The 132,905-nt window shown below is 34.6% G+C and overlaps 8 protein-coding genes and 2 long non-coding RNA genes across 20 annotated transcripts; 5 read left to right on the top strand and 5 right to left on the bottom strand.

Annotated features, from left to right (window-relative positions):
- The first annotated feature begins 11,444 nt into the window (after nucleotides 1-11,444).
- Nucleotides 11,445-19,710, top strand: LOC110807829 (Putative serine esterase family protein). Of its 2 annotated transcripts, none has more exons than XM_088221316.1 (14): nucleotides 11,445-12,136; nucleotides 12,232-12,317; nucleotides 12,819-12,973; nucleotides 13,516-13,769; nucleotides 13,942-13,996; nucleotides 15,135-15,182; nucleotides 15,314-15,447; nucleotides 15,900-16,086; nucleotides 16,176-16,235; nucleotides 16,347-16,598; nucleotides 17,048-17,306; nucleotides 17,442-17,647; nucleotides 17,989-18,039; nucleotides 18,807-19,710. In XM_088221316.1, the coding sequence occupies exons 1-14, from the start codon at nucleotides 12,066-12,068 to the stop codon at nucleotides 19,095-19,097; spliced, it is 2,109 nt and encodes a 702-aa protein (XP_088077442.1). In that variant the 5' UTR covers nucleotides 11,445-12,065; the 3' UTR covers nucleotides 19,098-19,710. The 2 variants fall into 2 exon arrangements, with proteins under 2 accessions (XP_088077442.1, XP_088077441.1); XM_088221315.1 differs by having other exon boundaries at nucleotides 11,446-12,136; nucleotides 14,966-15,205.
- Nucleotides 19,711-20,058: 348 nt separating this feature from the next.
- On the top strand, nucleotides 20,059-25,415 carry XK-2 (xylulose kinase-2). Its single transcript, XM_022033130.2, has 11 exons — nucleotides 20,059-20,477; nucleotides 20,942-21,596; nucleotides 21,714-21,802; nucleotides 22,038-22,102; nucleotides 22,319-22,374; nucleotides 22,932-23,052; nucleotides 23,133-23,207; nucleotides 23,278-23,331; nucleotides 24,543-24,637; nucleotides 24,747-24,921; nucleotides 25,039-25,415. Exons 1-11 carry the CDS (start codon nucleotides 20,419-20,421, stop codon nucleotides 25,269-25,271), a joined length of 1,677 nt encoding a protein of 558 aa, XP_021888822.1. The 5' UTR covers nucleotides 20,059-20,418; the 3' UTR covers nucleotides 25,272-25,415.
- Nucleotides 25,416-27,423: 2,008 nt separating this feature from the next.
- Nucleotides 27,424-29,824, bottom strand: LOC110807833 (tubulin alpha-2 chain). Its single transcript, XM_022033095.2, has 4 exons — nucleotides 29,615-29,824; nucleotides 28,794-29,028; nucleotides 28,325-28,695; nucleotides 27,424-28,242 (listed from the first exon to the last, which is right to left on the bottom strand). The coding sequence occupies exons 1-4, from the start codon at nucleotides 29,705-29,707 to the stop codon at nucleotides 27,586-27,588; spliced, it is 1,356 nt and encodes a 451-aa protein (XP_021888787.1). The 5' UTR covers nucleotides 29,708-29,824; the 3' UTR covers nucleotides 27,424-27,585.
- Nucleotides 29,825-31,402: 1,578 nt separating this feature from the next.
- Nucleotides 31,403-35,114, bottom strand: LOC110807840 (uncharacterized). Of its 2 annotated transcripts, none has more exons than XR_002538542.2 (2): nucleotides 34,126-35,114; nucleotides 31,403-31,813 (listed from the first exon to the last, which is right to left on the bottom strand). It is a non-coding gene; the product is annotated as an uncharacterized LOC110807840 (long non-coding RNA). The 2 variants fall into 2 exon arrangements; XR_015819746.1 differs by lacking the exon at nucleotides 31,403-31,813 and adding an exon at nucleotides 32,642-32,838.
- Nucleotides 35,115-37,152: 2,038 nt separating this feature from the next.
- Nucleotides 37,153-45,472, bottom strand: XIP1 (Leucine-rich repeat transmembrane protein kinase family protein). Of its 5 annotated transcripts, none has more exons than XM_088221312.1 (4): nucleotides 44,842-45,445; nucleotides 42,953-43,052; nucleotides 37,916-41,638; nucleotides 37,153-37,758 (listed from the first exon to the last, which is right to left on the bottom strand). In XM_088221312.1, exons 3-4 carry the CDS (start codon nucleotides 40,401-40,403, stop codon nucleotides 37,361-37,363), a joined length of 2,886 nt encoding a protein of 961 aa, XP_088077438.1. In that variant the 5' UTR covers nucleotides 40,404-41,638; nucleotides 42,953-43,052; nucleotides 44,842-45,445; the 3' UTR covers nucleotides 37,153-37,360. The 5 variants fall into 5 exon arrangements, 4 of the variants coding, with proteins under 4 accessions (XP_088077438.1, XP_088077439.1, XP_088077440.1 ...); XM_088221313.1 differs by having other exon boundaries at nucleotides 42,953-43,024; XM_088221314.1 differs by lacking the exon at nucleotides 42,953-43,052.
- A 4,075-nt stretch (nucleotides 45,473-49,547) lies between these two features.
- Nucleotides 49,548-52,979, bottom strand: LOC110807830 (Leucine-rich receptor-like protein kinase family protein). The gene is made up of 2 exons (XM_022033093.2): nucleotides 50,213-52,979; nucleotides 49,548-50,132 (listed from the first exon to the last, which is right to left on the bottom strand). Exons 1-2 carry the CDS (start codon nucleotides 52,776-52,778, stop codon nucleotides 49,717-49,719), a joined length of 2,982 nt encoding a protein of 993 aa, XP_021888785.2. The 5' UTR covers nucleotides 52,779-52,979; the 3' UTR covers nucleotides 49,548-49,716.
- A 5,098-nt stretch (nucleotides 52,980-58,077) lies between these two features.
- LOC148270420 (uncharacterized) lies at nucleotides 58,078-60,040 on the top strand. Its single transcript, XR_015821355.1, has 2 exons — nucleotides 58,078-58,358; nucleotides 59,886-60,040. It is a non-coding gene; the product is annotated as an uncharacterized LOC148270420 (long non-coding RNA).
- Nucleotides 60,041-82,842: 22,802 nt separating this feature from the next.
- Nucleotides 82,843-83,790, bottom strand: RAS1 (RESPONSE TO ABA AND SALT 1). The gene has a single exon (XM_022054720.2). It carries the CDS (start codon nucleotides 83,646-83,648, stop codon nucleotides 82,914-82,916), a length of 735 nt encoding a protein of 244 aa, XP_021910412.2. The 5' UTR covers nucleotides 83,649-83,790; the 3' UTR covers nucleotides 82,843-82,913.
- Nucleotides 83,791-89,689: 5,899 nt separating this feature from the next.
- On the top strand, nucleotides 89,690-110,891 carry SUT4 (sucrose transporter 4). Of its 5 annotated transcripts, XM_022054708.2 has the most exons (7): nucleotides 89,692-90,378; nucleotides 105,137-105,873; nucleotides 106,995-107,058; nucleotides 107,142-107,185; nucleotides 108,360-108,519; nucleotides 108,718-108,761; nucleotides 108,918-109,423. In XM_022054708.2, exons 1-5 carry the CDS (start codon nucleotides 89,859-89,861, stop codon nucleotides 108,516-108,518), a joined length of 1,524 nt encoding a protein of 507 aa, XP_021910400.2. In that variant the 5' UTR covers nucleotides 89,692-89,858; the 3' UTR covers nucleotide 108,519; nucleotides 108,718-108,761; nucleotides 108,918-109,423. The 5 variants fall into 5 exon arrangements, 4 of the variants coding, with proteins under 4 accessions (XP_021910400.2, XP_088077437.1, XP_088077435.1 ...); XM_088221311.1 differs by lacking the exons at nucleotides 108,718-108,761; nucleotides 108,918-109,423 and adding an exon at nucleotides 110,515-110,891; XM_088221309.1 differs by lacking the exon at nucleotides 108,718-108,761.
- Nucleotides 110,892-111,043: 152 nt separating this feature from the next.
- On the top strand, nucleotides 111,044-115,148 carry ZF14 (MATE efflux family protein). The gene is made up of 2 exons (XM_022054696.2): nucleotides 111,044-113,311; nucleotides 113,458-115,148. Exons 1-2 carry the CDS (start codon nucleotides 113,174-113,176, stop codon nucleotides 115,024-115,026), a joined length of 1,707 nt encoding a protein of 568 aa, XP_021910388.1. The 5' UTR covers nucleotides 111,044-113,173; the 3' UTR covers nucleotides 115,027-115,148.
- The last annotated feature ends 17,757 nt before the right edge of the window (nucleotides 115,149-132,905 follow it).

Here is a 132,905-nt window from a genome sequence, read left to right as displayed (position 1 = left end):
ATCGCGATCTGATCTGGACCGTCCGATCGTGTTTAAATAGGAAGTGGATATGGACCGTTGATCGCGTTTAAATCTGGTCGTCCGATCGCGTTTGGGGAGGAAACACATCTGTGTCGTCCGTGCGCGCGGGAGTGAATCTGGGTCATCCGATCGCGGGCACGCGGATCGCCCGCGTGGCACCGCGCAACGTCCGTTGTCACGCGGCGCGTTCTGGTTCGTTGGGACTGCTGACTGAGCATCCTACGTGGCACAACTTTTTTAAATTGTATTTTGACAATCAGTTTTCGATTTTTCTTTTAAAAATATCTCAAGAATATAAATTTTCACTATTTTTTTTCAAAATTATTTTTAATTTTATCCCATCATATTTTCATTTATTTTTATATTAAATTAAAATTCAAAAAATTTGAAAATTATATTTATAAATTAATTTGGTTATTACACGAATAGAATGCTTTAACAAACTTTAAACTATAAATAAAAGATTAACAAATCCATAAGAATCCTAATTTAAGATCTACTTAATAATATAGTTAACTTTTACTGAAAATATACAAATAATTTACAATTCGAATATATAATTTTATTAAAAAAATAGAATTACAAATTATTCAATGTGCTTAAATTGTTAAAAGATCAAGTGTGGTAAGATAATAAAATTAGTAAAATATTTTAAGTGAGGGGGTTAATTTTAGCTATTCCAATTTATTATCCATATATCTTAATTAGTTAAAAGCCAAGCACATAATGCATATACGTGTATTTGGTTGGTGGTGGTGTGAAAGTGGCAATTGCATTCAAGAAAGAAACCCTAGTCCCGAGGAATATCATTACTTTCTTTCTTTTTTTTCTCTTTTAAGATATTCTGGTCAACTGTCAATTACTGGTGTCTGATGGTGGACGCCATCAATTTTGTTTTCTGACTTGGACAATATGACTAAAATTAAAATTAAAATTAAATAAAATATCAAATAATTTAAAGGGTCCATTATTTCTTTCTATTACCATCTAATCTTATTTTAGTCCCTAAACCCGTGACACATATCTAATTCGTGTCAACCTAGGTTCAACAATCGTGGGACGTATATTCATCTCCAGCCCATGTCTAGTTTTTACTCTTAAATCTTCAAAATTTGAATAAACTCACATGTCATATATACGTATATATATGACCTATAATTTTCTTTTCTAACAAGTGAATTTTATCATAAAAATAAGAAATAAAGTTTTATTTTCAATTTTTTTATTTATTTATAAGGGAATAGGTTAGTATTATGCAATCTACGGATTAGAAATTAATTTAACAACATTTCCCACTAGCAATTATTAATATACATGAATACGTGTTGAAATTTAAAATTAGATACATAGAAATAATAATAATTATGAGCTCGGTGCGCTCGTGGTGTGCGTGTCCAAATTGCTATGCATGTACAGATGATGCGCTAAATTCATCGACGTCCGTAACTCTGCCACACAACTTCCAATGAACTTACTCATCATATTACAATTTACTCACACATGTATATATATATATATAACAATGTCCCATATATCCACACTAAAAATAATATATAATTGATATTTGATTATAGTTTGAATTTATTATTATTTATGAGAATTAGAGATTAACTTCATATGAAAATCAATTCAATGGAGGATGTACTATGTTATTTGCAATACTCTATAATTATTATTAGATTATATGTGTGTGTGTATATATATATGTATATGTATATATATACATTTTGTTAATTTAGCAATGATATGTGGGATTAGTTCAAAAATAGATTCTAACCAATCTTGTTATAGTTTTCTAATGGAATATCATATACTCCTACGACGTATATGTAATGCTCCATTTTTTTTTTTTTTTTATATTGGTCATAATTAACAAAGCAATCAATTCCATAGTCCATCGATCAAGTACAAGGAAACACTATCATAATCCCTTATTAAATGATCAAGGTAAATCTACAATCATGCACAAGGCATCGCATACAATACAACCATATTCAATGTCTATGCTACCATCAATTTGCATATTCCATTCGTTCAAAAGAAACTAAAATCTTTATCCTGTTACTCTACACACTAGGTTTGGACGCCAACAACTTCGATCCAGAGTTGATCATTCTCCCGTCACTAGCATCGACGACTATTAACCACCTCTCGATCTATACCAGACCACACACACACACTTTGATCATTCTCTCCCGTCACCAGCATCGGCGACCATTAACCACCTCTCGACCCCTAACATGCCACATACACACCCTCTTCATTCTCTCCCGTCGCCAACATCGGCGATCATTAACCATCTCTCGACCCCTAACAGGCCACACACACACCTTTTTTATTCTCTCCCGTCGCCAATATCGGTGACCATTAGCTACCTCTCGACCTCTACCATTCGATATGAGGGTGAACTATATCTCTCAAACCCTTCCGGTATGAGACTTCTTAACCCTGTTCGACTAAGGTAATATCCATGATAGAGTTTTTCTTATGTACCGGGTCCGTCCATTATTTTCCAAAGTACCCAGTAAGTCTTTCATATATAGATTCATATCATCAACCAATCCCTAATTACTTATCAACATCCTATATTTATAAATCAACAATAAGTCATGGAAGAGACGGTATATAAATCAAGAAAACATAATTTGGGCATTTATTGCAAAACGAACCAACAAATGAGAGTTGTGCAGTTAAGTAAACTAAATAACTGAGAAAATAATTAAAGTTAACAATTTAACGCACACAATATAATAGTAAGCATTTTAGGCAGTATACGAGAAAATAAACAGTAAATTATGGCAAATATACACTGATCGGTTCTATCTTCGGCTCCATTAATGATTTGTAATTAATTTTAGAGTTTTCTAATTTTCACATAACACAATATTTATTGATTATTAAGCTCAGTTTATCGTAATAGGAAAAAAGGTGAGAAATTTTTACTCCGGATCAGTGTATGAAATATTGTACTTTTCACTTTGCCTCCTAGCAGTCACCAAGTTTCCTGAATTTTTTCTGTAGAAATTAAAATACTCGTCACATATCCAAAAATACTCCAAAAGGCTAAAATAGGCGTTTTAAAATATTTTTAGCCAATTTTAGGGTTCTGGTATGGCGTTGCTGCCGTGCTTCGGTGTTGACTCGAGCGTCCACGGTGGTGGTTCGCCTCAATTTGGCCGTTTTTGGCCTATTTTGGCCGATTTTGTACATAAACATGCAAAAAACCAAGTAAGGAGGCCTCGGTTGGTCGGAAAAGGCAAAAATCGAAACCCTACCAATGGAAGGTCTCTGGGTACGGCGACTCCGCCGGTCCTCATTCGCAGCCAAGTTTCCTTTCGATTAACCTACACCAGAAAGGGACGGAGAACATAATGGTTAAAAAATCATGCGAAATGAGAAATAGAAAGAGGGTCATCGGAGAGGGTTTTGGATTTTGGCCGCCGCGGCTCGACCAAGTTTCGCTTGTGATTTTTTGCTCACCTGTTGGTCCTTTGGCTTCGATATGTGCATAGGAAGCTCAGGATTGAATTCCAAGAGAGAAGGGGAAAATTTTACCTCTCTCGACGTCAGCGGTGGCTCCTTTGCAGCAGTGACGACATCCCTCTAGCAGCTGGTCTTCCCTCCGGCCGCCCTCCTTCTTGTTCTCTTGTCGGGTGTTGGCTAGGGTTTCGAGGCTGACTGAAGAGACCTCTCTTCTCTCTGATCTTGGCCATTCATCTGCGTCGACGTGGAGTGAGGAGAGTCGTCCGATTGTTGCCTGTTTAGGCCGATTGCATGGACGAATATAGATTGTCCATCGTGATCAATCTCATCCGTATGATCATGTCTGAAGAGAAAATGCATTTTGGTCGTTTGTGCGCGCGAGATGTAATCTGGGCCATCTGATCGTCTAGTCACACGGATCACCAGCATAACCTCCCGCGTGGAGCTGATATTAGTGTGTCCGCCATGCGACACATTATGACTTATCGTGGCTGCTAACCGGGCCATTCCACGTGGCCAGACTTTTTCTTTTTATAATTTTACCCATTGTTTTTAATTTTTTTTTAAATATCGCTTTTATTTACGGTTTCTCTTTTTTTTTAGAATTATTTTTAATTTAGTTTCTTATTCTATTTTTTCAAAAATTTTAAAAAATTAAAATAAAATAAGATAAAATTATTTATATATTTTTTTATTAATTTAAAAAAATTATCTCGAATTAAATTTTTAAATCCGGTTGTTACAGTAAATGCGTACGTGTACGTATATGTGCATATATATATATATATATATATATATATATATATGGGTAGTTGGGGTTGACTATAATGCATCAATGTCAAAAGATTAGATAATAACAATAAACTTTGATGTGCATAGAGGAAATCAAAATCAAAAGTGGTTTGGAACGAACTTCACTTTTTATCATTTTTGCGTATAGAGAGAGAGTAAAAATGACAACCCGTTATTGCTGACTTTTCAAAATCAAACGAACTTTCATGATATATCGATATATATATATATATATATAATATATATGATTAAATATAATGATGAAACAGAAACTATCCATATGCCTTGTACATATAATAGATATGTCACTAGCTAATTGCTCCATGTGTCAAACACTACTTATCCTCAGATTAGTTAACCGACTGGAGAAATAGTATAATGTGTTCAGCAATGCATTAATTAGATTACTGTAAATTAAAATTAAATAAATTTATTGTATTTTTAAATAAAAGAAATTTTTTTTTAATTGTAGTGTTATAATTGGTTAAAAAAATTAATTTAATTATTTTTGTTTTTTAATAATTAATGGTAAAAGAATTAAATGAATCAAGTGTAGTTTTGAAATTTTTGTGTTAGATATAGATTCAATATTAATTTCAAGACATTTAATTTTGTAGAAGACTGAATTAATTTTGTTCTTTAATTAAAAAATGATACATATGTAACTAATTAAAACTTTGGAGAACATTTTGAGAGCGCTATACCATTTTTAGGGTGTCCTGAGTTATAAATTTAATAATATAATTGATTTTAATAGAATCCAAATATATGGTAAGTAAATGAGCTTACTTTGGATGGGTTTCGTGTATCATGTTATATGTTAAGTTGTACATTATCATAATATAATATATATCATATATATACGTGGGGATGAAATATCATGACGAGACTGGAATGCCTAAAAATCCAACCTAAATAAAGATCATGATCTCATTCGCTGTGGTATATATTCCAAATCCAAAGAATGATTTTATCCAATATATATATATACACACATAATTTAATTTATTACTATAAGATCACATGATGTGTCACATGTATGTGTATTAATTTGTCTGAAGCGAATAATTAATGGATAGTGGAATATATGTTTGACAAATGTGCAAGCTACTTCTTCATGTACAATACAATTAATGTGTCTCTCGATGGAAGGACATGCTTTTCTTAGTAAATGTATTTTTTAAATTTCTTTGTTTATCCTTTTAAATAATTTTAGAATTTTATGCAAAAACATTAGAACAAATTTGAATGAGAGATTAAGAATGTAATGTGTGTAACAATTATATTTAATTTTAGAAAATATTATATTTTTCATACATTATTACTAAATTTTTTAGAAAATTATGTAATTATTTTTTAATGCATACTTTATCAATTTCTAAATATTAAATGTGTGAATTTTTCTTTAGTTGTTAAATTTTAGTGCATGTTATTTTTATAAACTTTTCTATACGAATTTCAATTATTTGGTCTTTAGTCTAAGTGGTACATTTTTTAGTTACTTTTAAAATATTATATGCTCGCTTATTTTGAAGTATATCTTTCATGCAATGAGAAATTCAAAAAAAAAATAAAAAAAAATATATATATAGATATCTAATTATGTGCATATTATATATGTGTATATATATGTATGCATGCGATGACTCGCTTTATCAGTTGAGAAAAAAGTGTTATTCCACACACATAACCTGATAAATTTACTCAGTAATAAATGAAAACTTTAAGATTCAATAATCTCTTATACAAAATTACAAGTCACAAGACTTACACAATTTTTTATATTGTATCACTATAATATAATTAAACCCACATTATAAGACAAAACTCTCAAAATTACTAAAAGTTTTTTAAAGTATTTTTTTCGACCTTGAACTTGCTCTTAATCTGAATTAATCTGCATTGGGGATGTGAATTGGGGTAAACTTCACGAACTCAGTAAGAAAAAAAGACAGTGTCCACAACAAAGACATGCACACACTCAATCACTAAATCTTTTAAATCAGTTTATTTAGTAAACATTCAGAATTTCTTATTTCAATATTATAACTCAGAGTATAAATAATTTTCTAAATAACATAATTCAGTATTCAGTATTATAATTTAAGCAGGAAATAGTTCAGTAAGGATCCTCTCTATCACGTGAATATATTACAATTCAGTTCACAATTCACAGTTTGTAGTACACAATATACAGTTCACAGTTCTTATCGCTTCGTCATGTCTGGCTGAAGTCGTATTCACGGGTAAGGTTCACCACAGTCACACGCTAAAAGGCTCACACACACTCACCCCTCAGTGATACCGGTTAAACGAATTTTTTCATCTTTTAAAGATTTTTATGTTATTCTTTTACTAATCAAGTTTATCATTAGATGACTTACTCAGATGTGCACCTACTTATATATTATATATATTATACCTCAATATACCTACATAATAAATACAATATATACACTTTATACACATAATTATCGACTTAAATAAATATATATAAACACGCAGCACATACAATATGAATATACTTGTATATTTACACAAGGCATATATGTACTTTATAAGTAGACACATACAAGTTGTCCAGTCATACATACACACGTTGCACAACTTACAATAATATATATATATATATATATACGTCACACACACCTATAACTCGATAACTAGTATGCATAAAATTTACATAGATCTACAAGTAACAATGTGAATACATAATTATACGTCATACACAACATCATATAAGTTTTCAATCATATGCAATTGCGCACATACGAATATGATGAGTTCACCGAACTTGTGGTAGAAAACTCAAATAGTTATAAAGTCTGTAAACAATTCATTTTAACAGAAAACAAGTTTTTATAAAACATGAGGGCCTCTGAGTGAGACTAACTTAATCCCTTACTTACAGTCGAATCGGAAAGTATTGGAATCCTTATTGGTTCAAATCTACAGTATTCTCTGAATCCCGATTACTGTTTAGATAATTTTTTCGTTTACAAACAAAAACACGTGGGTTAAATGACGAATGCATGTGAAAATAATTAAAATACAAATGCGGACCGAGTTTTTACCAAAGACACACAATCTCATTCACCAAAATTGCCACACGCCACCACATGCATGTCCCTAGTTCACAACGTACTGCTGCCGGAGCGCTGTCTTCGGACCACTACGCACCACTGTAGACCACCACGAATTGATCGAAATTCATTGTGAAATGTTTCATGCACACAAAGCTGGCACGTACATAGCAAAATCGTACCAGAGAGAGCTAGAAGTATGCACAATCGTGTAGGCAACCGCTGCAGATCTCATTCTCTTATGCAAGTTGTCACATGATTCCCTCGGGTTTTCAATCGCACAGGTTACAGAGTCGTCTCGACTCTTCTTCTTGTCATGAGGAAAGCCATACCCGTCTTAGATCACCTCCTGCAAGTCAGTGGCAGCTGTGACTCCCTTTTTTTTTTCTCTCTCTTCGCACCATTCTTTCTCCTTTCTGATTTCTTCCCTTTTTCCTTTAATAGGTGGGAGGACGGAGAGTCCTGTATGCCTCTTCTTCTTTTTTCTTCGGTGTGCAGGTCCCAGCTTCTTCTTCGTCTTCTTCGGCGGCCAGAGGCATACACGCCTCTGGTTTGCTCTATTTTTTTTTCTTTTTCACGCCTCTGGTTTGCTCTATTTTTTTTTCTTTTTCTATCACCAAAACGACATCGTTTTAATGCTCTCAAAACGACATTGTTTTCACCTCCTATTTTTTCTTTCTTCATATTAAAATTGCATCATTTTTAGAATTTCTCAAAACGATATATTTTTGGCTTTTCCTGCTTCGAAGAAGTAGTTGAGTTGGATTTGTTTCTTTCATGTCGGGTTGTTACAATGTATGTTATCTTTTTTAAATTTTTATTTCTTTAACATACATCCAAAAGAAAAGAAATGACCTATGATTAATTTTTTTTAGTTATTTCTATTATTCACTACAAAGTACAAACACAATCACATGTATGGATACATATATATGTATATATATCATATAATGCATATTAAACTTCCTTTTTGTGTACATGCACATAAATGCTGAATTCCCGACTTTGAGTTGAATTTTTCTAGTTGATAACGATGCTACTTAATTTATGGCCATGACTATATGAAATGAAAAATATATATATATATATATATATATCTATATGTGTGTATAGATGGTTAAGGTAGCTATATATATATAGGCAGACGCAGAGAAATGACAAATAAGAAAATAGATGGTTGATCTTCCATCATATTCATTAAATAAATTGGCAAATCAATCCAAAAATTGATCATATCAATAACAGTTTTCTTATGCCTCGATATTATATACATATATAATTTTGGGACATAAAGACGAGAAACTCAATCATACGGGTCCCTTACTGGACTGTTATTACGTGTCACAATTCTTTTCCCCTTGATTTTAAACTGTAACATCTAAAGGTCACGAGCTCAAATCATCAACCACTACACATATATAAACAAATACATATATATAACCATTAGTCAATTGGTGTAAACTTTTATCTCTTCCCAAAAAAAGAAAAAAAAAAAAAAAAAAACGGTTCGAGTGTCTTACACACACACACACACACACAATAATCACTGTTTATATATACATATATCATACGAGATAACTTGATTACTTATTATTTTTAATAATATTTTTTGTCCTAAATATGTTGTGAAATAATTATGATTATAGATGAAGCCAACATTTATTCAAAAAGTAAATTTTATTATTTTTATATAATATTCATATAGAAAACGAAATTTCTATGGTATTTAATTATCTGACAATTTAAAATTAGTAACATCATTTATTATTTTTGTAATGGAAAAAAGTACTAAAATTAAATATAAATTTTCATTTGACGATGAAGCCCATGGAATCTTCAAACCTGGCCCATATTAGCTGGTTTTCCACAGGAAAAAAAAAAAAATTAATTTTTATGGCCCAGGAATATTCCATAAAATGGAAAACGCAAACTCCGACTAAATAAATATGTGTGCGTGAAAATAAAATGATTAAATAAAAAAATTAAAGAACTGTGTTTTTAAAATTTAAGATATCTTAATATAGTATTTTATAAAACAACAAAATGGACTGCCCATAAAACGGCCTACATATATATATATATAAATTAAGACTTTATTGATGAAAATAAAAATGGTTGCGTGAAGAGCACCTCCAAAATAATTAGTTAATTATAATTAATATTATGTAGTAAAAAAAAATAATTATAATTATTGCCATCTTTTTGCATGTGCATGTGCATGTGCATGCTTACCACCTTTGTGAAACATTAAAGCATGGAAGGAGAATAACTTGAATGAATTTATTTTTTAATTATTAATTTACTTATAATATAATCTATTATTATTCTATAATAAGATTAAAATGGTTTCTAGTCTTTCAGTCTTTTATTGATAACAATTCCAAAAATTTAACCTTTTTAATTTATTATACATTAAAAATATATATATATATATATATATACACATCATAATATTTTTTTTAATCAATAATAAAATTTATCACAAAAAAAAACAGCAATTAGATGGGAAAAAAAACTAAAAATAACATCAATTTATTTTGTCTATTATTTTATAGACACTAACACTTTACAGAAATGGCCCACGCTTGACAACATTTGTCAATTGCCAAAGTAAAAATCTTTGACATTTTAAACTCTTTCTTTCTTTTTTTCTTAGTCATATTTTTTAATAAATTATTATTAATATTATAATTAATTGACTGATTTTTTAATACAATATAATATATAAGTGTTACGTTAGTTGAGTGTAGAAACTAAAATCTTTAATTTATACAAAATTGTTTTAGTAAAATTTATTGTATTTTTACTAAAAATTATTTATAGTATTCCGAATTTAAATACGTGAGGTCAATTTTTTCATTGTTTTATTATTTTTTATTTTCCGGTTAAAATTATGACTCAATTGTCAAAGTTAATTGACTTTATTCATAACAAATCAAGCTATTATTTATTTCTTCATTTTACTAATTTGATGACGTTAGATTTGTGTAATAATTGAGTCATGCAAATTTTAATGATTTTTGTTTGGTTAGGAGGAATTTATATATATATATATATTATATTATATAAAAGAGGGGAAAGAATAATCGGGTTGGGCTTATTTTGTGTCTCATAGTAGATTATTGAGCCCATAGTACGATGAGACTTGTGGGTACTCCCACAGTCCACAGCTAAATTTGGCACTAAAGAAACGCACCGTTTTTTGGGAACTGCGATTTCTCGTTCTTGAGAAGAGAAATTCTGAGACCGAGCACGATAAATGAGAAAATCAGAATCAGCCTAGTGATGGGATTTCTTTGAATTCTTTTGTGAATTTTATCTTGTATTTTATAATTGATTATGGATTGTAACGAGTAGGATTTGAGATAGATTATTTTACCAAATTTAAATCTGATTCCGTCTTGTAAAAAATAAATTTGAGTTCATCCCAAATTCTTGATATATATATATATATTTTTTTAAAGTTACATCAAATTTATTAATGATTATATTTTTTAGCCGTAAGTGTAATTTGTACGCAATTTTTGTATATATATATATATATACATATATATTTTTTTTTGGGTTGACGTTATAAAGAAATTTATATTAATATCACAAAATTAAATGGATTAGATAACTTATAAGCAGTTACAAATTAGCTGAAAGTCTTACAACTCAAACTTTTGGAATATTAAAGCCCAAGTATTTGGTAATAACAAATTAACTCGAAATTTTCTAAAAATACAATCACATTTGTTTGCATAAATTAAAATAAATTCAACTCAAGCTGTTTTAACAATTATTAAATTTATTATTTGACCATTAACTGAAATATTTAATGAAAAATATTTTAATTTCAAATTATTTTTGTTTTATTTTGTAACTTATTTTTTTTTACTTTAAATTAAAATAAAAATAGACTTCTAATTTATTTAGCTTTTATAAATTAAAACATATTTTTCCTTTTAATTTTAATAATTATCAAAAAAAAAAAAACCGATTTATCAGAAGAGATATATATGTGCGTTAGAAGGAAAATCTTTAATATCAGAGACTTGTTTGTTTCTCATAATTTTCTAGTTATCTTACAACGAAGAAATATAGATTTAGAATATTTATGTATATTTATATATATATTTTTATATATAATGGATTTACACGGATTCGAAATACACATAAAAAATATTTCGAAAGATGAACTGTAACAAGTTCATGATTGCGGATTTTTCGCGCTTCATCTCCTGCTAGATTTTCCGGTTTCTAAAGTTTCTTCTTTTTTCCCGTGTTCTGTGCCGGAGTCCGAGTCATCGAACTTCCATTACCATCCGCGTTAGGTAAAATCATTATCTCCTTCCTCGCTCGCAGCTGTCAAAATATTTATTCTCTCGAAGATTGACGATCACGAGGAAGAGAAGAAGGAGAAGAAGAAGATTGCAGAGTCTAATTTGTAATACCCAGAGATTGAATTTATGAGATGTTATTCTGACTCTTGATGAAATGAGGCTCGAAGGAATCTGCTTTACAATACAATTAGCAATTCGGGTAATCCTGCAGAGCACAATTGGGGATTTGGAGACTTGCGCTAGTATTAGGTGTCTGGATTTTACATATGTTTTGGCTTCTTGAATGGTTATTTGCCCGGAATCAAAGGACTAGGCCAGCACAGCGAAGCCAATCCACCCAGCTAGGGTTCAACCGGTGGTGATGTTTGATACAGTGCAGGAGATTGCAATTTACCTCCATAGGTTTCACAACCTTGACCTTTTCCATCAAGGGTACGTGCATTTCAGTGGGTTGCTTTACTTAGAATAAAAAGTCTTTTTTGATTTGTGCTAATTCTATGAGTCATTATACTTTGGCTTTACTCAAGATGGTACCAAATCAAAATCACCATGAGATGGGAAGAGGACGAGCGGATTCCTTGTGGAACCCCTTCAAGAGTTGTTCAGTATGAAGGTATGCCATTCTGTGTAATTTTTTTTTTCGTTTTTCATAAAGCTGTTTGGTTTTTGTCTGTCTATGCATTTGACTTGTTAGTGTATGAGATGAGCCCGGTCCTTTACTTGGAGCATTCTTCTTTGCTTCTAGTGATGGATAGGAAGTGTGGTTAATGTTATTACTTCTTTTTAAAAATGAAAATGGTAATTATTACTTTAATGGCAATGTGATTCTTTTGGAGAGAGTTTCCTTCAATAAAAGAAAGTGTGAATTTCCAGTTTTGGTAAAGTGAGTGTGATTAGCTGGTTTTCTCAAGTGGATAGCATTTCAATTTTGAACTCCATTATGACATATGGAACTTTCAGCGCAAGATATTTGCATTAGAACTCATGATTTTGATACCTCGCCTTGATATTATCATTTGATTCGCGTAATTGATAAAAAGCTTTGGTTTGAAGTGAAGCTTCACTTTTGTGTGCTCCTGTAATCTTAAGCTAGTCAAATTTGTTTGGACTACAGCTCATGATCTTGGTTCTGATGAAGCACATGGCATATGGAGAATTGACGACAAAGAAAATAGTTTTTTCACACAACCTTTCTGGATCAAATATGCAAGACAGGATATTCGTTTATGCATGATGGTCTCATTCAATATACCACTTGATAAATATCAGGTACTCTCTTTATCTGACCTTTTGAATAAATTTCATTTGTTTTGTGGTTATCAGAATAAATAAGCATAAGCTTAGTGAAAAAAAAAATCCTTAAAAGAAAGGGTTATGGAAAATAATTTTGACAAAACCTTAGCAGTCACTACCCTTTTATCCAGGGTGGAACCAGACAACCTTAAAAGAAAGAGTTGTGGAAAATAATTTTGACGGAACCCTTCCAGTCATTACCCTTGTATCTTGTTGGGGAATCTTTAGTGGCTGATTTGCTTATAGCATCAAAAGGATGATCTTTTCTGCAAATAATTGCCTTGTATAAATAGGTGTGCTTTTTTCACTCTTTAGGCGAAGATGATGAAGATGTTTGACTTCTGAAATCTTGTAGTCACTAACCTCCTGCTGGTTCTTATTGTGATGAAAGAGGTTTTTAGATGCATAACAAATCTTTTACTAATATCTGTTTTGATGTGTTGTTGGTACAAACTTTTTTTTATTAAATGTTGACTTACTTTACTCTTTACTTATTGCTAATATGAAAAATTTTACAGGGTCGATCAACTTCTGCTGTTATTTTGAAGTTTGAGCTGATGTATGCTTCTGCTATGGATAACATGTTATTGGGTTCTCTAGAAGCCTGTCCTGCTTCTGTCCATGAATTCCGGATTCCTCCAAAAGCTCTTCTGGGAGTGCATTCTTATTGCCCTGTCCACTTTGATGCATATCATGCTGTGCTCTTTGATTTAAGTGTTCATGTTACTCTTCTGAAATCTGCTTCTTACACACAGTTAGAGAAGGTACCCAGGTTTGTCACAGGTTCTAAATTCTGAAATAGATGATCCGGCATTAATCACACCTTTCTTCGTTTCCTTAAACTACTTTCTATCCTCAAAATTTAGGCAGTTCATTTTTTGGGGTTCTAGTTGTGAAGAAATGTTGTCATTTGTCGAATTTACTTGGTTTGCCAATTTTTTCAGTGATTCTTCTGAAGCTGAAGACAGTAATGGTGACACTGTTGATGGTTCTAATCATGTATGAGTTTTTGCTTCCTGTAGCCTCACTCTTGATTTTTTAGCAGCATGGCTTTCTCATTTCTTGCCCATGCATAACTGTGTAAATTTACAAATGCTTGCTGTTTCTTTTATGATTATTTACCTCTAAAGGGAATCAGTTGTTGAGTTTCTTTTGTCCGTGCATCCATGTTAGCCTATATGTGCAAAAGTAGTGGCTGAATTTATGGCAGGCGAACTTTATTCTTGTCTTTTAAAACTTGTAATCAAATGCTTTTACGTATTTCATAGTTCTCCACATTATAGCTAGGCTTTATGTTTTGAATAATTAACTTTTCCTTTTGTCTAGGTTTTAGATTTTATGTCCACATTAAAACTTGTAATCAATGTTATGTGTATCATGGGGTGCTATGCCATATGTCTAAAGAATGACAATTAAGAAGTTTCTAGGACTTCTGCAAACAGGAAGCTAGACCTTGGAATAATGGATGCAAATGGATGTCATGCTTAAAGATGGCTTGCAAACTTTTTGTCATCTCAATATCTAGTCTTAAGCTAGATCTGGTTGCTCACTATTGTCTGAGGTGAAAGTTGGTTAACTATTGTATTTATAAAGTTGAACCTTATATCTGGTGCTATCTGGCTATCTGACCTGAAGAAGTGCAGGCAAGAATCTCATAAAAAGGATTCAGGAAATGTTTTAGCTGGTTATTTGGCGTATCAGATCATGTTAGCAATTTCTACTTGCCATTAGTTCAAGGAGGGTTGCACTGATAGTATCTGTTAATGGAGGCATTCATAGTATTATAGACGTGATGATATTTCTCATTTTTACTTTTAGGGTTTCTGATGAAATCAGAAAATTATCTTTGGAAACTCCCTATGGAAATGTTTATTCTGAGACAGATTTATTTCATGATATTCTTCTTGCAAATTCTATCTACAAATGCTGTTTGCTTGTGCCTTGATTTTGAACTTTGTAATTGAATAGGCACCGGGTCGGGGGGCTTCTCTTGATAGGAAACGGGTAATGTGTGTGAAAGCATTACTAGATGCGCGCAACACTTTGCTTGAAGAGCTACAAAAACTAAGCAATGCTCTTGATCATGCTATTGACTTGTCTGCATTTATATCCCAAATGAATGAAATGTTTGTTTCAGTTCTTCCACCAAATCTGGCTGCCCAACTTGGTGAAGTCTCAGGACAAGGCAAGCCACAAAACAGTCTTGAGGTCCTTGCTTTATTTTGTTCAGCAGCACATTCATTGTTAAAATTTTCGTTCTTAATGGTTTTCTGGGTTATGTTAACATATCCTTCTCCCACACTTCCCTTTTTGCAGAGAGAAAGTGGCACACTAGATTTTCCAAGTGATCTTATTCTCCACAGGTTGTCAAAAGATGATCTCTTCAACATATTTCATTTATTGGGGGGACAGAATTTATATTTATGGAACACTTTTCTGACGTTCCACAGGTACTTCTTCAATTGCAGTTGGATTTGCTAAATATTTGAAGTAAACTTTTGTTAATGTCATCTGAACCAAAATCTTTTGAACTTCTAGTTTTTGATATTCTTGAGTAAATTTGCATATCAAGCACAAGTTCTCCTCTCTCTCCTTTCCCCTGCCATCAAATTCCCTTTTCCCCTCTTCCTCATGTTGATATATGTTCTACAATAATATCACAGTGATGAACATGTTTCAAGTGAAATAGATTGGTTCAATGCTGCAGTTGTAGCCTTTTTATACTCTGAGACAGGTGTAGATTTAGATTTTCAGCAATCTTTTCATTGTGCTTGGGAATGCCTTCAAGTTTGTCTTTGTCAATAGTTTATGATTAGCTACTAATTTAAGTAAAAAGAACTAAACCATGGAGAGCAATTACATTATTTGTTTGGTTTAGGCCCTTATATTTTACTTGTTTTAGGGACAACAAATCAAAAATTATGGGATATCTCCGTGATGTTTGGGCTAGAGATAGAAGAGCTGAATGGTCAATCTGGATGGTCTACTCTAAGGTTGAAATGCCTCATCATTATATAAATAGTGGGGCTGATGAGTCTTCTCACCGAGGCATGCACAGAAGAGTTTCAAGTCTGTGGAAAATAAATGATGTAAGTACTTGTTTTTACACGTTTCATAATCATGTTGCACAAATTGTTAGTCTACACTTGTTCTGATTGGGAATTTGTTTTGCATGCAGCCTGCTCAGGCCGCAACTATGCGTGCAGAACTCCACCGGCGAAGTATTGCACAAATGAAGGTCAGTTGTTGCTTTAGTAGCGGATGCATTTCTTGTCATCGTTATATAGCTGTATTGGTCTTATGTTCTGTATTTCTCTTAGTTTTACTTGTAAATACCTCTGTTATGCAGATCAATAATCGGTCAGTACAAGACATGCATGTATTTGGAGATCCTTCACGAATTCCCATTGTGATTATGGAACGTGTCCTGAATGCACCAAGACGTACTTTCAGTGAAAATTCATACTTCAGACATTTGGACCTGGTAGATTCAAGTTTGCTAACTGGACCAGGTCCTGAGAGTGGAAAAAAGCAATCTGGATCCAGTAAACAACAAACTGGTCGAGAATTGAAGATTGTTGTTTTTGTGCATGGATTTCAGGCAAGTCACTTTGTTAGAGGACCCTTAAATTTCTGAATTAGCTTCTCTCTATTTTTTTTTTCATAAAAACATGTTTCACTGTCTTCTTTCTTTTCTGTTTCTTTCTTCCAGTTGATTGAAAACGTGATATATATTGATTGAAAAACATGACTTCACCATGGTGAAACAATTCAAGTAATAACACTGTTTCATCAGTTTTAAACTGAGCTTTGACTTTTCCATTTGGTTGGGGCTCTTGTTGGAATTATTGCATGTCTCTAACTCTCCCCTGTTGCCAAAAGGAAAACGCAGTTATCAAATGGAGCTGAAATAGTTTAGACTTAAAAGCATTTGATTTTGTACTTGGTAGTTGGCTAATTTTCTTACCCAATTCTGTGAACCAACAAGAGCTGTCTGTATTCCCTGTTTAGTTCATTAGATTAACTTGATTTACGACTATCCTATACTAGGGGCATCACCTGGATTTACGGCTTGTTCGAAACCAGTGGCTTTTGATTGATCCAAAGATAGAGTTCCTCATGTCAGAGGTAAATGAGGATAAGACATATGGGGACTTCAGAGAAATGGGACAAAGACTTGCTCAGGAGGTGATTTCTTTTATGAAAAGGAAAATGGATAAATTTTCAAGGACCGGACGTTTAAGGAATATCAAGCTGAGTTTTGTTGGGCATTCTATTGGAAATGTCATAATTAGAGCAGCTTTAGTTGGTAAATGCTCATCATCTTGGATCCTATGCTATTTTCCATATGTTTTTTTTTTCAATTGTTCTATCTCCTGTTCTGTTTTTATTTTTCCCCTTCATTATAGTGCTTCGGACTAGATCTGTGATTTTGTTTTTTCAGACAATGCTATGGAGCCGTATCTAAGATTCCTGTATACATATATATCACTATCTGGTCCACACTTGGGTTATCTTTACAGTTCAAATTCTTTATTTAATTCGGGGCTCTGGCTCTTGAAGAAGCTCAAGGGTACACAATGCATTCATCAGCTGACCCTCACCGATGATCCAGATCTCAGGAAAACTTTCTTCTACACACTTTGCAAGGTACTAAAAGCATATAGTAATTTCAATATTTGTCAATAGAGTAATCAAATATGGGAAGCAGGGCAAATTTTGGCAATTTGTAATCAATGAAAGCACATCTGAGCCTTTGTGCCTTTTATGAGGAACAAATCCTGATTTAAATAGTGATCTATTCCATTTTTTAATGCCTGTTTTGGGAATCCTCCATGACATGGCTAATCATGTGCAAGCTTAAACCATTTGCAGCATTCAAAGAATAATGAGAGTCATTCACCCGAAAAATGATTAAATCTGATTTTATAGTTTATTTTGAATATTACTCTTTGGCTTAGTTTCTGAAACAATCTCTTTTCATCTTTCAGCAGAAGACACTGGAAAATTTTAAGCATATAATTCTTGTCTCATCACCTCAGGTATTCCTTCTCATTCTTTGGATTCATCTAATGTAAAGGCTTTTTAAACTGCTAGAAGTAATTTAAGAGGGTTCATAATGGCTGAATCTTCTGTTCTATCCTTTTTCTGCTTCGCCCTTTTTGGTGCAAGGGGCCTAACAGAAACTAGACAAATTCAAAGTTGAGTTGTTCCCAGGTTTTACAAGCTCTTGTGGTCTTGGTGGGAGTGAATAATTCAAACACTTTGGGAGTGCCTTCATATCATTTGATTGTTTGAACCATGGAAAATGCCACCATACCTTTGAGATAGCTTCCCTTAATTAAGAGTGAATTTATAAAATGAAAAAACATTGTGTTAATTTTAATGGCAGTCATTATTTTTTGAGTTAATCTAAGGGAAAAGTTGTTGGGAGTATCATGCCTCCGTGGTGTGGTAGTAACACTGACTATAAAAGATTGTTGTTTCTCCTACTCACGTGCGTTTTAGCTCTCCCAATACCCCCCACCCCCACCTGGTTGTTTGAGATATTCAATCACTCCAATGTGATAACATAAAGAAACATTTTTTCAGGGAAAAGTTGTTGGATGCATCATGCCTCTGTGGTGTGGTAGTAACACCTGGTTGTTTCTCCTACTCACGCTTGTTTAGGTCTCCCAATTCCCCTCACCTCGACCTGGTTGTTTGAGACATTCATTGCTCCAATATGATAACATAAAGAAACACTTTTTCAAGTTGGTGTTTTATATTTTACTGTCTCCTATATCTTCTAACTGGTTTATGATCTCAGGATGGTTATGTTCCATATCACTCTGCCAGGATTGAATCCTGCCAGGGAGCTTCTTTTGACAACTCAAAAAGGGGCAAAGTGTTCTTGGAGATGTTGAACGATTGCATGGACCAGATACGGGCCTCGTCGTCCGAGCATCGGTTGTTCATGCGTTGTGATGTGAACTTTGACACATCATCCTATGGCAGGAACTTAAACACATTCATTGGGCGGGCTGCTCATATCGAATTCTTGGAGTCTGATATTTTCACAAGGTTCATAATGTGGTCCTTCATGGAACTTTTTCGCTGATTGTTGTGGGAATCAGTGATCTCTATTGTTCTTGTCCATCTTCACCACGGCATTGCTTTGTACATTGAGCATTGATCCACGGGTTCAAGGTCTGATTATCTGACAAACGGATGTCTTGTTTCGGCTGATCCTCAAACATCACCAGTGGCTGTAAATTACTGCACCAAGGCTTAGATTCATCATCATCAGAGAAAGTTGTACCTTTTTCGGCCGGAAGTCAGAAGGCATTCAGTTTAGCTTATACACAATCCTTGGCTACCTGGCTTACTTGATCAAGCGCAAAGGTTGATCTCAAAAGGCACCAAATGATCAGTAGTTAGTTTCTGGGGTAACAAAAGAAGGTTTTTAGGGTAGTGAATGTAATATCTCTAGGTGCAGAAGGGTTAGGTAGAGTACATGATTTTAGTTTCCTTTTTTGAGTTAGCTTTTGGGATAGAATAGGATCACCCACGTTGACAATTGACAAGGAATTACAGGCACTATCTCGGTGCAATATTAAGAGATGTAAAATCCCCTCTTGTTATTTTTGCATTTGCCCCTTTTCAAAGTGTTCTATGCATGGCACTGACAAATGATATTATTGAGCAATCGCTGAAAGTAGGGTTACCAACTAGCTCTTGAATTATTTGTAAAGCGAAAACCTAAATATCGGGCACACTCAGAATATGAAATAGGTTTATTTGGTTATTTATTAATATTTTGTAGAGCCAAATTCAAATATCAAAGGTTCATTTTTATAAATTTTAGATATTTTATTTATAAAAACATGTAACTGGATTTGGTAAAGTAAAAAAAAAAAAAAAGGTAAAAAGGCGGTGTAATTTTTTTAAATTTTAAGATATTATTTTTAGTTTATTTAAAGAGAATTTTTTTATTTGCAATTGATTATTTTATAAACACACAGTATATATACTTTTTCCGAAAAAATGCATACATAATAATAAAAATTTGAAGTGGGACTTTTTCCTCCATACTTGTCATAGCAAGAAACATAAATTGTATTCCGAAATTTTGGGCCTTAAAATTGAATTCTAAAAATGCCGATATGCTCCCCCGGATTTCACGTTTCGTGATAAGTTCTGATCCTACATGTTTGACAAAAATTTGATTAGTGTCAACGTATTTGGCTCTTTGAATCTTGCTTGATTAATTTAAGTTCGATCAGAACTCGTATCATCCAATTTCTTTTGTCTTTATCCACTGATCTGTAACCGAGATAATCTATTTATCTGCTTTTCCACAATAAACAAGAGGAACATCACGCTTGGCTGAGTTCTGTCTCTCGTGATCTGGTTCTATTCACTGAACTCCGAGTTTTCTAATGGCGAATTCATCTCTCCCTCGCGACTCGCTTTTCCTTGGACTCGACAGCTCGACTCAGTAATTCTCTCTCTTCATATTTCGCTGTACTTTTTTTTTTTTTTTGATTTCGTTGTTCAGTTCACAATGAGAAAATTACAAGTATCCAGAGTGCAAAGTTGTGTTTTTGGCTTTCTAACTGTCAACGGCTTTTGGCTCTTTGAAAATCGAGCTTTTGCCTTTTTTTTATCTTTTGTCTCTTACTCGTTTGGTCTTTCCCTTTCACCAGTTGGATTTCCCTTCACTATTGATTTTTATGGAGAATCATGGACAGAAATTAAAAGAGTATTTGTGATCTGAATTGTTTCACATTTGTATTTACAGAGTTCCTTGAAGGCATTGTATTGGACACTAATATCAATATAGTCGAATCTGAATGAATTCATGTTGGGTTATATCTTGTTAATTTATTTTAATGGAGAATCTTGTTTAGAAGATAAAGAGTATTTGGAATGTGAATTGCTTATACATTTGTATTTGTAAAGGTCCTTGAAGGCTACTGTGTTGGACTCCAATATCAACATTGTCAAATCTGAACTGGTTCACTTTGAGTCTGAATTGCCTCATTACAAGACTAAAGATGGAATTTATAGAGATCCCACGGACAATGGCAGAATTGTTTCACCCACCTTGATGTGGGTGGAGGCATTGGATCTCATGTTTCAAAAACTATTAAAATCAGGTCTCGATTTTGGCAAAATTGCTGCTGTTTCTGGCAGTGGACAACAACATGGCAGTGTCTATTGGAAGAAAGGGAGTTCTGCAATATTATCATCACTGGATTCTAAGAAATCTTTAGTTGATCAACTTGGTAATGCGTTTTCCATAAAAGAATCACCAATATGGATGGATAGTAGCACCACGGCTCAGTGTAGGGAGATAGAGAAAGCTGTTGGAGGAGCAATGGAGTTAGCGCAGCTAACTGGTTCACGTGCCTATGAAAGATACACAGGCCCACAAATTAGGAAGATATTCCAGACTCAGCCAGAAGTTTATAGCAATACTGAGAGGATATCTCTTGTTAGCTCATTCATGGCTTCTCTCCTTATTGGGTCATATGCTTGTATTGATGAAACTGATGGTGCAGGAATGAATTTAATGGACATTAAGGAGAGGACCTGGTCTAAACTAGCTTTAGAGGTTAGTTTGCCATGCTATTTTGTTATGGTTTCTTGAAAGATACTTTGTATAAATAATTGGTCAAGTTTGCTTATTATGGTTTTCTTGATGGTTATTGACCTACAATGCTTACTACAGGCTACAGCTCCTGGATTGGAGGAGAAGCTTGGAAAGTTAGCCCCTGCTCATGCTGTTGCTGGTCCTATTGCCCCTTATTTTGTTGAGAGGTTAGTAGCATACTGTAGTTGACTAAAAACATTGCCGTGGATGTCTATATGAGATAGATAACATATATATATATATATATGCGCAGCTTTGTCATCCAGGTCTGTTTTCAAATTGTCATAAAAGTTAACATAAGAATTTTTATGAAGCTGGTGGTATATCTACTAACATTATTCTGGCATGAGGATGGATACTTGTTAAACACATAAAAGTGACTAACTTGAAACTTCATGGCAGGTTTCATTTTAATAAGAACTGTTTGGTTGTTCAGTGGTCTGGAGACAATCCCAACAGTTTAGCAGGTCAACATGATTTCTACCTTGCATAACTCCTACGATCATTTTCAATTGCAACCAAATTAATATCGCTGCAGTTATATTTGCATGCAAATCAGTTATTTGCTCAAAGAAATCTAGTAACAAATTTTTTTTTATCATCTTATGCTCTCTTGGAGAGATGATACGTTGGACATAATCACCTGGCATTCCATCAACTAAAGTAACAATTCCTTTCTGCAGGTCTAACTCTAAGCTCTCCAGGGGATTTGGCAATAAGTCTGGGCACCAGTGACACGGTAAGAATATCCCTTGCACCAAGGAAGTCACTTTTCATATGCCAGCATGGCACATGTTTTATTCATTTTATATTTATTCACTTTTCATGGACAACTCAGCTTGGTCTCGGACTGAGCAGAAATCAAGCTTCACAGGGCCGACTTTTTTTGGCCTGGTTACACAGACGGCTAAACTTTTAGGACCCATTTTGATGCTATCTCAGCTCTTAGCCAAATACTTGTCAACATTCATAAGAACCTAAGTTCTTCTCTTGGAATTCTTTACTTCAAAAGGCACCATTACTATCTCAACCATTTATATGGCCCCAGTTTCTTAGCATGCAGCAACATATCACTAGATTCTGGGGCAACAAAGTTCAATGTTCTCTATAGGTTTTTGAATATTATGATCAAATCATTTTTGGGTGGTTGATTTATCTTTTTGCTAAGCTCAGAACGTTTCCATTTTCCATAGGTGGAAAATCTATACTTAATACATATCCAGTTACCCATGTGTTGTCATGTGTTTATGTGGATTACAACAAAGTTTACTATTGTTTAACCTTCCTACGTCACAGATTTTTGGGATCGCCAAAGATCCTAAACCCAGATTAGAAGGCCATGTGTTTCCTAATCCTGTGGACACTAAAGGCTATATGGTAATGTTGGTATATAAGAATGCATCGCTCACTCGTGAAGGTATTAAGATGATCCTTTTCCTATATTTTTCTGATGTAACCATTTAATACTTGGCGATCTGACCTCATTCTCAATCTTAGATGTGCGCAATCGCTGTGCTGAGAAATCCTGGGAAGTTTTTAACAAGTTTTTGGAGCAAACACCACCATTAAATGGTTAGTGTAGTTCTAGTCTCGAGTCATTTTAAGTTTTCTCCGTTGTTTCTAAATTTAGTTTGTCCAATAGGTGGAAAGCTCGGTTTCTATTACAAGGAGCATGAAATTCTTCCCCCCCTTCCAGGTAAGTTTTAAGATTTTTTTGCTCTACCATGTATATGATTTTCTTTACTTTAGCGAAAAGCTGAAAGTTGATAGAACTCTGTTAAAGCCTATTTAGATACTTGGTATTCTTCTTGTTGTGAAATTTTATTTGAAATTTGTGATGAACATTTCTTTCATCTTGTCATGAAATGTTTTCTATGTTGTGACCTATGTTACTAAGATTTGCGTATAAGCCTCCGGTATGGGTTACTGGGTATTAATCTTGAGTGTTTGCCTCGATAATTTTTGTAGTCAGAGATATGGAAGATCCGTTGATAAGAGTTGAAAAATTGAATATGGGTAATTCGATTATCTCATATGAAAAACAACAAAACTAAAAACAAGCTTTTATAAAGCTAAAATGAATAATATATGTACTTATATATACATACAATTTTTCTGACAGAGAGATAGTTCTTATTTGTAGTGAAAGTGAAAATAATGTTTATCGGACAAATTTAGACATTCAGTGACGCACTTGTTCTTTTAAAACTTGCAAGAGTCTTCATCACCATCTTCATGGTATCATAAATTGTAACCTCTAGTTCTAGATGAATCTGACATACACATCAATCGAGTATCGATCCAATACTGACACTGATGCCATGTCATGTTCAACATGGGTGTAGCAATAAAACTAAAGAGTTCAAGCCACATAGCTTGTGATTTGACGCAGCTTTTGACCGCTGGTTTGTGTTTCAAAAATACTTTTGTAATCAAACGAGTAAATGCAACCTATTTTTGACACGTTCAAAGTTATTTAAAGTCAAAAGTTACGGTATATAACTTTTACTAAAATTTACATTTAAAATCTCAAAATTATTTTCCCTCATTTTGATTGTATACATACTTCATGTATATGCGCGTATATATATATATCTCCAACAAGCAGTCACCTCCAACTACTAGCCTCTGCGATTTGCTGCCGGGGCGCCACCGACTGTTGGATCTGCTTGTTTGGGTCTCCTTGCCGCGGCCCAAACGGGCTCTTCCTCTTTCTCTCTCTACTGGTGTGTGTGTGTGTGTACACTGTTATATTTTTTGCTGTAATTTTCTTTAGTTAATTTAAAGTTGTGATTTTTTCTTATCTGTGTTTTAGAAATACATATTCATTAAATAAAATAAGAACAATTTGTCTAATGACTGGTGTTGAAAGATCCAAAAATGAGTTCCAATTTCGTTTTCATGCAGTGGGCTTTCATCGCTACGCACTTGAAAATTTCACTGGAAACACCTTTGAGGGCTTGAAAGAACAGGAATTGACCGAGTTTGATCCCCCAACTGAGGTTTGTAAGCTTAAATGTCCCTTATAGCTGGCACATGAACTGCTGTAAATTCTCTCTTTCTTATTGTCACCAAAAAGCATATGCATTTATGTACATTATATTCGTGCAGGTTCGAGCATTAATCGAGGGCCAGTTTCTCTCAATGCGAGCTCACACAGAAAGATTCGGGATGCCTTCTCCTCCAAAACGAATCATAGCCACTGGTGGAGCATCGGCAAACAAGAATATTCTGAATATAGTAGCGACTATCTTTGGCTGCGATGTGTATACTGTCCAGAGACCTGGTCAGTCATCATTTCCTTGCCAATAAAGTTTCTCTAGTAGACAATTTTCTCACGGTGACATGCTGGTTTAACAGTTGTATAGACATGGATTAACTTATGTGCTTCCTTGCTTTGCAGATTCCGCTTCTCTGGGAGCGGCATTAAGGGCTGCTCACGGCTGGCTTTGCAGCCAAAAAGGCAGTTTCATACCCATGTCGAGCCTTTACGAGGACAAGCTGGATAAGACATCTCTAAGCTGCAAACTTGCAGTAAAAGCTGGAGACCTGGAACTGGTTAAGAAGTATGGATTGCTGATGAAGAAGAGAATTGAAATCGAGAATAGACTGGTTGAAAAGTTTGGGCATTCATAGAGCGAAATTATAGCTAGTTTTCTCATTTGTTATTAGATTTTATTTGGACTATAATTCAATAATTATAGTATGATTTTTTTATAATGTTTTAATTTATTTATATTTTTAAATACATAATATAATTGTTTAGTAGTTAAGTATAAATCTTAAAATTATAATTTTTTTATTTTTTTAAACTACTAATTTGATAATTTTATAATAGTTTTATAACTTTTTTTTTTATACCTTTAATATTTTTTAATATTTATAACATTACCTTTCTTTTTAATTTCTTCTACTCAATATTTTTTTTTTATATTTTTTTAAAATATTATATATATATTTAATTAATAAATATTTTTATATACAAACATATATTTATATATTCAATTAAATTTATGAATTATATTTTAAATTATATATATAATATTTAATTATATCAATTATATATATAGATATATATTTATATATTTAATTATATATAAAATTTATTTATATAAATATTTAGATATATATTAGATATATTTATGTTTTTATTTATATATTATACATTAATATAATTTTTTAATTATATATATATATATGTATATTATATATATATAATTATATATTTATATAGCTCTATATTTAATATTATTTTTTTTAATTTTTTATTTATTATTATATATAATAAAAAAGAATTAAAATATAAAATTTATTTAAATATACAAGTATAATATCTGATCAATTTAAATAAAAACAGTTGTCACTATCAAATATTTATACATTATTATTCAATATAGTTAAATTTTAACATTAATGAACTTTATACATACTTAATTGTACCTGACATTAATGAATCCTTATGTAAGTCATCTAATCATATAAGTTTCTACATTTAGAAAGAAAAAAAAGTGGAATTTAAAGACTTGTAGAAAAATAATAAGAGAATTATATTTTTTAATTTAACAAAATAAATAATTATTCCTTGTTTTTTTTACTTTCTTTTCATAAGATTCTTTATATAAATATTCAATATGTTAATTTTAGTAATTAAGTGGATGATCCACTAATTTGATTTTTTATTTTTCTAATTCACTTATAACGATTGAAACTAATTTAAAAAACACTTAAAATAATAGATAACTGTTATAAAAGAAAAAATACATTTATAGAATGAGTAATTTTAAATAAATTATAAAATTATTCTATTTTATAAGAATTAAAATATAATAATAAAAACGATTATTATGAATGTGTTTTGGTTAGAGTATAAATTCCTAGAATTAAGGATTTTATCAAAAAAAAATTTAATTAAGTTATAATTGTATTATTTTCGAATGATACGTAACATTAATTTTTTTTATTTTTTATTTAAAAGATATTGAATTTAATAAAAAAAATAACTTCTACGTTAAATATTTTAACATTAGAATAAAGTTAAATTTACATATTTTAAAATTAAACTAAAAGTTTTTATATATATATATATTATTATACTAATAATTTATATATATACATTATTACATGTTATATATATATTATTATAGTAATAGTTTATATATATTATTATATTAATAATTTATATATATATATATTATACTAAAGTTTATCTCCTATATGAAATTGTTTAGAAAAACAATCTTAATTTCATGTCAGCTGTCAAAAAATCAATGAATCAATGAAATGTATTTTTACAGATGTCTATAGAAAACAAGATTTCCTCGTAGCATTTTCAATAGAGTTAAACGCGGAATTGGACTGTAACACTTGAAGCCGCCTAAAATTTAATTTAATTGGATTACTAAAATCAAATTATCCCATTTAAGATTATTATTTTCATATAAATTTTTTTTATATTGATATTATATTCTCATTTTCATTTTAAAAAATTTAAACTTAAACTTTCGGCCTAGCACACAAGGGAAATTCTAATTTCAGAGCCAGCCAATGACCAGGCTAAGGCGACTCCAAACTGAGATAGTTAGCATTACTACTCTGGGACCAGCCCCACCATGTTTTGAAGGTAAGTCATGGTCCGGCCCGCTGACAGTCTTCACAAGCTAGCTGGGACTGGCCCCTTCATGTTTAAAGTGACAGGCTGGCGAACAGGAGGGGCCCAGCTGAACTTCAGATTACTTGGAGAAATATAAGCACGCATTTCAAATGTAAAATCAATTTGTATATATCCAACTAATCCAAATTCTTAATCTCATTCAAGGATGGAAGAATCAAAGGTCGGAGTAAATAAAATCAATTTGTGCTATATTGCACATACAATCACAAACACGATAAACACAGCCAGAAAAATACCAGTAATAGCATTAGCCAAACATGGAAACAAAGTTCATCCCCTTCAGTAATCATCTGGATCTTCGCCATCCTCGTTCTCGCCAGACTCTGCACCTACCTCCTCATAATCCTTCTCCAAGGCAGCAAGATCCTCACGAGCCTCAGAGAACTCTCCTTCCTCCATTCCCTCACCAACATACCAGTGAACAAAGGCTCGCTTAGCATACATGAGGTCAAATTTGTGGTCAATGCGGGAGAAGACTTCGGCAACACTGGTTGAGTTTGAGATCATGCACACAGCCCTCTGGACCTTGGCAAGGTCACCACCCGGGACAACAGTGGGTGGTTGGTAATTGATACCGCACTTGAATCCAGTAGGGCACCAATCAACGAACTGGATTGTGCGCTTGGTCTTGATTGTGGCAACAGCTGCATTGACATCCTTGGGGACAACATCGCCCCGGTACATCAGACAGCACGCCATGTACTTCCCATGGCGGGGATCACATTTTGCCATCATGGACGATGGCTCAAAAGCACTGTTTGTGATCTCAGCCACTGAAAGCTGCTCGTGGTAAGCCTTCTCGGCTGAAATTACCGGGGCATAAGAGGAAAGCATGAAATGGATTCTGGGGTATGGCACCAAGTTGGTCTGGAACTCCGTCACATCCACATTCAAAGCTCCATCAAACCTCAAAGAGGCAGTGAGCGATGAGATCACCTGAAATATCAAATATTCCTGGTTAGTAACAACATTTGAGTAGAAACAGGAACCACACCAAGTAAGGAGTTCCATTTGTCACCTGAGAAACAAGTCGATTCAGATTGGTGTAAGTAGGGCGCTCAATATCGAGAGAACGCCTGCAAATATCATAAATGGCCTCATTGTCAAGAAGCACCGCAACATCTGTGTGCTCAAGGAGAGAATGGGTTGACAGCACACTGTTGTAAGGCTCCACAACAGAAGTGGAAACCTGAGGTGACGGATAGACAGTGAATCCAAGCTTTGATTTCTTTCCATAGTCGACAGAGAGACGCTCCAAGAGAAGCGACCCAAGACCAGAACCAGTACCACCTCCAACAGCATTGAAAACTAGGAAACCTTGAAGGCCGGTGCAGTTGTCGGCAAGCTTCCGAATACGATCCAAGCAGAGATCAACAATTTCTTTGCCAACTGGTATGCCACAAGACAATTACATCCATATTAGTCAATGTAACTAAAACAGAAATATTTCGCAAAAATAAATGAAATCAAAGACTGCTGCCCGTTACTTGTATAATGGCCGCGAGCAAAATTATTGGCAGCATCTTCCTTGCCACTGATGAGTTGTTCCGGGTGGAAGAGCTGGCGATATGCTCCTGTCCTTACTTCATCAATAACTGTAGGCTCAAGATCCACAAATACAGCACGAGGGACGTGCTTCCCGGCACCAGTTTCACTGAAAAAGGTGTTAAAAGCATCGTCTCCTCCGCCAATTGTCTTATCACTTGGCATCTGACCATCAGGCTGAACAGAGAAGAGGAACACGATTAGAAGTGATTAAGACAAAAATATAGTATCTAGAATATATTTAACATTAAAGCTGTAATAATTTGTTAATAATTCAAATGCAGCATATCAGTAAAGACCAACCAGAACAAGAACAAAACGTAATGTCGAGACAGCACATGATATCAATTTTCCCCACATGGAGTCAAACTCAAACAAGAAACATAAAAATCGGGGAAAAAAAAAACCCGACTGCATATCATAAAAAATAAATTAACATTTATAGTCAAGAGAAATCAGAACATCAGTTTTACAAGAATATCAAACCAAAGTTTATGCAGATCTGAACATTTAACTGAAGATTTGAGAGAATAATAACATCAGGAATGTTATCATCTCATAGAGGTTCCGGACCTGGATCTGATTGTCTGATCAAATTGCAGAGCTAATAACCACATGACACCAAAACCGCCAGAATCCAATACCGAAGAAGAAAAATTACAGAGGAATTGCAGATAAAACAATCAACGTCCAAACCAAAAGGCATGAACAGCACGAGAACAACTTAAACAGGAAAGAGGGATCGAAGGAAAGTGAGGGATACCTGAATGCCATGTTCGAGGCAGTAGAGTTCCCAGCATGCATTGCCGACCTGGATACCGGCCTGGCCAATGTGAATCGAAATGCACTCTCTCATCTTCGAACCTTTCAAATGAGAGAAGAATATTGGAAAACCCTAGGATTAGGAGAAGAAGAAGAATATTGGAGCGGCGTTTATCAAGACGCCTTTGAATGTGAGGCTTCAGATCTGGTACTTTGGGTATTTATATTGCGAGGGTTTGGTTAAGGATTAAAAAAGAGATGCAATTGATAAACCAGTGGTTGCCAGCAAGAACCAGCCTGGTTCCGTTACAACCTAACCGTTAACCATGGTTATCTGCCCGCTTTATTTTGAAATTTTGGCTTTTTATTCTCAAGAATACAGGCACCATATTTAAGTTAATTACGCTTATGCCATTAATTGGCATTTAAAAGAGAGAGAGAGAGAGAGATGTCATGAAGGTATTAATTGCCATTCAAAAGAATTCCTGAAAAAATAAAAAAAAAAATTCAGGGGGCAAATTTGTCCTTTCAGTTCTTGCATAATTTTGAAATTTGAAATTTGAAAAAGAAATGAATGGATTCACCACATCATCCAACGTGGGAAGGTTGGTGGGCTATCAGAGGGTAGCTCTTAAGTTTCTTTCGGTGGGCCCATTTAAAAATTTATGCTTCTACCTATATGGCTTGTTGATGTAATGTAGGTCCAACATGTTCTTTTTTTTTTTTTTTAAATCTACATACCTACATATTTATTTTACTTTCTTAATGTGTAATTATTTTTATAGATTTTTCAAAAAATGCGATATATATTTTTTATTTTTTATTTTTTAAAATCGGGAAAATGGACAAATTACACATTATACATTGGGCCCGGCGTCACGTTCCTTCGTCATCTATGAAGGATCTTGGATTAACTTTTTAAAATCACATTAAAGAAAATAGAAATTAAAAAGTCCAAAGCATCAGAACGCAGGCAGGCCGGACCAAATATTTATTTTATTTTTTAATTTCATTCCATTAATAAGAAAAGATCATCAAGAGACAATACATGAATGATTTCACTTGCTGCAAAATGTTTGATTCGAGTCGACACGTTATTACGCGAATTAGTAGTTATAGTTTTTATCATATTTGAAAATTATAAGTTCAGATCTGATGGACAACACAAAACTCATTATTTAATGGATATATTATAATGATAATAATCAGCTTATAATATTTAATTTAATAAAATAAAATTTAATTCGTTAATTTATTAGTAGAAATGCAGTTACCAAATTTAACTAAAACAATGAGAGAAATTATATGTTGTTTTTTTTATTCTACTCAAAATCTAAAATCTGTATTTAATAAATCTATATTTTATAAATATTTCATTGACGAAAACTAAAAAGTCAATTGACAAACCTGAGTAAAATGTTTGACTCTGACCCATGACTTTATCTTCTAATCCAAACACAAAAACAATGCCATTTGGGTAACAAGACATGGCTAGGGAGCTCAAACAAGCCCAAAGCATACGCCATGTTTTCTAACCAAGACCATTCGGCCAATTAGCTATCACTAGCTTTCTCCACAGAAAAAGGCTTAGTTGGAGAAGCTGAGATAACAACATTACAGTTTAATAATATAAAAAAAATAAAATTAAGTACCTAGTTCTTTAAAAAATTAATATTTTTTACATTCATTCTATTAATAAAATAATAAATACACGCAAGAATTCATAGTTAACTCAAACCCATAAAGAGAAGAAATTCGTGTCTATCATCTTACCAAATAAGCATAGACAAAACCAAACAACGAGCTTGAAACCCGCAATTTTATTTTCATGTTTTCGTTATTCCGACTCAAAAGTATGCACTTTTAGCTAGAGTTAAACTCACTATACAAATCGGATTATATATATTTGTAGTTAGTTTATGTGGATTAAGATCTCTAATAGAGAGTAAAATGAAAGGAAAACCTGCATTAAATGTTTTGGCCAAACATCCTTGGCTAGTAAATGTAGCAGGCAGATTGGGAAATAAATCTTAATATGAACAGAAGAGAAGATACTAAGCAGGCCAATGTCACTATCCACAATGATAGACAAAAAGTACCTTGGAAAATAAAGAATAATACAGAAGCAGTCCACATCTTCTCTTCATGTTTTTGCCGTCTTCTCTGGAAGACATTCCTGTCTTACAATGAACATCGTATCCTACAGGCCACGGAGAAAGTTAAAACATCCAACAATCATGGTGACCACAGAGAGAAACTCAGTCTACTTTTAGGGAGATGCTTTCTGAACAGTAAGACCCAGCAATTAATACGAATCTTTTCAAAGGAAAAGAAAAAACAACCATGTAAATTAATGAAGAAACAACAAGGGAACTACCAAAATACCAGCTACTTTAGTAAAAGAATCCGAAAAACCTTAGAGATCATATGAGTGATTCACACATCAAGTTTTCGAAAGAGTTAAAAACAAATATATTCAATCTGTTGAAGGGCGTGTCATGAATTGGAAAGTTGGAAAATAAATATAAATCGGAGCCTGCTAATTGTTAGATGCGTTAGCAGAAAGTAACCTAGAAATTATGGGCATGGAGTCTGGATCACAGCTAAAGATAAAACCAGTGTAGTGAAAACAAAATATGAACTTAGTCAAAATGTTGGATGAACTGACTGCTGAAACTGAGGGACTCCAGAAAGATTGACTAAAGTTCTGATGTTTGTATAAAAATTATCTCAAGCTAAAATAGAAATTTTCAAATAAATGACCTACAATAAAACTTTTGTAATGGGTTAGTATGACAAAACCTTTACTAAAACTACACCCAAGTGGCAGAGGGATAGCAAAGGAGCAATATCAACTAATTTGAGATATATAATGAAGTCTACAACCATCGAACAAGTACTTGTTCAAGAGGAGAATTTCTCCAGCAATTTCCAGCATGCTCAAATGTAAATCTCTATTATTGGATGCATAGCAGAAGAATTGGATGCTACATGGCTTTTGCATTTTGCTTGGCAAACAGACTCAATCTTCATTAATGAAAAATCTTCATTCAAAAGAGAATAGATACAACAATCAGCTCGTCTTGTCTAAATGAAATCAACACGACATAAAGATACTATGAAAAATTACATCCATATGTTCAGCACATAGGAGACATCCCCCGAAATAAGAGCCAAAAGCCAAGGCCAGCATAAATAAGCTTGTTGAAGTGCTGCAAATTTTTTCTGCTAAACACGTAAGAAAATAGGATGCAGTATATGAAAATGAAGAAAAAGAAAATCGCACAGATGTGAAATGATTGATTTTAATTAATTATCCCAAAAGTTTGGCGCTAAGGTAAGTTGTAGTCTGTTACTAATACTTTTATTTGTTACCTCAAGTACAAGCTTTACTAGATTGAGAGTCATACATACCTCGTGCTTTAATGTCATATGAAATGACTAATAATTATATTAACCTCTTGAGATTTATACGACTCTAAGAACTGAGAGTTCTATAGACCTAAAAAACTTGCTGATAGAATATCTGTTATCATACTCTATCAATCTAATCAAAGATATGAAATAAAACTGTAAGCTTGGCTAATATATAACTCTAATTTCCTGTATCCTTTGCAAATAGATAATTTCATAAACTCAAGACTCTAAATTTGTTGACCTGATCATTAATTTATTTCAAACAAAAACTCAACTCAAGCAGAAAAAACTTCATTTACTCATGGGGCCTTCAGAACATGAACAGAAAATTTGCTTTGTCATCAATCTATCAGACAGCACGACATAAATCAAGAGTTTCTACAAACTAAAAATGAACAAAAATACTTCATCTAGCAAAGATGAGTAGAGCATGAGTTGAAGATATAGTTCCAAAATCATAACAAGGACCAAAAATTTTTATACCAATGGTTTTTAAATAACTGATACCAGAACATTCAGCCTTTCAAAAGCTCACGTACATGTGAATACACGAGGTTAGTAGTTTAAGTAGAACCAGTTCCAGCAAGGAAAGCTCAAAAAATTAATCAATAACAATAGTTATTACGAACAGAACGCCCATAGGGTTTGACAGGACGAGATTACCAGTGATCGACATTGTTTTGCTTATGCAAAACTTCCAAGATTGACCTTCAAGATCAAACTACCAAAACCGAGAAAAGGAACACCTCAAATTCTCTGATCTAGAATTTCTTACTTCTTGTAACTAATAAGAGCCATATGACTACGAACCTATTAAGCAAAAATCAGTTCATGTTTATGATATATCAGGATTAATCAATGGACAAAGTTCCATACCCAGTTGCTTGGAGACATGCACAGACAAACAAACCTAAGTGAATCAAGAAAAATGATGCAAGAACAAAATGTAAAATAAAGTGTAATCAAACCCGGAAAAATAAAGTGCTTCAGAGTAAAAATTAGAGTAAAAGAAATAGAATCAGAAATGGAAAAACTATATTTCTATATTAATAAAACCCCAAGTCAGTCAATGTGAAAATTGGGAAAATAACATACATCATCATCAGCATCATGGCTTACAACATCTTGCTTGTACATAAATGCGAACAACAAACATTCACCAAAATGCTTCAAACACCGTCTTCTTCACTGCATTTCGGCGCACGGTAACTCATACCCATGATTGATGAAGAAGTGTATGCCCCCTCCTCTTCCGCCATTAAAATATCACCAAAGAAAAAAAAAAGAAAAGAAAAAAAAAAAAAAAAAAGGAAGAAATACGACCAAAAAAGCCCAGAGATAAAATTTTCTTCTTTTAAAAAAATAAAAAGAGAAGTGTGAGATTAGTGCTGTTTTTTGAGCTAAAAGAAACTTTTATATTATGTAAATATCTGCCTGGCTCCATCCTGTCTGCCTTTTTCTACGCAACAAGGGGATTCTACACAGAGAGGAGAAAGAAAGAGAAAGTGACAGAGAGAGAAAAGAAGGAAAGAAGGAGCTACAATCTACATTGTGCTCTCCACTGCTTCTCCATCTCTCATCTGTGAAGGCATGAAAATGACCTTCGATTTACAGAGGCACGAGGAGAGTGTATCTCCTCGGGACCAGGAGTAGCTTGGTCAATAAAGCCGTCACCCAGAAAAGCAACAGCAGCAGCCATTGCAGAAGAACAGTCAGTCACCCAAGGCAAGATCCCTCCCAAATGACAAAACAAATAGCTTCACAGTCTGGTTTTTCTGAATGGGTTTTAGAGGAGAAAGAAAGATAATAAAGAGAAAAAGAGCAGGGAAGGAGGAGGAGGAGGAAGAAGGTGAAGCATTTTGGTTTTGTGGATTTGAGTGGTGAAGATGGCCGGTGAAAAGCCGTTTTCAACTCCACTCTTCCTTCTGTTAAGAATACTCACCGTTTCGTCTCTCTTCCTCTCAACAACCACTTTTCCAAACCTTTTTCTATAATATTAAAAAACCACGAATATTTTTAAACCAATAAAAAATTTCTAGATTTACAGAAATTATTATTATTATTTTATTTAAATCTGCGAGAAATGCTAGTGCTACAGCTAGTGGTAGCCATTGGGTGCAGCTCTCTGATAAATACACACACACAATCACAGGTCATAGGCTCACAGCTGTGTATTTTCATTTCAGAATGACGTATGATCTGTGTCACCTGTGTTTTTTTTTAGGTAAAAAATTGAAAACATACGTTTTGTTTTTTTTTGTTTTTTTTTTTTAAGATGGAAAAGTATTATTAGCTGGCTTTTAAATTTTTATTTATTTAATGTTTTATGTTAAATTTAATTTAATTATTTTGATGATGGTTAATTTGTTTAGTCAGAATATGATACTTAAAGTAGAGTTATTGTAATTTCTCCCGCTGTTAACTTAAAAAATAAACATGGTGTAAATGATTAAAGAGATTTTAGTCAACTTCATAAAGAAACTAAATTAACTCACACTTACGTTCTATTTTGCAAATGTCAGATCGCAGGGACACTGCATCTGCAGTAGTTTCAAAAAAAAAAAAAAAACGTGTCACTTGCCATTTTTGCAGTTTACTATGTATACTTTGCGCTGGGATGAAATAATGATGCCTGTAAATAGATTTCAACTATTTTTTTTTTTTAATTGTGAAAATATTAAATTAGGGTATTATATTTGTTTTATTTTAGTTTTTAATTTTTTTGTAATTTATTTCAGATTAATAGTTAGTTTAATTTTAAAAAATTGTTTAAATTTATGCAAATTTTTTTTTATGGGGGGGGGGGGGGGTTTGCAATTGTCCTCCTTGGCCCTCAATTGGGTCCATTCCGTATCGGCTAGCCAGTAGGTAGGTGCAAATTACTGAATAATTTTTGATTTCGATAAAAATATTACGAGTAAAGATGTAAAAGACAAATTTAACTTTTTGATTTAATTTTCAATTGCATTTTTATAGTTATTTCTAATTAAAGCAGAAGGCAGCTTTATATATATATATATATATATATATAGTTTATACTCTTTGGCATTGGTTTTGGTTTTGGTTTTATGAAGACAGCTAACCAAAATACAATCACAGATTTTGATGATACGTTCTGCTTTGCTCAACCAATCAAATTGTGTTAATTAATTAACAACATAAATGTAAATTAGGTGGAATATACAAATGTAAAAAAAAAAAACATTATACAATTAATTTGTTAAACCTACAGATTTTATAATTAAAGATTTTCTATCAAAATAATTTTAAAATTATCTTGAAAAATCACAGCTTGGAAAAAACAAACCATGAAATGTTTTATATTTTGCAAATGGACTGAAAAAATCCTAGAGAGTACGCATAGATTACCGGTTCAATTTTCATGGGGTATTACTCATGTACATACATACATATATATATATATATATAATACTATATGTTGATAAAGGCAGTGCGTTTAGGATATATAAATGGAAAATCTCATTTTTCACTCAGAATAGAGAATTTTCACGAGTGGAGGTTAATGGCTCACTATATAGCTTGGTGCTCTTTCCATTTTCCCACCAAGTAATCAAAATTCAGAAGAACCAGAGAGAAAGAAAATGAGAAAGGAAAAAAAAAAAAAAAAATTAAAAAACAGCTTCTGCTTTTTTGGTTCTATGATCACAAGCTTTAGCTTATTGAGACAAATATGCTTATCAATCAACCAGTTAACATCTCATTCATCTTTTGTTCAGTGGAGATGGCTTAATGGTTGAATCAGAATCAAGAACACACCTGAATGAAATTTAGAAAGAAGAAAAAATTAGAAGGAATTTCTCTACAAATCACATTTTTTATTTAATTCTTATATCAATATGAGTGCCTTTTCTATGGAGAAGCTTTTTGTTTATTTGATCACTCATGATGATCGTGAAGTAAAGAGAATAGATAAAGAAGAAAGAACAAAGGGTTCTCAAAAAGCTAGTGAATTATTTCCTTTGTGGGTCCATGAAATGTATATATATATATATAGACACACAGATACTGTGCGTTATCATAAAGCAGTATGGTGATCAAAGGGCGAGAAAAAGCAAAAGAAAAAAGAAGAAAGAGAGTGAAAGGAAGGAGAGACTCAGAATCTGCAAACTTGCTGCTTTTCTTGAACATTATATTTATATATATATGCAATGGGGAAAAAGAAAAAGGAGAAAGAAAATGCTAAGCTAGTTATTTTGCCGCTAAGTAGCCTCTAAATATAGAGTTTTACAGATAATAATGTCCTATAGATATGCTATGTCACATACTAAAAATTTGATCTGAAACTGCTTTACAACTCCTCTTGGTGATATCATAATTCTGAAGTGTTCTTTGGCTTATTCATGACATTTGATTCGTCCTTGGTCTTGTTTGAAAATTTGCAAGAATCAAATCTGCACGGATCAGCTTCAATCAGCATCTGTACAACTTCGTTCATCGATGGACGAAGGCTTGGAGTCTTGCAGGTGCAACGGATGGCAATTCGTAGGACCTGAATCATCTCGTCTCTAAACGAACCTGATAAACACTTGTCCAACACCTGCATAACTCCTTCCTTGGTTTCCACCTTTGTTGCAACCCAATAGATGATGTTCTTGTTCTCTCCAAAATCTGCTTCTACTGGTTTCTTTCCTGTAATCAGTTCCATTAACACTACACCAAAACTGTAGACATCACACTTGGTTGTTGCCTTGGAGGAATATGCATATTCTGTTACAAGCATGAATGAATTGAATAAGAAATTAATCTAAAAAAGAGAACTTTCATTATACCCAGATGAAGAAAAATGAATTATAATCATGAATCTGTATAGAAATGTATAGATCTATAAATAATTTATTAGTTAGATGAGAAAAATGAAAAGTACCAGGAGCCAAATAGCCATAAGTTCCTGCAATAACAGTTGTGGTAGAGTCTTTTCCTCTAGCTTGCAAAACTTTAGCTATGCCAAAATCAGCTACCTTAGGTTGGTAATTGATATCAAGTAAAATGTTGGTTGTTTTGATGTCTCTATGAATGATTGGTGGCAACAGGTCATGGTGAAGATATGCCAAACCTTGTGCAACCCCGAGCGCAATCTGATGACGAGTAGGCCAATCAAGATGGATCCATCCATTGTGAAGGGCATCCCATAAATTCCCATTGGGCATATGCTCATAAACAAGGAGGTTACAATCAAAACTTGACAAGTAACTAAACAATTTGACAATGTTTTTATGCCTTATACTTCCCAGAGTCTCAACCTCGGTTTTCAGTTCCTTGTCCAAAACCAACTGATCATCTGAAGCAAAACCTTTTGTTTTGTGACTCCATAGTTTCTTCACTGCAACAACCTCTCCACTGCTCAATGCAATTTTATACACTGTACCAGACCCACCATGCCCCACAATGTTCTTATCAACCAGTGACTTGAGGATTTCCCGTTGATCGAAGCTTATTCGATGGAAGCTCTTCACGTCGTATGAAAAGAATGATGAAGAAGCCGAGCTGGCATCTTGATGTTCCATTGCAGATCTATCTTTACTCCATCTTCGTTTTAAAAACAGTACAATGCCAATAGTGATCAGAATGGCTGAAACTCCTACTACCCAGATGGAATTTAGAGGTTTTCTGCTGTACCCTTTTGGACATATGGGAAAATTTTGATCTGAAGTATTGACGCTGACTGAAACACACAGACCTGGGTTACCTGAAAAGCTTTCTATCAACCCTCCTTTGATGAGTGAAACAGGGATTGGACCAGAAAGCATATTGTTTGAAAAGTTTATAGAAGTAGATAACAAATCAGCTAGAGAATCTGGTATATTTCCAGTCAAGAGATTGTTAGATAGATCGAGGACGTTCAAAGATTTGAGTGAAGATAATGTTTCAGGGATGGAAGAATTTAACCGATTTCCTTGCAGCAGAAGTAAATTCAACTTCTTTAGTTTTCCAATTTCTGAAGGTATTGGACCAGACAGAAGATTATTACCAAGATCAATCTTAACCAAATTGATAGCTCTAGAGATTTGGGAAGGTACAATCCCTGAAATTCGATTCCCCTGCAGGAACAGTTCTGATAAATTCCTAGCATTTCCAATGGTATCTGGTACTGGACCAGTCAATTTATTGTAAGCCAAATCAATGATTGAAGCATGAGGGAGGGCAAGAATCCGTTGAGGAATTTTCCCCTCTAGTTGATTTCTACTAACCCTAAACCGGATAACACTCTTGCAATCTGCATAAGTATCAGGTATCTTTCCAGAAAACATGTTTTCCAAGACAAGAAAGTATAGCAAGTTACCACTCTGGCAGACCCCCTGCGGAAGTGGACCTGATAGATTGTTCTCAGACACGTCCAGAACGACTAAAGGTGAGGACTTTCCCAAATTCTGAGGAAGTTTTCCTGTCAGGAAGTTGTCATAAAGTGACAGGATTGTCAAGGTTGTCGACTTTTCAATGACAGTTGGGATTTCTCCAGTGAGGCTGTTGTTGTAAAGCTGCAAGGCTCGGAGATAAGGAAGTCTACAAATAGACTCCGGAATTACTCCTGTCAGCTTATTGACTGAGATATCTAAATCTCTTAGCTCTTTCAAATTTCCAAGCTCCTCAGGTATCTGTCCAGCTAAGTGGTAATTGTAGTACAGCTCAAGTTGCTTCAAGTTCCTGAGCAAACCAAGCTCTGCAGGAATTGGACCAGATAGAAAATTCCCACTCAGTTCGAGATCAACAAGTGATGTCATGTTTCCGATTGATGCTGGAATTGGACCCTGCAGCATACATGTTGACAGCACCATAACCTTGAGATTCACTAGCCTGGAAATGTTGTCAGGAAGTTCCCATAAGTTGAATTCTCCATTTTCATTGAAAGTGAGCAACTCAAGACTTGTCAGATTAGTTATGGACATCGGGAAATCGCCGGTAAAGAGGTTGTAGGACATGTCAAGTATCCAAATTGACTTCATCCGGGACAAATCTGGAAGATTTGCTCTCAGATAAACAAAGCTCATGTTGAATTCTTCCAAGAGGGAGCAATTGACTATGCTGTTGAGGAAATTTCCATGGAGGTTGTTTTGACTGAGGCGAAGAACGCGTAATTCTGGCAGATAAGAACATATATCACTTGGGAAATACCCAGAAAGCATCCAGCCGGAGATGTCAATCTCTTCGACATACCCTCGATCATTGCAGCCAACTCCTGTGAAATTACAGAAAGGTTTTCCCCCACTGACATCCCAATCAGACAAGGCGTTTCCTGATAGAGAAGCCTTCATCAATGTGAAAAACTGAGACTGGTTAGTACTGGTGACTTCTGAAGGACATGAGAGAAACATAATCAGCACAAAGAGGATGACGAAAGTGGATTTGGAAGCCATTGGAGGATGAATTTTTTTAAAAAAAAAAACCCAGAGAAGTGGTTTAAAGAAGGTGGGTTTCTAGAGAGGTTCGTGAGGAAAAAGAGTAGAGAAATATATAAATGGTATGATCGACACCATTAATATCCGAAACCTCGAGATGATCATGATGATGATGATGATGGAAAAGTAAGAGGTTCTTGAAGTAGCACTCAGAGAAAGAGAGAAAAGAAGACATGCATATATCTTTGTATAAAGAAGCTTTACATATATACCCCCACTAACTTACATACAGAATATATATAATATCAGTGCAACAACCACTTGTGAATTAACATGTAATTGTCTTGTTAAAAGAACCTTCTATAGCTCCAATAAGATATATATATATATATAAATATATAGACATATATGCACAAACATTTATAATCTTCATGGATCTGATTCTTATGAGAGGACCCACAGCAAAGTATTCACAAAGTTGGAGAATAGAAATGAACAAGAGCAAGTCTAGCTACAAGTTTTCTGCAAACCCGTGCACATCTTGTCTCTCAATATGCTACTAGCTAGCAAGTTGCATTTAAAGAATGGTGGTGCAAAAAGATATCTATGTATATACACACATAAATATACACGTTATATATGCTTGCATATATATATATATAGTTGTTTCTGTATACGGTTTAGAACCTTCGCATGGATCCTTTCAGAACCCAAGGAAATACTTTAATAAACTTGTAATAAAATTAAATTATCAAAATAATCCCTTAACACAAATTTATTTTAAATTTAAGTCAATCTTCAATCTTTTAAAAAAATTTAAATAACTCCCTCTATATTACCGAAAATTAACTTAGTTAAATATCAACAGGCATGATAATAATATCATTTATTTTAATTTACATAAATGTCATTCATTAATTTACATAGACTCCATATAAATTACATGCGGTATTTACTTGGAGCCACTTAAGATAACGACAACACCTAGCTTCCTAATCTGTGTCCCAGAGACCAAAATTTTCAACTTGAAGCTCGCCATCAAGTACCCCGAGCCAACACGATCGTCCCAATCCTCCACCATTGGCTTTCTCGCTGGAAAGCGTCACTGCCGGCGACCCATCTTGGCCCATCTGATTCAAGACAATTGGCATCGCGATCTATTTCTCCTGCTTTGCTGATTGTCGCAGGGTTTACAGCATGTGTGTTCTCCAATCTTGCTCTCTCTCTAGCACTCGTCTTGACCACCTCTCTACCTAGATGCAATGTTATAATACTAATATATAGGGCCTCTCTATCTATTTTAGAATTTTTTTCCTCGCAACTGTTGGGCATATATATATATATATATATATATATATATATAATGCCGTGTTTTTTCACAGTAAAATGCATCTGACTGTGCATATTTGATAGAGAACAAAAGCGGATGATGATCTGCTTCACATCCTACCGAAAAAATCTGAGCTTTTAGCTCTTCAACTTATTTCCTGCTTTTGGCTGAAAGCGGGTATCTACGTACTCACAAATACAGATGTATATTCATACATGTGTTATATCATGATCCCCTCGCACATGCATGCATGCATGTATGTATGTATCATATGTCGTTTGAGTGAATCCGGATGCACACCATGTGTCATCTACATGGCATCAACGTAAATTAAAATAAATGATAACACTTAACAATGTTAATTTTTATTATGAGTAGATAATGATTTAAACATATTTAAAAACTAAAGGGTTAATAAAGAGTTTCATTAACAAAGGGTTTTGAACCATCCATAATGAAACTAGCTTGGAGCCTTTTTCAACAAAGTAAACAAAACTCAGGAAAGAAAGAAAAGGAGAAAGAGAGGGAGAAAAAGGCAGCTTCTGTTGTATGGCTCAAGCTTTGGGATATTGGGGTAAAGATGTTTATCAATCAATATACCATCCCATTCAATCTTTTGTTCAGTGGATATGGCTTGGTTGGAATTGATAGTAGTCTCAGCTAGAATCGTAGTCTTGTTATTTATTTAATATTAGAATCAAGAACCCACTTAAATGAAAATGAAAAGGATAGGAAAAAGAAGGAATTTCTTTGCAAATCACAACTCTCCACTCTTGATCAATATGATTGCCTTTTCCATGAGAGGCTCTTTTCTTTTTCTTGATAACTCTGATCGTGAAGTAAAGAGTAGATAAAGAAGAAAGAGAAAAACAATGTACTCTCAAAAAAGTTAGTGAACTATTTCATTATTGGATTTATGTAATATATATATATATATATATATATATATAGACACATATATACACATAGATGCTGTGCGTAACCATAAAGCAGTTATAGGAATCCAAGGACAAGAAAATATACGAAAGAAAAAGGAAAGTCAGACTATATATAATTATGAAAAAGAGGAAGGAAATTAAAGAAAAGGAAGACTAAGCTAGCTGTTCTCTCTCTAGTAGGGCTCTAAATATATTGTTCTACAGAGTGTGTGCCATCGATGTTCTATGTCACATAAAACTTCATCTGAGACTGCTCTATGCTAATCCTGATATCATAATTCTCAAAGCCTAGTCATTACCATTTGACGCTTACTCGGTCTTGTTTGCCAATTTGTAGAATCGACTCTTGATGGATATGCCTCAATCAGCACCTGCACGACCCAAAGGGTTGGAGTCTTGCTGGTGGCAATTCAGAAGATCTAAATCAGCTTTGCCAAAACAGTAATGGCAGAGCTCTCAAAAAATAAATTTTCAAGCAAAAAAAAGTTGCCAACTGATCTATAAGGATGAGATCAAGTATCAAAATTGCACCAGTCATGAACACAGGAACTTAAAACTAAAACAGTACAAGATAGGAAGACGTTAGAAATGTAATATGTAACAATAATTAACTAAGGTAATACTCAAATTGCATGTATTATTTGTGTTCTTAACTATGGTGCAAGTGTGTTTTACATTAATACTCATGCTTGAATAAATTCTACTGAAATGCTAAATTAAAATATTTAAAAATATACTGGAGAAAGAAGATCGCATTAATAAAATAAAAGAAAAAAAATGAGGGATGTCTTCAAAACCTCCCTTGGTGCCACTCATCAAGAGGATTAAACATGAAAGAATTCATATCAGACTCAGAGTATATGCTTCCAACCAAGAAAGACTTATCCATTATGTTGTCCATTTATTCCCACTTACATAGCACACTAGTGCCAACCAACATATCCACAAATATACCCATTAAAAAAAGCAACTAAATATCTCCTCAATCCATACCCCGTTAAGGCACACATGTTAACCACGTCCCCATATGATTCCACCTTAAGTATGCTGCAAGCCCTCTTTATGATGGATGGTGCGTGTCTGACCAAAAATGAACTAATCCAGTTGAATACATAAAAACAAGAAATCTTCTTCATCTAACAAATCCTCTTCCATGCACCATCATTCAATCATAAACCTAAACAATTCAGAACATAGTAAAATTGCAGATACCTTAAGGGTAAAGAATGACTTCTCTAAATCTCTCTTTACGGCCTACAAGTCACTCACAAGGCAAGAAAATATTGCAGCGGCATCTTCTCAAAGCAATTATCTAAAGCCAGTTTTGATACACCTCATCTGCCTCTATGGTTAAACTGAGATTATATTTTAAGCTACTAAGTGCCCTCAATGCCAATAACACATAACTAAAGCATGAAGAGAAAAAAGACAATGCATATTTGTGTCCCCACAACCCCAGGTACAGATCAATAAACTCAAAAGACACCATTTCCGGGTAGGTCTTCTAATCTATCAAGTTCATAGACAATCCCAGTCAGCTATACTTCATGAGCAGAACCAGTGTTTCAAAAATCAGACCAAATGATCTATTTAATGAAAGGGTTTTCAAAAGTTATGACGTAGGCATTCACTGCCAGCCAATTAAAACTGCGAAGTGAACAAAACAACAACCTTCCACAGTTGACCATGAAGGCAAAAACCTGTTTCAGCAAATGCAAACTATATAGAGTTAACTGGCTGAATACGTCATGGGAGTTACGATGGGATCTCCTGATATTAAAACTGAAAAAATAATAATAACAAGAGTGTATGAAAAGCAGGGTATTTACAGGGCATTTCAGGGGATCTTTGAAATCTCATAAATGCAAGTAAACAAAGAAGATATATATAAGATAACAAGAGAAGAAAGCAGTCACTGGCTCATCAACAACGTCCGATAACAGTATGAACAGTATTTAAGCCATTGTTATTAAAGCTAAATATGCATCCATGTGGTAGGATCATCAGTTGTAAAAAATATTTAACCTAAACCATAGGTGTAGTGAAGAAACGGACAAAGGAAAGAACAAACTAAGAATTAATATAAGCTTAAAAACTCTCTTCATTCCTCATTCAATGCTCAAGTTCTTTACGGCCTCTTCGCACCAGAGACTGGTACAGAAGAGGAGCTAATTAGAGTATACCATACCATCCTTCAGGGACAAACTCTTAGCCGTGTACTCTGTCCGTCTGGACTCTCCTTTAATTTCTCCCTCTCCGTCGGTCCGATCTCTCTCAGCGTTAAATCGATTCCCCATTTGGTCTCGAAAACCCTAGAATCCCTATTCCTCTCCCATGGTCTCTCCTCTCAGGCTTCTCGCTGGTTTTCTCGATTTTGCCCCAGAAATCTCCTTTCTTGGCTTTGCTCTCTCCAAAACCCAAAAGAATTTCCCCGATTTTCCCCCACTGCTCCCTTTTTTTCTGTTCTTTTTCCTCTGTTAATGATTCTCTCAAACACCTCAAAATGTCCCAAAAATCAGAATCCATCTCTAAATTTTAATTGGTTTATATTAAAAGTATAATTCAAATCAAAATTGAAATTAATGTTCTTCACTTGCCATTTTGTATACACTTAATATTCTTGAAAATTTAAAATTAATTCAATTGATTTAGTGCGAATGAATAAACCGCAAACTCTATGCAAACCAAAAAGATTAAAAAATCCAGATTTAGTTTTACTCTTTACATAAACGCGTCCTGACTTTAGATTTAATAAAACCTATCTCTTACCTACCTCATGTCATCCCCTAATTTAATATTTGAATATCGTCAGTCATATTTTCATAAAATATAAATTTGAATCCCTCGAATTCAAACAATTAAGTTCTCGTAGTAGTTATAATTATGATAGGTACACAAAAAAAAAAAAAAAAAAAAAAAAATCAATAGAGCTTTTTAGCTTCCTATATATATAATATATAATTAATATAAATATATTTTTAAAACATATATTGAATTGAGTTTAAACTTAGTTTTGATAGACCAAATATGAAATCATCTCATCTTGCAATTATATTCCAGCGTATGTGAACTTAATCCACCTTGAATCCGTTATTTAGTTTAAGAAAATCAGTGTAAGTTCAGTTCAAATGAGCAAATTTGGCATATTCGAGTTAGGATTGTTATCGTAATATTTGTTTTAAAAGTTGAAGTCGTTTATTATCTACAGTTAAAAAAAAAATTACTTCATATATTTTACTTAATATAATTTTTTTAAAAAAAAAATTGAATTGAAATAGATTAAAAGCAAGTGACCCATAAATTATATAACGGATTCCATTTGTAACTCTAAAGAATATAATAGATAAAAATTTGAATGTTTGATAAAAAATATATAAAAAAATAAAAAATTTATTTATTTACTTATTATTTATATTATATCTAAGTAATTATAGTTCAACAAGATATTTCTAACAGACGGGATCACATATACTCAAAGATAGTAATTTACTAGCACAATAACCCATTTTATTTTATTTTTCTAAAATAAAAAAGTAAATAAATAAATAATGGCTGTATTTTGCACATATAGATATATATATATATATAATGAATGAAGATGAGAGTCAATTGTTGTTTAATTGAATTAGGGTTAAAAATAGAAAAAGGTTTGCTTTGCTTGTAGTCAATTTCATAAGCTAAAAATCTAATGCAAATTATTAAATTAATAAGATAGATTGTAACGATTATAGAAATATCCAAAGTAAATAAACGAAAAATAAAAAAATTTAGTATCTACTCGCTATTTTCCTGCGAATCGGGTTCTGGAACTTGGTCTTATTGATATGAAATTGTTAAATAAGGGATGAGTTACACTAAGACAGTAAGTATATTACACTATAACACCGACACATAAATAAATGTTGGTATAAAATCAAAATACTAATGGAGCACTTAATTTAAACTAATACATTTATTATTAAAAATAAAATATTTACCGTTCACTTACCGCTATGGGATTCATAGAAAAAACCTATGCAGACAATTAATATCATACATATAATAGTTTCATGTAAAATCAATAACATAACACATATCACAAGTCTATATACATCGTCAATAAACCAAACCATAACTGTCACTTTTTTCACCAGTCTACTAGTATTCATAGGGATGCATAGAGATGTTCCTGCCACTCGCAAACCCTGTCCTTTAACAATCTTAATTTCGGGTCGTCTTCATACCCCGTTCAGTATGAGTGTCAAATTATTAAACTTCAATACTCCATCCGGTATGAGGGTAAAGCGGGCCACCCTCATACCCCGTCTAGTATGAGCGTCACCCCGTCTGGTATGAGACAATGTTCACGGTAGGGTTCCCTATGTACCTGATCCGTCTACTATCTCTCAGAATATCTAGTGAGGCTGCCGTCTTCATCTATTTATTTTTTTACACACCTTTTTCGTTTTCTGTTATTCTCCATTTTTCAAATCAATCATAATTACATAAGCAAACAAATATGCATCAGGGAATACAATCATATCTCAATTTTTCAACTAAACAGTGGTCATGTAAGACAGCAATACATGCATTCAAACTATAAAATTGATAAATTAGATATTATCATGCTTTTAAATTGTAAAATAAATCAACAGAAATCAACAGAGAACAATTTTCAGTTCTACCTCCATTAGCAATCCGTAATTAATTATGCATATTTATTAAATTCGCATAAAATACTATATTATTATTTATTTAAACTTCAATTCTATGATAGGGAATGGGATGAGGGATCCTTACTCGATTTGATATTCGAAAAGCTAAGTTATTCGACTACACCTACGGGTGATTTTCAGGTTCTCTGATTTTTTTTTTTGGAATTAAAATACGTTAATGATATTTACAAATATCCCAAACAAACTCAAAATCAGTCCTAGGGTCCACTTGGCCAATTTCGAAATTCTGGCACAGCGACTCCACCGTACTCCGACGACGGTGCCGTCGCACGTGGCGGCGGTCCACCTTAGGTTTGCTGTTTTCGACCAATTTTGCATCGATCCTTGCGAAAAAATACGTTAAAGGGTCTCAGTTGACCGAAAAAATACAAAAAACTGTAACTTACCAGTGGCGGGTCTTTCCGGTGCAGTGGCTTCTTCGACTCACGTTGCGGTTGGGTGTTTTGTTCCGACTGTAAAGAAAGACACGGTGATCATAATGGTAGAAAAATTACACAGAACAAGAATCGGGAAGGGTCTCATCGAATGCATTTTGTGAAATTCTTCGCAACGCCGCCGCTGGGCTTCATCGGTGTTTTTCGGCCAATTGGCCGGTCTTTTTGCTCTAATTTGGTCATGAGTATGCTTAAAATTAAATTTTGAGTGAAAGAAATTTTTTTTACATTTTTTGGCAGTCGAAAAGGATTCCGGTGCAGCAGTGGGTGGCGGCAGTCTCATTCCGGGCGGTCAGGTCTTCTTCTCCGGCAAGGGGTTCTGGCGGCTAGGGTTAGGGTTTGGTGCGAATATGAGTTATTTATATCCGTCCGCTTTTGATCTGGGTCGTCCATCGCATTTGATCTGAACTGTTCGATCGCGATTAAATAGGGAGTGAATCTAAACCGTTCATCGTGATCTAATTTGGACTGTTCCCATCACGTTTGAATCTGGTCGTTCGATCGCGTATGGGAGGGAGCGTCTCCAGGCCGTTGTGAGCGTAGGAATGGATCTGGATCGTTCGATCGCGGGCACGCGGATCACCCGCGTGGCTCTTTACATGGCATCGCGTCAGCGCCCGTTGTCACGTAGTGCGTCCTGGTTCGTCGGAGTTGCTAACCGGGCATTCTACGTAGTAATTTTTTTCTAAATTGCGTTTTGACATCTGATTTTTAATTTTTCTTTCAAAAATAACATTTGAATCCAAATTTGTACTCATTTTTTTTAAAATTGCTTTCAATTTCATTCTTCATCAATTTTATTTAATTTTTTTACTCTAAATTTAAAATAAAAATAAAAAAAAATTATTTTATTATATTTAGAATAAAATTCTAAATTATAATAAAAAATTAATTTCAAGTGTTACATAAATTAATTTATTTATCCATGTTTTGTCACTAACTGTGTTTAGTGGGTTGTACGCACCCAGATGAAAAGAAAAAGGTAAAGCTTAATTAGTGACAAAACATGGATTGTGTTAATCAATTAATTATTTTGATTAATCAAAGGATTAACCATCATTATCCCAGTACTAGAGACGATGGAGGCATATCCAAAGTTGTAAAGGTGAACAAACATTACAATAATGGGCAATATGGTGACAAAAACTTTTTACTGTGGGAGCAGTCTGTTTTTATTATAAACTTAAAAGTATAGTTTATTTGATTTGGGCCTGTCTAGCCCGAATATCTTGGTGCTTTGCCTTGAGGAGGCCCTTACTGGGGTCACATACAAGCTGTGGAAAAGGACCCATAAATTAACATTAATAAGGTTTAACTATTAATTAATTATGCGAAACAAAAAGATTATAATTTTACTAATTGTGATTTAGTATTACATTTTGTTATTTCATGTAAAATTATTGTCATCTTATATTTTTAAATTTTAATTAATATAACTTATAATTTTCGTACGGTCACATTTAGATCTCAAATACACATATATCATTTAAAAATTAGTAGCAATTAACTGATGATCAATTAATGTCGGTCTGTCTCCCTGAAATACCAGTATATAAAGGTAGTAATATATACATATATTAAATATTTTTTTAGTAAGCAGTTCTTATTTGGTATTGTGATTTAATATATTTTTATTTTAAATATTTTTTTAAAATATATATATATATTTCATTCATGTTTAATATAGGATAAAAAAAGCTCATCATGCTTCTTCACTAAAATTAGAAATACAAATTCCCACAGGCTAACAGAAAAGCTAAAATACTAGATATATATATAATGTTACAAGGAATCTCAAAACTCTTAATATGTTACACCACATTGATCTTACTAGGAATCAAAACTTTCTTTTCTCTTTCAAGTAATTCTCTAACTACAAATTTGATCAATTATTATTTCAATTTTCTGTTGTTTTTATTTATGCATACACTTGCCGCCCAAGTTATTATCTTCACCATCATCGTTTTCCTTCATTTTCCCATCACTATTTTTAGTAATGACAATACTCACAAGCTTACAAGGCTCTGCTTCTTCCAACATCTGAACCACCCTCCTCATAGTCGGTCTCAGTGTCGGCAGTCTAGTTGTACACAGAATTGCAATCCTCAGCACTTTGACAGCTTCTTCTCTAAAAACATGTGGAATATTTGAGTCGACAAGACTCAGTACTTCCTCTTTTGTTTTCAATTTGCTGCAAACCCAATCCACTAAATCTTTGTTCTCTCCCAACTCTGGCTCTATTGGCCTCTTCCCTGTCACCAACTCCAATAATACCACCCCAAAACTATACACATCACTCTTTTCATTCACTTTATACGTGTATCCATACTCTGTTAATATCAATATAATTGGTTAAACAAAAATCCAAGTATTAAGTTAAAAAAAAAAACAAATAATAAATGGGTTTTACCAGGAGCAATGTAGCCGTGGGTTCCAGCAATGACATGAGTTGAGTCTTTCCCTGCGTTGACTTGAACAATCTTTGCCAGACCGAAATCTGCAATTCTCGGCTTCAAAAACTCATCTAATAAAATATTACTTGATTTTACATCTCTGTGAATCACCGGTCTCTCGCATCCATGGTGTAAGTACTCCAGACCCTTCGCCGCGCCGACGGCTATCTCGTATCTTGTCTCCCAGTCAATGGCCATTTTTTTGCAGCCATGCAGTCGATCCCACAGACTGCCATTAGGCAAATACTCGTAGACCAACAGGCTCGAATCCTCACTCGTAATGCTGCAATACAGCTTCACCACGTTCACATGTCGGATGGAACTCAGAGTCTGCACCTCTGCGTCAAACTCTTTCGATTTCCCCCCTCGTTTTCCGATCATCGGAGACGAGCTCCGGCTCTTTTTCCGGTCTGGAACGTTGTGATTCCATATGTGTTTGACGGCGAGTTCTTTGCCGTTTGAGAGGAGGACTTTGTAGACGTTGCCGGAGCCGCCTTTGCCAATTAAATTATCTTGTTTAATGGAATCTAGAATCTCGTCTTCTGTGAAGGTTAAGACGTGGAAAGATTTCACGTCCCATGATTCTTCTTTTAATGAACGTTCTTCATCCTTTTCGCGCTTCTTTAAGTACATGAAACATGCGAGGGAGAGGAGGAGGACGATGATGCCACTTGCGAAACAGAGGATGAGTATACGGACTTCTTTGGACATGCCGGAATTCGGCGAGCATCGCCGGAACGAGCTGACCGTTGAGCTGCAAAGACCTGGGTTACCGACAAAGCTGCCGTTATATGCTTCAATGGATAGAGATTGCGGTATACGACCGGATAATCTGTTGTGGGACAAATCAAGAAGGCTTAGTTTCAGAGATGATAAAGTTTCCGGGATTTCACCGACGAGTTTGTTATCCGACAGATTCAGCGAATTTATCGTCGGTAAAGATCCTAACGAATATGGGATTTCGCCGGTAAACGAGTTCTGAGCCATGTTCAGGTCGGTTAGAGAGCGACAAGAGCCTATGGTCTCTGGTATGGAACCAGAGAACATGTTCATCTGCAATTTTAGACTATTCAGTTGTTTAAGTTCACCAATTGACGCCGGAATCTTGCCGGAAAACTGGTTATTGTTCAGCTCCACGGCAATCAAAGACTCTGCTTTTGATATCTCTTTCGGTAGCTCGCCGGATAACTTATTGTACCCTACAAACAACTGGTCGAGAGCTTTCGCGTTCTTGATATCAGAAGTAATCGGACCTTCCAGCTGATTCAACGCGATATCGATTATATTCAATTCCGGCAATCCCCAGATACCCGCCGGGACGGTTCCTGACAGGGAGTTGTTGCTGACTCTGAATCTCTTTAAGGTCGAGCAGGTAGCATACGTCGCCGGAATCTCGCCAGTGAATCTGTTTTGAAGGATGAGAAGCGCGTTCATCTTCCCTTTCTTGCACATATCAGCCGGAATTGGACCCGTTAATAAATTTTCGGATACGTCAATGAAATCAAAATCAGCCCAGGAACCCAACTGGGGTGGCAGAGAACCTGTCAATCTGTTTGAGTAAAGAGAAAGGTTGACGAGATTTTTGAACTCGCCCAACTCAGCCGGGACATCGCCGGTGAACTGGTTTTCAAACAACTGGAGAGATACAAGATTGATCAAGAACCTAACCTCTGATATATCTCCTTCAAGATAATTAGAAGAAGCATCAAAATACTGAAGACCCGTAAGGTTTCTCAGTCCAACAGGGAGCTTCCCTGTCAACTGGTTATTATAAAGCTCAAGTTGCCAGAGATTTTTCAGATTCCCAATCTCCCCCGGGATCTCTCCGATCAAATTATTATCCGACAGCTCCAAGTTCTCCAGCTCTGTAAGGTTTCCGATACCCACCGGAATTCTCCCGCCGATACTGCAATTTGACAGATACATCCATTTCAGCTTGTAGAGATTCACCACCTCGTTTGGGAACGGAGAAATATCAAATGGATTATCCCCTAAGCTCAGCACACCAAGGCCCTTCATGTTTTGCAGAGACTTCCATGGGAAAATCCCAGAAAACCCACTGTTATTCAAATATAGAAAGCGTAATTCGGTCAACGAAGAAATATCAGGAAACGACCCGGAGAAGAAATTGTTACCCAGATCCAAGTACTGTAGCTTAACACAGTTATTCAAGTCGTCGGCGACTGTTCCAAACAGGGAATTGAACCCTAATGCGAGCTTATCCAAGAACTGAAGCTGACAAACGGAATCGAGAGGAATAATTCCGGTCAAACCTCGTTTCGAAAGCTCGATTTCTTTAACAAACCCATCGGAATTGCAAGTGATTCCGGTGAAATCGCAGGGAGATTTACCGGAATCCCATGAATTAAAGACATTAGTGTTGGATTTCTGGAAAGCTGATTTGAGTTTGAGTAAGAGTTCGAGTTCGTCCGAATTGACACCAGAGAGGAAGAGAATGATGAAGATGAAGAAGAGGTGGCAGAGGAGGAGTCTGTGACTTGAGGAAGGCCCGCCCGTTGACATAGCGGCAAGTGAAGAAAGGAGACTAGAAGAATGTGTTCTGGGTTAGAAATGAAGAAGAAGAAGAAGGTGGAAGAAGAAATGAGGTGACGTCATCGTAAGCGTGGCGGGCGGATTCACATTGTTTGGTTGCTGGATTATTTATAAGACTTGGGATATGGAGGTTTCTGTTGTAAGCATAATTGTTTTGCTTAGAAATCACTGCTACTAATGGCTCCTTAATTAACTCCTGCATTTATATATTCCATTAGCTGTAAGTAAAGACTTACGAGTGAGATTATACGACTTCAAAAAAAAAAAAACAACAATGATACATTTTTAATCAAATTGTAAAAAATATAATATAAAAATATCATAATATAAAAAGAGTATTTATAACCGTTGAATTATATGGGGATCCATGTATTTAATTTTAACAAGCTGTTTAGAAGAAGAGAGAGAGAAGGAAAAAAAAAGAGAACTACCCAGTAATTCTGTAATATTTTTATTGCGGAGTGGGGCCCACTGAGTCAACGGAGATAAGAAGCAGCCACCAGGATGGGCCATTGACCCCTACATCCGGAGACAATAGACATTGCCCCTCTTCTCTAGTGGGAGGGAGAGTGATCGACCATAAAAATCTTATAATTTTTTTAAAGAATATAAGTCTCTAAATATATCTTTTTTATTTTCCAAAAGTAATATTCTGTTTAATCAATTAATATCTCATAAACTTGCTTCTCTTTTCTTTTCTTATTCTCTCTTTTTCTCTTGATTTTCATTTTTTGTCATCTCACCTTCTAATGAACAATGGAAATCAACCCAGCTTATAATTTAAGAGATTAGGCAAAAAAAAAAAATAATCAAAACATCAAATATTATCGACTTAAAACAATTTACAAGCATAAACGTTATTTTTTAAATATATAAATAGATTGTCATATAATTTAGTTCAATTGAAATAAAGCATGAAAATTAATTTCACGAGTCAACTATGATATTTACAGGTTCTTAAAACTAAAGTTGATGCAGATGATGAATTATACATGCATGCATACGTTTGATGGACAATGAAAAGAGCCTTATATGAAAATCATAGAGACTCACTTTAGTTATTAAAGTTGTTTTGATGAAAACTTGACTTTCATTTATTTGAATAAAGGATCATATTAGCTAAAGGGTTCTTTTAGTACATTAAGTTAAGATTAATACAAATAACTCATTTAAGTGTTTTGATGGTAATGTTTTTGCTGGTGGCCTCATCACATATAATAAAAGCAAGTGACTTGTTGGTTTCACATGCAACATGAGTTAGTCACCCCATTACAGGTGCAATTGAAACATAAATGTTTTTGGTACATTTGTGTTAATCATCATATTTGTTGCGTACGTGAACGTTCAGTGGCATTGCCAAACTTATTTCCTTGGATGACCTTACCCACTTACTTTAATTCGATTATTTTGATACAATAAGATTCGTATAATGAGTTATTAATCACTATTTAATTTTTATTTTTTAATTGATAAAAAAATAATTTTTTAATATATTATGCATCCATATATTTCTAATTCTCATGTTGTCACTTATTTTTAATTTTTACCAAGACTTATTATTTCTAAGACTGTTTTTGCTTCAATTGTTTTTATTTTTTCAAAGAGTTGATAGTTATGCATTAGTATGTTTTTTATTTAAGTAGTCTTCTTTTTGCAAATTATTAATTGAACACCATGGTTCAGTCCTTATTAATTTAGTGATGATTACCTATGAATTTTTTGTCATTTAGTTTGTGTTAACTAAATCAATGATAAATAAGATATAAAATTAAATTAAAAATTAAAACCTTATTGAAACGACACTATAATAAAAGTCGTAATACATAAATCTTCTATGCATATATAATTAACCGGTTCAACATTTTTAAAAGTCATAACTCTTAAATAAAGAAATAGAAATAAATATAAATTATGCTGAATTAATTTGATTATTTCAGTTTTTATTTTTTTTTTGTACTCCATGATTTGAGCGTATTCTTATGTATTTTTAATGCTAGTGTTTATCCATATATATTTAATTAATTTTCATATTTACTTTTTTAACTTATACATTTTAAAACCAATAATTTAATTAATAAATTGTTGAAATAATGTTTTCAGAGATTCTACAAACTCTGATTTTTTAGTAATAATTTTTCACAAGGCATAAAAACCAACTAGTAGCAGGGATACAGAATGATAACCGATTCAATTCTTTTCGTACAGAAGAATTGTGGATTGAAATTGTTATGTAATAAAAATATTATTAGCAAAATATTAACCATCATCATGCACATAACTATAGTCAAATGGAGCAATCTTAAAAATTTGACCCTGCAAACTCAATCTAATATTGCTTTTCAGTTAAAATTCAAACCAAGTCCAGGTTTAGTGATTAGATAAAAGTGAAGTGAGGCGGGTTTGTGTTTGACTTGCTAAAATTTGATCGTATCATATAAATATTTTATTTATTTTATATAAATAAATAAAATATGTTATATTAATAGATATAATTATATTTATATTAAACATGTAGATATTATTTGTAATTTTACACAATAAAATGACCAATTCGAACTAATAGCTTGTAAATCCTTTGTCTTTTATAAAAGCATATTAGATTAAGTTTGGTGAGACTTATCCTGAACCCATTATTATATTGCAATCTCTAAATTTATATACCAAAATACTTTTAGAAGAATCAAATATTTGCTTTGTTATTAAATTAATTATTATTTGTGACTATGAATCTTTATTTTTAAAAAATAAAAAAAGGAAGCAACGGCAGTAATTAAATTAGTCTTGTAAGTTTCTGTAATCAGAAGAATTGAATATACTTATTACCTAATTTCACTTTTTCACAACTGAAAAATGATAATAAGAGCCAATACAATATATATATATATATTTTTATTATTATTTTCAATAGAAAAGTTCAAGTAATAAATCCAACAATGGAAAATGAAATTGAAAATGAAAAAACTCAAACTGTCATGATTCGTAAAGGGAGAACCAGAAAATAACACGTTCAAAAGTTGCATTCGGGTAAAGATACTTCAACAAAAAGGAAACTCATAAAACTCTCCCCTATTGTTATCGTGTATTTGCTATGGACACACCAAATCAGGAGTGCAGATAGCAAAACAAGGAAGTGCCCGAACTGGATATTTTCTTCTATTTTATATCATCGTGTGGAGGACAGTCGGTGTAAACACGGAAAATTCAAGCCGCCTACGTTGACTTTATGCTTTTTTGTATTCGTTTGCCTCCCCCAAGTGGCAGAAAGAAAAACAACACGTGGATAATGTTATCGCAATCTAATTTGACGCTGACTCCAGATTTCGAAGAGACCAAATACTCGCCCATTAGGAGCGTGTTGCGTTACTTAAATCGCCAGAATTTAAAACTATATTCGCCTATAATTCCATTATAAATAAATTATAACCATTAATATTATTTTCTATACCGGTTGCCTATTGATAATGAAAACATAGTTTTACACGCTCAAATTTACACTTGGAAATTTAAAAAAAATAAAAATAAATAAAATATTAATCATTAAATTAAAAAATAGTTGAAAATTAATTTATTAAATTAATTAAATAAATATTTGAATAGTGTTTCAGTAAGAATTATATATATATACAGCAGCTTCACCAATTAATACAAAATTTTTGAAATTATTTATATAATATAAAAATATAAAATTATCTGTTTTCATCATTTAAATAATTACTCAGTTAATTTTCTTTTAAAAATTTGTAATGTATAATTATTAGGTACGGTTAATATAATTTTATAGAAATTCAAATTTTTTACATCATAATTTTATTTAAGAGTGATTATTATACTCCATATTAAATGAATCTTATCCATCACTATTTAATTTTCTCAAAAGAAAATTTATTATCACTCATTTAATTTGATTATATCCTATTTTTTGATGTGTGCATATTTATTTTTATTTGGAATAAGAAGATTTCACGTGTTCATTGAATCTTTCTAGAAATGCGAGTGCATACACGCGCTGCTTGTTTGTTTGGTTGTGTGTTTTTATTTATTTATTATTATAATTATTAATTTGAAGTTAATTGTATGCGAGTGAATATTTGGAAGATTTTGTTGCTTCGTTGGCAAGAGGGGGGCCTGAGCCTAATCATTTTGGTTAATTCCCGAGAGAAATAATTAATTATTATTTACATTCAAGGAATCTTCACTCACTCGTAAATAATTATTATTTGCTTTTAATACACGTGTGCAGCTGTGGACCCATTACGACTGGTGAATTATCCCAGTAAATATATAAAAATAGCATATAAATGATAATATTTTGCATTAGAAAAAATATAATTTTAATCGTATTTTCCAAAATTTTACATTTTCAAATAACTTCAAATACATATGACGACTAATTATTATTGTAAGCAACCCAAATTTATAATAGTTCTGTTTTAGTTGTAACTTAAAACTAATATGAACTCATCCAATCAGTTTTAATAGGCCACAAATTGTCAATCATAAAAATTAAATTCAAAATAATCTCTAAAAATTTTAATATTGATAATTTAAACGATGCATATTTTAAAAAAATATTGTATAAATTTATAAAATCATTTTCAACATCATATAAGTTGTAATTTCGAGCTTTGATTTTTAGATGTTCAATACGAAAATCGAAATATATGTAATTCAAACTATCTCATATAATATAAACTAAAGAATCTTAAAATTGAATATACATCTAGTTTAATAATCGAACTTTTTTTATTAATATTAAAACCTGGTAAAACAATGCACATAAGTTACAATTTCGAGCTTTGATTTTTAGATGTTTAATACGAAAGTCGAAATATATGTAATTCAAACTATTTTATATAATATAAACTAAAGAATCTTAAAAATGAATATACATCTAGTTTAATACTCGTACTCGAACTTTTTTACTAATATTAAAATGCGGTAAAACAATGCACATAATTATTGCATGATAGTACATTCAAATTGCAAGCATTGTATTAAACCATACTTTTAATGCTTATAGGGGAAAAAAAAAATACACCCTTAACTATTACGTTACCTAAACTTCATACATAATTATTCGATTACAATTGAATTAATCTTTTAACTATAGTAACTGAGATTTGGATGGAAAAATATATATATATATATATATGGTAATAATAATAATATATAAATATATATACGTGTACACTTGGGAGAGGGAAAGGAGCAAAAGGTGTCGTTTGGAGGAGGAGATGGACGGCTAGGGTAGGTGGGGTTTGTGGGAGGGAATGGACGGCTAGGATGAGTGTAGATGGTGAGATGGGATGGACGACCAGGATGAGTAGTAGGCGGAGTATAAATAAGAGGAAGAAAAAGAAAAAAAAAAGGGAGAAAAAAAAATAGAGAAGGAAAGAAAAGGGGAGAACGGGAAAGAGAATGAGGAGGCCAGTGATAGAAGATTCGAGAGAGAGAGGAGTCAGAAAGGGAAGGAATGAGAAGAGAGAGGCGGGAGAAGGAGGAAAGCAACGGTGTGAACTACGGAGGTGCGAAAAACGATGGAGACCGGAGGTATGGTAAATTTAAATACCGAGTATAGGATGATGATGAAATGTGGAATTGTGACTGCAAATGTTGAAGGAATATCTAAACAGCTAAGGAAATGGAATAAAGAAATAGTGATTGATGGAATAGGAGAGCGGAAAGAGATCGTGAGTGGCAGAATAGTTCGATTGGAGTTGTGAGTGAAGAGAAATGGAGGAAGCCGGGGGAGGAGAGATCAATAGGTACGGTGAGGTGTCGTCTAGACAGTGTGAGGAATTAAGAAAGGAAGTAGAGGAAGTGAGGAATAGGAGAGTGAAGGTAAGTTGCGGTAACGGTTAGAGGAAGAAGGACGGTGAGTGAATAGGTGTAAGAGAGTCCGTGGGAGGCGAGGTGAATTGGTGTGAGTCTGGAGAAATAGAACGAGTACAGGAGAATGAGAGGCAAAATGCTAAAAGAGAGAGAGAGTGTGAGAGGCGAAGGGCTATGAGAGATTGATAATGATAGGGAGAAGAGTGCTGAAAGCTGAGAAAAACAAAGAGAGGGAAGAGAGGGGCTGAGAGTGGAACGGTTAGAAACAGTGAGTGTAGGCATGTAGGGGTTGTGTGTGAGTATTATGAAGATTAGGGAATAGTGAGCGAAGCCATGTAGGGGTTATGTATGTGAGTATTTGGTGTAGATGTGTATTTGTGTAAATATGCTGTGTGTGGATGTGTGTTGTGTTGGTGTGCATTGGTGTATATTCTATAAATATGTTTGTAAATTTGAGAATTGCATGTGTGAGTATTATGAAGGTTAAGGAACAGTGAGTGTAGGCATGTAAGGGTTATGTGTATGAGTATTTGGTGCATATGTGTATTTGTGTAAATGTGCTGTGTGTGAATGTGTGTTGTGTGGATGTGTATTGGTGTATACTCTGTAAATATGTTTGTAAATTTGAAAATTGCATGACAATGTTGATGGTTGGGTAATAACTAATGTTGGAATACCTGGCGTGTGGGGTTAGGTATGCATGTATGCGGGGCATATTAAGTAGGGACGGGGTGAGGTTGCCTTAGAGGTGGTTGAGTTAGGGACGCCGATATTGGTTGTCGTCACCTAGAAATGTTAAGTCGATTGTCGATAGTGGTGATGCTTGGGGGTTTCCAAATTGGCAACGGGTTGAGTCGCCGACGTTGGTGACGGAAGAAAACAGCAATAGTGTGTGTGGGTGGCCAGCTAGGGGTCGAGTGATGGAAAAGTAAAGAATGGTCGCCGATACTGGTGACGAATGGGGGTAACAATGTGGGTGAGTGGCCGAGTCAGGGCCGAGGGGGATGACATCAGGGGGTGACCACACATAGTATTATTGACAATTAATTACTAAGGAGATGTTGTAATACCATAGAGTTGGAGAAGTAGTAGTGGGGGTGGTGGGTAGGAAGAAAGCATGACCGAGGTAACAAGAAGGGAAAACATATAAGAATAGGCTTTTAATTGGGTTTTCATGCTATACTTGTGATTTAAATTTACTGTACTGAGTTATATGTATTAATTATCTATTATTTACAAATGAAGTAGGACTGGAGTCAGAATCGGAGTTGGCAGTTTCCGAACTTAGCATATAGAGGAAACAGAGCAGGGTTTATTACTGGCAGATTGGGATAATTACGTAGTTGGTAGCAATGTAAATCGCATGTAAAATAATGATTTATGAAATTCGTAATCTACTATATTGATGAGCTTACGGTTGAGAATTTTTATTAAAAATTGAGCAATTGGTTGCGGTATTTTCCTTTATGTGTGTGATTGATTTAAAATAAGATATGAGTATTTTGTATACTAATCTATTTAAGACAACACCGCTAAAGAAAAAAAAACGAAGCGTTATAATTTCACTTATTATAATAATAATATTACTAAACGTTAACACGGTGAGAAACCTTTTATCCCTAATGACGACATTCATTTGATGGTTTTCAAATGCCGAAATTTAGATATTATAAATTTTTTAATAAATATATATTTATTAATAATATAATAAAAATAATATATATAAAAATATAATTCAACTTAAATTTATAATTTGTTTATATAAAACGTATTAATCATTTAATTAATCAATAATTAGTAACAATATGATAAATTATATTTTTATATTTAATTTTTTAAAATAAAAATTTACACTTTTTTATAATGACAGCTTGTTCTCTTTCTGTTTTGCTAAATCAATTACAACTATGGTTGTAATAATTAAAATTATAAATTTCACGTGTGTCCAACAGTAATATTCCTTGTTGGAAAATTTTAATTATAAAGATTATGTTAAGATATATTAAAATTATCATTTAATTAATCGACGAGAACCAGTTGTTTAATTAAATAATAAAAAATAATATAATCTTAGAAATAAACTCTAACTACATATATTCTTCCAAAATTAATGGAGCATTGCGAATGTGATAACAGAAAGTTTCCAAAGTAAGAACTGAATATGGTTATCAAAATCGAATTCGATTAATCCACAATATATATATATATATATATATATATATCTGTATGTGTGTGTGGCCTAAAGAGTCCTAGAAAAAGGGTTAATCGAGTACCATACATATATATATACACACACACACACACACACACACGTGCTAATACAAGCTATCTCTTGTTGCATTCTATTAGAGTCATACTCACCACACAAATTAACTTGTTCTTTTCCCATTGTTTGTTCATGTGATAAAGAAGGAAGCTCCTGATTTTTTTTGGGGATCTGCTCATCTATAATTTCACTTTTAATTAATGGATCATTCATGAAAAATAAATAAATATATATATATATATATGTATATGTGATGTATAGTTAACTACAACTACATTTAACAATAAAAAATTTATTAGCTATCTAATAATTAAAATCTAAAGAAATGATTTGAAAAACAAATTTGAACAAAATTGGTACTATATTTTTTATTTATACATAAAAACAATATGAAAATTATTTGCAATACTTTTAGTATCTTGTAAAAGGATTTGCAAACCCCACTTCTCCTGTGATGGGTTTGTCTTTTTACTTTTTTAAGACTGTGAAGTAGAGTTTTCTCGGTATGGACCGCATTAATGGGTGGCCATATTTTATGAAAATATTTAATTATCTTAAAAGTAAATTTCCACCAAACCACCTATTTTAGAGACAAAAGAAAAATGATTTTTTTTTTTTTTTTCTTTTTTCAAAAAGAGAGAGAGAGAGGAATATTCATAATCCAATTATTAGTAGAGACAAATTTCATGTGCTCTTTCTATATTTATTTATTTATTTTTTTTTAAAAAAAATTTAAATAAATAAAATATTAGTGTTCAATTTATTGATATAAATTAAATTAGAAGACCCTTTTAAGTAATTTTTGCTCCATGACAGACAAATTGCCAGACTATGAAACCATGAAAATTTAAAGCATCAAATTTTAATATTATTTTCTCTTTTATAGTGGCAAAAAGGTTTACTTTTCTAAAGATTATATTACTTTTTAGCCACATTTTCTGGTTATATTCGAAACATACTTATAATTCCCATCCTAAATCTTTTTGCATTGCTTATAAATAACGAAATATATATATATATATATATTAAAATCATTATTAAGTGAATAATCAAAATCAAACTCGTGGCTGCTTGGTTAGTGTGTGTGTATGGTATGCATCAAATTGTAAGTAATCATGCTTCAAAGCTTTTTACTTTTCCTGGTGGAGAATGCTTTTAGTAAATTAATTTCATATTTGTGTTAATTTAACTTAGATTATCAACTAAATCATAATTTAATATACCCTCATGTTAATTTTTTTTTTTATAAAAATATCAAATTGTTTATTTCTTGAAATTTAACCCATTTCCAAATTTGGGATTTTTTTTTTTAAATTTAATTGATTTATAATTGAGTTTTTTTTTTTTTGTTTTTTACGTAGTTTAATCATCTAATAGATCCAATAAGTACTTTTAAACTTCCACTCAGAAAAAGTGCTTTTGAAGTAAAAAAATTATTTTGAGTGGCAAATTGTTATCATTGAGTTCTTTTTAGTAATTTGCAAATAATAATAATAATAATAATAATAATTTCTCAAGAAAACTTTAATGGCTTGAACATTATTTATTTAGATGTCCAGAAAACTATAAATTTCATTTCATGAAATCCATAAAGTGAAGTTGAGTCCATAATCCTTAGATCAGCTTGTCACTTCCGCACATGACTCCCCATTAATCATGCATTCGTAAAGCTCTAATATTGGCGCACTATATCAGATACACATATACATATATATATATATATATATGCATGTGTGTGTGTGTGTGTGTGTGTGACGTGGGTACATAACCCCACCGCAAAGATGCATTAATTGGAATAAAGCTCGTTGAGCTTACGTGAATCAAACTTTGTGTCGTTTCAAAGAGAAACAACAAGGCTTCCGATCTATTCAGATAGCAGTAAGCTCATTTTCATGCACATTTTGTAGTAAGTTATTTTGTATAATGATATATTTGGATTTTTCTAAAATAATCTTTAGTGATAAAATATATGTAATTAAGTCCAAAATATGTCATAATTTCATAGCTCAGAAATTTTATTAGTTTTAAAGACTTCATTAATCTTACCATTAAAAAAAATTGATAGCAAATAGGTTGATAATTTATACTACCTAGCAGACATAATATTTAATTGATTTGAAAATTATATCAGTTTAGTATTTCCTTAAACATAAGCATCGTAATAATTGTTTTAATTCATTAAATATCTTACAAAGAGTCGTTCTCAGTAATGAAAAACTAATTACTTTTACAATCTCCAACATTAATTTTTCTAGGAAGCCTTAAACTTTACTTATCTCTTCTTTAATCATTATTTTCCTGTTTGTTTAGTGACTTTTGACCATTCCACCTATATTCATGTCACAAGTTAATGAATGGAGTTTTCAGGACAAAAGAAAATAATAAATCCAAATTCCTTTTGTTAACAAGCTAACTTACTTTAACTACTCCAACAACATAAATAAATAATTATATATTAATTATGCATGTTAAGAAAATATAGAATGAAAATTTATGAATTTTATTAATTACATAAATTATAATATAATCTTATAATAAAAATATACGAAAAAAAAAATGCATAATTTGATTTTAAATTTATAATTTTTTATAAAAATAATAATAATAATAATATTTGTTGCACATAAATTAGAAAGGAGTGCCATCCATGGCCATTGACCGAGTGGAAGCTATAATTATGAATTGGGTCCACAATAAAATTGGTATTGAATTATTAAACGAATGAATTGGCCTTTTTTAAAAACCATTTGCGGTGCGTGTTGCGTCACAGCAGCCCATCTCTTGTTTTGTCTTGGTTTAAACAAATTCTCCACTTCTGACCCATTTCACGTAAAGAAACTTTTGACCACTGTACAATTTCCTGACCTTCATCTCCATCAATTATTTATAAGCCTATAGCTTCTAATATACATATACATATATATTATTTTAATGTAATTAAGAGACACAATTAAATGAAAACCCACATCACAGTAATTCAATCAGATTCAATAATTAGTCTTATCTCTAACAAAGAAGAACTTGATTTGTAATTAGTTCATGTGGTGGCCCCGACGATTTCAACTATTAATTGAGTTCATCCAAACTGGGATTTTACTGTTATTATTATTATTAGTAATGAAGAGTAGAGTACAAAAGGCAAATAATTTCTCTTTTTCCTTTTTGTTCTTTGGTTTCTTTATGTTAATTTTATATATTTTATGGTTAATAAGTAATATTCGGGTCTAAATTTGATCTGAGATCAATTTTTGTGTTTATATAAATAATTAAAAATATTATTTTAATTTTATTTTATTAAATTATTTGAGAAAAATAAGTTATGAATATAATTGAAAGCAATTTTAGGAAATAAATATGAAAATTTGAGTTCGGTGGTATTTTTAAAAGACAAATTAAAAACAGAGGGTTCAAAATATAAAAAGAAAAAATTTGGTTACGTAGGACGGCCCATTCAGCATCCACAACGAACCAAAGCACGTCGCGTGGCAAAACAAGCTGACATCGGCGCTACGTGGGAGGCCACGCAGGCGATCCGCGTGCCCAGCAATCCGATGGCCCATATTCAATCTCGCGTGCGTGAACGGTTCATATACATTCCCTTCTTAGACGCGATCGAATAGATGAGATCAATTGTGATGAATGGTCCAGATTCGACCACGGAATCGACTTAAACAGGTAATGATCGGACGACTCTCCTCACCCCATGTCGATGCGAATGGACAACCCAAATCGATGCAGAATAAGTATAAAAATATCGCATTGTAGGGGAACCCTAACCCTAATCGCACCTGCCATCGCCGGAGAAAAAGGATCAGCCGCCAGAGAAGGAGACCGACCCTCATTCATCGCTGCACCGGAGCCACTGTCGACAGCCAAAAAAGGTAAAATTCTCCCCAACCCGTTCGAAATTTGATTCTGAGTCTCCCCGTGATCATATCGAAGGAAAAGGGACGGCGGGTGAGCTGAAAACTGCGGGCAAAGCCCGGCAGAGCCGTCGCAGCTAAAACCCTAAAACCCCTCCGATGACCTCCTTCTCATTTGTTGTTTCATGCAATTTTTTTACCATTGTGTTCACCGTTCTTTTCTGTGCAGGTTAGTCGAAGAAGAAACACCAGCCGGGAAGGAGAACCGACGGAACCGCAGCACTCGGAGATCCCTCCGCCGGTAAGTTTGATTTTTTTATAAATTTTTTGCCAACCGAGGCCTCCAAACATATTTTTTCGTAGAGATACGTGTAAAATCGGTCAAGATCGGTCATGCCAAGGCAAACTGCCGCCATGGGCGGCGGAGCCGATGCCAGAGCACAGCGGCAGCACCGTGCTAGAACCCTAAAATGGATCAGAAAGAGTTTTCAACACCTATTTTGGATTTTTGGAGTATTTTTAAGTACGTAACGAGTATTTTGGATTCCCACAAGAAAAATTCAGGAAATTTAAGCCCGTTAGGGGGCGTAATAGATAGTACGACATTTTAAAATACTGATCTGGGTAAGAATCCCTCACCCTATTCTTAGTTACGGTAAATTGATGATCAATAATCGATAATTATGTGGTTTGTGAAAAATTAAAAAAATTCTAAAAATATTACAGGTCATTAGTGGAGTCGGAACCAGTTAGTACATATTTGTCTTAATTTCCTATTTATTTTCCTGTACTGCCTATATTTGTTTAATATTATAATGTGCATAGTTGAATTGATAGTTTTATGATCTTCTCGATTATTTAGCTATTTAGTTCCTCTTGCATTATTTATTCGGTATTCTGATTATTTGATTATTTGGCTATGCTAAACTGTATCGCTTGTTTAAGTGCCATTTGAATTAATATGTGAATATAAAATGAGATGTTGATATGCCTTAATGATTGTTTGGATTATGAGAATCTAAATAAATGAAAGCTTAATGGGCATCCTGGGAAAGGGTGGACGGACTCGGTGCATAGGGAACCCTATCGTGGATGTTACCTCAGTAGAACGGGGCTGAGAAGTCCCATACCAGATGGATTTTGGGAGATATAGTTCATCCTCATACCGGACGGGGTATTGAAGCGATGGTGTTTTTGACGCTCATCACTGGACGAGGTATGGGGACGACCGAGTTAATTGTCCAATCATGATATTGGATTCATGAGTAGAGAGATACTTCTATAGACCCCTGAAAGTCCCAATAAGTAGGGTAAAAAGGAATGATTGTTGATCCTATGCATGAAGTTAAAATGTTATTTGGTTAATTGTCTTCATATGTTGATTTTGAAAAAAAACTGTAACGATAAGTATTAAATAAAATGTTTTAAAGTTAAATGTATTTACTTAAAGCAAGAGCTCCATTAGTTGTTTTCTGATTTTTACCAACTTTCGATTTTTCATATCAATAATTAGTGTGATATTTTTATTGGGTTAGTGTAGTTCACCATTTTATTAATCATTTCAGATAAAAAAAACCAAGATCTAGATCCCGATCAATAAGAAAGTTGTGAATAGTTTACCTCCCAAACTCCCTTCAAATGCTAGTGAAAGTTACCTCTAGGATACATATTTATTCGTTTTTTTCTCAATTATCGTTTGTATTTTTATGAACTACGTAGTTTGTATTTTTATGAACTACGTAAAAGGGACATTCCCGTAATCCTATTGAGAAATTCAATTTATTGTGTAAGGAATGTAAACCTTAACATTATTATTCGCTTCCGCATTTAAAATATAAATTCATTTTCTTTACGGTTCTAGACTCTTCCATAATATTAATTTATAATAATATCTTTAAAATTTTATTTAAATGACAGAATTGTAAAATAAATATTAGGTTAAATATATATAATTAGACAAAAATTAATATAATTTTTGATAATTTATTATTAAATAAGAGCAAAGTACTATTGATTATTAACTAATTAATTTTATGTAATAGTACCATGCAACTTTGTTTATTAAAATAAAATGTTTTTTCATGTGTTGGGGAAAAGAAATGTGTTCAAAAAGAGAGGAGATTGATGGATGTTAAGTCTTAAAGTGTAACACCCCGTTTTTTTTTCTAACGGTATACGATAAAGCACTCATACAACACAATACCGAAATCCCATATTATTCCAACCATGCACAAGAGAAACTTGTCCGCCTTCATTATTCCAAATCAATTGTACATACATCTCTACCTCTACAACACATAGTAACACAATATCAAACATTCCTAGATGTTCAATATCCAGACTAAACCATCCTTTCAAACTACTTTAAATCACAAACAAAACTTGTGCCCTATGGCACTACCGACGGGGCTCCGTTACCAGCCGCTCAGATCCCAATTCCGTTCTTACTCCACCTGTGAATGATGAGAAGTGAGATCACATAACTCAATACGATAAAAATCAAGTTGTAAGTGCAATATGCAGTGACAAGAATTTCCAGAAATGTCTATATGCATTTATCCTACCCGACCCAACACAACTCATAACCCCCTCCCTACACCAATCATCAAGGTCCTATTCCAAGGAAATAGCACGGCCAAGCAACCACACCCACCCAACAATCATCCATTAACTCCCGTCACCAACATCGGCGACTCATACGCTCTTCCCCCATCTCCCGACCTCATGAGGCCACACACACACACACACAACCACCTTCATTCCACGTCACCAATATCGGCGACTCATATCCATATCTCCACCTCTCGACCTAATAGGCCACGCACACACACAAACACCATTATTCCGCGTCACCAACATCGGCGACTCATACTCACTCCTCCACCTCTCGACCTAAAGAGGCCACACACACACACACACACGAATACCATCATCTCACGTCACCAACGTCGGCGACTCATACTCACTCCTCCAACTCTCGACCTCGTTGGGCCACGCACACACACAACCATTTCCACCTCCCGTCACCACCACCCGTGACTCATACACCCTCCTACCCCTCTCGACCTTGCTAGGCCACACCCACACACCTATCCCCTCCCCGCGCCACCAACATCGGCAGCTCAAACCGCCCCCACCAACGGCCTCCAAATCTCTCATCCCAAACCGCACGCTCCCATCTCCCCTTATACCATGCTAATCCCAAGCGCTCTAACTTACTAAATCCTACTGACCACATTACTCCTCTTCTCCCATCCAATCCCCCTCAAATCCTGTTTCTTAGTCCCCTCTACCGCACCTTCCAGCCCCCTTCCCTCTCCTACCGCCCCTTACCCGCCACCTCCCGTTTCCTATACACTGTTGCCTACCTAGGGCGATTAACCTCTCAGCTTGCACCCTCTCACGCCACACACACGTCCTCACCACCGTACATTTCGGGGAAACACGTCGCCGCCTATTAGCGGCTCCCTCCACATCCCCACCCACGCACACACCACGCACACACCTCTTCTGTCCTCTCGAGTTTTTATCCCACCCGCGCCCCTTAGATTGTCCTCTCACATCCTCCTCACTCTGTTCTACCCGTACCACCCCCATCCTTCCCCACGGCTCCCCACTCCAACACCGCAACACCTTCAATTCCTCCCCCGGTCACCTCCGTGAGCGCGCGGGATAACCCCACGCTTACGGCCTACCTTCACCGCTCCACTCCGTCGCGCCATTGCCGACGCCGCAACCTGCAACAAAAACTCACTACACACACACACCACACCAAACAGCTCAATTTTTACCGTACCTCCCGTTTCCATCTTCCTTCTTCCTGCCGATCGCGTCGTCCGTCCACGGCCTCCTTCCCTCTCCCTTCTCGCTCCCCTCCGCCCCGACTCTCTTCTCTCTCCTTCTGGAACTTTCCTCTTCTTCTTCGTCTCCGCTACCCTCCTTCCCTCCTTTTCTCTTTTTCTCTTTTTTTTTTCCTTTTCTTTTCCTTTTCTTTTTTTTTCCTCTTCTCCCTTTCCCGACCTCCCTTTATACTCTGCCAGCCTACCCCAAAACGACGTCGTTTTCTTTTCTTTCAAAACGACGTCGTTTTTTCCCTCTCTAAAACGACGTCGTTTCCTACCTGATAGAAATTTATTTAATTATTATATTTATATTTTTATTTTTTATTATTATATTTTTTTTTCTTTTTTTTTTCTAGTCCTTACATAAAGTGTAAATTATTGACTTTTTATTACGCCCCTCTCTCCCTTGCAGGGACTATACTCGTCAATAACTAACTACATAGTGAAAAACGATAAACAAAACATTTATAAATTCAAAACATACATTATTATCTCTTGACCACATTTTACCACTATTTGCAATATATAAGGTTTCGTAAGATAGAGTCAAAGACAAAAAAAAATACCCGTTCAGTTACAAAAATATCAATTTCTATCACGGGTGGTTACACGATTTCTTCCTGATTCAGTTCAGGCGTTGGATCCTCCTGATCCAAAGCTGGATCATCTTGATCTTAAAATTGATAAAATTTAATGGAATGAGCTTTTCATGCGCTCAATAAGTATAATAAATAGGTTACGCCCTAGGCATGCGATATACGTGTAATTAGTCAATCAGAGATGCAAATCTTTTCTTTTCTTTTTGTTTTGAAAACTATAAAATGCAAAGATAGTCAATTTCCTAATTCATCCCTCATTATCCCCCTAACTTCCACCTATCCCTCAAAATTCCCCCCCCCCCCTCATTTTTTTTTTCTCCCTGAAAATTCATCTGGGTCATATATTATCCCTCAAAATACTCTTAAATGTCATTTTAGCTCTCAAAAATCCCCTTAGGTCCATTTTATCACTCATAATCCCTTTAGTTCATATTTTATCCCTTAAAATTTATAACACTGAATGTGAATTTTAAGTGTTAATTTATAGATTTAAATTCAATTATTTAAATTATATATAAATTAAAAATAAATAAAATTAAAATTTACTCATAAATATACAAAAAATAAAATTAGGGACTTAGATTGAACAAAATTAATGTGAGGGCCAAATTATAAATAAAATAAAAAATTTGGGCCATTACGTAATTTCTGAAAATGGGCCATCTGGATTGGTGACGCCAGGTACCCAATCAGATAAGACCTCGTGGCATTTGACCCACACACGTGGTTAGCTAGGCGAGTAATCCAAGGTCAAATGATTAAATGGCTCTTTGTATTTTAGGCAAATCCAACAGTGAAAATCGTGGTAATTAGATCCAACGGTATGTAGACATGTAGAGGAAACAATTACAATATAATGGTCCACATGCGAGATATCGATCAAATGGCTTACATTCGTTCTACGGTGATCCAACTATCATGTAAATGAATGACCCAAATCTAAAAAGGATTGTGTAGCGCCCGGGGAAATTAAAGAAATTGAAGGGAAAAAAAAATGCGCGTGCCACATCAGCAGCCACGTCAGCAGACCCAGTCAGCAGGCCTGGCCAACCAGGACCTGCCACGTGGCAAAACCACGTCAACCGGGGACGAGCCACGTTGGCGATCCGCGTGCGCGCGATCGGACTGCCCAGATCAATCGTGCGCACGGACGGCCCAGATTTAATCGCACGGACGGCCCAGATTTAATAAAAAACGGACGGCCCAGATTAAATCAAAATGGACAACTGAGATCAAAAGGCAAAAGGGTATAAATAAGACCCCCACACCAGACCCCAAACCCTAGCCGCCTGCCATCGCCGGAGAAGACGAACCAGAAGCCGGCCGCCGCCACCCGCCGTCGCACCGGAGGGATTTCCGACCGCTGATCGAGGTAAATTTCATACCCCCAACTCGTTTTTCCATGCTGATTTCCCCAGTGGCCAAATCGGAGCCAAAATCCCGGCCGAAAGCCAGCGGCGCCGCCGCGCCCCTTCTCGGTTTTTGCCTCCGATGAGGCCCTTCCCAGCCTCCGTTTAATGCAATTTTTATATCACCGTGATCACCATTCTTTTCTCTACAGGTTGATCAGAGCCGAATCACCAAAACACGAACTTCACCGGAGAGCCGCCGCACCCGAGAGCACCGCCGCCGGTAAGCTTCGGTTTTTTCGTAAATTTTCGGCCCCCCGAGGGCCGTAGGGTTGTTTTATCGCAGGAACCAATGCGAGTGCGAGGCAAACCGCCGCCGCAAGTGGCGGCGCCGTCGCCGGAGCACGGCAGAGCCGCCGTGCCGGAGTTGCGATATTGGCCGAAAGGGGCCCTGGGCCTAATTTGGGATTTTTTGGAATACGTGCAGATACCAGTAGTGCGTTTCAGTTCCCCGAGAAAAATTCAGAAAAAAATTAGGGACAGCCTGTAGGCGCACTGTGAAGCCGTGTTCGGACCCCGAAACATGTAAGGACCCCTCACCCTATTTCCTATCACGGTTTTAAAGTTCAATAAATGATAAAACGGTATTTCATGAATCAACGAATGTGTGAAATTGCTTAAGGTCGCTAATGGAGCCCGAGTCTAATGTGTTTGTCGGTTAACTGTTATTTGGCCTGTTTACAGTTTTAAATGCAGTATGAGATTTGATGTTTTCATTTTATAGTTTCGTGTGCATATTCTACTGTTTTATTGATTATGGATTGAATGATCGGGATATTGATGCTGTATGTTGTCTGTTTGGCATAAATTATCGTTTTGCTTGTTTGTATGTGATTGATAATGCTGACTGAGGGAAAAGGAGAATGAAAGATTATGTAAATGGAAATTGTATACTGTGGTAAGCCTGACTAGATATCCTGGAGATGGTGGACGGACCGGGTCTGTAAGGAACCCTACCGGAATTGTGGTCTCCCATACCGGACGGGGTATGGAGATCTTATGTGTTTTGGCGCCCATACCGGACGGGGTATGGGGACGGCCCGTTTCACCCTCATACCGGACGGGGTAATGAGGTCTATGGTTTGGCGCCCATACCGGACGGGGTATGGGGACGGCCCTGGAATGGATTTCAAGTGTTAAGGATTAACGGGTAGCGGGACCCCTATGGATCCCCATGGATACTAGTGGGCTGGTGAATTAGGAAAATATATTGTGTAATGATTGAATTACGAAAAGTTTGACAGGTATCATGTTATACAGTTCATATATATGTTTTCATGATGATGATGATGTTATTGCTTTCGTATATTGTTTTATGAATTTCATCGAGGTAAGTGAATGGTAAAGGTTTTATTATTAATAAAAGGATTTGTTGTAAATTATGCTCCATTGGTCTTTTTGTGTTTTCTACCCACCTTTACCTCCGTGACGGTGAGAAATCGTGATGTCTTTACTGGGCTAGTGTAGCTCATTCCTTATTTAATCATTTCAGATCAAGAGGACATCGTTCCCGAGCCGGTTCTGCAGGAGGACGACGAAGGGGACGCCTAAAGACTCCATAGTCACATTCGTAGTTTTTACTTTCAAGTTTCTCCTTTAGGTAGTTTAATCTTTTATATTTTGTGAGCACGTTTTTGGTTTTAGTGCAAGGGATGTTATTCAAATTTTGACTTCGCTTCCACATTTGATATTTATAATATAAATTCCATTTTAAATTTCCGAGGCTGCTACAGATTGCGACCTAATGGTTGAAATTGTGCAATGAAAAAATTATGAAATTGCCATTAATGAGGCTAGATCCCACGCCTCTCATGTGGCCATGTACCTACCATCATGCGACCCACGTGCATCCAGGGCTAGGTTTAGTAGCCCAACCAAGCCACTCGACCCAGGGCTCGTTGGGGAAGGAAAAGAAAAAAAAAAGAAAAGAAGAAGAAGAAAAAAAGAAAAAAAAAGAGAAGAAATAAGAAGGAAGAAGAAAGAAAAAAAAAGAAGAAAAGAAAGAAAGAAAAAGAAGAAGAAAGAAAAAAAGAGGAAGAAAAGAATGGAGAGAGAGAATGCGGTAGGAATGCATTTTGCAACAGAAAAATGAGAGAAAGAGAGTCAGAACATGCTGGAGGGGATGCCTACTATGAAAGGGAGGCGATTTGTGGCCAACTGGTGTTAGAAATCGTGAAAACCCGTTAGGTTTTTCAGTGACCCACGACCCCGACGCGTGATCAAACCAACATTTTTGTGGGTGATTTTTTAGAGCTTTGTTTATCATTTTAATTAAATAAAATGCTTTAAACATAGCTTGCATGTAATTGAACATGTTTGAAGTTCAAATTAAACCAAAATCAAGCCATGCATCCATGAAAAATCGCATGCATGTTATGTGTTTATCGTTGACCCAAGAAAGAATTTTTCCCTACAGGTTTTTTTTCCTCAAATTTGGGGACATTTTTGCAGCTTGATTCATTTCCTAGACACTTCAAAATAGTAAATATAATTAATAGGTAACCTGAAGCTTCCATAGCATCAATTTTTATTGAAGTTTACAAAAAGGGGTTGGTGAGCTGGGTTTAAAATTCATATAAGAACTTATGTAGGTGGCTCAACCCACCGAGAAAGGGTCCCAAACAATCTGTTTAGACATTTTAATGTTGTTCTTCATGTTTTTAAACCTCATTTGCTTGATTAGATTATTTGAATGCATGTGTAACGCTCATATGGTGTATATATGTATAAATTACCTTGAAGAAGTTTGGAAAAATACGAAAAATGAGTTATTAAAATTAAGAAATTTAAAAAGGGAGAGACGGAAAATTAGAATAAATGAGGTAAAATTTTGGGAAAATTGAAAGAAAAAAATAGGTAAGTAGAAAAAATAATAATAATAACAAAAGACAAATAATACATATATAATTAAATTAGAATAAATGTAATAGAAAAATAATAATAATAATAATTACAAGCCATAACAACACTAACTAAACATGAATAATTTCATAAAGTAAACTAAAATAAAAATAAAAACTAATTATTGAAACAAAATATCAAAAAACAAAATTGGAAAAATTTAGGTAGAAAAGAAAAGGAAGGCTGATAAGTAGAAATTTGTTTTGTTAAATAAAACAAAATAAAATACTATTTTTAACTAGAATATGCAGAAAAAGAATACGAAGATTGAAAGAAGTAAAAATTTAGAGATAACCCGTTTAAGATTAGTATAGCTAAAATTCAGACGTGGTTGGAATGTGTGTTCTATTCTGGGTCACCTGGCGATAAACTATTATGACTAATGTGCATGTCTTGGTTCTGTATCTGTATCCCCTTATGATAATGGGAATCTTAATCCTACAATAGTACCAATTGGATATTATATACATTCGTCAATATCAAATAAAAATCTAAAATTTTAATAACTTTAACTAAGCAATTGGGCTAAGGTGTAATACCCGAGCCCGAAATTTAGTTCATAATCAATTTTCATATTTATAAAAATAATTTTAACTATTAATTTAATTTAATTTTATTAAATTATTTGAAAAAAATAGGTTAAGGATAAAATTGAAAGCAATTTTGTGGAAGATGAGTGAAATTTTGAGTTCGGATAGTGTTTTTCAAAAAAAATTAAAAACATGAGGTTAAAATGTGAAAAAGAGAAACTCGGCCACGTGGGACGGCCCAGTCAGCAACCACGGCGAACCAAAGTATGCTGTGTGGGAAAACACGCTGACATCGATGCCACGCGGGAGGCCACGTGGGTGATCCAAATGCCTAGCGATCTGACGGCCTAGATTTAATCACGCATGTGTGAACGACTCAGATGCATTCCTTCTTTAGGCATGATCGGACGGACGAGATCAATCGCGATGAACGGTCCAGATTCACTCACGTAATCAGCCTATATAGGCAACGATCGGACGACCCTCCTCGCCCTGTGTCGACGCGAATGGACGGTCCAGATCGATACGGGATAAGTATATCAACATCGTGTCACAAGAGAACCCTAACCCTAGCTGCACCTGCCCTGTCGGAGAAGAAAGACCAGCTGCTGGAGAAGGAGATCAATCCCCGACCACTACCGTACCGAAACCACCACCGATTGTTAAAAAGGTAAAACTCTTCTCTACCCGCTAGGAATTCGATTCCAAGTCTCCTTGTGGCCATATCGGAGCCAAAGAAATGGCGGATGAGCTAAAAATTACAGGCAAAGTCCAGTGGAGTAGCCGCGGCCGAAACCCTAAAACTCCTCCGATGAGCCCCTTCATTTTTTCCGTTTTCTAAAATTTTTCGACCATTGTGTTCATCGTTATTTTCTATGCAAAAGAGAATTGGCAGAGCCGCTGCACCGAGAGATTCCCTGCTAGTAGGTTCAGATTTTTGTGATTTTTTGGCCAACCGAGATCCCCTAACATATTTTTTTTCGCAAGGATACGTGTAAAACCGGCCAAAATTAACAAAAAATTGATCAGATCAAGGCGAACCGCCGCCATGGGTGGCAGAGCCAGCACTGGAGCACGGTGGCGCCACCGTACTGGAACCGTAAAATTGGCTAGAAAGAGTTTTCAACACCGATTTTGGATTGTTGTAGTATTTTTAGGTACGTGACGAGTATTTTGAATTCTCATAGAAAAAATTCAAGAAACCTTGAACCTGTTAGGAGGCATAAAAAATAGCATGACATTTCGAAATACGGATCTGGGTAATTATCTCTCGCCCTATCCTCGGTTACGGTAAATTAAGGATTAATAATCGATAATTGTGTGTTTTGTGAAAAAATTATAAAAAACCTAAAAATATTACAAGTCACTAGTGGAGTCAGAACTGGTTAGTACACATTTGTCCTGATTCCCTGTTTATTTTCCTATACTGCCTGTATTTGCTTACTATTATCTTGTGAGCAATTGAATTGATAGTTTTTATGATGTTTTCGATTATTTAGTTATTTGGTTCCTCCTACATTGTTTATTCGGTATTCTAGTTATTTGGTTCTTTGACTATGCTAAACTATATCACTTGTTTAAGTGTCATTTGAATTGATCAATGAATATGAAATGAGACATTGGTATGCGTTAGTAGTTGCTTGGATAATGAGAATCTAAATAAATGAAAGCTTACTAGGCATCTTAAAAAATGGTGGACGAACCTGGTACATAGGGAACCCTACTGTGGATATTACCTCAGTCGGACGGGACTGAGAAGTCCCATACCAGAAAGGTTTTGAGAGATATAGTTCAGCTTCATACTGAACGGAGTATCGAGACAATGGTGTTTTTGGCCCCCATTACTAGAAGGGGTATGGGACAACCGAATTAATTGTTAAATCTTGATACTAGATCTACGAGTAGAGGGATATCCTTATGGACTCCTAGGAATCTTAGTAAGTATGTTAAAAAAGAATGATTGTTGATCCTATGCATAAAATTGAAATGTCATTCGGTTAATTGTCTTCATAAGTTGATTTTGAAAAAAAAACCAAACCATGAAGAATATCGAATAAAAAGTTTTAAAGTTAAATATATTTGCTTAAAGCAAAGGTTTCATTAGTTGTTTTTTTATTTTCACCAACCTTCGATTTTCCATATTAGTGATTAGTATGATATTCTTACTGAACTAGTGTAACTCACCCTTTCATTAACAATTTCAGATCAAGAAGACCAAGATCTAGATCCCGATTAGTAAGAGGATTGTGAGTAATTCACCTCCCGAATTCCCTTTAAGTGCTAGTGAAGGTTGCCCCATGATACTTATTTATTCATTTTTTTAATTACCATTTATCTTTTATGAATCACGTAGAAGGGACATTCTGTAGCCCTATTGAGCAATTCAATTTATTATGTAAGGAATGTAAACTCTAACATTATTATTCACTTTCACATTTAAATTATAAATTCATTTCATTTAAGATTTTGGACCTTTACATAAGGTAAATTTAGAATTTGGGATACCCGTGAGGGATTACAAGTGTCTTGATTTAGCCGTGAATTGTGAAAAATTTTGGTGGTGATTATGAGGGATAAGATATGGCTTAGGGAAAAAATGATGGAGAAAATGAATCTAGGGGGATTTTGAGAAAAAATAAATCTAGGGTGATTTTGAGGGAAAATGAGTTTAGAGGAAATTTGAGGGATAAAGAGTGACCTGGGGAGATTTTGAGAAATAAATTAAACTTTGGGGGAGTGTAGAGGGATATAACCTAAACTTAGCGGGATTTTGAGAGCTAGATGGAAGTTAGGGGAATAATGAGAGATGAAATAGAAAATTGAATACCTTTATATTTCATAGTTTTTAAATAAAAAGAAAAAAAAAATTTTACATCTCTGATTGATTGTTTGCATGTATGTCACATGCCGAAGGTGTAGTCTATTTCTTATACTCACTGAGCACATTGTAACTGCTCACCCCATTAAATTATCATATTTTCCATATCAAGAAGATTTGGAAATTATATTTTGTAACTAAACGGATATCTATTTTTTTTACTCTATCTTACGAATCTTATGTATTGTAAATAGTATTACAATGTGGTTAAGGGATAAACGATGTATAGTTTGAATCAATAAATGTTTTACTTATTGTATTTCTACTGTGTACTTGGTATTTGATAACTGTAATTCCTTCAAGGGAGAGCGAGAACGCGACAAATCCCACTAGATCATATTTTATCCCTCAAAATCCCCCTAAGTTCATTTCTTTCTTAATTCCTTAACTATAAACATATTATATCATGCATAATTATCTCATCACATCTTTGGTCCCAAATTGAGACATATGTAACCCTTCAACAGGTATCCTCGATTCTCGATGTATCTCAACCTAATTATCAACTTAAAATTATTAAAATATTAGAGTTTTATTTGAGATTAAACGGACGTATCCATTATACAATTGGTACCATTGTGATATTAGGATTCTCACTATCACAAGAGTAGATAAAAACATACAAATTGGTCACAGTAGTCCGTCGTCAGATGACCCAGAGCAGAACATGCATTTCAACCACGTCCGAAAGGGCTTTTGTCCACCCAAGGATATGGTTCATCATAACGTTAAATTTCAGACATACCAATCTTAAACGATTATCTCTAAATTTCTGCTTCTTCGAATTTGATATTTTTTTTTTGCTATACTAATTAAGATTGACTTTATTTTGTTTTATTTCACAATATTGAGTGTCTACTCATCACTCTTCCTTTTCTTTTTTAATTAAACTTTTCCGAATTTAATTTTGGTATTTTATTTCATTTCTTGAACTTTTTCTTATTTGTTAATTTTAATTTGTTTTGTGAATTTCTTTATGATATAAGTATTAAAATCTATTAGTATTATTATTATTATTATTTATTATGTATTATTTTTAACAAATTTTATTATTTTTTCTAATTTACTAATTTTCTAATTAACTTCTAATTTTTCCAATTTTCACAAATTTTTTTCTAATTTCACTCCCTAATTATTTCTAAATTCATCATTCTATTTCAAATTTCCTTTCTTCTAACTTGTAATTTACACCAATTTATGGTTAATCCTCATACCATACATTCATGCATTTTAAATCGAGCAAATGAATTTTAGAACATATAAATATTTAAAATAAAATCTATTTAAAAGCACGCATCTTTCATTGTACCTCAAAAAATTTATTAAAGCTAAATGCTATCAAAGATTCAGGTTACCTATTGCTTATATTTATAATTTCAAACTGTCTATGAAATGAATCAAGTTCCAAAAATGTCCCCAAAATTGAGGAAAAAAAACATGCACAAAAAATGCTCTTTCTAGGTCAATGACAAACCTACGGATTGCATTTAATTTTTTATGCATGCATGGGTCGGTTTTGTTAAATTTAGACTTTAAATTTGTTCTACCATGTATAAGCTATCTCTAGAGCATTTTTTTAATTAAAATGATAAATGAAGCTTTAGAAATTCACTCATAAAAGTCCCCTTTTGATCACGCCTGAAGGAGTCGGGGCATTGGAAAACTCATCGGAATTTCGTAATTTTCGACTTTAGGTGGCCGCGATCGCCTCCCCATTCGTGGTTCTTCTCTTTCTAGCGCATTTTCACTCGTTTCCCCTTCTTTTCTCTCTTCTTTCCACCATAGGTGGCGATTTTCGGCTGCCCCCTCTCTTTTCTTCTTCTTCTTCTTTTCCTTTTCCTCTTTTTTTTCTTTCTTCTTCTCCTGGTCGAGCTAGGCAAGGGCTGGGCTTTTAAACTCACCCCTAAAAAAATATAGACCATATGATCGTGGCAGGTGTGGCCACATGTAGTCCGTTATATGCTGCCTCAATAATAGCAAAATTGTAATGTTGCTCTTATACGCTCTCAATTGTTGCATCACCTTAGAATGCATGCAGGTCATTCAATCAACATCTCGCCCCTGAGCTGTTGGATCGCCATCATTCTCCTCTATATGCATGCACACAATCAGATCCATCTTTGCGATCTCTACTATTGGATTTACTTAAAAAATGGCCATCTAATTTGATTACTACGGTGAGCCCACGTGGCTGACCACATGTGCAAGTTAGCTAGCAAGTAACGTGCTTTGGTTGGCCCATTGCTATGTCATCTGCTAAGGTCACACGTGTTCTTGAAATCACACTAAGGCCTAAATTTGGAGTTTTTTGGGCATTTCGAACCCTAAGTTAATTTTTAAAATAGTAAAGGGCCCCAAAATGATTTAAATTTTTTCTTTTTTATCTATAATTTAATTAATTATGTATTTAAGAGAAATTTTGATGTTTTTATAATTTTCTTAAATTTTAATTTATATTTTAACTAATTTTTTTAATTAAAAACATGAATTAAAGTTTAATTTAAGGATAAATTTAAATTAAAATCTCTTATACATATGGTGTTACAAATTCTCCCTATATCCCCAAAAGAATTTAGCCCCCCAAATTACATATTTTGAAACAAATGAGGGTACATTTCTTGTATAGAATTTTCATGCTCCCAAATGTCTTCATTTTAGGAGTGATGTTACCAAAGTACCTTTACTATGGGAATGGTCTTATTCATGAGTACCCGGTCTTGCTTGTCAAGAATAGCCACTGGGTATCCCCTCATAAGTTAAGTTCTCTTCAATGGAAAATATTTCATAATGTAGTACGTGAGATGGGTCTAGATAATGTTTACGCAGAATTGATACATAAAATACATTATAGACTTTGCTAGCTCTGGTGGAAATGTTATATGATACGCAGAAATACCCATCTTAGGCAAGATCTCACACAGTCTAATGAAGCGAGGACTCCATTTCTTTCTTTCCAAATCTCATGATGAAATTTTAGATCTCTCATTCGGTTATTTGCATAACTTTTTATTAGCACTGAGTAGTCTAAAGATTTCTTTTTACTAGGGTAGCCTTGGAATTGGTTTCTTCAACTAATTATGGTCCATATAGTTTTTAATCCTCAATCTCTTTCCAAAAACTGGAGATATGCAATGTTTGCCATATATAGCTTCATATGGAGTCATGCCAATACTACACTGATAGCTATTATTGTAAATAAATTCAATAAAAGGAATATAATCATCCCAATTTTCTGCCAAATCTAGAACACAATCTCAAAACCTATCATCCAAAGTTTGAATAATTTTTTTTATTGTCCATCTGTCTGAGGGTGAAAGACTGTATTGAAATGATAGTGTAGTGCCAAGACCCTGTTAAAAACTTGTCCAAAATATGAAAGTAAACCAAGAATCTCTATCGAAAATCATTGAAACAGGAATTATATGAAGTCTAATTATCTCTTTAATATACAACTTGGTAAGCTTCTCAAGGGAATCTCTGGTCTTCATAGGTTGAAAATAAGCTGACTTGGCCAATTTGTCCACAATGACTCATACTGCATCATGACTTGATCTGGTTTTAGGAAGCCTTATTACAAAGTCCATAATGATATGCTACTATTTTCATTCTGGAATAGGAATAAACTAGAGTAAACCAACAGGTTTCTGGTTTTTAGTCTTAACTCTCTAATAGGTGAGGCATTTATTGAAGAAATCAAAGATATCTTTTTTCATAACTACCCACCAATACTGAGATCTTAAATTCTAATACATCTTTGTCCTATTTGGGTATATTGACATTATGGAACTATAAGCTTCCTCTAAGATTTACTTCTTCAGATCTTGACCATTAGGAATACATAATCTATTCTTGAATATGAAGATCTAATCATCATGAACCCTGAAATCAGTCTTCAAATTCTGTTATGTTTCTTTTTTTAAAGCTTATACAGAGGTGTCAGCCATCTGAGCATCATTGATTTTCTGAATCAATATTGGTTGTATTCTCAAGTTGACAATATAATAATGCAAATGGTAATCTTTCCACTAAAATTCTTAAATTATTTTTAATGCATTCCAATTAGAAACCATAGCTCTGACCATCATACAAATACTCTTCTAGCTTAAGGCATTATATTTTATTTACCTTGATGATAAGAGATATTATAATCAAAATCTTTCAAAAGATCCATCCATCAGCGTGGATGCGTATTTAGTTCTTTTTGTTTAAAAACATATTTGAGACTCTTATGATCAGTGAAGATCTCAAATGACTTCATAGACAGATAGGGACGTCACATCTTGAGAGTAAATACTATACTAGCTAATTCTAAATCATGAGTCAGATAGTTTTGCTCATGGTTCTTTAATTATCGTGAACCATAAGCGGTGACATTGTCATTTTGCATTAAAACACAACATAGACCTAATTGTGATGCATCTGTATCCACTATATAACCTCCATAACCACTAGGTAAAGCTAGCATTGGAGCTGTAACAAACCAGTTCTTAAGCTCTTGGAAACTATTTTCACACACCTTTATCCATTCAAATTTCACGTCTTTTTTGGTAAGCTAAATAAGGGGAGTTGCAATATTGAAAAATCTCTTGACGAAGTTGCAGTAATAAACTGCTAACCTTAGAAAGCTATGGATCTCTGTAACAGTGGTAGGATGCTTCCAGTTCACTATTGTATTTATCTTGATAGAGTCTATTGTGATCCATTCTTTAGAAACTACATGACCGAGGAAGAAGATTATGCAAGCCATAATTCACATTTGCTCAACTTAACATAAAACATAAAATTTTTCTCTTCTGAAAATCCCCAAAATGCATCTAAAATGTTTAACATGTTCATCACCACTCTTAGATATCAGAATATCATTTATGAATACAGTAATAAAATTGTCCAAATAAGGCCTGACTACTTAATTCATCAAATCGATAAACACTGTCAGTGCATTCGTTAGACCAAAAGGTAAGGCCCCCATAATTCATAACAATCATACCTGGTTCTAAAAGTAGTTTTTAGAATATCTTCTATCTTGATCTTGATATGATGATATCTTATCATCAAATTAATCTTTGAAAATATCCTGACATCTTATAATTGATAGAAAAAATCATCGATCCTTGATATAAGATATATGTTCTTGACTGTTGTTTGTATTTTGGCCCCTGAAAATTAGAAAGGGCCCCAAAATGATTTAAATTTTTCCTTTTGGTTCCTAATTTAATTAATTAGTAATTTTGATGTTTTTATAATTTTCTTAAGTTTTAGTTTATATTTTAACTAATTTTTTGTTAATTAATAACATGAATTAAATTTTGATGTTTCCTTCTACATAAGATGTTAAAACTTTAGTCAATTGGTGCATGCTGGCAAAGAAATAACGAGACTCCACATAATTCTTGAAGGAAAATGTAAAAATATTTTACAGCATCTATGATCAATCACCCTATTAAGAACTTATTTTTGAGTTTGGTTATATATTTTTATGTATTTTTATTGATAAATTGTATTATGATTGGTGTGTGTATATAATTAAATTATTAAATTTATGAACTAAAAAAAAAATTTACCATCTTTGTGCAAATTCTGTGATGAAAAAGTGGCCATTAAGTATGTCTTAATGGACACTAATAATAAATTTAGTTGAGCAAAATAGTTAAATTTGATTTTTTTCGAAGATTATAAAATTTGAAATAAATATGTAAATATTTAATATATAGAGATTTACACGTAATGGTAAAGTAAAAATTCATTTTAAGTTTATTATTATGCAAATATTCAATAAAACTACCAAACTATGGGCCGTGGGCTAAATTGAACTGAAGATTTAATGCGAATGGAATTGTATTAAGCCCTTTTATTTTATGATTCACAATTGTTTGATCTCTGATCCATATATTTTTTATATTAAAATAAATATATCTTTTATTATATTTTTGAATTTTAGTAAAATTTAATTAAAATGTATTTATCTTTTTAACAAGTAATATAGTACTAGGAGGAAGAAGCTCTGTGTTGGTCTCTTTCTAGTCCTAATCTCCTAATTCTCAGCTGCATCTCCCCGGCGGCGGCCAAGAACTTAATCGTCTGAATCGAACTCATAATCTCCACCGTCTTCCTCATCGTTCGTCCCCGTAGCTTGTCAGCAGTCTCCAGCACCGTCCGCATCGAATGGTTCAACACTTCCATCGCCTGGTCAACCGCTGACCTCTGCCTCCCGACCTTCTCCATCCCGATTTGCCGCACCAGACCCATAAGCGGCGGCGCAGCCACACTCTCATGAATTATTGCCATTTCATTCTCCAACTCCCTCTCCGCCGCCACCGTCTGCTTCCTCACCATCTCCAACTTCCGTTCCTGCTCTGCAGTCAAGTCATTAACGGAGGTTGCGATCAGATTGAAAATCGTGGCCGGCTTGAAGCCACCAACCCAGAGAAGCAGGGAGGTCCCCAGTGAAGTCATCCATGGAGGAGCGAAGAACAGGTAGGGTTGTTCTCTGGCAACCCTTGATTTTTCTTGGTAGTAGTAGTGGTAATGAGACATCACATTGTCGATCAAGCGTCTCTGCTGCTCTTCGGTGGCGTATTGCGGGTTATGATCCGGTGCGGCCGCGAGCAGGAGTTGATCGACGAAATCTTTTAGACGAATGAGCCAGACGTTGTGGAATTCTGTGAAGCTTTCTGGGGAATTAGGCATTGGAGGGATGAACTTGGATAAGTTGACGACCATTGGGAATGTGTATATATAAGTCGCCAGTGTAAAATGCACTGTTGCTTGGTCTGAAAGGCTGTGGCCAATGGATATGGCGGTGAGGAGGACTCGGGACGCTTCCAGGACTGACACGGCTCGCCCCCGGAAAAGCCTTGTTAAAATCAAGTGACACATTTTTGTAGTTTTAAGACTTGGCCTTTAAAATTTTAAGTTAATAGTTATAGATTATAAGATGAAAATTCGAGTTATGAAAATTAAAAAAATTATTTATTACTAATATAAAGTTACAAGTTTGATTGTATTTAAAAGATAAACGTAGTCACTCTATGAATATATTATTAATTAGTGTCAATTAATTTATAATATTTTATTTATTAAATATAAAATTTAATTTATTAGTGAGTTAAATTTTTATTTAAATGAAATATTATGAATTTAACAAAAAATATATATATATATATATCATGTCTCTTAGTATATAATATATCATTTTTTTTTTAAAGAATAGGATATTCAAATATTCAAGAACATATATGCATTGGAACTCAAAATATGTTCCCTTAGTTTTATTTTTATTTTATTTTTGGTTTCTCAAATTTGAGGTGTAAGATTAAATATAGTAATATAATTAATTTTTGTCCTATATGGTCAGGTGCATAATAAAAATTTATTTTTTGTCCTACGGTTAGGTATATAATAAAAAGTATTATGTGATTCTTGTTCTAGATATTTACAGAAAAATACGTGTTTTTGACATTATAATAATTACCTAAATTATTAGTATAAATTAAAAAGATGTAACCCTTAAAATTTATTTTTCAAAAATAACCAAAATTATAAATTTAAATCTTTTTGGTGAATAAAATAAACAGATATATTTTAATAAACTGTTTTATTATTACTTTAGAAAGAAAGAAAAGATATCCCACGTTCACTTTCTGGGCTCCCACTCCTCGTTGTTTGAAAATTAGGCTTTAATTTATGGGCCATTTTAAATTCAAATCATAATGTTTTTAAAAACATTATTGTAAAAGTTTATAATTTCTATATAAATTAATACTGAAATTTCATAATTTTATTAGTAAAATTTTACCCATGTAATTATTTTATTCAAAGTTCTGGAACTGTTCATGTTATGTTGTCCCGAAGCAACAAGGTTATTCTACAGCATGGAAATGGGGCTGAAGTGCCTAGAATGTCTACAGCATGATTTTTTCCATCAGTAAGTGGTAAATTTGCAATTACCAAAATTAATTTTTGGGAAATTGTTATAAATAATAAGCAAGCAGAGAATAATACGAAGTGAGATAATTAACTTTGTCGTGGAGCCTAATAACTGACATCTCTCACGTGCGATTTTGTAAAGTCCAGATTTCTGGTACTACCCACGTAATCTTCTCACATGTCCACACACACGCATACATATCTATACACACAGCACGCACGCAAGTGCGAAATAATAACCCCCCATTTACAATTAGTTTTTTTTTTTTAAAGTAATAAAAAAAAAAAGTAATAATTATGTTCTAAATACTAATAGTTAATTTGTTGTTGTAGTTTCATAATTTTGAACCATGTTAAAATTTGGTTCTAACTTTTTTAAATTAAAGTCTGGGTTTGATCCCAGAAAATGAAAATATTATGTACTCAGTGTTTTTTTGATTATTTATTATTTAGTACTTACTCAGAAAAAAAAAAAATCTTTATATCTAATTATTATTTTTTAAAAAATTGTGGAACAACTTAAATTGTCGTGTTTCTTTATTTTATTTAAAAATTAAAAAAAAAAAAAAAGGAGCCGAAAGGGAAAACTAAAGTCACGGTGACCAAGATGTGATACCTCACCTACACAGGGTCATTTGACAGCAGATAATGAATAAAGCCAAGTCTTGAATTGAAAGGCAAATGCTTTAATCAATGTGCCAATCTTATTCACTAACCCCACTATGTTATTGTACCACACTACTTATAATAATTAATAAGTTTATTTTTAATTAATTAGTTAATTATACGATTAATTATTTGTTTTTATATGATCATGGGACACCTATACTCTTTATCTCCCACAGAATGTGACAAAACGTGGACGCTACTAAATAAAACGCGAACAAAAAAAAGCATATACTAGTTCAACAGGTGTGAGCCTTTCATACCCTCTTACAGAAAAACAAGAATGATATTTCAAAACCCTCTTGTCTACACCTTTAACTCTAATATCTGTGTAACGATGTCTAACTTGGGAGGACCACCAATACAAAGCAAATGAAGTTAAGACATTATATTCGGGCAATTGAAAAGTAATATAGTTTAGAACGAATTTAAAATTCGTAATAATTTATGTATCTTTATCTTTAGTTTAAAATTTTATTTGATTGATTAAAATACAAATAAATAATTATTAAATAACAAATATAATTATGCACTGAATGTGTAAATATCATGGTTACTTTTTAGATATAGATTACTAAATTTTAATTGCCCCTCTGAAACTATTTTATTTATAATAAAAATAAATTATATTCTTTTCATGTCATGCATACGGATAGAATATATTTTTTATAATTATATAAAATATAATATATAAGTATCATTTTACATAAATAAAATTATATAAAAATAAAAAATTAACAAAAATATTAAAAAATTAATCATAATCAAAGTCTTTAACCAAAGATCTACAAAATAAATAAAATATAATTATCTTGACTTTTTTATATTTAAATAGATAACAATTATATATTATTATATCAATATATATATTTCACAAACTTTGAGAAATCAAATTATAAGATTTGACTTACAAATTATGTTTTAAATGATAAAAGTAACATATGTTACTATTAATAATCAATCAGAATAGAAAAAAATTAATTGCTAAGTCATAATTTGGTGGGTAATGAATTAATAGATGACTTTTTGAGAAAAATAAACTACCATGTAATATTTAATTAAAAACAACAATTTAAAAATTAATATGCAAATATTAAATGAAGAAAGTGGCATTTAAATGCCAGACATAAAAACTCTAAGTTGCAAATAATATTATTTGTGATGTCCTAATTAATTTAATTAAAATTAATTAATAAATATAATTTTTTAATTTTTTAATTTTTATTTAATGTAAAAATGAAGAAAATTAAATGGACGATGAAATTAAAAATAATTTAAAAAAAATGGTGAAAATTTGGGTTCGAATGTATTTTTAAAAGAAAAATCAGAAACTGATGAGTCAAAACGTCATTTAAGAAAATTGTGCCACGTGAGACGTCCGGTCAGCAACCCTGACGAACCGGAGTGCGCCGCGTGGCAAGGGACGCTGACGCGGTGCCACGCAAGAGGCCACGCTGGCGATCCACGTACCTGCGATTGGACGGTCCAAATTTGTTCCTGTGCGCATGGACGGTCCGGATCTGTTCCATTCTCAGATGCGATCAGACAGTCAGATTTAAACGCGATGAACGGTCTATATCTACTTTTTATTTAAACGCGATCGGACGGCTCATATTAGATCGCGATGAACGACCCAGATTCACTTCTTATTTAATCGCGATTGAACGGTTCAGATCAAACGCGATAGATGACCCAGATCAAAAGAGGATATATATAAATAACTCTCTTCATACCAAACTCTAACCCTAGCCACCAGACCCCCTGCTGGAGAAGAAGACCCCGTCGCCGGGAAGAAAGTTGACTGACACCGCGCCAGAGCCACTTCCTACCGCCAAAATAGGTTAAAAAAATTTTCTTTACTTGAAATTCGATTTTAAACACCCACATGACCAAATCGGAGCAAAAAAACTGGCGAATTGGCCGGAAACCGCGGGCAAAAGCCAACGGCGCCACCGTGGGAAAATGTAAAAATCATATCCGATGAGTCCCTTTTCGATTCCCGTTATGCGTAATCCTTCCACCATTGTAATCACCATTTCCTTCTTTACAGGTTGACCGAAATAAAATACCCAACTGCGAAAGTGAGCCGGCGAAACTGCCGCACCAGAGAACCTCGCCGCTAGTACTTGAAGCACGTTTTAACCGCCGAAGAAAAATTCAGAGAATTCGAGGACCGCCAATAGATGCAGTTAAAAGTTAGCATTTTAGACATTAGTTTGTGTAAGAATCCCTCACCTTATTCCCTGTTATGGAATTGAAGTTTAATTTTAAATAATATAGTATTTTGTGAAACTTAGAAAACATTCATAATTAATTACATGTTACTAATGGAGTCGGAATCGGTTATTTACTATTGTTTCCTATGTTTAATCAATTGCTTGATTTTACAGTTTTCAAATGCATGATAATACATTGAAATTGGTATGATGATGCGATTGTATTCATTTGATGCATATTTTACTTGTTTTATGTGGTTATGGTTGAATTGGAAAACTGAAAATTAAAGGTAAACGAAAAATTGTTTGATTAAGTGGATAGATGAAACGACAACCTTACTGGATATCTTGAGAGATGATGGACGGACCAGATATATAGAGAACTTTACCATGAACGTTGCCTCATACCGGACGGGGTATCGAGGTTTGGTAATTTGGTGCTCATACCAGACGAGGTATGAGGACGATCCGTTTTACCCTCATACCGGACGGGGTATTGAAAGATGATATCTTTTGGTGTTCATACCGAATAGGGTATGAGCACGGCCCGTTAATTAAAAATGTAAAAAAAGAGAGTTCATGCGTAGTGAGGACATCTCTATGGACCCCTATGAATACCAGTAAGCTGATAAAGAGAAGGTTGTTGTTCAAACTGATCGTATATAAAATTATGATATGTGTTATGTTATTGACTCTATAGGTTGCTTTTAATAATCTCGTTACGGTAAGTATGCGGTAAATAATTTTATTTATGACAAACGAATTTACTTAAATTAAGAGCTCTATTAGTTATTTTTATGATTTCTATCAACCTTCATTTTTTTTTATCGGTGAGTAGCGTAATATTCGCACTATACTAGTGTAACTCACTCTTTCATTAACCATTTCAAATCAAGAAGATTAGAATACAGAACCCGATGCACAAGAGGGTTGCGAGTAGGACATTCAGTTTGTTTACTTTTAATTTATTTCTTTAGTTATTAGTTATTTTTTTAAAAATAGTTACTCCCGTAAGTCTCATTAGGTACTTTCAGTTATTGTGTAAGAAATATAAATGCTAACTTATTGCTTTGATTCCGCACTAAATTTATAATTTATCACATTTGGAGTTCATGGGCCGTTTTATTATTTGTTTTAAAAAATTGAAGTTATGAATTTAAAAAGGTTAAAGTTATAAAATAAAAAATTTGGTTAAAATTATTGATTAATTTAATTTAAACTCTAAAAACAAAATATTTTTTATAAATAAATTTAAATTGTAATAAATAAATAAATAATCAAACTAATTGAAAATAAATACAATTGATTCATTCAATTTTAATAAAGTAATCAATTTTCAACCTCAATATGTACGATATAATTTTAAGAATTTAAAAATTATATTTAACTGTTTGAACACCAGAATCGAATCATATAATTATATATATCATCAATACAAACAATACTTTCAAAATACACATAATTGTACAATATTTAATTATGAAAAAAATATCTTCTGAAAATAGCTCTTATTTAAAAATGCATAATAATAAGTTCAGTTAAAGCTCCTCATAGAAAATGACGCTAATGCCCAACAAAATTGGCAAACCTAAGAATAAAAAAAAAAAAAAAAAGAAAGAAACGAATGCGTGTTAAAATGTTAAATGTTTGAATAATAAAAGATATATAAATTAAATTAATATTTTGTGTATATTAAATAAGTAAAATAAAAATTAAAAGAAAATAAAATAAATTTCAAACTAAATTTACGCTGTAATATTTGTTTTCTTATATTTAAATAGTAAAATTTAGTAAATAATTAGAACAATAGGCAACATCTTATTTTTATTTTTTATTTTTATTTTTTGTGGTCAAATCTAATTTTTGTCCACCATGAGGGTATATCTGTAAATAAACCAAAATATGGGGTCTAACAATTTTAAATTATGAGTAGCTACGATCAGTCAAGCTGCTTCTCCCCTTCATGACCTGACGAAAGAAACCGCCAACTTTCTCTTCCTCCTCTCTTCCTCCTCTCTTCCGCTCCTCACAGTTTCCCATAAACCGAAAACAAAACTTTAACAAAACCGGTTACAGTGAGAGAGAATTGGCTTCGCTGTCTGCCTAAGACAGAGGAAGAGAAATGGCAATTCATGAACCGCAGCGTCAACATCGAGCATCTAGAGCTAGACCGGGCGCCAGGCCGGTATCGCAGCAGCAACAGCCGGTACGGGGCAGGGTTCCGTTGAAGCAGCTGTTACGGGTGGCGTCGATAGCGTGCGGGATACAATTCGGATGGGCTTTGCAGCTCTCTCTGCTGACTCCGTACGTGCAGGAGCTGGGAATCCCTCACGCATGGGCCAGCGTTATATGGCTCTGCGGGCCGCTATCTGGCCTGGTGGTGCAGCCACTAGTCGGCCACATGAGCGATCGCTGCACCAGTCGGTTTGGCCGTCGTAGGCCTTTCATCGTCGCCGGTGCGGTATCGATCTCTGTAGCGGTCTTGATCATCGGCCATTCCGCTGATATCGGATGGTTGCTTGGGGATAGAGGAAACTTGAAACCTAGGGCGATTGCGGTCTTTGTGTTCGGGTTTTGGATTCTAGACGTGGCTAACAACATGACTCAGGGTCCCTGTAGAGCTCTTCTTGCTGATCTTACTGGTAAGTTAGGTTTAAATTTTCAATTTTATTCTTCTTGTTTCTATTTTGGTGATTCTTTGTTAATTATTTGGAATTGGATGGAACCCTAATCGAGTCCATTTTGTGTGATCTTAATTAACTTTTCAAGGATTTATCTGAATGTTGCTCAGATATTGTGTACCTCACTTCCTGGTATATTTGTTTGTTTGTTTTTTTTTTCTTTTATTTTCTTTTTAAATTTTTATTTTTAGAAAATAAAACAAGAGGTCATCATATAATTTTCATTGGTGTCTTTTTTCTTAATTATTGTTCTGCAAATAGTTTAACTTTACTAATTTGTTAATGGACAGTTATGCCCTGGTACAGATTGGGAATTTACAATCCTATCTTCTGTTTGGTATTTTATTTCCTTGTCTTCTTAGTGATAGTGTGATACTTCTCAACTCGTATTAATATTGTGCTATGTGGGCATTAGCGCGAATGGTCGTCTAGGCAAAGAAACAATAAAGGTATTTACAGATAAATGATTGAATAACTGCATGTGGAAATTTAAAGCATTTAAAGTTTAAACTTTAATGATGCTGGTCCACCCGGACCACCATCTGACATCCATTACCAATTAAGAATGCAAGTAATATAGGTACAATCACATCTGAATGGGGGTATATAATACATATCTTAGTATTGAGTTGGTAGGATCATTTGAGATTCTTCAAATTCAATTAGCTCTCCATGTAGAATTTATACTTGGGCCCAGGTTGCTTTAAAATAGTGTTATGTGAGGCAGGAATCTGATATCTCAGTTGGTTCTTGCATGGTTTGCTTTAAACTAGCGTTTTTACAACAGCTCAGATGGTTGTCGGGATTTCTCTCTTGTTTTTTTGTTTGGTTTTGCTTTTCAGCTTTTTTACCTGTTTCAACTGAGTTTACTGTATTTACGCTGTGGCAAATATACTCCTAGTTTAAGTCGCTAATTAAGTATTGATGCAATTAAGTATTGATGCATTGTTTCATTTCATCCTTCCGTGCTGCAATTGGTCCACTCTCTAATACTTGCTAATTCTGTTGGGTTTGAGCTGCATGGGGACCTCCCTCAAGCATATTTGTTTTTAAATATCTTTGAATTGCTTAATCCTAGGATGTTGGACCACCATTGTATTGTAGAGGGGCATGCAGCTTGAGGTCTTCCCAACAGGGACAGATAGAATTATATCATTTCGAGGACAACAACAAGGGCTTTCTTATTAATCTTCTTCTCCCTGAACATGTGTACTAATGACCTTTGAGAGAAATGGCTTTTGTTGTCACTTTTCTCATTATCCTAAATCTTTGAGTATGCTTTTTGAGAACCCACTGAGTTCTACTATGTTTCTTGTAAGCTTGATTTTTTATTCAGGTTTTAGCATTTACGGTACCTTACATCTGGGTGGTACATGTATTTTCTGCCAGTTTGTCTTGAACCTATGAGTGTCCCTAGAACGTAATTGTGTAGGAACCTTTTCATATAATGTTGTGGATTTTAGAACTGGGCAGTCCTTAATTAGACGTCAGTAGGTCGTTACAGTCTCCGTACTCAACTATCTGTCAAAATACAAAGAAGTCTCTTAGATATAATCATTACTTATTATTCATAGGTTATTGCACTCAGTCCTGCAGACAAGATCCCAAATGTTGATTAGTAGACCCATCTTCATTAGATACAGTTTTTAAGGGGGCCTGGTGGTAGAAGAGCTACTGTGATTGGCTGCAGACGAGGCATCACATATCAGTTTAGCTGACCTATCTCCATTTGATGCTCATTTTAAAGAAGGTTAGTGGTAAGCCTACTATATTCAACCACCTAGGTCAGCACCAAGTACGCCTAGAACTGAAACACTTCTTGAGTGGCTGACCACCGACCTAAAGGACTCTTGACGCCAGACAGGTGGACTAGGCGCCCTCATTTGTACTCACTTACCCCAGACAATGGGCTGCTGCCCTAATAGTCCTAGCACTATAATCTTGGGATTCAACCCAACAGGTCTACATGTTCTTATACCAGCTGCATTGGAAGAAGACTGACAGTACAAACAGCCAATCATATCAAGTGAGATCCTTAAAATTCAGATATTAATGTTAAAGGGTCACCTCTGAAGATACCACTATAGGAGCCTTGACACCCGGCAAAAAGCTGCTTCAATAAGCTGCAATTACTCCTTGCTTGCCGGAAACAGTCAAGTTCTTACTAATACTCCCTCTGATCCAGACAAAGGTAATCTTTTTCTACCCAATTTTCCAAGCTGCTATCTAGCTACTCCTCGCTCTTCTTTTTCCACAGCTATTGACTTGATCGTTAAAGTGTTTATGCAAGAAAAACTGTCATCTCACAGAACTCCTATTCGTTTTGCATTTCCAAACTATACCCATTACTTCTTTGACTTGTTACTTTTTATCGTTTAAATGTTCAGGCTACTGATATTTAATGGAGGGAAAGTATGTCCTTAATTCTTGCATCTCTTAGTGAGTTGGATGAAATTTTTGGTTCTCTCTCTTCCACAAAATTTGATTTAAAGCTTTCTAAGATTCAGGTCAAAGAAAAAAGAGTTGTGTCTATCCGTCTTATCGATTTATTGTCTAAATTTGGAAATGGGAACTAAGGGCTGATTTTTTTTTTGTTAGTTGAGTAAACTAAGGGCTGAAGTTCAGTTCATCATACCTCCGCATAAAAACTAAATATGCTTATGCTTCTGAAACTTGAAAGCAGAACAAGAACAGGTAAGCCAATGAAAGAGCTTGATGTTGAAGAATTATGAGAATACTATTATTATTGTTTTTATTATTAAAATCTTTAGTGTTTATTTTAGATTTATATTCCTAAATAGGTAGTCGTTTAGTATTATTCTAATTATATTACTATTTAGTTATATTTAATTCTTAGATTAGTTAAGATCTGTTTTTCTTATTTAATTAGGAATTATATTATTTTCTAGAAGTAAATTTTCTTTTTTCTTTTTAATCCTTGTCCTTATAGAATTAGTGTTGAAAACACTATATGTAAAAGTCCAAAATTTAATTGAATGAAAATATTGAATTAATGAAATATAAGCGGAAACAATTTAGAATTTAGGGTTTACATTTATTGTACAGTTAAATCAGAATGTCCAATAGAATTACGAGAATATCCCTTAAAAAAAATTAAAATAACAGAAATAGAAATGTAACTAGAAAACTATAGGGTCGACCTCCGCAGTGCAACTCTGATGGAAAACGAGAGACAACTTTTAGTTGCTAACTTTCTTACTATTCAGGATCCGGATCTTGGTCGTTCTGATATGAAATTATTAAATAAGGGGAATGAGTTATACTAGTTCAGTAAGAATATCAACACTTAACAATTGATACGAAAAACCAAATGTTGGTAAAAATCACAAAACAACCAATGAAGTCATTTTTCTTTTTAGATAAATTCATTTAATTTTAAAAACGTAATTCATACTCACCTTTTAGGTTTTCAAATACGACTTGGGAAGACAATAATCAAGATAGTAATTCATTAGATATTATAAGAAACAACAATAATCAAACTTTACCTTTTCACTTACTTACCGGTATCTTTGGGGGTCCATAGGAGTTCCCCCTATACGTGAACCCAATATCCAATCTATTAAATAACCAGCCGTCCTCATACCCAGTCTGATAATGGGCGCCAAATGTACTATCGGCTCAATATCCCTTCTGGTATGAGGGTGAACAAATACTTTTCAACCCCTTCCAGTATGGAATTTCTCGGCCCCATTCGCTTGAGATAATATTGATAGTAGGGTTTGCCCTATGTATCGGGTCTGTACACCTTTTCCTGTGATACTCGGTAAGCCTTCCACATACATATCATCATCATAAACTAATAATCAATTACATACAAAAATCTTGTTTTATAATTTCAGAACATTATAATGATAATTAAACGACAATATAATTTGGTACCTTAATTACTAAGAAAACGTTGTCAGGGCATTTATTTCAAACCGATCAACAGATATGGATAAAACGGTTAAGTAAGCTAATGAACAAGAAGACAATTAAAATCAATAAATTAAAGCATACAATGTAACAGTAAGCAATTTAAGCAACACAAAAACAAATAGACAACATAAATAAATTATACATTGACCAGTTACCGGCTCCATCGATGACCTGTATTTCGTTAATAAAAGATTGTCAATATTCACAAATTTCACTGTTTATTATTATTTAAACTTTAATTAACCGTAACGAGAGAAAGGGTGAGAGATTCTTAACTCGGGTCGGTGTTCGAAACACCACCTTTTTCACTGCACTTCTCGGCGATTTATGGATTTCTTGAGTTTTTTCTGCGAAAATCGAAAACACTAGTAACGTATATTGAAATATTCAAAAAAGGCAAAAAATAAAGGTTTTCAAATTTTTCGGCCGGTTTAAGGTTTCAGCATCGTGCCAGCTCCGCTTCCTACGGCGGTGTCTCCTCTCAGCTTGGCCGGTTTCTGTTGGTTCTGTGTGAAAACCTGCAAAATTCGAGGTTAGGTGGCCTTTATTGGCTGAAAAAAGGAAAAAATTGAAGTTTACTGGCAGGGTGGTTTTCTGGTGCGGTGACTTCGCCGTTTCTCTCTCATGGCCAGGAATTTTTTTCGGTCATCCTGCACCAGAAAAGAGTAAGGAATACAATGGTCAGAAAATGGAAGGAAACGGGAAGGGGGTTCGGGCTCACTAGAGGGATTTTAGGTTGCGGGTGCAACGGTTTGGCCTAGCTTTGCCCTCGATTTCTGGCTTTCTTTTGGTTTTTCGGTGCCGATATGGTTGTGAGGAGGTTTAGAATTGAATTTCGAAGCGAAAGGGGAAAAAAACTCACATTCCCGGCGTCGGCGGCGATGGCGGCCAGTCTTCTTATCTGGCTACTGGTTCGCTTTCCGGCTGCCCCTCTTCTTCTCCGATTTCCACTGGCGGTTAGGGTTAAGGTTTCTTGTGGAAGGAGTTTAAATACTTATCTTCATTAGATCAAAGCCATTTGTTGGAGGAGACGTGACCCATTCTCGACCGTTGGGTCGATCCTATATGGGAAGCAAATCTGAACCTCACGATCAGCTAAAATCAGAATCGTTCGATCGTGCCTGAAGGGGAAACAAATCTGGGCCGTCTGTGCGCGCGGGAGTAGATCTGGATCGTCGGATCTATTGGCACGCAGACTTCTCGCGTAGCTGCCCGCATTGACGTGTGTTTGCCACGCAATGCACGGCGACCGGCCGCGCTTCTGATGTTGCGGTCCACGTGGCCATTTTTCTTATTATTTTCACTTTTGCTCCAGTTTTTTAGATTTCTTTTCAAATAGGTCTTTTCTTATTTCTACTTTGGCCATGACTTTTGAAAATTGTTTTCAAATACACCCAAAACATATATTTCTTTAAAATTTCAATTGAAAATTAAAAGTTTAATTTCTCTGAATTATTTATTATTATAATTTAATTATTCCGGGTCTAAATTTTGGATCCGGGTGTTACAACTCTTCCTCCTTTAAGAAAATTCGGTTATTCAAATTTGTCACTCTCTCACTAGTCAAACAATTAAGGGTAATAGAACATGAAGTCTGATTCCAGCTCCCAAGTGGTCTCGTCTTGCGAGTGATTGTGTCATAGGACTTTGATGAAGGGAATTTTTCTGTTGCGAAACATTCTGCTCTTCCGGTCCAAAATACCAATCGGTATCTCCTTGTAGGATAGATTCTCCTGAAGTGGAAGTGGCTCATAAGACAAGACATGTGAGGGGTTTGGATTATAATTGCGTTGCATAGGCACATGAAATACATTATGGACTCTAAATAGTTTTGGAGATAGTGTTAATCTATAGCTGGACGTCCCAATCCTGTCCAAGATCTCAAACGGTTTGATAAACTGAGGATTCAACTTCCCCCTCTTTCCAAACCTATTGATACCCTTAAAGGGAGTGAATTTAAAGAACACTCGATTGCCCTTCTCAAATTCCAAATCTCTCATTCGGGTGTCTGCATAACTTTTCTATCTATTCTGGGCTGTTTGGATATTCTTCTTGATTCTAACTATCTTCGCTGTGGTCTCATCTACAAGGTCTGGGCCTATCAATTTCCTATAACTCATCTCTTCCCAACAGATTGGTGATCTATACGATCGGCCATACAATGATTCATATGGGGTTATGCTAATACTTGTTTGATAACTGTTATTGTAAGCGAACTCTATCAGGAGTAGGTAGTTATCCTAATACCCTCCGAAATCTAGAACACAACCCCTGAGCATATCCTCCAGTATGTGAATAGTTCGTTCTAATTGTTCATTTGTTTGAAGGTAGAATGCTGTACTAAAAGATAGTTTTGTCCCAATTGTTTGCTGAAAATTTGTCCAAAATCGAGAGGTGAACCTGGGGTATCTATCTGATACCATTGTTACCGGAACTCTATGTAGTCTAACTATCTCCCGAATATAGATTCTAGCTAGCTTGTCCAAGAGGTTAGTCATTTTGATAGTCAGGAAATGAGGACTTAGTGAGTTGGTCAACAATTATCCAAATTGCATCATGCCCCGCGTGTTCTAGGCAGTCATGTTATAAAATCTATAATGATATGTTCCCACTTTCACTCCGGAATTGGTAGTGACTGAAGTAGTCCGCCTGGACGTTGATGCTCTATCTTGATCTATTGACATACAAGACACTTGGAGACGAAATTGATAATTTTCCTTTTCATCCGGTCCACAAGAATCGAGGTCGCATGCTTTGATACATCTTAGTACTTCCGGGATGCATGATGAACTTTGAACTGTGAGCCTCTGTCATGATATCATTTTTCAGTTCACTGTCATTTAGAACACATATCTTGTCCTGTAATCTGAGCAATCCATCGGTAGAGATTCGGAATTCTGAATTTAAAGCTTGTTCTGTATCCTTTCTAGAGCTATTAGAGTGAGATCAGTCAGTTAAGTTTCCTTTATTTTCTGAACCAATTCAGGTTGGATTGCTAAATGGGCCAGACATGTGGCCCTTTTTAAATCCTGGAGCTATATCTGTTAAACAGCTTTTATTACCCTGCATTCAAAAACTATTATGTGAGCCAACATACTTGCATTCTTCCTGCTGAGAGCGTTAGCTACCACATTACCCTTACCTGAGTGATACAAGATATTACAATCGTAGTTTTTGAGGAGATCTATCCAATGCCTTTGATGTATGTTGAGATCTTTCTGAGTGAATATATGCTTTAAACTCTTATGGTTTGTATAAATTTCAAATGTCTCCCCATACAAGTAGTGGCGTCAGGTCTTTAAGGCGTGAATAATGGTGGCAAGTTTCAAGTTGTGGGTGGGATAATTCTTTTCATGAGTTTCTAGCTGTTTGGAATCATAAGCTATGACCTTTTCATGCTTCATCAGAATGCAACCCAATCCTTGGTAGGACGCATCACTATATACTATATATCTATTTGTCCCACTCGGCAGGGGCAAAATTGGCGCGGTAGTCAACTGTTTCTCGAGTTCTGTAAAGTTTCTTTCACATTCATTATTCTACTCAAACTTGACGTTTTTCTTCATAAGTCGGGTCAGGGGGGCGGTTAGGCTTGAAAACCCTTCTATAAACCTGCAGTAATAACTTGTCATGGCCAAAAAGCTTCGAACTTCCTGAACCGAAGTCAACTGCTTCCAACGCATCACTGCATTAATCTTCTCGGGATTCACTGACAACCCATCCTTTAATATTATGTGCCATAAGAAGGAAGTTTGCTCGAAGCAAAACCCACACTTACTCAGTTTTGCATATAGTTTTCTTTTCCCTGAGAACCTGTAAAATTTGAGTCAGATGCTGAGCGTGTGTTCCTCTCTGCTATTTGAATAAACCATGATATCATCAATAAACATTATGATGAACTGATCCAAGAACGATTTGAAGACCTTGTTCATCAAGTTTATGAAGATAACAGGTGCATTGGTTAACGCGAATGACATGATTAGGAACTAATGGTGCACATATCGAGTTCTGAAGATCGTCTTAGGGATGTCTTATGTCTTGATCTTTACCTGATGGTAACCCGAACGCAAATCAATCTTGGAGAAAATCAGAGCACTCTGTAACTGATCAAAAAGATCATCAATCCTTGAAGGGGTACTTGTTTTTGATTGTGACTCTATTCAATTCTCTGTAGTCAGTACACAACCTCAAAAGACCCATCACTTTTCCCTGCAAACGTGACTCCAGCATCTCAGGGAGATATACTATGTCAGATGAACCCATTATCCTGCAATTCCTTGATTTGTTTCATCAGTTCTTCCATCTCAACACGACTTATTCGTTTAGGGGCAACTGAGATGGGCTGGGTATCATACTGAAGATCTATGACAAATTCAACTTCTTTATTCGGCAGTCCTGGTAGTTCGTCAGGGAATATGTCCGAAAAACCTTGAACCACACGAATCTCTTGAATGTAAATTTCTTTTTTAGGCTTGCCTAATATAGAAAAGAATAGTTGAATTAAGACATCTGATAAACAATGCAGTTATCATAAGTGAATAATATTTAAAATTTTTATTAATTTGTGAAAGACTTTTCGTTAGTAAGGTTGAATACAAGATTCTTATGAAAACAATTCATGGTGGCGTGATATGCCGTTAACTAGTTCATTCTCAGAATTACATCAAAATCCCCGATGTCTAGTATTATCAGATTTACACTCAATTTTTTAACTGCTATTTTTACGATATAAGTTTTGTATATGTCATTTCCTAGTAGTGTCCAATTCTCAGGTGTAGGCACAAATAGTACAGAATCAAGACTTTAGGTAACACATTTAAATTTTTTGTAAAAGTATGTGAAATAAAAGAATGTGAAGCACCAGTATCAATTAAAACATGTGCAATGTGGTTACAAATAGTGCACGTACTCTGTATTACGTTCGGGTTGGCTTCAGTATCTTGCTGGGTGAGGGTATAAACTCTGCCATGGATTGAAGGTCTGGTCTGATTTTGATTCCGCAGGCACTCTCTTGCGTAGTGTTGGAAACTTCTGCATATGCGGCAGGTGTTATTTTTGAGATGATAACAGAGTCGATTCCCATGGTTCTTGCCACAGTACTTGCAAATCTTGCTGCGTCCTATTGCCGGAGCTTGAGGAAGAGCTTGAGTTGCGGGCCTACGTCTCTTGTTCTGCTGATTCAGTGCAGTAGGCGCTGGCTTGCGATGTGGAACCGGGGCTTTGGGGTTGATCATTGATGGAGGAAAGATGCAGATGTTCCTTTCTATCGGTTGTGCCTTAGCTAAAACTGCTGAGTAGGTGTTGAGCTCGAATACATACAGTTGCTGTCTAATCTCGGGATGGAAGCCCCATTCAAACTTTCTTGCTTTTCGGCCTTTGTTCATCATGCTCTCAGGAGAGTACCGGCCCAATTTCAGGAATTTCTAGGCATACTCATACACTGTCATATCCCTCTGGACCAGATGTGCAAACTCTATCTCCTTCAAATGCCAAAAGTGTTTTAGGAGGTACTCTGCGTTGAAAACTGTCAAGAACTGTTTCCAGGTAACTGGGATGGGCAGGATGTCCTGCTTCAGTTGCCACCAACGCACTGCTTCAGTTGCTACCAACGCGCTGCTTCACCCATGAGCATGTAAGTGGCAAGTATAACTTTCTGTTCGGGAACTACCCCAAGAGTTATGAAGGTCTTTTCTGTCTCTGCTAATCAGTACTAAGTTTCTTTAAAAGTGGATGCTCCTGCAAAAGTAGATGGGTGAAGTCTTTTATATCTCTCAATGTAGGCTGGGTCCATCACGAGTAGAGCTGGGTCTTGGTGAAAAGGAACTGTATTATGCTGGAGAGGGACTGAGTGACCCTGTGGCGGCACCTGGTTGTATGGTGGGGGCACCAGATTGTATTGTGGTGGTGTCGGATGATACGGTGGAGGAGTAGGGTTGTATTGAGGTGGCACTAAATCTTCTCGTTGTGGGGGTGGCTCGTACTGTGGCAGTGGTGGAGGAGGATCAGGCAGCTCTCTCCTTTCTTCACTCGCCTGCTGAGCAGAGATAAGTCTCTCCAGCATCTCGAAGAGCCGATCGGCATCCTCTTGAAGCGACTCATCTCGGGCTGCTCTGTTCAGTGAGGGTCTTCCTCTCCTTATGTTCTTATACCTGTATTTCACAACGAAAGGTTGAGAGTTGGGTTATATTGAATGATTCTAACCTTTTGTGCAACAAATAGTTTCGAGGAATACGACTTTGATACCAACTATAAAAGCCCAAAATTTAATTGAATGGAAACACTGAATTAATGAAATATAAGCGGAAGCAATTGAGAATTTAAGGTTTACATTCATTGCACAGTTAAAATCAGAATGCCCAATAGGGTTACAGGAATGCCCCTTAAAGGAGATTAAAATAATAGACAGAAATGTAACTAGAAAACCATAGGGTCGACTTCCGCAGTGCAACTCTAATGGAAAACAGGAGACAACTTTTAGTCGCTAATTTTCTTATTGTTCAGGATATGGATCTTGGTCGTCCTTATATGAAATGGTTAAATAAGGAGAATGAGTTACACTAGCCCAATAAGAATATCAACACTTAACAACCGATACGGAAAACCAAATGTTGGTAAAAATTATAAAACAACTAATGAAGTCATTTTTCTTTTTAGGTAAATTCATTTAATTTTAAAAACGTTGTTCATACTCACATTTTAGGTTCTCAAATACAACTTGTGCAAGCAATAATCAAGATATTAATTCATTAGATATTACAAGAAACAACAATAATCAAACTTTACCTTTTCACTTATCGGTATCTCTGGGGGTCAATAGCGGTTCCCTCTACATGTGAACCCAATATCCAATCTATTAAATAACCGGTCGTCCCCATACCCCGTCCGGTAATAGGCGCCAAACATACCACTGGCTCAATACTCCGTCCGGTATGAGGTGAACAAATACTTCCTAATCCCTTTCGGTATTGGACTTTTTAGTCTCGTTCGACTGAAGTAATATTCACAGTAGAGTTTGCCCTATGTAGCGAGTCCGTACACCCTTTCCCATGACACCTAGTAAGCTTTTCACATACATATCCTCATCATAAACTAATCATTAATTACATACAAAAATTTTGTTTCATAATTTCAGGACATTATAACGAAAATTAAACAGCAATATAATTTGGTACTTTAATCACTAAGAAAATGTTGACAGAGCATTTATTTCAAACCAATCAACAGATATGGATAAAACGGTCAAGTAAACTAATGAACGAGAAGACAATTAAAATCAATAAATTAAAGCATACGATGTAATAGTAAGCAAGTTAGGTAACATAAAAATAAATAGGTAGGACAAATAAACTATATATTGACCAGTTATCGGCTTTATCGATGACCTATATTTTGTTAATAAAAGATTGCCAATATTCACAAATTTCAACGTTTATTATTATTTAAACTTAACTGTAACGGAAGAAAGGATGAGGAATTCTTATCCCGGGTTGGTATTCGAGACATTGTCTTTTTCATTGCACTTCCCGGTGGTTCCCGAATTTTTTGGGTTTTTTCTGCGAAAACCGAAAACACGCATCACATATCTCAAAATACTCAAAAAGGGCTAAAAATAACGGTTTTAGAATTTTTTGGCCGGTTTAGGGTTCCAGCACAGCGCCGGCTCTGCTGCCTACGACGATGTCTCCTCTCGGTCTGGCCTGTTTCGACCGGTCCTGTGTGAAAATCTGCAAAATTCGAGGTTAGGTGGCCTCTATTGGCCGGAAAAAGGAAAAACCCGAAGCTTACCGGCGGGGTGGCTTTCCGGTGCGGTGGCTCTGTTGTTCCTCTCTCGCGGTTGGGGATTTTCTTCTGTCATCTTGTACCAGAAAAGAGTAAGGAATACAGTGGTCGGAAAATGGAAGGAAACGGGAAGGGTGTTCGGGCTCACTGGAGGGATTTTAGGTTGCGGGTGCGGCGGCTCGGCCAAGCTCTGCCCTCGGTTTCTGGCTTTCCTTTTGGTTTTTCGGCCCCGATATAGTTGTGGGGAGGCTTAGAATTGAATTTCGAAGCGAAAGGGGGAAAAACTCACCTCCTTAGCATCAGCAGCGGGCTTCGGTACGACGGCGACGGCGGCCGGTCTACTGGTTCGCTTTCCGGCTGCTCCTCTTCTTCTTCTCCAATTTCCTCTAGCGGCTAGGGTTAGGGTTTCTTGTGGAAGAGGAGTCTAAATACTCATTTTCATTAAATTATAGTCGTTCGTTCGAGAAGACGTGACCCATTCTCGATCGTTGGATCAATCCTATCTGGGGAACGAATCTGGATCGTATGATCAGATAAAATTAGGATCGTTTGATCGCCATGAAGGGGAAACGAATCTGGGCCGTCCATGTGCGCGGGAGCAGATCTGAGCAGTCAGATCTGTTGGTACACAGATCACCCGTGTGGACGCATGTCTGCCACGCGGTGCACGGCAACCGGCCGTGCTGCTGACGTGGCGGTCCATGTGGCCATTTTTATATTATTTTCACTTTTGTCCCAGTTTTTTAGATTTCTTTTTAAATAGATCATTTTTTATTTATATTTTAACCATGACTTTTAAAAATTATTTTCAAATACATCAAAAACATATATTTCTTCAAAATTTTTATTAAAAATTAAAAAATAAATTTTTCTAAATTATTTATTATTATAATTTGATTATCCCGGACTTAAATTCTGAACTTGAGTATTACACTATATATGTGAGCCATATGAGTTGTGATAATGTAGAGTCAACTTTAATAAATTTGTTCGTTATTTTTCAATGAGTAATTATTTTCTTAATGGATTCTAAGAACTGTTTTCTGGTGGATTTAAGTAAAGCACTAACAAATTCTAGATTATTTGTCTTGCTTGCATGTTATCAAAGCACTCTCATAAACTTGAACAAGATCAAACAAATTTATTCGTGCTTCTGTTCTACCTAGGAGTTTTTGGAATTGCTATCAGTTTGGAGATCCTTGTACTTGCCTGTTTAGAATAGAGTTTAATTGTCTTTGGCTGAATTTTGATGACAACGAGGGGTGATACAGTCTTTAAGGTCTGGTAGTATATCATTTTTTCAAGAAAACTACTTGCCTACCACTGGGCATTTGTGGCTGGCAGTAACTGCTTGATGACTTTCAGAAAAGAGATGTTTATTTATGCTGATACAAGGGAGTTTTTCATAGATTCAGTAGAAGATATCTCATTGGGAGGACTGAAATGTAGCAAAGTGGAGTATAATGTAGAATCGGTTGAGAAAAAATAGAGAAAAAAATCTAATCCACAATCACAAAGATTCAGATCATCAACCAAAAGCGTAGGGTTATTTAGGCATTGAAGTATGAGAGAATATCTGTATCACTCATCTATTCGTAATGTTTCTAAGATCGTTCTATCTGTAGAATATTGATAATAAATAGCAACTAAATAGGATCCTAACTAAATAAAGAATAATAAACCATCTCAATTCCTAATAAATATCTTTAGTAGTTGCTAAATAAAATAAATATCTTTAGTGATGCGCAAAAGATCATAATTACATAAATATCTCCTGACATTGGAATACTTCCATTCTTGGGTCTTCCTTATTAGCATAACTGAAGACTATAGTTTTGTTTTCTGTTGCTTTATCTCTTATAGAAGTATAGTGGTTTCAGGCAACATCTTGTTCTTGTGAGATACTTAAAAAGTGATTGTCTCGCATTAGAAAGTAGTGGATCCTGTCTTAGGTTTAAGCTTTTGGGTTAAAGTGGCATCTTAAACTATATGCCTGAACACTTACTTGATGGAGTTGTAGGCTGTGCTCTTCCGTAGTTAATTTTATGAGCATGTTAAAGATTTAATCTTCCTTATTGTATGTTTAAAGACCTGAGATTTTTTTTGTAAATAAAATATGGCAAAATATCCGTTTTGGAACTAATCACTCATTTAACATCTCCAGTTATGGAGGAGAAGAAAAGAGTTTAGATGCAAGTTGATATCACTATAGATGAGATAGCATATAATGTCTTTGGTGCATAAATTGTTTTATGTTGATAATTTTTACGGTTCTAAGTACTTTATATTAGGATGTCCTTTGAGCAAAAATTGTCCATTAGTCTAGATTCAGCTGTCAGTCCATCGTGCCCTAGTTTTTTTATGTGAATTGGTGTTCTAGGTTGTAACAAGGTCATGCTTGATTGTAATCAATTGCTTTGTCTGCTCATGTGTAATTGACTGATCATTTTTATATTGGCTTATACTTTAGTAAGAATAAGAAAATAAAATAGCTGCTTTGATAATTAACAGATCCGTACACCTAGCGTATCAAGATGGTGTATTTAATGCTTATAGATCTCTCTGCTAGTAATTCTTCATTTACCTAAAGAAAAACTGCTAAGTTATTAGATTTTTATGTATCAAATTGAAAATTTTAGTTCACAAAGATGATAAAAAACATGTGATGTCTTGGCAGCTTTCATATTTCTGCTTTTCATCCATGCCCTTGCCCACATCTTTTCTTTTTCAGGAATCATGCTCAGCATTTTCCTATACAACGTGATGAGAAGAAATAAACTTGATTATTAAACGAGTCATTTCGCACTTCTTGTTCTGAAAATATCATGAGGGATGCCTAGAATATTTATATTTCTCATTGATTTTCACAGAAAATAGGAAAAAGTACATTGGTCATGGTACATTCTTTTGTGACTGCTGGATATTGAAATATAAAACACATAAAAGAAAACATAGCAATATTTTGATGTTTGCTTTGGATGTCTTTTCATCATGTCAGGAAAGGATCACAGAAGGACTCGAGTGGCAAATGCTTACTTCTCCCTATTCATGGCTGTTGGCAATGTTCTTGGCTATGCCACTGGATCATATAGTGGTTGGTTTAAAATCTTTCGATTTACAGTGACTGCTGCCTGCAATCCTGAATGTGCCAATCTCAAGTCTGCTTTCTATCTAGATATTATTTTTGTTGTGATCACTACATATATAAGTATCTCCGCTGCTCATGAAGTGCCTTTAGGCTCATCAACCCCCTTTGCTGAAGAGGGACCTGGAGAGTCAAGCAGTGCTGAGGAAGCTTTCCTCTGGGAATTATTTGGTACTTTTAAATATTTCTCAGGGACAATATGGATAATCTTGTTGGTTACAGCTTTGACTTGGATTGGATGGTTTCCATTTATTCTTTTTGATACTGATTGGATGGGTCGAGAGATATATGGTGGTGAGCCAAATCAAGGTCAAAATTATAACAATGGTGTCAGAATGGGTGCTCTTGGCCTCATGTTGAATTCTGTTGTTCTTGGAATAACTTCTGTGCTAATGGAGAAACTTTGTAGGAAGTGGGGAGCTGGTTTTGTATGGGGAATTTCAAACATCGTAATGGCTCTTTGCTTTCTTTTAATGCTCATAATTACTTTTGTTGCAAAACATATGAGCTACATTGGCAGAGATCCACCTCCAGAGAGCATTGTAATTACTGCACTTCTCATCTTTGCAGTTCTTGGTGTTCCTTTGGCGGTAAGTTATTCATTTCCTCCAAATTATGAGCTTGGTCTTCTGTTAGATTTTTTGAGTAACACTTGAAAATAAAAGTATAGGAGTGGATAAAATCTTCCACCCCCCTTCCACCACCAATGCAATCACCGAAAAATAAGGAAACAAAGGCGAAGTGGGATGAGGAGAGCTGGAAGAGAGAACATAGATTCCTAATTCATGAACTATGCATTATAAATCTCGCCGTTCCAGGGTCCCATCAACTCAATCTCAACTTGATCTCCCAAGTCAGGAACTTACATAGCTGCTCATTTGTTGTCTCTGGGATACCCGTAGTTTGAATGTTAATACTGCATTTGGCTTTCTGCCAAGCTTGAAGTTTGGGGACCATGTCCTTGCTCTGCATTAGGAGGTCAGTGGGGATAATCCTTTTTCATCCATTAGGATGGAGCAAAGGAAGAGTCCATCAATGCCCTGACTTGTCGAAACCTCTCTCTCTCAGTATTTCTTTTTGTATATATATTGCTTCTAGTATCAAGTATCTTTTGTGCCCTCAACCTAGTAAGCACTAAGTTTTTCATATTATTGTGATCACATTATTAAAATTTTTAACTTTTTTATTTAAACACTAATTTATACGTATGACAAATTACATGTTCAACTCTTGTAGTTTGGCCTTTCTCAAAGTCAAACCTATGGTTTCTTTTGTAGCACCCCACCATCTTATGGATTTACTATTGGTCAATCTGCATCCCTCCAGTTGTTTTTGAAAACCTTTTAGGAATATTGCGAATTTTACCCGCCAATTGTTTTAAACGATATCCTTATTGAACATCAATACAAGGGCAATAAAAACTGAAATATAATGTCTTACCTTAGCAAAAATGAAAATTTTACAAATGACATGTTAAACATTTTAAACTACAAAGTTAGGAGTTTAAGATTGTCTTTAAAAATGTCAAAATATGATGAATGTGCAAGTGCATGAACAAGCAAAGGCATACTATTTACATGCATACATTTATAGTTATTTATTTCTAGCCCCGTCTTGGATATTTTTCCACCTCTCATGAGACATCCTCATTGGGATGTTTGTGTGGCAATTTGGAAGAACTTGATAAATCTGCTTAATTTATGTTTTACAGATCACTTACAGTGTTCCATATGCCTTGATTTCCACACGGATTGAGTCTCTGGGCCTTGGCCAAGGTGGGCACTTAATTAGTTATTATATCAGAAAATTTTCTTCCAGATGTTTCCTGACATCATATCTTGGTGGCTAATTTTTGCAGGTTTATCTATGGGTGTTCTTAATCTGGCCATCGTGATCCCACAGGTATTTTCTTGCTCTCTCATTCATATGGATTAAATTTTTTTCATGCTGTCCAAACAAATGGCAGTTGATCTTTTTCTGACAAATGTGATTAGACAGTACTGTTGTAGGCAGTTACATGCATTTATGCATTAGTAATTTCAATGTAGTGGTAAATCTTTTCATTGTGTTTCAGCAAAGAAAAGAAATCCTTTATTGTGATTTTCTGTCATGGGCAAAGAGGACATTTCCAATTAGTTAACTTGCCACATGATCTAGCTTTACCTTGTCTCATGAAGGTGGAGTGCGCAATTGATCATCAGATATATTGAGTTATCAAGCCATGAATAAATAAGCTGGCGTTAATTACTAAGGTTTTTTTTTTGCGGAACTCCAATGATTGCATGGTGGCAATGAACTCATGAACAAGAAAAGTTTGTTAATTTGTATGACGCGATGGTCGATTAAGACTTCAGAAATAATTCACATAACGTGAGTAAACTTTAATTAGAAATAATATATATGTTTTATCAATAAACAAATTTGAAATACTGGTGTATGCGATTGCAATATCTCAATTTCAGTATCAAATTTGATGTTGTGCTGTTGTTTCTGAGAAGTCATTTAGTTTTGTGAAATTTTCACAAGAAAGTCTGGACCACTTCAATTATAATTGCTCCCAATGCCTCAGAATTTAGTCTCCCTCCATCTACTTTTCAGTAGAGGATGAGTGTCATCCTTTTCGAACTGAGATATGCCAAGACATTAAATGACCCTCAGTTGCTTTCAGTTCCTTGAAGTAATTAGGAATATGTACTTTATTGATCATAGAATTACTCCCAATGCCTCAGAAATTAGTCTCCCTCCACCTACTCTTCAGTGGTGTCATCTTTTCGAACTGAGATATGCCAAGACATTAAATAACCTCAGTTACTTTCATTTGAAGTAATTAGGAATGTATACTTTATTGATCATGGAATCACTCGGGTCTTTTGGCCAATTAAGAAATGCCATTCTCTATGTTGTCGGTTGGAAATTGTTTGTATTATTTGTACTAAATTAATGTTCAACATAAGGTGATGGTGTTGTTATGCAAATTGCAGATTGTACAGATGATTCTGTACAGGAATGTGTTGGCAGGATGTGTTTCACTTTTATTTTTTAGCCCATGTAACAAATTATTGTTGTCTGGAAGCAGGTGGTGGTCTCTTTGGGAAGCGGACCATGGGATCAACTGTTTGGTGGTGGAAATTCGCCGGCCTTTGGTGTAGGAGCAATTGCAGCCTTAGTGAGTGGAATAATAGCAATCTTAGCTATTCCTCGAACAAGTGCTCAAAAACCCAGGCCCCTACCATGAGGTATTTATTCCTCATTTTGAGGTATTTTGCTCCTCATACGAGGTGTTTTGGTGTATCTATTCTTTTCCCATGACAATCTATCAATACAAATGATCAAATGTTTTTGGAATAGAATTTGTAAATAGCTATTGCTGTTTCTATTGATTACTAAATTCAATTCTTTTGAAGTTTTGTTTTCTTGTTTTTTCTTCTTTGTAGACACTTCAATGCTAAAGAGTTTCCTTCCTTTCATTGTAACCCTGGTAATTGTACTGAATTGCTAGGTGAAAAGGTTTCTAATTTTTGAATTGTGTGCGAGTTTCGACAATATATCTATTTTTATGGGCGTTTTTGAACTTCTATGAGTTTCCTCTTTAAGGGCTTAAGTGGTCCTGCAACTGAGTCTCTAGTCACAACAGGGGTGATGAATGTGATATGTGAAGATGATGGATGCTTACCTACCTATTCATTTTCTCATATACATAGCTGATGAGGTTAGCTATCTAGAAATTCAAGTGGGGAATTTCCTAAAAGACAATTAGCACAGTGCTGGAAATGTTACTTTGGGGCTTACTGCTACAGAAATGCAAATGAAGTCTCAAGTGTAGATTCCTGTTTTACTTAAAAGGCTGCTTCCTTACTGATCAAGATAAGTTGCTGTTGAATGGGATTTATTCCCTCCTTAGGAGACATCGTTATTTTTAAAAGGCCAAAAGGTGATCGTCCCTTGCAGGTCCAATCACGAGGTATCGGAATCTCATGCATTACACTGAATTTGTTGTATGAATGTGATTAATTGTGCTTTGTGGAGAACAGTTATTATGTGAGTTGTGCTGATTAAAACATTGACGAAGACATGTTTTGTGCTCTGTTTTTTCGCCAAAGATGTGTGATTTTTATGGAAGGTCCTTCATGTTAGTATTCATTTTCTAATTTCTTTTCTTCTTCCGGAGGGAAAAAAAAAAAGAAAACGGATATCGTTTTGTACCTGCATGTGGAATAAATTCTTCTGACTACTGCACTTAACAGTATCAACTGAAAGATGCAATACTTGTCCATAGGCTAGAGTAGCATTTGAAAGACCTGCCTCATGGATAGTTTTTTCTTATGAGGTAATAATTACCGCTGGACATGCCAGAAGATTATTCCATGGCTGTAACCAGGATAGACTGAAATGATTGTTGGACATTTTGGTCGTCAAAAGGATCTTCTTATGTAAGTTTACATGATAATTGAGATGGAAAACAGTAGCCTACGTATGCTTGAGATGGCAGAGTATATGCATGTGAGCATATAATATAGCTGGCTGTTGATTTTGACAGAAACTGGGAGTCGAGTCTTGCTGGACATTGCATCTTTCCCCTTAAGAAGTTGAGTAAAAAATTGATCTGGGTTACAAGTTTATGAGCGTTTTTACATGGTGAGATGTTGGAGTGGAGGAATACATACAGTGTAACTTCAGGGCATCCCTGCCTAGCTAAGCATCAAACCTTTTCCAGTAAGAAAAAAAAGGGAGGGGAAGGATGGAATCGATGAATTTGTTCAGTTTCTAGAGTATAATCTTTTAATTAATGTCAAATCCTGAAAGGTCTTGTCATTATTGCATATCCTTTTCCCTCTTCTGAAACTTGCATTTGATATTGTATTTCTTTTTTCTTTTCCGCCTTTTCCTTTTAGTTTATTGTGATTCCAATCAATAAAATTCTGCTGAATGCCACTACTACAACAACTTGGTGTAAAATTATAAATCTGATTGAATGGTGCAAGCAAAATGGAATCACCATGTGATCGCCAGGAAGTGTCTTCTATTACACAATCTGGTGGGATTTACATTTTGAGAACCCCACTTCCCAAATTAGGATGCTAATTTGGATAGGGATGTTTTTTTTTTTCTTTTCTTTCTTTTTGAATTTATCATCTGAAGATATTTATATAAAATTCTTTAATTCTTTTTTAATTGTTGCACAAAGTTTAGTCCATTGGTTGTGTTGCATGACACATTGCTCTCATCTACAGAAACTTATTGAGCTGGAGACACATGGAATCTGACATGGGCATGTATGGATTTCAGAGAAGTAATATCCCATTATGTAATACAGAGGGAACAAAGAGAAATCTGGTTCTCGAAGCTCCTCAGAGTATGATATAAAAAAAACATTAAAAAAGAAAAGAGAGAATATTGGAGTTGAACTGGGTGCAGATGGTAATTGCTTGGGGAAGGTGATGGCAGATTTTGCAGAGGACTCTGGTTCTGTTGCCGCACAGTGACAGACACAGCCAGGCCTCTCCTTCCCGCAGAGAGACAATCTAATCCCTTGTTGTGAAAAAAGTGATACAAATCAAATGGTTTCAATTGGAGCACGTAATTGTCCCTCAGTGTTCCCTTTCTTCCATCTGCCTCTTCTCCATACAGCCATCTTCTGTCCTCTCTCCTTCCTCTCCTCTCCCCCATAAACACCCATCTCAGTGGTCCCTCTATTCATCATACAAAACACCACCTACCTCCACATACCCATGAAGATAACCTTTTCAAAATATGTGTGTGTGTATATATATATATATATATATCTATATATAATATAAAAGGAAAAGGGGGAAAAATCCTTAAGATGGGCACCAAAAATAAAAAAGATCCTCTTAGATATGACACTTTTTGGTGACTTGAACCCATTTTCCCCTCTTTTAACCCCACATGTTTTATGTTCATTGGTTTAAACTCCATGTTAGCCACAAACAATGCATGATCTTGTTCCTTTTTCCAAAATTATCAAATTATGGTTGACAGGTTTCAAAGTGTTTCTAGTCTCCAAACTTTGGATTGCTATAACTTCAACCAGCACTGCCAAACTTTAGGGGAGAGAAGAAAATAGAAGAAAATTTGAATCTTTCTTTTCAGATGGACCTTTTGATTACCCATTATCATGATTCATTACGACACAAAAGAAGCAGAAGAAGAAAGTAGCCTCTACTCCACTAAAAAGGGCCTCCCTAACCCAAAATCCAATCTTTTTTCTTTGATTAATTATTGATTAGGACGATGATTATGTTTAGGATCTTAACGAATCTTCAATTGCCCCACAAGCTCAAGATACATATATTTTCCCACTAAGCGTAGTAAACATTGCATCAAAGAATTAGGTTAATTTGAGACCATTATTATTTAATCTGTAGTTAATTTAAGTTTTAGTCCTCATATTAGTCTTAGTAGAAATAATTAAATCATAAATTATCATAGTTTTAGTCACTCTCACTCATTTTTGAGTTCCTTAACAGTAACTATTCAATTCTCATGTGTGAAACTAACATGAGAATTAGATTTACGAATGGATTAATAACTGATGGGGACACAGGTTGCAGCCTTAAACTCCACGGATCTCAAGCTGAAAACCAACGCCGAAGTGGAATTTTCTCTTGGGCTGCCTGTATCTTCCTTCCTCCTCTCATACTTAGCCGCAGTAATAGCAACCAGAAACAATAATACATATGGGGTCTAGTTTAAAACAGTTTCAACATTAAACTTGTCACCCCAAATGAGGCAACCCAGTCTAAGCTCTGTTTTTGGTGTGTCCAAATAGCTTCAGACAACAATCAGTCATGCTCGGAGTGGGTTTTCTCACATGGGTTGTGCGATAATACAATATATGAATTTTCCAGCAGCGACCAGCCACTGTTTCAAAAAAAATTTGGTAAAGAAAACATCTGTTTACATATGAATGACTTATGATGATAATGCTCCCATTATCTTAATCCTAAAATTTCTTTTAGACATTAACTTCACTATATACATACATATGTATATATCGAGAGAGAGATTATTTGGTTAATGACCCAATTGACTTTTAGTATACTTTGTATTGAATATTAACATTATTTGAGTGAAATAACTACACCCACTTCAAAATTCAAGATAAACTTGTTTTGTTTTTAATCAAAGTTTAAACATAGTAAAAAAGATTATCCTTGTATTTGATCAAACAAAAAGTAGCCAAGCATACGAGCAAACACACGATGAGCAGTGAGTGGCATAGAGGTCCCCATCATCATTTACACCAAAACACAATTTTCATGGGGGAAAGAAATTACCATGGCGGTTCTAAACAATTCATTTAATTAAGCCTCCCTCCCAATCATCCATCCTGTGTTTCACCGTCTCTTCTTCAAATTAGTATTATTATTATTATTATTATCATTATTTTCAGCTTAATATATATAAAAATAACATAAATAATAAATTAATAATAAAATAACCCCACCCAATTCTTTTATCTGAACAAGAAGAATAATTAATAGGGCACTACTACACTCTACTATTCTCCACGAAAAGTGACTAACCTTCTCAACATATGGACGGTTCGGTTCATCTTTCCATTTTCTTCAAGCATTTTTCTTTTCTTTCCTAGCTTACGCTTTTTCATTCTTTGAATTACTGCCACGTTTGGTGTAGGCCCCAATGGCTTCATGTATAAATAAGTAACACCCTTGTTTCAAGACATCCCAAACAAACAAACCGCATTTAGGCACAAACACAGGCAGCCTTTGCATTCTTTTTTTCTCATCCAGAAAACCTCTCTCTCTCTCTCTCTCTCTATCCGTATAACCTTATAAACAAGCTACTACCATATATCCTTCTTTTCTTTCTTCTCTATAATATAGATATACACCTATATAAGTATATATGTGTAACCCAAAGCCTTCTTCTCCTTCTTCATTTATCTCCTCTTATAAAACCCATTTCACAAATCCGGATATAACCATGGATCATCTCTCTGATACTGATCAAGAAGAGCTTCATAGATGGCCAACTTTTTCTGAGGTATATCTATAATCTATATACATATATAATATGTATTATCTATGTAGAGGACATAACAAAACATGCCTTTTTTATTATTATTACATATTATACATAAGAACAGTGTCTTGATAGTGATATTCTTTTTTTCTTTTTGCATTTTTCAGGCAGTGGAAGAAACCAAAGCCATTTGGAAGATCTCAGGACCAACGGCCATGGCGGGTCTACTTATATATTCAAGAGCTCTGATCTCCATGCTGTTCCTCGGCTACCTTGGCGAGCTTGAACTCGCCGGTGGCTCTCTCTCCATCGGTTTCGCCAACATCACTGGCTACTCTGTCATCTCCGGCTTGGCCATGGGAATGGAACCTATTTGCGGCCAAGCTTACGGTGCCAAACAATGGAAGCTTCTCGGTATAACTCTACAAAGAACAGTTCTCCTCCTCATCTCCTCTTCTCTTCCCATCTCTATCATGTGGATAAACATGAAAAGAATTCTGTTATGGTGCGGACAAGACCAGGAAATATCTTCAGTAGCACACACTTACATTCTCTTCACCATCCCTGACCTCTTCTTCCTTTCTCTTCTCCACCCACTTCGAATCTACCTCAGGACTCAAAATATCACATTACCAGTCACTTACTGTACAGCCATCTCTGTTTTTCTTCACGTGCCATTAAATTTCCTTCTTGTGGTCCATCTCAAGATGGGTATTGCAGGGGTAGCCATGGCCATGGTTTGGACTAATCTCAACCTTGTTATCTTGCTGTCTTCCTTCGTTTACTTCTCCGGCGTGTATAAACCTTCGTGGGTTTGTCCAAGTATGGATTGTCTGCGTGGATGGTCCTCTTTGCTCGCTCTCGCCGTGCCGACTTGCGTCTCTGTTTGCCTGGAATGGTGGTGGTACGAGCTTATGATAATGATGTGTGGACTTTTGGTTAACCCCAAAGCCACCGTTGCTTCAATGGGAATCCTTATTCAGACAACTGCTCTGGTCTATGTTTTCCCGTCTTCACTCAGCCTCGGCGTATCCACCAGAGTTGGGAACGAGCTGGGGGCGAATAGACCTGCAAAAGCTCGAATTTCCATGATTATCTCGCTTATTTGCGCAGTGGGTTTGGGTTTAATTGCCTTGTCTTTCACCACCTTGATGAGGCACCAATGGGGGAGATTCTTCACCGACGACGCCGAAATTTTGGAGCTCACGGCCATTGCATTGCCGATTATTGGGCTTTGTGAGCTCGGAAACTGCCCGCAAACCACCGGCTGCGGCGTGCTCAGAGGAAGCGCGAGACCGACGACAGGAGCCAACATCAATCTTGGGTCGTTTTACTTTGTGGGAATGCCCGTTTCGATCTTGCTCGGATTCATAGCCAAAATGGGCTTCGCCGGACTCTGGCTTGGCCTGCTCGCAGCTCAGGCGTGCTGTGCTTTTCTCATGCTGTGTGTTCTGTGCAGAACAGATTGGATTGATCAAGTTGAGAGAGCAAGAAAACTGACGAAGACCTCTGCTTCTTCTTCAAATCAAATACTACCAATATCAGAAAAAGCAGGAGATGGGTCTGATAGTATGATTATTGTCAACGCCATGGAAGGCAAAGAAAAGACTAATGATCATCATTATGTTGTTGAAGATGGTGAGGTAGATTTGAAGTCAACATCGCCTGAGACAGAACCTCTGATCGTACCTTTTTCTTCTTCTTCTTCTACTACACACACGATTTGCATTGATTAGAGCCTCGGTGATGGATGATCCAGATTCTCCATTTTTGCTACCTTCTGTTCATTGATAAAGTATCAACATAATGTAAAAGTGAAAAAGTTTATTTATTAGAGTTTCTCTCAACTCCACTTGTACTTTCTTATGAGCCTATTTTTCTTTCCTTTTCCGTCTTTAATATTCAATTAAAAAAAAAAAAATTAATAACACTTTTTTTTAAACTATAAAGTGAAAAAAAAAGAAAGTCAATTAAAACAAATGGATACTAGTGCCCCATCATGCGGGTTTATGCAACAATTCAGTTGAAGAAAGATTTCTAAGTCATCAAGAGGCCAAGCGAGGAGAATTAAGATAATAGAGGTCTCGTGGCACTCATCATAAATATTTGGAGACATGTTATCGATCCTATTCTCCATCTAGAGTTTGATATAGAGAGAGTCAACCTTAACGATAATGTTTCTGATACTAACCTCTTATGTAATCTGAAGCCCAACAAGGGCACCATGCAACTTAGTGTTTACAGGGTTGCTCTAGTTAACGTTGCACATGAATTCAATAATTTAAACACCTTCCTTATATCTGATGAGGCCACCTGCCACTGTTGTACTAACCACAAACCCGTCATACCTCATGTGACATAGTAGAGTCCTTAATCATATGAAGAATATCCTCTCTAACATTATTATAATGACAACATTGATCTTTTTATGAAGTGACTTCGAAGTCTTTCAGCTTTAATCAAGAGTCCGTTAGATGCAAGGAGCCACATAAATTGTCGAGCACGTTTAAGCATAAGAAGAGTCTAAAGCATTCTCCAGTAAGTACCAGGGGTAGTAATGATGGCCGTGGTAAGACATTCTTAAGTGGATTTTACAAAAAAGGTCTCATCACTCGAATCACTTAACATGATCTAGTCTCTACTTTCCGACTTAATACACATCCAGGCAATCTTAAGAAAAATCTTAGTAGAAAGCAAACTCGTAAATTTTCCCTAGTTATAAACACCATACGAATTGATGAAGGAGGAAACACTCTTTCCAAAGTGGTGGTCAGGGTTATTTTTGCTACTATAAAGGATAAGTAGGCGATTGATGAGCTACATGTCAATCTAGAATTTGATGTTATCTCCATATTGAACCTTCCATCTAATCCATCCTTCATCACTTGGATATACTTGATCATCTTTTTCCAAGTTCTTGAGTTATTCTAAGTAGCTTGATCAATGTTAAAAACATCTTTGGTTGGAAAATATTTAGCTTTCAAGATGTTGGCCAAGAGCCTATTCTACCGTTAAAAGAGTTGTCAGCCAAGTTAAATTAAAAATACCCCATTTTAGGTCATTATATTTTTTATTCACAATTCCTTTTTTCCTTAGCGTGACAGAGACGAGACCACTTAATGAGTGAAATTCTCATATACTCTATGCGAGACCCCAAAATAAATCTCTAGTAAGTTTATGTATATAGTCATAATTGAGTTAAGTAGTAGGATTAATTGCACAATATATGTAGGAATAGTCAACACAATAGATCTAGCTAGGGTGATCCTCTTAATTATAAAAATATGAAAAATTTGTTAATTAGCGTTTAGATTTAACCCGATCCACAATCACCTAGTACATAGTATTGGTAATCCTAATATAGATGAGCAACACACTTATACCTACCGACGTTATTCGTGGAAGGAATGGTACTAAAGAAATTATAGACATAGAAAGATGAATTTTTTTAATCCAGAACTAGCAGTGAAGAGGTTAAAACACCTTTTATCATAATCATCTACTCCTTAGAAATCTCGACAAATAATATTGTCATTTATAAAAAAGAAATGAGATAAGATAGAGTTATGCTACTAAAATTTTAGTGATTTTCACTCGCTAGTGGTAACCCAATAATGGATCATATGGCCAAACTTTTCAATACAAAAAACAAAAATGTAAGGTGAATCCTAAAAAGAGTAGTCTCTCTAATAAGGAAAGGTTTATGGTCTTCCTCCTCCAAAAACAAAGTTTATGGTAAAAATTTTGAGTAACTCTGAATATTCGAAAGTTCCTCTATTCACTATCCCTCATGGTCCATAATATGATATATTCATCTTTGGCTTGAAATGGACTATATTTTTTGCGATAATAGCTTTTGTTTCTATCTTCCATTCGAAACTTTTACATTCAAATTTTTTAAAATTAAAAGACCTCTTCCTTAAAGAGAAGATTGTTGAGTTGAACGCAATTTGTGTTTGAGTCCAGTGAAGAGATGCGAGTGCTTATGTTGGAGATACTTTGGAATATCTAAGATCTTAGTTTGTAGGTGCATTTTAATGTGATTTATATGCCTAAAAGTTATCCTTATTTTATACTCTAATTTTATCCACATAGTTATATATGATTTGTCTAATATGAGTTTGGGGGGACCATGCATTAGTAGCAAAATACTTGAAATTCAAGTGGGATTTCTAGACGAGTTCATACTTAAAGAGACAATCATGTCGGATTTATGTATTTATAGAATTTTTAGACTAATTTTTATAGAATTATTTTATGAATAACACATGAGAAGGTTCCTAACTTCTTATTTCATAAGTAAATAAGCTCTTGTATATTAGAGTAAAATTAACACCCAGTCAATGTTACTTCTCCATTTTGGAAATGAATATGCACTTGTGTATCAAGACGTATTTTGGTATGTCTCTAATTTAAGTAAATCTCCATCTTTAAAGCCCCAACCAATAAGTCTGCAACTTTTTATACGTTATAACGAAACAATTTGTACTAAATGTAAGCTTTGAGATATTTCTTAACCTAATTGCAGCTTTTAATATGAATTTATGTGAATTTATTTATTAATGAATTTTTAACTTAATATTATTTTCAAATTATATATTTTTTATTAATTAATTAATTAATACATATATCCATAATTTCTGAATAAAAAGATACAAAATTTCATTGATATCTACAATCTCATATAATAATTCAATAAAGTTAAGTATTTATGAATGAATTCTTAGGTAATTGAACCAAGTATGGTATATATATATATATACACATTAGATATATATATATATGTTTATGAGAGAGAGAGAGAGAGAGAGAGAGGGAAGAGAAAAGGGAAGTTAAGCTGTCTGTTGGTTTTAAAGCGATCGAAAAAGGATGTGCTTAACTTTCTTGTTGTCTCCCTTCCAAATAAGGCAACGTGGCCTTGACTACCCAAAACGGAAAATTAATCGAACTTCCACCCTAAACCATCCCTTAGTATTACTTTTTAACAAACATTTTACATATACATATACATATATATATATATATACATGTAAGTGTGTTTACCATTATACCCTTTTACACATATACGCATACATTCACTTTCTAAATTTCCTACGTTGACCGTCTCTTTAAATATTTACCCATCTTATGGAATAATATTTCTTCCTTTTTCTTAATAAAAAAAAAAAAAAGGAAAAAGAAAAATTCACGTTGTCAAAAGAATTTTGACGTACAGACCCCATTAATAATATAAGACTATGGATTATTCACGTAATTACAAACTTAATAGACAGATTCATATAATCCTTCCTTGTATTATATTATTGAAAGCTGTTCTCATCAGAACATTCCATGTATATATCCTTTTTCTAATTAATCATAAACCAAAATCTAGCGGATACATTATAATCCAGATTTATACACATGCATATTCACATGATTAAACGTTTAGTTTCTTCATGTATTTTTCACGTGTCGGGTAAATATGAAAAATAACATAATTAAACAAACATTATATATGTATATATATAACTATCGGTTACTGTATTAAAAGAAGCCAAACCCAAACCCAAACTCATTCGATAGATAAGCAAGAAGTAATAGAAAGTTTGAAGGGGAGATGTGACAGATGAAACATAAAAAGTAAAAAAACAAAACAAAACAAATTCAAAAACCTTAACACCAAGGGGGAGAGGGAGAGAGAGAGAGAAGCAATAGTACAAAAGAATGGAAGGAAAAGTAGTAAAGATCAATGATAATAATAATTGGGAATGTATATATACATCTCTACATACACATATACTTTATATATATATATATATGGGGGGGTGGGGGGGGCCTGGTTGAAACTGATGAAACAAAATCCGGCCATTATTGCTTGTGTCTGCTTCTCAGATGACAAAAGTTTGTATCAGTCTCTCTGAATTTAGCAGTTCCCCGACCCCCACACACACCCTCCTCCAACCTCTTCTATTTTTATTAACTTATCACTACATTCCAATTATTATAATTTCAATTAATTATATTCTTTTCTTTTTTTATGCTTAATCAAAATATTCAAGTTATATTTTTTTAAAAATTAACAATTAATTATTGATATATTCACTTATTTCTATAATAATGTAGTTTTGAAGTAAATTATATTTTCATGTGTTTTATCATTAAAAATTTGATTTTTTTTTTTTGGGGTTAAAAATTGTTTATATTATTACTAAGGAGAAAGTTATAATTAATTATTGTAAGTTTTTATTTTTATTTTTTTAAAAAAAGAAGAAGAAGAAAGTTTACAAAATTCCTTTTGAAATTTTTATCCTTTATCCTTTGTGTGTGTGTGTGTGTGTGTGTACATATATACATATATATATATATATATATTATTATAGTTGCAGAGATGTGTGGTGTCCTACATGATATGAGGGAGGTTCCCCCATCTAATTTTTTCCTACTTTCCGGTGGTACACCTCAAGCCTATTTGACTATTGTTTAATTTCTCAAATATTTTTAGCAGGTGGAAACTACAGTGTATGATATATTCTAATGTTTAAACCACATCCTTATTTTTTCACTTATCTCTTTTTATCTTTTTATATCTGTATCCATAATATAATAAATATGCTGTTTGTCTGTCTATGAAGATATGGGTAAGCTAAGGTATCCTAGTATTACTCCATAACTCTGGAGTTGTGGCAAGGAATTGCGGTATATATACCATCAGTTACTTATAAAATATTGATGACAAATTTTTATTCAAACACCATGAATATGACATCCACACACACACACACACATGTACATATATCAAGTAGCTATTATTGTTTTGTGTACAAGTAGGACTGTAACTATGTGTGCCTCCCTTTATATTTAATGTTAAGAAATGTGATCCAAGTTCTTAAATCAATAAACTTTTCAACATAACATTTATTATTCTCTATATGTATCATTAATGTGAATATATATATATATGAAATCAACTAAAAAAATTATAAAATTATTTCTTTTAGCAAAAATGAAACCCTATATGTGTGTGTGTGTATATATATATATATATATATATATATATATAATGAAATAAATATTGGTATAAATTGATGTCATTTTTCAGCTGTTAAAAAGGGTATTGTTGTGTCAGTGGGAGGGTAGGTAATGAGTTTTGTAGAATTGTAAAAATGTTCCCCCCCCCCAACCCACCTCTCTACTCTCACACTCAATTGGGACAACTCCTTCCTTCCAAAATTACTCTCTTTGTACTTCAAACTTTTTACTCTCTAATAAGCCTCTATCCAATTCTTGGGTCCCTCTATTTTGTACTCCTCTGCTACTTGAAAGCTACTACAACATTTTTTTTTTTAAAAAAAAAAAGAAAAACCAATAAAAAAAATAAAAATTTAAAATTAGTATCATATTTAATTTCTATTCAATTGTATAATTGATATTTTTACTATTCTTTAAAACACGTTGAAATTTTTTATTTACATTGTTAAAAAATTCTATATAAATATGTCTTAGTGAATTATTAACTCTCCATCATAATTCAATGTTTGTCTTTAATTGAGATTTTTGGACTTAATTCTAAATATCATCAATGTCAATTTAAACATCACATTTTTATTAGATATATATGTATATATATATATATATATATAAAAGGTTAAGTTAAATATTTTAATCTACTGATAATTTAGCTCTAGTAAAGTTAAAAAAAATCAAATTAGTGGTTTAAGTATTAGATATGTTAAAAATTAAGTTGTTAGTTAATTTAGTGGTTAAAACCTTCCTATTCCACTTAAAGATTATAAATTTAAATTTTATTAAAAAATATAACGATCTTGAAAATATTTAAAAGAAATTAATAATAATTAAAGTACGCAAATAAAATAAAAAATCAATATTTATATTTCTTACACAATAACTTAAAGTACCAATTAGTGTTCCAGAATTCACCATTTTGAAAGAAACACAAAGAAATAAGGAAATGAACGAAAAATAAAAAAAACTAGCATTCTACTCGCAACCCTCTTGCGGATCAGGCTCTGGATTCTGGTCATCTTGATCTGAAATTGTTAAATAAGGGATGAGTTACACTAATACAGTAAGAATATCACACTATATCACCGACACAGAAATGAAAGTTGGTAGAAAAAATAAAAAGAATAACTAATAGAGCACTAAATTAAGTAAATTCATTTATCAATAATAAAATCATTTACCATCCACTTACCGTAATAAGATTTATAGAAAACAACCTATAAAAAATAATAATATTATATATATCATGATTCCGTATATAATTGGCAACATAACACATATTATACTTTCATATTTAAATCATCAAATAACAATTGCCCCTTTTTCCACTAGCTTGCTGGTATCCATGAGATTCATAGGGATGTCCCCGCTACCCATGAACCTTTTCCTTTAATATTCTCAATTACGGGTCATCTCCATACTCCGTCCGGTATGAGCGCCAAATTACCAAATTTTAATACTCCATTCAGTATGAGGGTGAAACGGGCCGTCCCCATACCCCGTCCAGTATGAGCACCAAGTTACCAAGTCTTCATACCCTATCCAGTATGAGCGCCAAGTTACCAAGTCTTCATACTCCGTTTGGTATGAGACATGTTCACGGTAGGGTTCCCTGTGTACCTGGTCCGTTCATCATCTTTTAGGATGGCCAGTAAGGCTGTCATTTCATCCAGTCACTCAATCACACAAGTTTTCCGTTTACCTTTAACATTCATTTTTTCAATTCGACCGTAAACACGTAAAACAACATACATGCATTTAAAGTTATAAAATAAATCAATAAGACACTATCATGCATTTAAAGTTATAAAATAAATCAATAAGACACTATCATGCATTTAAACTGTAAAAATAATTAACAGAATCAATAGAGAATAGTTTCTAGTTTTAACTCCATTAGCAATTCGTAATTAATCATGAACATTTTCTAAATTATACAAAATACCGTATGTATTGTTAATTAGACTTTAATTCTAAAACATAGCATAAGGTGAGAGATTATTACTCAATTTGATGCCCAAAATGCTAAATTGTTAACTGCGCCCACTGGCAGTTTTTGAGTTCCCTGAATTTTTCTTCAGGAATCAAAACGTGCTATAAATACCTATAAATGTCCCAAACAAATCCTAAATCAGTCTCAGGGCCCATTTTGGCCAATTTTGAAATTTCGGCACGGCGGCTCCGTCGTGCTCCGGCGACGGCGGTTCGCCTCGGGTCGGTTATTTTCAGCTGTTTCTAGCCGAATTTGGCCAATTTCACATCAATCCTTGTGAGAAAATATGTTAAGGGGCTTCGGTTAGCCGAAAAAATTTAAAAAATCGAAACTCACCGGTTGCGGGGCTCTCCAGTGCGGTGGCTCCTCCGACTCACGTTGCAGTTGGGTATTTTCCTCTAGTCAACATGTAGAGAAGGAAACGGTGATCATAACAGTAAAAAAATTTCGTAAAACGGGAATCGAAAATGGCCTCATTGGATGCATTTTGTGGAATTTTTCGCGGCGGTGCCACAGGGCTTTACCCATATTTTTCGGCCAATCGACCAGTTCTCTTACTCCGATTTGGACATGGGTGTGTTTAAAATTGAATTTTGAGTAAAGAAATTTTTTTTTACCTCTTTTGTACGACCGAAAAGGGCTCCGGTGCGGTGGCGGTCTCCTTTTCAGTGACAGGGTCTTTTTTTCCGACGACGGGGTCTGGCGGATAGGGTTAGAGTTTGGTGTGGATGGAAGTTATTTATATATGTCCGCTTTTGATCTGTGCCGTCCATCGCGTTTGATCTGGATCATCTGATCACGATTAAATAGAAAGTGAATTTGGACCGTTCATCGCGATCCAATCTAGACCATTCATCGCGATCTAATCTGGGTCGTCCGATTGCGTTCAAATCTGACCGTCCGATCCTGTTTGGAGAGGGAACGCATCCGGACCGTTTGTGCGCACGGAAACGGATCTGAGCCGTTCGATCGCGGATACGCAGATTGCCTGCGTGACACCGCGTCAGTGTTCGCTGCCACGCAGCGCATTCTGGTTCATCGGGGCTGCTGACCGGGCATCCTACGTGGCAAAACTTCTCTAAACTGCATTTTGACATTCGGTTTTCGATTTTCTTTTCAAAATACCCATAGAACCCAAATTTTCACTTATTTTCTTTAAAATTATTTTCAATTTAATCTTCCATCAATTTTACTTTCTTTTTTACTCTAAATTAAAATTAAAAATTAAAAAAATAAGAAATTATATTTATAAATAAATTTTAAATTACATTAAAAATTTATTTAGAATATTATAAAAAATATATATTTCATCATTTTATATACATATTATGAACTAATAATAATTAATTTTTAATATTTAATACTGTGAGACTAATAAATTAACTTATTAATAATAACTAAATTGGATGAAAAAAAATATTTCATGACAGATTTCTTAATTATGATAAACACTATAAATTTAAAAATTATACATAACATTTTTTCTACAAAAGTATTAAATATATTAAATTATTGTGTAATCATTAAATTTGTCCCAAATCTGTTCTAAAAAAAATCATTCCACAATCCATGAAAAGAATAACCAAAAATTTGTTTATTACTTATTTATCTTCCACCTCGATATATATATATATATATATTTGTGCATACATGTTGTATGTGGTGGTTGATAGACAATTTTATATAATATGGATTATATGAATTTAATTTAATTTATTTATTAAAAAAGGTGAAAAGGTTTCTTTTTTATGAAGGGAATCTCCCCGTTATGGGAGGCATATCAATCAAGCCCGTCATTTTCTAGCCCATCATTATTAACTTTGAATCGAATAATATTAAGCCACGTGTCATTGAAGAATTTTCAACCTTTTATTCGATAAGTGGCCATAGAAAGACTGCCACGTGTCTCGCATCTTCACCCACTTTGCCTAACTTGGTAATCCACCGATACCATCCCTTTATGTGCCACAGTTCCCTATATTTTTTTTCTTTGTATACATAAAAGTTAAAATTTGAAAAAAAAAAAAAACAATACTAAAAAAGAATATATATATATATGTACACATTTATATATAAGATTAATAAATTATTAAATCAAATAAAATATATTATTTACTTTTTAATAAACAAGAAATCTCATTCAATCCACTAAAATAGCCTAAAAATGGTAATGGTATATGCGCTAATTTTCCCCAAAAACATTATTTCAAAAAGAGGAAAAATTAAAACATTCCCTGTGATAAAAATAAATAATTAAAAAAAAAGTAGTCGCTTTACCCTCCCTCCTTCCATAGTGAATACAGAGAGGCTATAGCCACTATAGAACCTTTACTGCTGCAACTATTCTAAGTGCATGTATGTTAATTGCTAACCTAATTTTTTTTTTTATTTAAAAAAATACATATTTGGATATACATATATATATATATATATACATATACAAGAATTTAGTTATGATAAATAATATAATTGACTCATTGTCTATGGGAGAAGCTGCCCTTCTCTTTCTCTCTCCTCTCTCTCTCTCTCTCATATCACTCTAATGCCCCCCTTTTTTTTTATTTAGCGGTGTTATCTCAATTATATTAGCACACCGAACACCCTTACCTCATTTAAATCAATCATACACATAAAGAAAATACTGAAAACTAATTATTCAATTTTTTAAAAAATTTTTTAACTGTAAACATATCAATATAATAGTTTACGAATTTCATAAATCCCTATTTTTACACATGAATTACATTTCTACTAAATATGTAATTATCCCGTTTTACTAGTCCTAAACTTTACTTCGTTTCTTCTATATGCTAGGTTCGGAAACCTGCAACTCCGGTCCTACTTCATCTGTAATTGATAGAGAATGAATACGTACAACTCAGTACGGTAAAATTAAATCACAAATATAGCATGGAAACCTAATTAAAAGCTCATTCTTCTATGTTTTCCCTTCCCGTTACATTGGTCATGCTTTCTTTTCTTCCAACAACCCCCACTACTACTCAGCTAACTCTAGTGTAACTACCACATCTCCTTGATGATAAATTGTCAATTATACTAGATGTAGTCACCTCATGACACCCTCCATTCGGCCTTGACCCGGTCACTCACCCACACTGTTACCCTCATCCGTCACCAATATCGGCGATCCCTTTTTCTTTTTCCACCACTCGACCCCTAGCTGGCCACCCACACACACACCGTTACTGTTTTCTTTCGTCACCAACATCGGCAACCTATCTCGTTACCATTCTGCAACCTCCAGGCATCACCAATATCGGCGATCGACTTACCCTTTTTAAGTGACGACAACCAGTATTGGCATCCCAACCTCGACCACCACTAATGCAACCTCATCCCGTCCCTTACTCAATATGCCACACATACATGCATACTTAACCCGCACCCCAGTCATTCCAACTTCAATTATTGCCAAACAACCAACATTTCCATGTAGTTTTCAAATTTACAAGCATATTTACATAATATAAACCAATACACAACCACACAATTACACATCCACATAAATACACATCCACACAAATACAAACACATACCCAACCCTTACACGCACACGCTCATTGTTCCCTAACCTTCATCCCAATGCCCTTTCTCTTCCACTCACTTCATCCCTCACCACACCTGCCACTGCCACTCTTTCTAACCATTCCCGCTCTCAGTCCTTCTCTTCCCTCCTCTCTGTGTTTTTTGGCTCACAACACTCTTATCTCTATCATTATCACCCACTCTCTGTGCCCTACCCGACCATCTGCAATCGTTTTTCCTTCCTGCCTCCCTCTCTCTCTTGGCATTCTGCCTCCCATTCTCCCATACGTATTTCGTTTCTCCCGACTCACCCTTCTTGTACCAGTTCACCTGTCCTCCCCTCGGATTCCCTTACACCTATTCACTCACCGTCCTCCTCCCACTTTCCCGTAACTGAAATCTCTTCTTCACTCTCTCGTTCCTTCCGTCCTCTACTTCATTTTCTAGTTCCTTACACGGTCTTGACAACACATTTTCGTACCTATCAACCTCTCCTCCCACGTCTTCCTCTACTTCTCTTCACTCACAATCCTAACCAAAATATTCTGCCACTTATCGTCTCTCTTCGCTCTCCTAGTCCATCAATCACCTATTTCCTATTTCCACTTCTTTCACTATCTATACATTATTTCAAAATTTATAGTGTAACACCCACCTAAAGCTTTTATTTTTATTTTTTTATTATTAATAAAAATAATTTTTTGATTATTTAATTTAATTTATTATATTATATTTTGTTCTATTTTAATTTAATAAAAAAATTGAGTAAATTGATAAATGATTAAATTGAAAATAATTTTGGAAAAAATGAGTGAAAATTTTGGTTTGGGAGTATTTTTAAAAGAAAAATCAGAAACCGGGGGTCAAAACGTAATTTAAAAAAATTGCACCACGTCAGATGCCCGGTTAGCAGCCCTGAACAACCAGGACACGCCAAGTGGCAGAGGCGCTAACGCGGGAGGCCACACAAGGGAGCCATGTGGGCGATCCACGTGTGCACGATCGAATGGTTGAGGTCCATTCTCACGCGCACAGACAGCCCAGAGTGCATCGAGCATGGACGACTCAGATTGGATCGTGATGAACGATCCAGATTCACTCCCTATTTAATCGCGATTGACGGCCCAAATCAAAAGTGGATGGGTATAAATAACCCCATCTGCACCCAAACCATAACCCTAGCCGCCAGAACCCCTCACCAGAGAAGACATCCCAGCAGCCAGGGAGCCGATTGCCGCCACCCACCATCGCATTGGAACCTTTTTCGACCGCAAAAAAAGGTTAAAATTTTTTCTTTTGCATGAAATTCAATTTTAAACTCACTCATGGCCAAATCGAAGTGAAAAAATCGGCCAATTGGCCGAAAAATACTGCCGAAGCCCGCCGCCGCCGCTGTGGGGAATTTCACAAACCGACTCCGATGAGGCCCTTCCCGATTCCCGTTTCATGTGATTTTTTCACCATTATTATCACGTTTTTCTTTTTACAAGTTGATCGAAGCGAAACACCCAACTACAATGTGAGTTGAAGGAGCCGCCGCACCAGAGAGCCCTGCCACCGGTGAGTTTCAATTTTTTGTATTTTTTCGGCCCACCGAGGCCCTTTAGTGTGTGTGCTCACAAGAATCGATGTAAAATCGACCGAATTCGGCCGACTCGAGGTGGATCACCACTGTGCTGAATTTTTGAAATTGGCTGAGTAGGCCCTGAGACTGATTTTTAAGTTTGTTTGGGACATTTATGGGTACTATAAGCGCGTTTCAGTTCCCGATAAAAAAATTCAGTGAACCCAGGGACCGTTCGTAGGCGCAGTAAACCATTTAGCTTTTTGGTGTCAAATCAAGTAAGGATCACTCACCCTATTTTCTATAATAGAATTGAAGTTTGAAAATATAATAATACGGTATTTTATACAAATTAAATAGATGTGCATAATTAATTACGGATTGCTAATGGAGCCCGAACCGGATATGGTTCTCTGTTGATTTCTGTTGATTTATTTTATATTCTAAAAGCATGATGGTATCTGGTTTATCTATTTTATGGTTCAAATGTATGTATTACTGTCTTACTTTGCCACTGTTTGATTTTGGGATTTGAGACATGATTGCATTACCGGATGCATGTTTATTTGTTTATGTGATTATATTTGATTTGATAATGGAGACTAAGAGAAAACAAGAAAGGGATGTAATCAAGTAAGAAAGGGAACCCTACCGTGAACATTGTCTCATACCGGGCGGGGTATGGAGATTTAGTAATTTGACACTCATACTGGATGGGGTATGGGGACGACCCGCTTCACCCTCATACCAGACGAGGTATTGAGATATAATGTCTTTAGTGCTCATACTGGACGGGGTATGGGGACGACCCTTCAATTGAAATTGTTAAGAGAAAGGGTTCACGTGTAACAGGGACACCCCTATGAACCACCATGGATACTAATAGGCTGGTGAAACGAGAAACGGTCATAATTTGGTTTATTGTTAATGAATATGAATTTATAATATGTTCTATGTTGCTGATTGTGCATGAAGTTATTATTTGTATGGTATTATTGTCTCTATAGGTTGTTTTCATAAATTCTACAATGGTAAGTGAATGGTAAATAATTTTATGATTGATAAACAAATTTTCTAAATTTAGTGCTCCATTAGTTGTTTTGATTTTCTACCAACCTTTACTTTTGTACCGGTGATATAGTGTGATATTCTTACTGGGTTAGTATAGCTCATCCTTTATTTAACCATTTCAGATCAGGAGTACCTGGTTCTAGAGCTCGATTCGCAAGAAGATTGCGAGTAGATGCTAGATACTTTTTATTTTCCATTACTTTCTTATTTCTCGTGTTTCTTTCAGAGAATTCATTCCGTAATGTTTGTTTAGTGCTTTTAAGTTCTTGTGTAAGGAATGTAAACCTTAATCTTTTATTTCGTTTTCGCACTTAAATTATTATATGTTTCCTTTTGGATTTCCGGGGCCGTTATATATAGAATCAAATCCGCATTTCACCATCATTCTATATTCAAAATTTAAATTCACCATATCTTTGGTCTCCATCGTTTTCCGCACCTCCATAGCTCACACCGTCGCCTTACTCATCTCTTCCTTCTCTTGCTCTCTCTTCTCGTCCCTTTCCTCTCCAACTTCTCTCTCTCTCTAATCTTCTATCACCAGCCTCCCCATTCTCTTTCTCGTTCTCCACTTTTCTTTCCTTCTCTGTTTTCTCTTTTTCCCTTTTTTTTTGTTTTTCTTCCTCCTATTTATACTCCACCTACTACTCATCCTAGTCATTCATCCCATCCCACCATTTACACTCATCCTAGTCGTTCATTCCCTCTCACAAGCCACACTTATCCTAGTCGTCCATCCCATCTCCCAAACGACACGGTTCATTCCTCTCCCTCTTCCATATATATATATATTATTATTATTATTACCATAACAATATATATATATTTTTTCCAACCAAATCTCAATTACCACATATTCCCCCCCTTTAAAAGAAATTAGGTCCCTCAAATTTCGTTACATTACCTCAAAGAGTTACAGATAATTACTTCTCATCTCGTCCTCCCATTCCCACGTTGCTTCCTCATCTGTGTGATATCTCCATTATATTTTCACTATAGGTATTATCCTACTTCTCAATTTCCTTTTTTGTCGCTCGAGAACTTGGATCGGTTCCTCTTCATAGGTCAAATCCTTCTCCAATGGCAACGATTGATACTGTATAATATGATTCAAATTCGAGTGATATTTCTGTGGCATAGATTTGTGGCATACATTGTGAACCCCACAATACTGAGGAGGAAGTTCTATCCTGTACGCAACCATACCCACCTTCTCGAGAATTTCAGAAGGCCCTATGAAGCATAGACTTAACTTCCATTTCTTCCCAAACCTTAACAAACCCTTCATTGGGGATACCTTCAGAAACACATAATCCCCTACTTCAAAGCTCAAATCCCTCTTGCGATTTTCTGCATATCCTTTTTGTCTATTTTGAGTAGCTTGTAAATTTCGTTGTATTACTGACACCTTAATCGTAGTTTCTTTCACTAATTCCGGCCCTAATAACTGTCTCTCTCCAACTTCCTCCCAACACATTTGCGACCTGCAGGGCCTACCGTATAGAGTCTCATAAAGAGCCATCCCGATGCTACTATGGTGACTATTATTATAGGTGAACTCCATCAAAGATAACATATCTTTCCAATCTCCCCCTATGTCGATAACACATGCTCGCAACATATCCTCCAATACCTGTATAGTTCTCTCCGTTTGCCCATTCGTTTGTGGATGAAAAACTGTACTAAAACTCAACTTGGTACCCAATGCCTGTTGTAAACTTTCCCAAAACCTAGAGGTGAATCAGGAATCCTGATCTGAAACAATCGATATGAAAATGTCGTGTAATCTTACCACTTCCTTGATATACAACTTTGCTAACTGTTCCACCGAATCGGTCACTCTCATTGCTAAGAAATGGAAAGATTTAGTTAAACGATCAATTACCACCCAGTTATTATCATGTTTCATGTGATTCCTTGGCAACTCGGTCACAAAATCTATGGAGACATGCTCCCACTTCCACTCGGGTATAGGTAAAGGTTCTAATAAACCCTTAGGCCTCTGATGTTTCGCTTTCACTTGCTAACATGTCAAGTACCTCGACACATACTCGGCCACATCTCTTTTCATACCCCTCCACTAGAAACTTTTCTGCAAGTTCTTGTACATCGTAGTACTCCCTGGATGTATGGAAAATTTGGTGTTATGAGCCTCACTAAGTACTTCTTCCCATATCGCACGATCATTGGGAACACACATTCTTGTTTAAAATCTAAGTAACCCATCACTCTGTACACTAAATTCCCTCGTTGTCCCCTGTTCTACCCCATTCTGGATCATCTGTATTTTGGTGTCCATCATCTGTCCCTCCCTGATTTTCTGAACCAAGGTAGGTTGAGCCCTTAAACTATCTATATATTTCCCACTACCTCATTCTAAAATATGTAACTGTTGTATGGCTTCTCGTGAATTCCACTCAGACACCATCAAATGAGCCAACACCCTAGTACCCTTCCAGCTGAGGGCATTTGCCACCACATTTCCTCGTCTGGGATGATACCTGATCCTAGAGTCGAAGTCTTTCAACAAGTTCATCCATCTCCTTTGTAGCATATTCAACTTCCATTGAGTGAACAGATATTGCAAATTCTTATGATCTGTATAAATTTTAAAAATTTTTCCATATAAATAATGTTGCCACAGTTTCAGGGCATAGACTACTGCAACCAGTTCTAAATCATGGGTCAGATAATTCCTTTCATGTATCCTTAATTGTTGAGACCCATAGGCTATAACTCTCCCCTGCTGCATTAGTACACAACTCAATCTGACACGAGATGCGTCACTATACACCGCATAACCTCATTCTCCTGACGGGATGGTCAATATCGGGGTAGTCGTAAGTCTGTGTTTAAGTTCTTGAAAATTGCTTTCACACTTATCATCCCATTCGAACTTCACATTATTTTTAGTCAATCTAGTAAGAGGCGCCGCAATACTCAAGAATTCTTAGACAAACCAGCGATAATTGTAACGGCCCCGGAATTTAAATGAAGATGTATGTATTAAAAATCTTAAATGCGGAAGCGTAATAAAAATTTTGATTAACATCCCTTACACAATAACCAAAAACGTGTTCAACATATGAAAGAATAAGCTAATTAAAAGAGATACTCGAAATAAAAGCTATAAATAGAACTATAAAGTCTTTAGGCGTCTAACTTGCCGTCTTTCAGTGGAACGGGCTCGGGATCCACGTCTTCCTGATCTGAAATGGTTAAGTAAGGAATGAGCTACACTAGCCCAGTAAAGACATCACACTATCTCACTACCACAAAAGTAAAGGTCGGTATAAAATAAAAACAACTAATAGAGCATAATTTATAATAAACTCATTTATTAACATAAAAACCTTTACTGTCCACTTACCTCGATGAGATTCATGAAAATAACATATGAAAACAAGAACATTATAACTATTATAAAATCATATCGACTTTGTAACAGAATACATGTCATACTTTTGCACTTCAATAATCAGACAATAAATTTCTTCTTTTACCAGCCTACTAGTATCCATGAGGATCCATAAGGGGTTTCCGCTACACGTGAACCATTAACATTAATAACCTGATTCCAGGGCCGTCCCCTTACCCCGTCCGGTATGGGCGCCAAAACACATAAGGTCTCCATACCCTGTCCAGTATGAGAGACCACGTTCCCGGTAGGGTTTCCTACGGACTCGGTCCGTCCACCATCTCCCAATTCACATAACCTTTTTGCTCTTTTTCTTGGTCTTAATCATTCAATCACACACAAACATGTAAACTAGTAATTGACACCAAACAAGACAACACAGTATCGGGTTCACCATAATAAAAGAAACCATGATACGTGCATACGAGACCATATAATAAATACATCAAATATCATACTGTATTTAACACTGAAAAATAGATCAAACAACAACTGACTAACAATGTATCAGATTCGAGCTCCATTGGCAACCTCAATCAATTACACATATCTATAAAGTCACAAAATACCGTTTAATTATTTATTAAGCTTTAATGCCGTGATAGGAGGTAAGGTGAGAGATTCTTACTTGTTTCGGGGTCTGAAATCGGCTCTACAATCCGCCTACGGGCTGTCCCTAAATTTTCTAAATTTTTTCAGAAAGTTGAAACGATTTACCAGTACCTGCACGTGTCCCCAAAAAATTCCAAATCAGACCTAGGGCCCATTTCGGCCAATATCAAAATTCTCCGGTGCGGTGGCGGGTGGTGGCGGCCGGCTCCTCCGGCGTCTGGTTCTTCTTCTCCGACGAGGCACTGGCGGCTAGGGTTTTGTGGTCGGGTGTGGGTGGGGTTAGTTATACCATTCCCCTTTTAATCTCAACCGTCCATCAAGTTTTAATTTGAACCGTCCGATCGCGATTTATTTGGGATTAAATATGGGCCATCCATTGCGATGCGATATGGGCCGTCTGTGCCTG

This window comes from Carica papaya, chromosome 1, assembly GCF_054855325.1.
Source record: "Carica papaya isolate Zhongbai chromosome 1, ASM5485532v1, whole genome shotgun sequence".
Classification (NCBI taxonomy): domain Eukaryota; kingdom Viridiplantae; phylum Streptophyta; class Magnoliopsida; order Brassicales; family Caricaceae; genus Carica; species Carica papaya.
Note: the sequence above shows the minus strand (reverse complement) of the source record. Positions and strands in the feature narration are given on the sequence as shown.

Coding starts and splice junctions, on each gene's coding strand:
- LOC110807829 (XM_088221315.1), top strand. CDS start 12,066: ATGTTTGATACAGTGCAGGAGATTGCAATTTACCTCCATAGGTTTCAC. Junction 12,974..13,515: donor TACCACTTGATAAATATCAG/GTACTCTCTTTA, acceptor AAAATTTTACAG/GGTCGATCAACTTCTGCTGT. Junction 16,087..16,175: donor GTCTGTGGAAAATAAATGAT/GTAAGTACTTGT, acceptor TTTTGCATGCAG/CCTGCTCAGGCCGCAACTAT.
- XK-2 (XM_022033130.2), top strand. CDS start 20,419: ATGGCGAATTCATCTCTCCCTCGCGACTCGCTTTTCCTTGGACTCGAC. Junction 22,103..22,318: donor CAATCCCAACAGTTTAGCAG/GTCAACATGATT, acceptor TCCTTTCTGCAG/GTCTAACTCTAAGCTCTCCA. Junction 23,053..23,132: donor TGCATCGCTCACTCGTGAAG/GTATTAAGATGA, acceptor TCTCAATCTTAG/ATGTGCGCAATCGCTGTGCT.
- LOC110807833 (XM_022033095.2), bottom strand. CDS start 29,707: ATGAGAGAGTGCATTTCGATTCACATTGGCCAGGCCGGTATCCAGGTC. Junction 29,029..29,614: donor GCCTCGAACATGGCATTCAG/GTATCCCTCACT, acceptor TTCTCTGTTCAG/CCTGATGGTCAGATGCCAAG. Junction 28,696..28,793: donor TGCTCGCGGCCATTATACAA/GTAACGGGCAGC, acceptor GTGGCATACCAG/TTGGCAAAGAAATTGTTGAT.
- XIP1 (XM_088221312.1), bottom strand. CDS start 40,403: ATGGCTTCCAAATCCACTTTCGTCATCCTCTTTGTGCTGATTATGTTT. Junction 37,759..37,915: donor TTATGGCTATTTGGCTCCTG/GTACTTTTCATT, acceptor TGCTTGTAACAG/AATATGCATATTCCTCCAAG.
- LOC110807830 (XM_022033093.2), bottom strand. CDS start 52,778: ATGTCAACGGGCGGGCCTTCCTCAAGTCACAGACTCCTCCTCTGCCAC. Junction 50,133..50,212: donor CCACGGCTACATTGCTCCTG/GTAAAACCCATT, acceptor TGATATTAACAG/AGTATGGATACACGTATAAA.
- RAS1 (XM_022054720.2), bottom strand. CDS start 83,648: ATGGTCGTCAACTTATCCAAGTTCATCCCTCCAATGCCTAATTCCCCA.
- SUT4 (XM_088221311.1), top strand. CDS start 89,859: ATGGCAATTCATGAACCGCAGCGTCAACATCGAGCATCTAGAGCTAGA. Junction 90,379..105,136: donor TCTTCTTGCTGATCTTACTG/GTAAGTTAGGTT, acceptor TCATCATGTCAG/GAAAGGATCACAGAAGGACT. Junction 105,874..106,994: donor TTCTTGGTGTTCCTTTGGCG/GTAAGTTATTCA, acceptor TATGTTTTACAG/ATCACTTACAGTGTTCCATA.
- ZF14 (XM_022054696.2), top strand. CDS start 113,174: ATGTGTAACCCAAAGCCTTCTTCTCCTTCTTCATTTATCTCCTCTTAT. Junction 113,312..113,457: donor GATGGCCAACTTTTTCTGAG/GTATATCTATAA, acceptor TGCATTTTTCAG/GCAGTGGAAGAAACCAAAGC.